This window comes from Petromyzon marinus, chromosome 25 (genome assembly GCF_048934315.1).
Source record: "Petromyzon marinus isolate PM22_M1 ecotype Great Lakes invasive population chromosome 25, UKy_Petmar_22M1.pri1.0, whole genome shotgun sequence".
NCBI lineage: Eukaryota > Metazoa > Chordata > Hyperoartia > Petromyzontiformes > Petromyzontidae > Petromyzon > Petromyzon marinus.
In genome coordinates this window covers 10,877,970-11,021,298 of record NC_133691.1, presented here as the reverse complement: position 1 = coordinate 11,021,298, position 143,329 = coordinate 10,877,970, and the positions used below count along the sequence as shown (strand labels likewise).

Sequence of the window (143,329 nt, the reverse complement as noted above, 5' to 3'; positions counted from 1 at the left end):
AAGTATATAAAATTAAATAAATATCGAATATAAAATAGCTTTAAGATATAATTTAAAAATACAAATAGGGAAACATAGTTAATATCAGCAACGTGTCGTTATGTAGATCAAATGTTAAAAACAGTGTTAGCCCTTGGCCTTGTTTAACAGGCCAGCAGCAGATGGGAAGAAACTGTTTTTATGGCATGAGGTTTTGGTCCTGATGGACCGAAGCCTTCTGCCGGAGGGGAGTAGCTGAAACAGAGAGTGTCCAGGGTGGGAGAAATCGGCCATAATCTTCCTCGCTCGCCTCATAGACCTTGTCGTGTGCAGGTCCTCGAGGGTCGGTAGATTGCAGGCAATTACCTTCTCAGCAGTGTGGATGATACGCTGCAGTCTGCTCTTGTCCTTGGCAGTGGCAGCAGCGTACCAGACGGTTATGGAGGAGGTGAGGATGGATTCAATGATCGCTGTATAGAATTGCACCATCGTTGTCTTTGGCAGGTTGAATTTCTTCAGCTGCCGTAGAAAGTACATCCTCTGTTGAGCTTTCTTGGTGAGGGAGCTGATGTTCAATTCCCACTTGAGGTCCCGGGAGAGAATAGTGCCCAGGAAGCGGAAGGACTCTACAATTTTTACTGGGGAGTCTAACAGGGTGATGGGGGTGAGTGGTGCTGTATTCTTCCTGAAGTCCACAACCATCTCAACTGTCTTTAGAGCATTTAGCTCTAAGTTGTTCTGGCTACACCAGGTCACCAGATTGTCAGCTTCCCACCTATAGTCAGACTCATCCCCACCAGAGATCAGCCCAATGAGGGTGGTGTCATCCGCAAACTTCAATAGTTTGACGGACAGATGATTGGAGGTGCAGCTGTTGGTATACAGGGAGAAGAGCAGAGGGGAAAGGACGCAGCCCTGAGGAGTTCCGGTGCTGATGGACCTGGAGCCAGAGACTTGTGTTCCCAGCTTAACGCACTGCTTCCTGTCAGACAGGAAGTCTGTGATCCATTTACAGGTGGTGTATGGCACGTTCAGCTGGAAGAGCTTGTCCTGAAGCAGGGCAGGGATGATGGTGTTGAAGGCAGAGCTGAAGTCCACAAACAGGATCCTGGCGTAGGATGCTGGGGCGTCCAGATGCTGTAGGGTGAAGTGGAGGGCCATGTTAACTGCATCGTCCACAGACCTGTTGGCTCTGTAGGCAAACTGAAGGGGGTCCAGGAGAGGGTCTGTGATGGCTTTGAGGTGTGCCAGGACCAGGCGCTCAAAAGACTTCATTACCACAGATGTAAGGGCGACCGGTCTGTAATCATTTAGTCCTGTTGGCCTTAGCTTTTTGGGCACAGGGATGATGGTGGAGGACTTGAGACAGGCTGGTACATGGCATGTCTCCAGGGAGGTGTTAAAGATGTTGGTGAACACCGGAGACAGCTGGTCAGCGCAGTGCCTGAGGGTGGCTGGAGAGACAGAGTCCGGCCCGGCTGCTTTGCGTGGATTCTGCCTCTTGAAAAGTCTATTAACTTCTCCCTCCTGAAAGGAGATAGTCGTCTCTGTAGTATTGGTGGGGGATGGGGCCTCTTGGGTTGGAAGGGGTGGTTCAGGACAGTCCAATTGTCTTTCAAATCTACAGTAGAACTCGTTCAGGTCGTTGGCTAGGCGGGAGTCGTTAGTGGTGTGGGGGGCTCTGGGTTTGTAGTTGGTGATCTGCCTGAGCCCTCTCCAGACAGAAGCAGCGTCGTTTGTAGAGAACTGGTGTTTTAGTCTCTCTGAGTACAGTCGTTTAGCCTCTCTCACCGCTTTGCTAAACCTGTTCTTCGACTCCTTGAATCTGTCTCTATCTCCACTCCTAAACGCTTCCTCCTTCTCCAACCTCAACCTTCTGAGCTTTGCTGAGAACCAGGGCTTATTGTTGTTAAAGTTCACCCTGGTACGTGTTGGGATACAGCAGTCCTCACAGAAGCTGATGTAGGACGTCACAGCCTCTGTGAGTTCATCCAGACTATTGGTAGCAGTCGTGAACATATCCCAGTCAGTACAGTCTAAGCACGCCCGCAAATCTTCCACAGCCTCACTGGTCCACTGTTTAGATGTCCTCACAGCAGGTTTACAGAGTTTTAGTTTCTGCCTGTATGCAGGAATCAGGTGGACCATGGCATGGTCAGAGTGTCCTAGTGCTGCTCGGGGGACGGCGTGGTAGGCTCTACTGACTGTAGTGTAACAGTGATCCAGAGTGTTCCCTTCTCTGGTTGGGCATTTAATGAATTGTATGTATTTGGGGAGTTCGTGGCTGAGATTACCTTTGTTAAAGTCGCCAAGTACGATAACCAACGAATCTGGATTTGCTCGCTCCACACTCAGAATCTGATCGGCGAGCATGCGTTGGGCCTCTTTAACCTGAGGACAAGGCGGCAAATAAACTCCGACCAAAATGAGCGACGCGAACTCGCGAGGCGAGTAAAACGGTTTACAGGTTATAAAAATTGATTCAAGGAGTGGAGAACAATGTTGCAGAATCACTGTGACATCTACACACCAGCCACTGTTAATGTAAAAACAAATACCACCGCCTTTCGTCTTGCCGGAGAGTGCTATGTCACGATCCGATCTTACAAGATGGAATCCTGCTAGTTGTAGCGAAGTGTCCGGAATCAAATCACACAGCCATGTTTCCGTGAAGCACAATGCAGAAGCTGAAAGAAAGTCTTTGTTTTTTACCATCAGTAGCTGAAGTTCATCCATTTTGTTGTACAGTGAACGTACGTTGGAGAGGAAAAAGCTCGGAAGCACTGTTCGGATCTCGCGTCTGCGTAGCCGTACGAGAGCCCCCGACCGTTTACCCCTTGGGCGGCGTTTCGTTGCTTGAGCAAAGCCTAGCGCGGCATTGACTAGAATGCCTACTAATTCTGCCGCTGGAAGCAGAAAAGTAGGAATTAAATCCACAGGAGTTGTTTCCCTGATATTTAAAAGTTCGTCTCTTGTTAGAGAACTCCGAAAATCTTGGCAAAACACTGAATTGACAGACAAAACAAGACAAAACAGGGCGCACCGACCGGCTGAGGCTACCATCATCAGCGCCATCTTCGCACCAGCACGGGTGTGCTGAACAGCAGGACTCTCTCACCAGCACTGGTGTGTTGAACAGTAGGCCCCTCTCACCAGCATGGGAGTGGTGAACAGCAGGCCCCTCTCACCAACACGGGTGTGATGAACAGTAGGCCTCTCTCACCAGCATGGAAGTGAACAGCAGGCCCCTCTCACCAACACGGGGGTGATGAACAGCACGCCCCTCACACCAGCACGGGTGTGATGAATAGTAGGCCTCTCTCACCAGCACGGGTGTGATGAACAGCAGGCCCCTCTCACCAGCACGGGTGTGTTGAACAGCAGGCCCCTCTCACCAGCACGGGTGTGTTGAACAGCAGGCCCCTCTCACCAGCACGGGTGTGTTGAACAGCAGGCCCCTCTCACCAGCACGGGTGTGCTGAACAGTAGGCCCCTCTCACCAGCACGGGTCTGTTGAACAGCAGGCCCCTCTCACCAGCACGGGTGTGCTGAACAGTAGGCCCCTCAACACGGGTGTGCTGAACAGCAGGCCTCTCTCACCAACACGGGTGTGCTGAACAGTAGGCCCCTCAACAGCAGGCCCCTCTCACCAGCACGGGTGTGCTGAACAGCAGGCCCCTCAACACGGGTGTGCTGAACAGCAGGCCTCTCTCACCAGCACCGGTGTGCTGAACAGCAGGCCCCTCTCACCAACACGGATGTGATGAACAGCAGGCCCCTCTCACCAGCACGGGTGTGCTGAACAGCAGGCCCCTCAACACGTGTGAGCTGAACAGCAGGCCTCTCTCACCAGCACGGGTGTGCTGAACAGCAGGCCCCTCTCACCAGCACGGGTGTGCTGAAAAGCAGGCCCCTCTCACCAGCACGGGTGTGTTGAACAGCAGGCCTCTCTCACCAGCACGGGTGTGCTGAAAAGCAGGCCCCTCTCACCAGCACGGGTGTGTTGAACAGCAGGCCTCTCTCACCAGCAAGGGTGTGCTGAAAAGCAGGCCCCTCTCACCAGCACGGGTGTGTTGAACAGCAGGCCTCTCTCACCAGCAAGGGTGTGCTGAACAGCAGGCCCCTCAACACGGGTGTACTGAACAGCAGGCCTCTCTCACCAGCACGGGTGTGATGAACAGCAGGCCCCAAAACAGCAGGCCTCTCTCACCAGCACGGGTGTGATGAACAGCAGGCCTCTCTCACCAGCACGAGTGTGTTGAACAGCAAGCCCCTCTCAAGACAAAACAAGACAAAACTGGACAAAACAGGGCGCACCAACCGGCCGAGGCTGCCATCATCGGCGCCATCTTGAGTTGTAGATTAGTAATTAGTTGTAATGTGTTAGTGATTATATGCTATGTTAGTAATCCGTTAATTAGTATGTGTTTCCCCTATAAGGAATTGTAATGTGTATTATTTAATAATACGCTTCCAGGCCGCACTAAGCCTGTAGCTGTCAGAGCGATTGAAGTTATTTTTATTCCTGTCAATTTCAATGGATTCTCTAATTAGTCTTTGCCAGTAATAATTAGTTTTACACAACACTGCAACGTTATCAAAATCAATTGAGTGTCCTTGTTGACAAGCATGTTCTGCCACTGCCGACAGTTGTGTTTGAGATAATTTAATATTTCTCGATGTTCTTTTAGTCTTACGCTGATGTTACGTCCCGTCTGTCCAATATAGCATCTGGCACATAAACATTTAATCCGATATACACCTTCTGTTGATAATTTAGGTAATGCGTCTTTAGTGCAAGATACTAGTTTTTGAATTTTGTGTACTGTACCAAATCTTACTGTAATGTTTTGCTTTTGCAAAACACGGGCTAATTTGTCAGTTACTCCTGAGATATATGGAATTTTTATTGTTTTAACAATCTGATCGCTTTCAGCAGTATTGCTTTGCGATCGTGATTTGGCATTCAGTGCTCTTTTAATTTGAGCATTATTGTAACCATTCTATCGTAGTGCGTCTTTAACATGTTTGATCTCTCTCACTAAACTCTCACCATCTGACATTGTTTTAGCCCGATGTATGAGCGTCTTGATAAGAGAGGATTTCTGAGCTGGATGATGATGTGAATCTGCATTCAGATAGGCATCAGTGTGCGTTTGCTTTCTGTAAATGCTGTGCGTTATTTTACCATTTAGGCCATGTCCAAGCAAAATATCTAGGAATGGGAGTGTGTTATTCACCATCATTTCCATGGTGAACTGGATGGCCGGGTTTTGTGCATTGAGATGATTTAGAAAATCATTAAGTGTATCTTTACCATGTGGCCAGACAACCAAAGTGTCATCCACATATCTAAACCAAAAAGATGTTTTTAATATGCTCGAGGCAAGTGCTCTTATTTCAAAGTTTTCCATGTACAAATTTGCTATAGCAGGGAATAAAGGAGAGCCCATTGCTGCTCCTTCCTTTTGTTTAAAGAAATCCCCTCTCCATAAGAAGTAAGTGTTATTTAAACAATGGTCAGCAAGTTTCGGAATATCTTTTGGTAAACCGGTATTCTTTTTCTAGTGTATCAAGTAATTTAAGTGATTTGTTCACTGGAACCTTAGTGAATAGAGAAATCACATTAAAACTTACCAGAATATCAGGAGTAAGTTTAATATCTTTAATCACATTCACAGGATGTTCTGAATTTTTTTATGAATGAAGATGTCCTACCGATGTAGGGCTGTATTTGTTTGGTTGTATATTTTGCTAATTGATGTGGCAGAGCCAATTGTACTGACTATGGGTCGTAATGGGATGCCGATTTTATGAATCTTTGGTAGCCCATAGAGTCTAGGTGGTTTTGAGGCCCTTGGCTTAATTTGGTATTGCTCATTCTTAGGGATTAATGAATTTGCAATTCTAAAGTATTAGTTGGATCTAGTTTAATTTTAATGTAGGTACTTTCCTCTAGTAAATTTCTAATTTTATCATAATCGGCTCGTGACATCACTACAGTAGTGCGGCCTTTATCAGCTGCTAGGATTTGGATATCCTTATTTACACGCAGCTCTCTTAAGGCTTTTGCCTCGTTAGAGCTAATATTTACTTTTGGAACTTTGCTATTCTCAATTATTTTGGCAACCTCATGTCTAGTCATCTCTGCCTCATTATGTGGAAGGAGTCTAACTGCTGATTCTACCTCAGCAATTATCTCATCCACTGGAATTGTGCGTGGGGTACCGGCAAAGTTAAGGCCTTTAGAAAGGACAGAGATCATGTCGCTGGTTAAAACAGTGTTAGTCAAGTTCATTACGGTTTTGTTTTTAAATTGACCATTGTTTAAATAACACTTATGGAGAGGTGATTTCCTTAAACAAAAGGAAGGATCAGCAATGGGCTCTCCTTTATCCCCTGCTATAGCAAATTTGTACATGGAAAACTTTGAAATAAGAGCACTTGCCTCGAGCACATTAAAAACATCTTTTTGGTTTAGATATGTGGATGACACTTTGGTTGTCTGGCCACATGGTAAAGATACACTTAATGATTTTCTAAATCATCTCAATGCACAAAACCCGGCCATCCAGTTCACCATGGAAATGGAGGTGAATAACACACTCCCATTCCTAGATATTTTGCTTGGACATGGCCTAAACGGTAAAATAATACGCAGCGTTTACAGAAAGCAAATGCACACTGATGCCTATCTGAATGCAGATTCACATCATCCTGCTCAGAAATCCTCTCTTATCAAGACGCTCATACATCGGGCTAAAACAGTGTCAGATGGTGAGAGTTAAGTGAGAGAGATCAAACACGTTAATGACGCACTACGACAGAATGGCTACAATAATGCTCAAATTAACAGAGCACTGAATGCCAAATCACGATCGCAAAGCAATACTGCTGAAAGCGATCATATTGTTAAAACAATAAAAATTCCATATATCTCAGGAGTAACTGACAAATTAGCCCGTGTTTTGCAAAATCAAAACATTACAGTAAGATTTGGTACAGTACACAAAATTCAAAAACTAGTATCTTGCAGTAAAGATGCATTACCTAATTTATCAACAGAAGGTGTATATCGGATTAATTGTTTATGTGCCAGATGCTATATTGGACAGACGGGACGTAACATCAGCGTAAGACTAAAAGAACATCAGAGAAATATTAAATTATCTCAAACACAACTGTCGGCAGTGGCAGAACATGCTTGTCAACAAGGACACTCAATTGATTTTGATAACGTTGCAGTGTTGTGTAAAACTAATTATTACTGGCAAAGACTAATTAGAGAATCCATTGAAATTGAGAGAAATAGAAATAACTTTAATCGCTCTGACAGCTACAGGCTTAGTGCGGCCTGGAAGCGTATTATTAAATAATACACATTACAATTCCTTATAGGGGAAACACATACTAATTCACGGATTACTAACATAGCATATAATCACTAACACACATTACAATTAATTACTAATCTACAACTCATTACTAATCATAACCATTGACTTATTACTAATCGATTATATAATTACAATACCCCCCCTCCGACTCAAATCACTGCACCTGATATGAGTTAAATGATGACGTCACCCTGCTGCTCTATTTAAAACCGGGAGCAAGCGAGGGCTTTACCATTCTGGCGAATTGCCCGATGATGCTGGATGTAATTACCAGCGAAACGTCGTACTCAAACTGTAAATGTTGTGGATTCACTCTTCAACACACCGGTGGGCTAAAGTAGTGAATTATTTGTCTTTTGTCAACGTGACACTTTTTTTGCTGATTGGCCATGTCGGGTGGTGGAGGGTTACGACACATTTATAAATAACGCGATCTAACCCAAAAACCTTTATTATGAATAATATTGGTCGCGAAAGCCTACGTGTTAAATTGTAGTCGTGACTCATACAATACTTCTAGATTTGAAGCTTTCGTGACTGCAAGGATTCATACTCTTTGGTTTTATTCGGTAAAGTCACGTAGATAAAATGAAACAAAATAAAACAATTAAATCACGACGTTTCTGAGGCAACACAAGCTTCCGTCTTCAGGTGGAAAAGTCAACGCAGAATATCTGTGTCAGGAGCACAGTTCAGAGACGACCTTGGATTATATACAGGTTAAGGGAGGGGGGAGGAGTCAGTAAGGGGGCGTGGGTGTGTGGGAGGGCTGGGCTAAGCAGCCTTTTGATAGAATGCTGCGGTTAACACCCACTTCTCAAAGCTCACATCAAAGGGCCCCCCGATGTGGGCTCACATCAAAGGGTCCCCCGGTGCGAGCTCACATCAAAGGACTCACATCAAAGGGCCCCTCGATGTGAGCTCACATCAAAGGGCTCCCCGATGTGAGCTCTCTGTGAACGCGATCAAAGGGCACTATGATATACAACCACTGAGGAATGGCTGTACAAAAATTGAAAGGCAGCTAACGTTTGACTTTATTTAAAACATCTTTCCAGTGATTACTCAATTTGAAACCATCCTCTCGGTTGAAGTTGGGTCTATGTTTGTAAATATGGATGGCCTCGTGGACAAATCTCTAATAATAGCCTGTAGGTTTGCAGAGCACTTTGGTGTCGGAGAAGACAATATCATGATCACCCACAGCGTTGTAACAATGATCAGCTACGGCAGAAGAATTTGTTCTATCGTGTTTCAAATCTGATTTGTGCTCGCGGATTCGGTCAGAGATATGTCGTTGTGATTAAGCCAGGTTCACGTGTGCATTGAGATAATAATCTCAGCCTGGTCATCAATGACCGTGCAGAAAAGCCCATGAAAACAATGTTGGCTTTGCAATTAATCGAGATAAATTCCAGCTCTGAAAACCAAGATATGACTGTTTTGTGATGAACATTACTCATTACTCTCAATAGCAGGGCAGGTATTATCTAAATACGTTCTCCTATTGTGTGGACCAGAGGGCACTTAAAGATTTCTCAGTAGTTCTGTGATATATGCTTCTGCGGACCATTCTCTAACCTGCGATGGTGCACTGCTCGAGATGAGGACAGACCCCACGTGCACACAAATAGAGGTGTGGGGCTGTAGCTTGAGGCTCTAGTTACCTGGTGCTGCAGCCCTTCGATCTGGCCACGCATGAAATTCATCTCAGCATCCGCGTGATGAAGTGTGTACTGCAGCTGCACCACTTCCTGTGCCCTCGCGGCCTCCTCTGCCCTGGAGACTCCCAGCTCGTCCTTGATAAACTCCATCTTGCCCCTGTACAACACCACAAGGAGGCAGCACGACGTCAAGCACGGGCACTCCCACGCTCGCTAACTCGCTTGCTCACTCGCATTGAGACTCCAACACCAAACCGTGGAAGATCTCACACTGCACTGTCCTATATATCTGATCGAATTGTATATTTATAGAGCGAATTCACTCAGCGTTTGACATAGTTAAAACAAAAGTGACAGAATTTAATAATTTAGATGGCAGGGGCATACAAGGGTTAAAGAATGAGAGACCACGACATAGGGTACTTCGGGATCACGAATGGGTAGGGGAGGTAAAGGAAAGAGCGGGGCAAGGGGAGTGAAGAGGAAGAGAAAGGATTTAAAGCTTTCGTGACTGCAATGATTCATCTTCTTTGGTTCTTTCGGTAAAGTCACGTAGAATGAGAGACGTAGTCTCGCCCCTTCACCTGATGAAGGCCGCTTGTGTTGTGGCCGAAACGTCGTGAGAATATTATTGTGTTATTTTATTTTATCAATTTATTATTTTATTCTCATTCTACGTGACTTTACCGAAAGAACCAAAGAAGAAGAGAAAGGATATTCGAGAAGAGGCAAGCTGAGGGCCGCGGTGCGAATGCGCAGATCACCAAATCTCAGTAAAACCAATTGCATGGCCATGATGCGACTGGCGCTATGAGCAGAGCAGCCTGGGAACTTTTTTCAAACGTGGATTGTATTACAAATTGTTCCATGATTTTCTACTTTCCCATAGTCCATCACTCCAACCTCTGTCACCCTGTGTTTTGCTCTTCGGAAGCACACGCTCGCACACGCGTGATCTGAACACCTTGGACGTTGCAAATATTTGTCCTTCTTGTCGCATGACTGCTTGACATGACTCTACTGCCATCCCACCACCGCTCACCTCTGTCACCTCACTACGGACCGCCATTCCATCACTCCCACACCTGCCGAGCACCCTCCTAAACACGCCCCCCATGCCCCCAATCTCACCGTCGCCACCACCGTTGCCTGCGCTACGCACCTGGTGTTGTCGAGCTCTTCCCGGGCGCGGCGCTTCTCATTCTGCAGCGTCCGCTCGCACTTCACCTTGAACTCGCCTTGCCGCGCCTGCATCGCCACCACATCTTCCTGAGACAGCTCCGCACGCTCATGCTGTTGCTCCAGAGAATTGGCTGTCGAAAGGGACACAAAACCACGGCAATGAAGACAGTATAGCCACCAGCGGCAGTAGGTGGAGAAAGAGCAGCAAGCATCAGGAGGAAGAGTAACAGCAGCGGGAGTAGTAGCAGAGACGACATATGGTGGTTAGTCAACGCGAAGAGGGATTAGGTCCCTCAGACCTATTCACCAGATTGCATTCAAACACAGGGTCCAAAATAATAATAATACATGCACAGGAAGGACTTAGCGAGAGAGCATTTAGTAAACCCAGTGCAGTCCTACCATGCTCGACAGTGGAAGTGATCCACGTGTGAAATGTTGCTAGGACTTAGACTCGTTTAAACTCGTACAAATAAGTTATTGGTGTACAGTGCTCTACAAAAATTAGTGTTCAATGGGTCCGTGGATTTAGAAAGATTAGGAGCACAGGCCCCTACCCACCGGTCTCCTGCAGCCGTTGCTGCAGCTCCAGTGCTTCATGCCGCAGGGTGTCCACCTCAGTTTGCTGCACCTCTTGGTTGGCAAAGAGGTCACGCACGGTCACACTCAGCTCTATGGCCTCGGCGCCCAGCCGCTCGACTTCAATACCGCGCTCTCGTGCCACTTCCTGTGCCGCCACCAGGTCGGCCTCAGAGCGCCAACAGCAGCTCGTCACGCTCCTTCAGCTCCTGCGGGCGGAGAACGGGCAGCATCTATATTACACGTAATTAGATGTCATTTGAATACATTCATAATTATTTTTATCGCTCACCCAAAATATTGAGAAAAATTAAGCGGGCTTGGGCAGGAGACATTGCTAGAGGGGATGACGGATGATGGTGAAGAATAATAGCACAGTGTCAGCCTGAGAATGAAGCGATGGAATCTGATTGTGTGCAGGTACTAAGTGAATTGTTATCATTGCAAGATCGTGAGAGGTTGCGGTGGTGGCTTAAGGGAGGCCTTCATCCAGCAGTGGATGAACCTTGGTCAATTATGAAAAGAGCTCCAAGGGATTATGTGGCTTATCAAGTATTTTCCAGGACACCAATCAATGGCCCCGAATGACAAGGGAGCTAGAGTGTGGGTAGGGGGGGGAGGGTGGGGGGGTGGCTGTTGCGAGAGTGGAGGCCTCACCTTCTGCAGGACCGCGATGTGCACGACGTGAGCGTCGTACTCTGAGTCGGCGTGCGTGTGCGATGCACGATATTCGGCCAGCTCCAAGCGCGCCAGATTCAGAATCTCCTCGTGCTCATGGCTCTGCTTTTCCTGAAGCCACTCAGTCCTAAGCGTGAACTCTGCCAGCTCCGATGACGCAGCTTTGGCGTCGTGCACGGAACGCTCCTCGGCCTCCTGCTCACCCCGCTGCACTGCCTCCAACTCTGCCTGCAGGCTGTTGATGGCCTGCGAGTGCGCCCGTAGCTGCTCACGGACAGATGGGTATAGTGGCACAGGCACGTGTATGCATAGGTAGGCAGCCCCTCATCACAGACACGTGCAACGTGCAGATGAGGACAAGTCGAGACATACAGACACACCGAGTATGTAGTTGTACAGAGAAATAGAGACAGAGACACGGGCAGGAGGCACACGAAAAGAAATAGAGAAATGACAGACATGCAGAGACATACACATACAAAAGCACAAACAAGTCACATGTAAAAATTTGGACACATGTATGGAAAGTCACAGTGCATATGGAGAGACATGTACATAGCCACAGGCACAACATGCACAGGGAGACAACGTACGCATGCAGAGACACGGGGATCGAGTACAGAGACGCACATGTGCACATATAGGTGGCACGCACGCATACGGAAGCGCACACATGCAGTGGATGCATTTCAAGATGAAAAGAGAAGAAATTGAGATTCTATCTTGATTTGAAGCTTTCGTGACTGCAGGAATCCATACTGTTTGGTTCTTTCGGTAAAGTCACGTAGGTAGAAAAAATAATAATTGATCAAGACGTTTCGATCACCACACAAGCAATCGTCATCGGGTGTGGCGATCGAAACGTCGTGATCTATTTTTTTTCCTACCTACGTGACTTTACCGTAAGAACCAAATAAAATTGGTCATGGGGATTTGTTTTACTTTCCTTCGTCATGCTGGTCAGCCCCATACAGGTGTATTAATCAGTAAAACATAATACATGCACATTCATGCATGCACATTCTGTGGGGAGATGCTATAATACAAAAATTGCGTTTGATCTGCTTTTTTTCTTTTTCATTTTCAACATTATTAGGAGTCAAACCATGGACCACTCACTACAGTGAATTTAGCCAAATTAAGTACAGAACCAACATATTATTCGTTTGTTTTTTTTGTGCACTCATTGGCGACCAGGCTGAGACTTCACATCAGGATTCCAAGAAATTCGTTTATCAATGTAACCCTTTGGGCATTCCGTGGGCATTCGTTATTCAATGTTAGCCTATGGGCGTTCTGATTTCCCATGTAACCCTATGGACATTCATTTCCCCCGTGTTAGTCTCTGGGCATTCGTTTCTCGTCATCCCTTTTAGTCTGTCCACATTTTTTCCAACAATAATGATGGTCTTCTTTGGTTCTTTCGGTAAAGTCACGTAGAATGAGAATAAAATAATAAATTGATAAAATAAAATAACAATAATATTCTCACGACGTTTCGGCCACAACACAAGCGGCCTTCATCAGGTGAAGGGACGAGACTGTCTGGTAGGACAGCGCTGGAGTGAAAGAGCCACGTTCAGATCACGACCTTTAAGCTGTGTGAGAGGAAACAAAGCGCCTTGACAAAGAAATTAGCATATAATTTAGCATTTAAATTTAGCATTTAAATTATATGCTAATTCCTGTGAATTCTGTAATGTTTTACTTTAATGTCAGAGGAATTATTCATTACTTATCATGTTAAGAAATGTCAGCTAAGATTGATTTGCGAGCCAGATGCAGTCATCCAAAGAGCTACATCTGGCTCGCGAGCCATAGGTTGCCGACCCCTGGTTTAGGACTAGTCCATCTATGTTCGGAAAAGAGGAGGGGGGAGACGAAAAATTAATGTATGCTGTCTGAAAGCCACCGTAAGCGTGAACAATCAATTAAGACCCGAAATGGTTTATCAAATCCTTCCAATGATTGCTAAGCCAGAATCCATCTTCTTGGTTGAAATTGTCTCTGTGTTTGTATATGTGGATAGCCTCATGAACGAATCATGGTAGCCAGATGGCTTGGAAAGAATCTCTGTCTTTGAGAAGTCACTGTTTTCACACCTGATGATGACTGCTTGTGTTGCAGTCGAAACGTCGTGAGAATTTTATTGTTTTATATATTTTATTATTTTATTGTTTTCCCTTCAACGTGACTTTACCGAAAGAACCAAGAATATGAATCACTGCAGTCACGAAAGCTTTAAATCAAAATTTCAGGCTGAGACTACCAACTTATTACGCTTGGGAACCTGGTTAAATTACTGTGGTTGGGTGGCTGTAATTTGGATTTGATCCTGGCATCTCAGCAGCGCTGGCACAGCATCTCTGACCCCTGGGGCACCCAGCCACCTCCCAGAATGCACTTATTTAATGGGCCATTTCCTTGACGTTCAGATCGCACTCTGAATAAAAACTCAACACATTCATCAAAAACGATGCACTCAATAGGGCAGAACATCTTAAGGGGGGCGTTTCAGGCAATGGTCCTTCTTTACAGCAGATAACTCAAAGCAATATCCATTGCAGTCTTATTGACAAATATGTTGAGGTTTTGTTATCCCTGCTTGTGCGCCACGCAGCTTAACAACGAGAACATGTTTAATTTTAGCCGCGCTTCGTGCAACAATGGGACGGGGGCGGGGGGGTTGGCGGTGGCCACGGTACCTCCTCAGCACGGTGGATCTCTAGTTGGTGTAGCATCTCGTGGAGGCTCTTATCCTTCTGGCTCAGTGCGCCACGCAGGGTGTCGAAGTGCGCTCGTGCCCTGCCCAGATTGCCACGCAGGTTCGACACCTCCCGGGACAGCTGGTACATTTCCTTCTCCGGCATTGGCAACTGCGACGGGAGTAAGGGCACATGGCACAGGCACGTTAGCTCCTCCCAGTGTAAATCCTGCCTTCATTCGCATCGTGACGGACGCTATTTGCCATCGGATGGTGGAGACAACACCATGGCACATGGCAAGTGAGGTGCCTCATACACAGGTAGATACACATCGGACAGATGTGCTCACACCCACACACCCATGCAAGGCCACATCACGATTCCCCACAGCCTAAACGCAGTGGTTGAATGTGCAGCAGCGCTGGTATCGGAAATGCACCCGCCGCCATCTTTATTTACTTTCGCTCAGCCAATGAGAGCGATGAACGCTCTGAGGCAACCAGCAACCAATTTCCGTGATTAAATTATGACGATTCACGATCACGAGTACGTAAGAAATGTCAGCTAAGATTGATTTGCGAGCCAGATGCAGTCATCCAAAGAGCTACATCTGGCTCGCGAGCCATAGGTTGCCGACCCCTGGTTTAGAAGGACTAGTCCATCTATGTTCGGAAAAGAGGAGGGGGGAGACGAAAATAATGGGGGCGGTCTGAAAGCCACCGTAAGCGTGAACAATCAAGACCCGAAATGGTTTATCAAATCCTTCCAATGATTGCTAAGCCAGAATCCATCTTCTTGGTTGAAATTGTCTCTGTGTTTGTATATGTGGATAGCCTCATGAACGAATCATGGTAGCCAGATGGCTTGGAAAGAATCTCTGTCTTTGAGAAGTCACTGTTTTCACACCTGATGATGACTGCTTGTGTTGCAGTCGAAACGTCGTGAGAATTTTATTGTTTTATATATTTTATTATTTTATTGTTTTCCCTTCAACGTGACTTTACCGAAAGAACCAAGAATATGAATCACTGCAGTCACGAAAGCTTTAAATCAAAATTTCAGGCTGAGACTACCAACTTATTACGCTTGGGAACCTGGTTAAATTACTGTGGTTGGGTAGCTGTAATTTGGATTTGATCCTGGCATCTCAGCAGCGCTGGCACAGCATCTCTGACCCCTGGGGCACCCAGCCACCTCCCAGAATGCACTTATTTAATGGGCCATTTCCTTGACGTTCAGATCGCACTCTGAATAAAAACTCAACACATTCATCAAAAACGATGCACTCAATAGGGCAGAACATCTAAAAGGTGACGTTTCAGGCAATGGTCCTTCTATACAGCAGATAACTCAAATCAATATCCATTGCAGTCTTATTGACGAATATGTTGAGGTTTTGTTATCCCTGCTTGTGCGACACGCAGCTTAACAACGAGAACACGTTTAATTTTAGCCGCGCTCCGTGCAACAAGGGGACGGGGGCGGGGGGGTTGGCGGTGGCCACGGTACCTCCTCAGCGTGGTGGATCTCTAATTGGTGCAGCATCTCGTGGAGGCTCTTATCCTTCCGGCTCAGTGCGCCACGCAGGGTGTCGAAGTGCGCTCGTGCCCTGCCAAGATTGCCCCGCAGGTTCGACACCTCCCGGGACAGCTGGTACATTTCCTTCTCCGGCATTGGCAACTGCGACGGGAGTAAGGGCACATGGCACAGGCACGTTAGCTCCTCCCAGTGTAAATCCTGCCTTCATTCGCATCGTGACGGACGCTATTTGCCATCGGATGGTGGAGACAACACCATGGCACATGGCAAGTGAGGTGCCTCATACACAGGTAGATACACATCGGACAGATGTGCTCACACCCACACACCCACGCAAGGCCACATCACGATTCCCCACAGCCTAAACGCAGTGGTTGAATGTGCAGCAGCGCTGGTATCGGAAATGCACCCGCCGCCATCTTTATTTACTTTCGCTCAGCGAATGAGAGCGATGAACGCTCTGAGGCAACCAGCAACCAATTTCCGTGATTAAATTATGACGATTCACGATCACTAGTACGTAAGAAATGTCAGCTAAGATTGATTTGCGAGCCAGATGCAGTCATCCAAAGAGCTACATCTGGCTCGCGAGCCATAGGTTGCCGACCCCTAGTTTAGAAGGACTAGTCCATCTATGTTCGGAAAAGAGGAGGGGGGAGACGAAAAATTAATGTATGCTGTCTGAAAGCCACCGTAAGCGTGAACAATCAATTAAGACCCGAAATGGTTTATCAAATCCTTCCAATGATTGCTAAGCCAGAATCCATCTTTTTGGTTGAAATTGTCTCTGTGTTTGTATATGTGGATAGCCTCATGAACGAATCATGGTAGCCAGATGGCTTGCAAAGAACCTCTGTCTTTGAGAAGTCACTGTTTTCACACCTGATGATGACTGCTTGTGTTGCAGTCGAAACGTCGTGAGAATTTTATTGTTTTATATATATTTTATTATTTTATTGTTTTCCCTTCAACGTGACTTTACCGAAAGAACCAAGAATACGAATCACTGCAGTCACGAAAGCTTTAAATCAAAATTTCAGGCTGAGACTACCAACTTATTACGCTTGGGAACCTGGTTAAATTACTGTGGTTGGGTAGCTGTAATTTGGATTTGATCCTGGCATCTCAGCAGCGCTGGCACAGCATCTCTGACCCCTGGGGCACCCAGCCACCTCCCAGAATGCACTTATTTAATGGCCCATTTCCTTGACGTTCAGATCGCACTCTGAATAAAAACTCAACACATTCATCAAAAACGATGCACTCAATAGGGCAGAACATCTAAAAGGTGACGTTTCAGGCAATGGTCCTTCTATACAGCAGATAACTCAAAGCAATATCCATTTCAGTCTTATTGACGAATATGTTGAGGTTTTGTTATCACTGCTTGTGCGCCACGCAGCTTAACAACGAGAACACGTTTAATTTTAGCCGCGCTCCGTGCAACAAGGGGACGGGGGCAGGGGGGTTGGCGGCGCCTCCGGTACCTCCTCAGCACGGTGGATCTCTAGTTGGTGTAGCATCTCGTGTAGGCTCTTATCCTTCCGGCTCTAAGTGCGCCACGCAGGGTGTTGAAGTGCGCTCGTGCCCTGCCCAGATTGCCCCACAGGTTCGACACCTCCCGGGACAGCTGGTACATTTCCTTCTCCGGCATTGGCAACTGCGACAGGAGTAAGGGCACATGGCACAGGCACTTTAGCTCCTCCCAGTGTAAATCCTGCCTTCATTCGCATCGTGACAGACGCTATTTGCCATCGGATGGTGGAGACAACACCATGGCACATGGCAAGTGAGGTGCCTCATACACAGGTAGATACACATCGGACAGATGTGCTCACACCCACACACCCACGCAAGGCCACATCACGATTCCCCACAGCCTAAACGCAGTGGTTGAATGTGCAGCAGCACTGGTATCGGAAATGCACCCGCCGCCATCTTTATTTACTTTCGCTCAGCCAATGAGAGCGATGAACGCTCTGAGGCAACCAGCAACCAATTTCCATGATTAAATTATGACGATTCACGATCGCGAGTACGTAAGAAATGTCAGCTAAGATTGATTTGCGAGCCAGATGCAGTCATCCAAAGAGCTACATCTGGCTCGCGAGCCATAGGTTGCCGACCCCTGGTTTAGAAGGACTAGTCCATCTATGTTCGGAAAAGAGGAGGGGGGAGACGAAAAATTAATGTATGCTGTCTGAAAGCCACCGTAAGCGTGAACAATCAATTAAGACCCGAAATGGTTTATCAAATCCTTCCAATGATTGCTAAGCCAGAATCCATCTTCTTGGTTGAAATTGTCTCTGTGTTTGTATATGTGGATAGCCTCATGAACGAATCATGGTAGCCAGATGGCTTGGAAAGAATCTCTGTCTTTGAGAAGTCACTGTTTTCACACCTGATGATGACTGCTTGTGTTGCAGTCGAAACGTCGTGAGAATTTAATTGTTTTATATATATTTTATTGTTTTCCCTTCAATGTGACTTTACCGAAAGAACCAAGAATATGAATCACTGCAGTCACGAAAACTTTAAATCAAAATTTCAGGCTGAGACTACCAACTTATTACGCTTGGGAACCCGGTTAAATTACTGTGGTTGGGTGGCTGTAATTTGGATTTGATCCTGGCATCTCAGCAGCGCTGGCACAGCATCTCTGACCCCTGGGGCACCCAGCCACCTCCCAGAATGCACTTATTTAATGGCCCATTTCCTTGACGTTCAGATCGCACTCTGAATAAAAACTCAACACATTCATCAAAAACGATGCACTCAATAGGGCAGAACATCTAACAGGTGACGTTTCAGGCAATGGTCCTTCTTTACAGCAGATAACTCAAAGCAATATCCATTGCAGTCTTATTGACGAATATGTTGAGGTTTTGTTGTCCCTGCTTGTGCGCCACGCAGCTTAACAACGAGAACATGTTTCATTTTAGCCGCGCTCCGTGCAACAAGGGGACGGGGGCGGGGGGGTTGGTGGCGGCCACGGTACCTCCTCAGCACGGTGGATCTCTAGTTGGTGCAGCATCTCGTGGAGGCTCTTATCCTTCCGGCTCAGTGCGCCACGCAGGGTGTCGAAATGCGCTCATGCCCTGCCCAGATTGCCCCGCAGGTTCGACACCTCCCGGGACAGCTGGTACATTTCCTTCTCCGGCATTGGCAACTGCGACGGGAGTAAGGGCACATGGCACAGGCACGTTAGCTCCTCCCAGTGTAAATCCTGCCTTCATTCGCATCGTGACGGACGCTATTTGCCATCGGATGGTGGAGACAACACCATGGCACATGGCAAGTGAGGTGCCTCATACACAGGTAGATACACATCGGACAGATGTGCTCACACCCACACACCCACGCAAGGCCACGTCACGATTCCCCACAGCCTAAACGCAGTGGTTGAATGTGCAGCAGCGCTGGTATCGGAAATGCACCCGCCGCCATCTTTATTTACTTTCGCTCAGCCAATGAGAGCGATGAACGCTCTGAGGCAACCAGCAACCAATTTCCGTGATTAAATTATGACGATTCACGATCACGAGTACGTAAGAAATGTCAGCTAAGATTGATTTGCGAGCCAGATGCAGTCATCCAAAGAGCTACATCAGGCTCGCGAGCCATAGGTTGCCGACCCCTGGTTTAGAAGGACTAGTCCATCTATGTTCGGAAAAGAGGAGGGGGGAGACGAAAAATTAATGTATGCTGTCTGAAAGCCACCGTAAGCGTGAACAATCAATTAAGACCCGAAATGGTTTATCAAATCCTTCCAATGATTGTTAAGCCAGAATCCATCTTCTTGGTTGAAATTGTCTCTGTGTTTGTATATGTGGATAGCCTCATGAACGAATCATGGTAGCCAGATGGCTTGCAAAGAACCTCTGTCTTTGAGAAGTCACTGTTTTCACACCTGATGATGACTGCTTGTGTTGCAGTCGAAACGTCGTGAGAATTTTATTGTTTTATATATATTTTATTATTTTATTGTTTTCCCTTCAGCGTGACTTTACCGAAAGAACCAAGAATACGAATCACTGCAGTCACGAAAGTTTTAAATCAAAATTTCAGGCTGAGACTACCAACTTATTACGCTTGGGAACCTGGTTAAATTACTGTGGTTGGGTAGCTGTAATTTGGATTTGATCCTGGCATCTCAGCAGCGCTGGCACAGCATCTCTGACCCCTGGGGCACCCAGCCACCTCCCAGAATGCACTTATTTAATGGCCCATTTCCTTGACGTTCAGATCGCACTCTGAATAAAAACTCAACACATTCATCAAAAACGATGCACTCAATAGGGCAGAACATCTAAAAGGTGATGTTTCAGGCAATGGTCCTTCTATACAGCAGATAACTCAAAGCAATATCCATTTCAGTCTTATTGACGAATATGTTGAGGTTTTGTTATCACTGCTTGTGCGCCACGCAGCTTAACAACGAGAACACGTTTAATTTTAGCCGCGCTCCGTGCAACAAGGGGACGGGGGCAGGGGGGTTGGCGGCGCCTCCGGTACCTCCTCAGCACGGTGGATCTCTAGTTGGTGTAGCATCTCGTGTAGGCTCTTATCCTTCCGGCTCTAAGTGCGCCACGCAGGGTGTTGAAGTGCGCTCGTGCCCTGCCCAGATTGCCCCGCAGGTTCGACACCTCCCGGGACAGCTGGTACATTTCCTTCTCCGGCATTGGCAACTGCGACAGGAGTAAGGGCACATGGCACAGGCACTTTAGCTCCTCCCAGTGTAAATCCTGCCTTCATTCGCATCGTGACAGACGCTATTTGCCATCGGATGGTGGAGACAACACCATGGCACATGGCAAGTGAGGTGCCTCATACACAGGTAGATACACATCGGACAGATGTGCTCACACCCACACACCCACGCAAGGCCACATCACGATTCCCCACAGCCTAAACGCAGTGGTTGAATGTGCAGCAGCACTGGTATCGGAAATGCACCCGCCGCCATCTTTATTTACTTTCGCTCAGCCAATGAGAGCGATGAACGCTCTGAGGCAATCAGCAACCAATTTCCGTGATTAAATTATGACGATTCACGATCACGAGTACGTAAGAAATGTCAGCTAAGATTGATTTGCGAGCCAGATGCAGTCATCCAAAGAGCTACATCTGGCTCGCGAGCCATAGGTTGCCGACCCCTGGTTTAGAAGGACTAGTCCATCTATGTTTGGAAAAGAGGAGGGGGGAGACGAAAAATTAATGTATGCTGTCTGAAAGCCACCGTAAGCGTGAACAATCAATTAAGACCCGAAATGGTTTATCAAATCCTTCCAATGATTGCTAAGCCAGAATCCATCTTCTTGGTTGAAATTGTCTCTGTGTTTGTATATGTGGATAGCCTCATGAACGAATCATGGTAGCCAGATGGCTTGGAAAGAATCTCTGTCTTTGAGAAGTCACTGTTTTCACACCTGATGATGACTGCTTGTGTTGCAGTCGAAACGTCGTGAGAATTTAATTGTTTTATATATATTTTATTGTTTTCCCTTCAATGTGACTTTACCGAAAGAACCAAGAATATGAATCACTGCAGTCACGAAAACTTTAAATCAAAATTTCAGGCTGAGACTACCAACTTATTACGCTTGGGAACCCGGTTAAATTACTGTGGTTGGGTGGCTGTAATTTGGATTTGATCCTGGCATCTCAGCAGCGCTGGCACAGCATCTCTGACCCCTGGGGCACCCAGCCACCTCCCAGAATGCACTTATTTAATGGCCCATTTCCTTGACGTTCAGATCGCACTCTGAATAAAAACTCAACACATTCATCAAAAACGATGCACTCAATAGGGCAGAACATCTAACAGGTGACGTTTCAGGCAATGGTCCTTCTTTACAGCAGATAACTCAAAGCAATATCCATTGCAGTCTTATTGACGAATATGTTGAGGTTTTGTTGTCCCTGCTTGTGCGCCACGCAGCTTAACAACGAGAACATGTTTCATTTTAGCCGCGCTCCGTGCAACAAGGGGACGGGGGCGGGGGGGTTGGTGGCGGCCACGGTACCTCCTCAGCGCGGTGGATCTCTAGTTGGTGCAGCATCTCGTGGAGGCTCTTATCCTTCCGGCTCAGTGCGCCACGCAGGGTGTCGAAGTGCGCTCATGCCCTGCCCAGATTGCCCCGCAGGTTCGACACCTCCCGGGACAGCTGGTACATTTCCTTCTCCGGCATTGGCAACTGCGACGGGAGTAAGGGCACATGGCACAGGCACGTTAGCTCCTCCCAGTGTAAATCCTGCCTTCATTCGCATCGTGACGGACGCTATTTGCCATCGGATGGTGGAGACAACACCATGGCACATGGCAAGTGAGGTGCCTCATACACAGGTAGATACACATCGGACAGATGTGCTCACACCCACACACCCACGCAAGGCCACGTCACGATTCCCCACAGCCTAAACGCAGTGGTTGAATGTGCAGCAGCGCTGGTATCGGAAATGCACCCGCCGCCATCTTTATTTACTTTCGCTCAGCCAATGAGAGCGATGAACGCTCTGAGGCAACCAGCAACCAATTTCCGTGATTAAATTATGACGATTCACGATCACGAGTACGTAAGAAATGTCAGCTAAGATTGATTTGCGAGCCAGATGCAGTCATCCAAAGAGCTACATCAGGCTCGCGAGCCATAGGTTGCCGACCCCTGGTTTAGAAGGACTAGTCCATCTATGTTCGGAAAAGAGGAGGGGGGAGACGAAAAATTAATGTATGCTGTCTGAAAGCCACCGTAAGCGTGAACAATCAATTAAGACCCGAAATGGTTTATCAAATCCTTCCAATGATTGCTAAGCCAGAATCCATCTTCTTGGTTGAAATTGTCTCTGTGTTTGTATATGTGGATAGCCTCATGAACGAATCATGGTAGCCAGATGGCTTGCAAAGAACCTCTGTCTTAGAGAAGTAACTGTTTTCACACCTGATGGTGACTGCTTGTGTTGCGGTCGAAACGTCGTGAGAATTTTATTGTCTTATATATATTTTATTATTTTATTGTTTTCCCTTCAATGTGACTTTACCGAAAGAACCAAGAATATGAATCACTGCAGTCACGAAAGCTTTAAATCAAAATTTCAGGCTGAGACTACCAACTTATTACGCTTGGGAACCCGGTTAAATTACTGTGGTTGGGTGGCTGTAATTTGGATTTGATCCTGGCATCTCAGCAGCGCTGGCACAGCATCTCTGACCCCTGGGGCACCCAGCCACCTCCCACAATGCACTAATTTAATGGCCCATTTCCTTGACGTTCAGATCGCACTCTGAATAAAAACTCAACACATTCATCAAAAACGATGCACTCAATAGGGCAGAACATCTTAAGGGGGGCGTTTCAGGCAATGGTCCTTCTTTACAGCAGATAACTCAAAGCAATATCCATTGCAGTCTTATTGACAAATATGTTGAGGTTTTGTTATCCCTGCTTGTGCGCCACGCAGCTTCACAACAAGAACACGTTTCATTTTAGCCGCGCTCCGTGCAACAAGGGGACGGGGGCGGGGGGGTTGGCGGTGCCCACGGTACCTCCTCAGCACGGTGGATCTCTAGTTGGTGTAGCATCTCGTGGAGGCTCTTATCCTTCTGGCTCAGTGCGCCACGCAGGGTGTCGAAGTGCGCTCGTGCTCTGCCCAGATTGCCCCGCAGGTTCGACACCTCCCGGGACAGCTGGTACATTTCCTTCTCCGGCATTCGCAACTGCGACGGGAGTAAGGGCACATGGCACAGGCACGTTAGCTCCTCCCAGTGTAAATCCTGCCTTCATTCGCATCGTGACGGACGCTATTTGCCATCGGATGGTGGAGACAACACCATGGCACATGGCAAGTGAGGTGCCTCATACACAGGTAGATACACATCGGACAGATGTGCTCACACACCCACGCAAGGCCACATCACGATTCCCCACAGCCTAAACGCAGTGGTTGAATGTGCAGCAGCGCTGGTATCGGAAATGCACCCGCCGCCATCTTTATTAAATTTCGCTCAGCCAATGAGAGCGATGAACGCTCTGAGGCAACCAGCAACCAATTTCCGTGATTCATTTATGACGATTCACGATCACGAGTACGTAAGAAAAATCGATAATTTTGTCAATGTTACACCATTTGTTATTACATTTTATCATAATACGCTCTGAGCCACACAGCGCTCGCCAGTTTTTAAAAGACACGCTTGTCTGCCGACGTGTTTGCTCCTCCTTGGTCTCTGCCTTATTTTCGTATTTTTATTAAACATCTTAGCCCCAAAATTTCTGAAAAGAGGCCTGCAAGTGTTACTGCTGGCAATGAGACCAACGTGGCAAGGAAAAGGATCACTTAGAATGTTAACATGCAAGTGATAAGGCCGGTCGAGGTGGGTGAGCATCAGGCGGGTACATTATGTACACTTACTGATGGTATAATCATAATAAACAAAAAAAATCTGCAGACTACCAGCTGGATCTCCTCTCTGTTTCAAAGAACAAATTTGACCTCAGGTCTTCGCTCATTTACCAGCTTCACATTCCCTATTGCCGTACAAAAACTGGAGGAATAAATAGAGAAACATACACACACAAAGGCACAAACAAGTCACATGTAAAAATTTGGACATATGTACGGAAAGTCACAGTGCATATGGAGAGACATGTACATAGCCACAGGCACAACATGCACAGGGAGACAACGTAAGCATGCAGAGACACGGGGATCGAGTACAGAGATGCACATGTGCACATATAGGTGGCACGCATGCATACGGAAGCGCACACATGCAGTGGATGCTTTTCAAGATGAAAAGAGAAGAAATTGAGATTCTATCTTGATTTGAAGCTTTCGTGACTGCAGGAATCCATACTGTTTGGTTCTTCGGTAAAGTCACGTAGGTAGAACAAATAATAATTGATCACGACGTTTCGATCACCACACAAGCAATCGTCATCGGGTGTGGCGATCGAAACGTCGTGATCTATTTTTTCCTACCTACGTGACTTTACCGTAAGAACCAAATAAAATTGGTCATGGGGATTTGTTTTACTTTCCTTCGTCATGCTGGTCAGCCCCTTACAGGTGTATTAATCAGTAAAACATAATACATGCACATTCATGCATGCACATTCTGTGGGGAGATGCTATAATACAAAAATTGCGTTTGATCTGCTTTTTTTCCTTTTCATTTTCAACATTATTAGGAGTCAAACCATGGACCACTCACTACAGTGAATTTAGCCAAATTAAGTACAGAACCAAAATATTATTCGTTGGGTTTTGTTGTGCACTCATTGGCGACCAGGCTGAGACTTCACATCAGGATTCCAAGAAATTCGTTTATCAATGTAACCCTTTGGGCATTCCGTGGGCATTCGTTATTCAATGTTAGCCTATGGGCGTTCTGATTTCCCATGTAACCCTATGGACATTCATTTCCCCCGTGTTAGTCTCTGGGCATTCGTTTCTCGTCATCCCTTTCTCGTCATCCCTTTTAGTCTGCCCACATTTTTTGCAACAATAATGATGGTATTCTTGCTTCTTTTGGTAAAGTCACGTTGAAGGGAAAATAATAAAATATATATGAAACAATAAAATTCTCACGATGTTTCGACTGCAACACAAGCAGTCATCAGGTGTGAAAACCAACGGCAAGAACATTTGAAAGAAGTGGCTGTTTTTATTTATTTTTAAACGTTCGCTCCACGGATAGCGATTTGACAGTTTGTTTAGATCAGGGGTCTGGAACCTTTTTGGCTGAGAGAGCCATGAAAGCCACATTTTGAAATAAATTTCCGTGAGAGCCATATAATATTTTTTAACACTGAATACAACTAAATGCGTGTATTTTTAACTAAGACCACCAATTTTAGAATATAATAAGTCTCTGAATGTATCCTTTTTAATAACGTTGTTATACTAACAACCAATAATTTTGTAAAATACTTCTTACCATTAATGCGACTTCTGGTGCTGCATGGTTTTGCTGATGGCTTTGTAGTCTGGTATACATGGTGAGGTTAAGCTTCATGCAGGCGTTGAGGCTTTCATTCGTTAAACGGGATCGTAGGTTGGTCTTGATGTTTTTTAGATGTGAGAACGACTGCTCACATGAATACGTAGAACCAAACATGGTCAATACAGCAATATTCATGCTGCAGTGTGTGGTATGTGACAGGAAGCGCGTTCCATGTTTTGACAATCAGCTGGTCTGCGGGTTGAAGTTTTTTTCATTTCTGTCCACTTGTGTTTGCTTGCCAGCTCTGCTTGCTGTCGTTCAAGTCTTTCCAAATCTTCATTCAGTGACTTGAACTTATTCACCCACATGTCTGAGGCCTTCAGGTCAGCAACTTCCAGCTCAAAATCTCTGATGGAGACACCAGGGATGTAACTCAGGTCGGCTTTGTCCACTGCACACTCGTGTGGATGAGTGATGAACTTGAAAAGACGAGTGTGCTCACGAAATTCTCCAAAGCGTGCTTTGAATGACTGCTGGAGAGCAGATGTGAAGCCAACTAGCTGCTGGAGATCAAAATGTTGAACGGGGTCACTTGCTGTGCACGCATCTTTAAATTCTCTCAGCTTTTCAAAGTTCAGTAAACGACCTGTTTCAATATGCACGATGAAGAGTTCCAGCTTGTTTTCAAATGCAAACACTGCTTGTTGAAGGGATAAGGCTGTATTTCCAATGCCTTGCATTTTCACATTGAGCTGGTTCAGATGTCCAGTCATGTCCACAAGATAGTAAAACTTCAGGAGCTACTCAGTGTTAGCTAGCTCAGGATGCTCGACATCTTTCATTTCAAGAAAAGTCCGGATTTCGCTCAGGCAAGCTGCAAAACGGCTGGGCACCTTCACTCTTGACAAACCAACGCACATTGCTGTGCAAAAGCATACCGGGATAATGATTTCCAACTTCATCCAGCAGTGTTTTAAACTGGCAATCATTTAAAGCTCGGGCAACAATAAAGTTGAGCACCCGAATGACCAGTGACATCACCTCACCAAGCTGCTCGCCACACATTTGAGCACAAAGCACCTCCTGATGTAGAATGCAGTGAAGACTTAGGCTTGGTCTTTTTTCATGTTGACGAAGAAGTGCTACAAATCCTCTGTTTTTCCCCACCATACACGGAGCACCATCCGTACTCACCGAAATAAGCTTTTCCATTGGTAGATTTTTTTATTTAGTGAACTCAATGAAAGACTTGAATAAATCCTCCCCGCTTGTTGACCCTTTCATTGGCAAAACAGCAAGACTTTCTTCATGCAGTGTGTCACCGGCAGCATATCTTGCAATCACACTGAACTGGGATAAATGACTTACATCTGTTGACTCATCCAAAGCGAGGGAAAAGTATGGCGCTGCATTTATGTCCTTCACTTGTGTTTCCTCCACTTGATTTGCCATCATTATGGTACGACCGTGAACAGTTTTTGCTGACAGAGGCATGTCTTTTATTCGTTTGATTATCTTGTATTTATCCGAAAAGTCGTCAAAAAGTTCGTTGGCCAGATCAAGCATGAATGTTTTGGCATACTCGCCATCTGTGAATGGCTTTCCGTTCCTCACAATTGCTAAAGAACCAGCAAAGCTCGCCGAATTCCCGTCACATTGTCTGGTCCATACACGGAGTTGCTGCTGACTAGCTTGCACTCTGGACAGTAGCTCTTGGCATGCCTTCTTTCTGCTATCCCCCGCTGGATATTTCAATAATGTAGCATGGCGTGTGTCGAAGTGCCGCTTTATATTTGACCGTTTCATCGATGAAATTTAATCATTGCATATTAGACACACCGCAGAACCTGCTCTCTCCACAAAGGCGAATTCTTCTGTCCATTCGTGCTGAAATGTGCGGTACTCATCTTTTCTTTTCGCCATCTTCATCAAAAGGGTTTGCTCTGCATAAATTAGCTAGCTGACTATTTGAATAAAAGGACGGAAGTTTACTTCTTGACCTCACAACGACCCGAAGGCTACCGCATTATCCAATAAAAATAGAGTTTTGGTGTCGGACAGCTGGGATTGGCTCCAGCCATCTGCAACCCTGAGCAGGAGCGGTAGAAAATGGATGGATGGATTAAAATGCATGAGAATGTTTTATATTTTAAACGTTATTTTTAACACTGAATTCTGTAATGTTTTACTTTAATGTCAGCGGAATTATTCATTACTTATGTTAAGAAATGTCAGCTAAGATTTACTTGCGAGCCAGATGCAGTCATCCAAAGAGCTACATCTGGCTCGCGAGCCATAGGTTGCCGACCCCTGGTTTAGAAGGACGAGTCTATCTATGTTCGGAAAAGAGGAGGGGGGAGACGAAAAATTAATGTAAGCTGTCTGAAAGCCACCGTAAGCGTGAACAATCAATTAAGACCCGAAATGGTTTATCAAATCCTTCCAATGATTGCTAAGCCAGAATCCATCTTCTTGGTTGAAATTGTCTCTGTGTTTGTATATGTGGATAGCCTCATGAATGAATCATGGTAGCCAGATGGCTTGCAAAGAACCTCTGTCTTGGAGAAGTCACTGTTTTCACACCTGATGATGACTGCTTGTGTTGCAGTCGAAACGTCGTGAGAATTTTTATTGTTTTATATATATTTTATTGTTTTCACTTCAACGTGACTTTACCGAAAGAACCAAGAATATGAATCACTGCAGTCACGAAAGCTTTAAATCAAAATTTCAGGCTGAGACTACCAACTTATTACGCTTGGGAACCCGGTTAAATTACTGTGGTTGGGTGGCTGTAATTTGGATTTGATCCTGGCATCTCAGCAGCGCTGGCACAGCATCTCTGACCCCTGGGGCACCCAGCCACCTCCCACAATGCACTAATTTAATGGCCCATTTCCTTGACGTTCAGATCGCACTCTGAATAAAAACTCAACACATTCATCAAAAACGATGCACTCAATAGGGCAGAACATCTTAAGGGGGGCGTTTCAGGCAATGGTCCTTCTTTACAGCAGATAACTCAAAGCAATATCCATTGCAGTCTTATTGACAAATATGTTGAGGTTTTGTTATCCCTGCTTGTGCGCCACGCAGCTTAGCAACGAGAACATGTTTCATTTTAGCCGCGCTCCGTGCAACAAGGGGACGGGGGCGGGGGGGTTGGCAGCGGCCACGGTACCTCCTCAGCACGGTGGATCTCTAGTTGGTGTAGCATCTCGTGGAGGCTCTTATCCTTCTGGCTCAGTGCGCCACGCAGGGTGTCGAAGTGCGCTCGTGCCCTGCCCAGATTGCCCCGCAGGTCGACACCTCCCGGGACAGCTGGTACATTTCCTTCTCCGGCATTGGCAACTGCGACGGGAGTAAGGGCACATGGCACAGGCACGTTAGCTCCTCCCAGTGTAAATCCTGCCTTCATTCGCATCGTGACGGACGCTATTTGCCATCGGATGGTGGAGACAACACCACGGCACATGGCAAGTGAGGTGCCTCATACACAGGTAGATACACATCGGACAGATGTGCTCACACCCACACACCCCCACGCAAGGCCACATCACGATTCCCCACAGCCTAAACGCAGTGGTTGAATGTGCAGCAGCGCTGGTATCGGAAATGCACCCGCCGCCATCTTTATTTACTTTCGCTCAGCCAATGAGAGCGATGAACGCTCTGAGGCAACCAGCAACCAATTTCCGTGATTCAATTATGACGATTCACGATCACGAGTACGTAAGAAATGTCAGCTAAGATTGATTTGCGAGCCAGATGCAGTCATCCAAAGAGCTACATCTGGCTCGCGAGCCATAGGTTGCCGACCCCTGGTTTAGAAGGACTAGTCCATCTATGTTCGGAAAAGAGGAGGGGGGAGACGAAAAATTAATGTAAGCTGTCTGAAAGCCACCGTAAGCGTGAACAATCAATTAAGACCCGAAATGGTTTATCAAATCCTTCCAATGATTGCTAAGCCAGAATCCATCTTCTTGCTTGAAATTGTCTCTGTGTTTGTATATGTGGATAGCCTCATGAACGAATCATGGTAGCCAGATGGCTTGCAAAGAACCTCTGTCTTAGAGAAGTAACTGTTTTCACACCTGATGGTGACTGCTTGTGTTGCAGTCGAAACGTCGTGAGAATTTTATTGTTATATATATATTTTATTATTTTATTGTTTTCCCTTCAACGTGACTTTACCGAAAGAACCAAGAATATGAATCACTGCAGTCACGAAAGCTTTAAATCAAAATTTCAGGCTGAGACTACCAACTTATTACGCTTGGGAACCCGGTTAAATTACTGTGGTTGGGTGGCTGTAATTTGGATTTGATCCTGGCATCTCAGCAGCGCTGGCACAGCATCTCTGACCCCTGGGGCACCCAGCCACCTCCCACAATGCACTAATTTAATGGCCCATTTCCTTGACATTCAGATCGCACTCTGAATAAAAACTCAACACATTCATCAAAAACGATGCACTCAATAGGGCAGAACATCTTAAGGGGGGCGTTTCAGGCAATGGTCCTTCTTTACAGCAGATAACTCAAAGCAATATCCATTGCAGTCTTATTGACAAATATGTTAAGGTTTTGTTATCCCTGCTTGTGCGCCACGCAGCTTAACAACGAGAACACGTTTAATTTTAGCCGCGCTCCGTGCAACAAGGGGACGGGGGCGGGGGGGTTGGCGGTGCCCACGGTACCTCCTCAGCACGGTGGATCTCTAGTTGGTGTAGCATCTCGTGGAGGCTCTTATCCTTCCGGCTCAGTGCGCCACGCAGGGTGTCGAAGTGCGCTCGTGCCCTGCCCAGATTGCCCCGCAGGTTCGACACCTCCCGGGACAGCTGGTACATTTCCTTCTCCGGCATTGGCAACTGCGACGGGAGTAAGGGCACATGGCACAGGCACGTTAGCTCCTCCCTGTGTAAATCCTGCCTTCATTCGCATCGTGACGGACGCTATTTGCCCTCGGATTGTGGAGACAACACCATGGCACATGGCAAGTGAGGTGCCTCATACACAGGTAGATACACATCGGACAGATGTGCTCACACCCACACACCCACGCAAGGCCACATCACGATTCCCCACAGCCTAAACGCAGTGGTTGAATGTGCAGCAGCGCTGGTATCGGAAATGCACCTGCCGCCATCTTTATTTACTTTCGCTCAGCCAATGAGAGCGATGAACGCTCTGAGGCAACCAGCAACCAATTTCCGTGATTCAGTTATGACGATTCACGATCACGAGTACATAAAAAAATCGATAATTTTGTCAATGTTGTTACACCATTTGTTATTACATTTTATCATAATACGCTCTGAGCCACACAGCGCTCGCCAAGTTTTTAAAAGACACGCTTGTCTGCCGACGTGTTTGCTCCTCCTTGGTCTCTGCCTTATTTTCGTATTTTTATTGAACATCTTAGCCCCAACATTTCTGAAAAGAGGCCTGCAAGTGTTAGTGCTGGAAATGAGACCAACGTGGCAAGGAAAAGGATCACTTAGAATGTTAACATGCAAGTTATAAGGCCGGTCGAGGTGGGTGAGCATCAGGCGGGTACATTACGTACACTTACTGATGGTATAATCATAATAAACAAAAAAATCTGCAGACTACCTGCTGGATCTCCTCTCTGTTTCAAAGAACAAATTTGACCTCAGGTCTTCGCTCATTTACCAGCTTCACATTCCCTATTGCCGTACAAAAACTGGAGGAAGGGCCTTTGCTATTGATGCCCCCAGAGTCTGGAATGCTTTTGCCAATAAACTGCAACTTGAATCGCTACCAATGAGATCTTCTCTCAAAATTGCTCTAGAGAAGTTGTACACTCCTAGCTGCCACTGCTATTCATTGGCGTAAAATAAAATAAAATGTTTTGCACCGGATGACGCTGCAAAGTATTATCTGTATTTTGATTTAGCGTGCTGATCTTAAAGGTGCATTGAAAAATTTGATACTCCGACCGATGCTTCTGTTGTTGTGGAGTAATTCATCCAGCCAGCTATGGCTCTAGGATTTGGTGTTACATGTTATTTATGTAGTTTATTGTAAAAATTCGGTCACAGTCCTTGTGATCACTGTTACGTTGCAATTATGGCTTTATTTTTTGGTGGTTTGGAAAAGTTTTTTGGTTTGGACATGTTTGTTTTGTTGTAGTACGGAGTTAGACTGATGGCCTTAATCTAAGTTTTGTGGTGGTTGTTGTTGTTGTTTGACTTGCATCCCACTGGGATTTTTTGCACACAGCGTTGGTGTACGGTGCTTTTTTCAGGAATATTTTTGCTGTTTTTTTTCCATGGATTTTCTGTTTGCACAGTCACATAGTCACTTTAAGATGTTTTTATTGTTCGTGTTTTTGTTTTTTTTGTTTGTTGTGGTTGCACCCGATTCAAGAGCCGAATGGCTCACAGGGCTGTACCAAAATAAACTGAACTGAATAATAAAAATATTTGTTTTGATACAATGTTTACCATCTGTTTTATCACTGTCATTAAATTGCGCTGATACTGACAACCCAATGAATCCCTCATTTATTGTTCATAAGAGATAACGCTGTCGGGAAGGCATCCCCATATATACAATGGTGTAATAACCCTTTTAGCGCTGATTTGATGAATGCTCACTTCTCCACGTACGCATCTTGAGCGCTAAGCGAGGACAGCCTGTATTCATTTCAGCCTAAGTCGACCTAGAGGAGTTCCAACACTAGCTCAGTTATCCCTCGCCACTGGTGTTCTGGTTTTAGCAGGTATGTGTGGTTAATGCGGACTTGATGCCTTCTAAAAGGTGTAAATTTGGTGTTGGGGCGCCATGGGGGCCGTCCATAAATGACGTCACGCGATTTTGGACGATTTTTGACCCCCCCCCCCGCCCCTTCGTCACACGGCGTCACAAAAAGTCAGACCCCCTCCTCAAATATGACGTCACAAAGCTCTGCCCCCCCCCCCCCCAAAAAAAATGTAAACATGCTTCAAATCGCTTTAAACTATTGTCATTGTAGTGCATATTTAATGTGGCGCTGCACTCTGATGTAGGAGAAAACATTTATTAAAAAGTCTTTCATTAAGTAGAACGTATTCTTGTTTCTTTCGGTAAAGTCACGTAGAAGGGAAACAAAATAAAAATATAAAACAATAAAATTCTCACGACGTTTCGACTGCAACATAAGCAATCATTATCAGGTGTGAAAGGCACAGCAAGAACATTTGAAAAAAATGGCGTTTTTTAACGTTAGCACCACGGAGAGCGATTTGGCAGTTATTCAGATGGACGAGTCCATCTATGTTCGGAAAAGAGGAGGGGGGAGACGAAAATAATGGATGCGGTCTGAAAGCCACCGTAAGCGTGAACAATCAATTAAGACCCGAAATGGTTTATCAAATCCTTCCAATGATTGCTAAGCCAGAATCCATCTTCTCGGTTGAAATTGTCTCTGTGTTTGTATATGTGGATAGCCTCATGAACGAATCTCTCATGGTAGCCAGATGGCTTGCAGAGAACCTCTGTCTTGGAGAAGTCAATAACATGTGAGCCTACTGAATTATAACTGTGATCTGCCATGGCCGAGGTGTTGGTCCTACCGTGTTTTAGGTCTGCTTTGTGTTCACGGATGCGGTCCGAGACATGTCGTTTGGTTTCTCCAATGTAACTACTACCACAGAGGCAACTTAGTTTGTAGGCGCCAGGGTACTGTATGTCCGGAATCACATCTTTTACAGACGGAACCAGATCATGGATTTTATGTAATGTGTTGAATCGGACCTGGATCTTGTGTTTATTCAAACTCCGGGATAAGAAGGCTCAGCTGATCGAGTCTCACCTTTCTGAAGAGATGCCGCGACTCTGGGGTAATACCAATCGCATTTACACTGACCTCTGCTGCTGTAACTTCTTCTAATGCGAAACAAATTCTTTCCAGAACTAGCTTAGCTCTTATCTCAGAGAAAATCAGACTTATACGCACCGACCTAGATCAGTTAGACAAGACACTCTACAAATCACACTTATCATTGACGGCAACAATGTCCACATCGGATTGGGAACATGTAGACAATATGACTGCCTCTTCAGCTGCCACTATGTCGACCAAATGTAAGGACAACCTGATTTCCAAATTTAACCTCTCCAACAAAAGACCGGACCCACACACCAAAAAGCTAGATGTTAACAAAGTCGTAATTCATCGCAGTAACAGTTCTATTTCCGATGGTCTGAAATCCATTTTAGCTAAAGGGCTAAACTTTGCAGTCACACCTAAACACATACCAGTTAATGATATAATTTCCCAAGTAGACGTGGCTCTCAAGGGCCTGGGTCACATCGCCGCAGACGTAGCAAGATCTGAAATCGCTGCAACCCTCAAAAACGCTAAGATGCTAGCTAGCAACCTCAGCAAAGATGAGCGTTTTGAATAATATAAATTTAAAAAGAGGGATGACATTGTCATCCTCTCAGCCGACAAGGGCAATGCCACTGTCAGCTCTGAACCTTTTCCTACACCACATCAATTCCAGACATCCCGCCGTCAAATTCACCATGGAAGTGGAGAAAATTGGCAAGCTACCATTCTTGGATGTTCTGTTTGAGAGGAGACCTGATGGCTCATTGGGGCATTCTGTCTACAGGAAACCCACCCACACAGATTCCTACTTGAAGCCTGATTCCCACCACCACCCAGCCCAAAAGAATTCTCTCCTCAAAACTGTATACCATAGGGCTCATTGCATTTCAGACCAACACCACCTGACCAGTGAATTAAAACATGTACACCTGGCCCTCAAAAGGAATGGATACTCTGACCGTACCACCCGCCAAGCTGTTTCTCCCTCCATACAGAAACAACCACTTGATACTACGGTCAAAACCATCACACTACCATACATAGGCATTACTAAAAAGATTTCCAAAATTCTAAACAAACACAAGATCCAGGTCCGGTTCAATACAGTACACAAAATTCGTGATCTGATATCATCCGTGAAGGATGTCATTCCTGACTTACAGTACCCCGGGGTTTACAAATTGAGTTGTACCTGCGGTGATTGCTATATTGGGAAGACGAAGCGACATGTCTCTGACCGAATTCGCGAGCACAAATCAGATTTGAAACACGGCAGAACGAATTATTCTGCCGTGGCTGATCACTGTTACAACACTGTGGGTGATCACGATATAATTTTCTCCGATACCAAGGTTCTTTGCAAACCCACAGGTTTTTATCAGAGATTTGTTCACGAGGCAATTCAGATCTACAAACACAGACAATTTCAACCGAGAAGATGGTTTCAAATTAAGCAACCATTGGAAAGATGTTCTAAATCGAACCAAACATTAAACTAATTTTCATTGGTACAGTATATTTTTTCAAGTAATGGTACCCCAAACTTTCGCAGCACAGGCGGTTGCATTGCCGTCGCCGATCACTGAGCTGCACCTTTCATCATGCTAAGTCTGCCAATCAAATGCTAATTGTTACGCTAATTCCTTTGTCAAGGCACCCTAATCCCTCTCACACAGCTTAAAGGTCGTGATCTGAGCTTGGCTCTGTTTCATTTCAGCGCAGTCTTCGAGAGAGTCTGGTCCCTTCACCTGATGAAGGCCGCTTGTGTTGTGGCTGAAACGTCGTGATTTTTGTTTTTTGTTTTATTTTTTTTTACCTACGTGACTTTACCGAATAGGACCAAAGAGTATGGATCCTTGCAGTCACGAAAGCTTCAAATCTAGAAAATTCAAGAATTACTCAACGATGGCAGCTATACAAAATAAAGAGATCCCACCAACAGCCTCATCATACAAACCAACAAAATAATTTCTGATTCAACTGCATTAATTGATCAAACCAAACAGTTTTCATTGAAACCTTCTGCTGCCAGGCCACCAAGATTATACGGCTTACCAAAAATACATAAAGTAGATACACCCCTTCGTCTCATCGTCTCTACTATCAACTCCCCCACCTACAAACTGGCTCGGTTTCTGTCTGAAATCCTGCGGCCTTTCACTGGAAAAACCACCTCTGCGGTACAAAATTCTACTCACCTGGTATCGACAATCAAGGGTATTTCCCTGTCCCCAGACGACCTGCTTATCAGTTTTGATGTAGTTTCCTTATTCACCAAAGTTCCTGTACCTGACACCATCGCAATCATTGAAGACTTGGTTCATCAAGGACTACCGTGGGCGGAGCCAGTTACGTGACCCCTCTTCCCAGGCACCCAATGGGGGCAGAGGAAGCTCCCTCCGGCTCAGCGTCTGCGATTTGAGACTAGGAGCCTCCTCGCCCACGTGTCGAGAGTTCAATGTTTCAGTGCAAGTTACTCGAGGCGACTGTATGGTCTTGGTGTGGTCCTTTGGCTGTCGGTGTTGGTGTTTTGCCATCTTGCCCAAGCTTGGATATTATGTTGACAAATCTACAGGAAGGTATGTACTGTACAGTTTGTTTTTGCACTACATATTTACTTGTGACTTGATTACATTTTCTCAATCCTTACTCTAGTATCCTTTATTACATTTTGTTGTTGATGCAACTGGCTGACCCGCCCCTTCTAGACGTGTGTGAAAGCTCATGAGATCCCTCTAGGATAAATACACGCACGCGTGTAGATAGATGTAGCAGACACGAATAATTGACTATAATTCCGGATGTATTAAGTACTTTATTCAATGTTTCGTCACAAATCAAACATCGAGCATAAGCAACAAATATCGTGTAACACTCCTGAGACGGGCACCTCCCTTACCGACCTCGCCTCGTCCTCCCCACCCCGTTCTCCTCACCGCTCACCTCGCCCTCCTCACCCCTCACCTCGTCCTCCTTACCTCGCTCCTGACACGGGCACGCACACGCCCATGGCAACCTCCCTCGGGCACGACACACCGACTTAGCATCACCCTCATTTATACCGCCACGTTTAACGGCCTCGTTCTATCGTGACGGCCAAGACGCTGGACGTCTGTGAGAAAGAGCTTCGTAGCTCATCGGATTCCTCCAGTGTACAAATAAATGAATATTCCGGTTCTGATGGCTTTACGGCGCCGGAGTGGCGTTCATAACTCGCGTCACCATGCCACGACTACGGCGCACTCTGTTGGACGCTGTGTGTCATCAACATTGGTGCCTGTGATTATATTACACAACACAGCGTTGTGTGATACACAACAACGTTGTTGTGAGTAATCAACATTGTGTGATTACACTCAACACAGCGTTGTTGTGTGTGATTACACTCAACACGCACAACGTTGTTGTGTGTGATTACACTCAATACAACGTTGTTGTGTGATTACATTCAACGCAACGTGTGTAATCAACATTGTTGCGTGATTACACTCAACACAGCGTTGTTGTGTGTGATTACACTCAACACGCACAACGTTGTGTGTGATTACACTCAATACAGCGTTGTTCTGAGTGACTGCACTCAACACAACGTTGTTGTGTCAACATTGTTGTGTGTGATTGCACTCAACACAACGTTCTTGTGTCAAACATTGTCTGTGATTACACTCAACACAGCGTTGTTGTGAATAATCAACATTGTTGTTGTGCGTGATTACACCCAACACGTTGTTGTGGAATCTTTGTTGCGTGTAATTACATTCCACAACGTTGGGTGTGATTACACTCAACACAACGTTGGTGTGTGATTACAATCAACACAACATTCTGTGTAATCAACAGTGTTTTAATGATACTCATTGAAACGTGTGTAATCAACATTGTTGTGTGTAATTACAGACAACGTTGTTGTGTGATTACAATCAACATTGTTGTGTGATTACAATCAACATTGTTGAGTGTAATTACACAACAACATTCTGTGATTACATTCAACACCACGTGTGTAATCAACATTGTTGCGTGATTACACTCAACACAACGTTGTGTGTAGTCAACATTGCTGTGTGTAATTACACTCAACACGTTGTTGTATGTAACCAACGTTGTTGTGTGTAATTACACTCAACACAACGTTGTTGTGCTTAATCAACATTGTTGTGTGTGATTAGACGCAACACGTTGTTGTGGAATCAACAACGTTGCGTGTGATTACACTCAAAACAACGTTGCGTGTGATTACACTCAAAACAACGTTGCGTGTGATTACACTCAAAACAACGTTGTTGTGTGTAATCAACATTGTTGTAATTACGCTCAATAAAACGTTGTGTAATCAACATTGTTGCGTGTAATTACACTCAACAAAACGTTGTGTGATTACACTCAACACAACATTGTCGTGTGGAATCAACATTGTTGTATAATTACTCAACGCAATGTTGTGTGTAATCACTCACACATGTTGAGTGATTACACACTCGACGTAGCTGTCGCGGTAGTGCGTTCGCCGTTTGTCGCAGAGGTTTGCGGTTCGAATCCAGCGGCCGCTCTGTTTAATGCTACAGGCGTGTTCACCGCAAAGACACCACGTGCCGCCTGCTTCCGAGCGAATGTTGAAGGTGCCAGCGTCATGGGCCACATTTACCGAATTTAATAAAATTGCCCGCAAATTACTCAGTTGGAATATACTGTGCATAGCAATCATCGCTGGGAAAACCTGGTAGGACTCTCCTGAAAAGTCATGAGACTGACCACCCACGCCCCTCGTGTAACATGCTGGCCTGAAAAAGTTCTCTTTAAGCACTTGCTTGCCCCACAAACTGTTCAACGCCATGTGGAGGGACTGCATCTTCATTCGATTCTGTTACTGTGTAACCTGGTGAGATGTTAACTCCCTCACCTAGTTTGCAGGAGGTCGTGGGTTCGATCGGGACCCTGACGCCTGAATATTTGGAGTTTGCATGTCTTTCTCCCTCCCCGTGGTTGCGAGGATTGTTCTCCAGGTTATCCGTTTTTTTCCCTCTACATTTATAAACATGCGTTTAGAGTATTTTACTGCAATACATTTCTACAAGGTAAGCCACTCCGTTTAACTATCATTTGTGGCCAGATTGCTTCGAACAAGAGTTATATAACTCATTTACCTGGTGAAGTAAAAAGTTTTTGTTTATAGTTTTAATAGTTACCACGGGAATGCTTTACCCACACGCCCTTGAGGCAACGTGCAGAACGCGGCATGCAGTGGGGTCAGCCGGGTGGTGCAGGGAGCTGCTACCACAGAGAGACAGGTGAAGCGTGTCGTTTGCAGGGTAAATGGGATGTGATGTGCAGGAAGCGAGCTAGAAGAGGGCTGTATTGTGCAGGGTGCAGTGTGATCGGATACGTTGTGAAGAAAGCATCGTGCAGGGTGCAGGATGGTAGGGTGCATCATGCGGAGAGCATGGTGGAGACAGTAGATTACAGCGCGCAGGATGTAAGCTGCGTTGTGCAGGGCACTAGAGGCGCGAGATGCCCCCTCCATCCACCACCATCGTCTGCCCCGTGATGTATCCGGCATCCCGGGAGCACAGAAACGAGACGAGGGACGCCACCTCCTCGGGGTAGCCAGCCCTGCAAAGTCAAACCCAACGCCATCTCCACTGCTGGACAGTCGCGCAGCTAATCGAGTGTGCAGGCCATGCAACTGCACGAGGGCTCACAGAGGCCCATGCAGGCACCGGACCACTGGGCTATGAGGTAGCAGGGCAAATTGGGACAGCGGGCTCCATTATCGCACCTTGCAACCAGGGCCCAAGCCAACCACGCTTTACCACCAAGTCACAGATGCACGCAGACACTCATAGTCTAGTGTCTTGCTCGCTCATGTATAGCTATTGAGTGTGCAGGCGGTGCAACTGCCTCGGGGCTTGCACCGCAGGGCGCATGACATGCCACTGCCTCCAAAGGCAGTGGGTGGAAATGCCAATTTACCATTATGGTTTAGGGTTAACAACAATAAGGTCGTCAGGCCTCGGTTTAGGGATGAGAGTTGTGTAGATCTCAGCCGGACGTTAAGACTCACCTCGGAATGGCGGTAACGTTTCTGAACATCTGCATCATCTTCTCATCCTTTGTCAGCTGCATGCACCGCACACACCACAATGTGACTACGCACCGCACACACCACAATGTGACTACTCACCGCGTCCGCACTGGTCACACCACCACAGCCATCTTCGCCACACTGTGATCACGTCATGTCACAACACTATATCACAAAGACAAAGATCCCCCGTGGAACCTGCATATATTGTTTGGAGCAAGTGGTGTTAGCGAGTCTGCACCTCCCCTGCCGAGCCTGCACCTCCCCTGCCGAGCCTGCACCTCCCCTACCGAGTCTGCACCTCCCCTGCCGAGCCTGCACCTCCCCTGCCGAGTCTGCACCTCCCCTGCCGAGCCTGCACCTCCCGTGCCGAGCCTGCACCTCCCCTGCCGAGTCTGCACCTCCCCTGCCGAGTCTGCACCTCCCGTGCCGAGCCTGCACCTCCCGTGCCGAGCCTGCACCTCCCGTGCAAGTGTTGGGAGTCACTCACGCCGGCGCTGAAGCCGGTCTCGATGAGCCCGGGCGCCACGTTGTTCACGCGGATGTTCATGGCGGCAAGCGGCCGCGACAGGGCTTTGGTGAGGCCCAGCAGAGCCGTCTTGCTCACGCAGTAGGGGCCTATGTCCTGCACACGGCAACACCGAGCGAGTCCCCTGTTAGCGAGCACAGATTAAAAGTCGGCGCCGCAACCCTCAAAGGGATGGCCGGTGAGCATGGTGTGGATGGTGATCGCGGCGAGCGTGGTACGGTAAGCATTGTGGGAGTGGGTGAGCGTGGTGAGGGTGGGTAAGTTTGGTCAAGATGTGGAGGGAGAATGATTGTGGTGAGGGTGGTGAGCACGAAGGTGCATACCTACAGTTTTACAAGAATTGGGGGGGTAGCAGCCCCCCTACTTCCATGTTTCGATGTTATGCTGCCGATGCTAAATCACTTGGCAAACCTTTAGAATTGTCAGCGTCTTAATTACCACCACCATCGTTTATCATTGTCACCCTCTTAATGTCCAACCACTGCTGGGAGGGAGCAAGGAATCGATCGAGGGTCCTTACCGCCCTGCCAGGGGAATGCAGCCTGGGACCCCCGAGTAGGTCATGAGACGTTAACGGCCTCGCCTGGAATGATGGAGGTCGTGGGTTCGATCCTGACCCTGACACCTGTGTTATGTTTGGAGTTGGCATGTTTTTAATCTGCGTGGTCACGCGAATTTTTCTCTGGGTCCAGTTTTTTCCCTCCACATTTAGAATCAACGTGTGTTTAGAATATTCGGCCGCGATACATTTCCAAGTGATGAGCCACTTCATTGAGCTATCATTTGTGGCCAGATAGGTTCTGAAAAAGCTGCATAGCTCAATGGGCCTTACCTGGTAAAATATAAATTGTTCATGGTTTTTATTTTAACACTGGCCTTGAGCCCTGAATCCTTGACCCCCTTACCTCGTTGGGGAAGTAAGCGGTGACAGACGAGATGAATACAACCGCACCTTCCCTAAACCACACGACCGGGGTGGGGGGGAAGGCGGTGGGGGGGGGGGAGGTGCTGATATGAGAGAGACCCCCCTGGTTAATCTGCCAGCTGTACGCAGCAGGTGCCAGGTGTATGCGGCGAGTGGTTGGCGGTGCCCGCTCCGTGTCCGTCGTCTCACGCCATGCCACACGGAATCCACCCTTTAACACCGATGCGTGCTTTTGCCGACGTCTTCGATTCGTCACGTGATGACGCATTTGCTTTTGCACTGATTTATATTTGCTTCATTGGCAATGATTGCACTTTATTTGTTTTGCTGTTGTCATTTTGGTGATGCAGGTCAGTCCACTCTTGCAAATGAGACCCATTTTGTTCTCTTGAGCTCTCACCTCGTTAAGCCACGGGTCGGCAACATGCAGTTCCGGAGCCGCATGCATCTCTTTGAGGACTGCAGTGTGGCTCTTGACATTCGAAAACAATGGTTCTTGTTATTTTGCTTGCTGACCCTTGACCGTGGAAGTCCAGTTCACCATGGAAGTCCAGTTTACCATGGGCGGAGGTCAGCAACCTTTGGCTCCGGAGCTTCATGTGGCTCATTAAGGACTGTTTCGTGACGTTATTTATTAAGGACCACCATCTCGTATTCACATACATTGCAGTTCTTGAAATATTTAGGTTTTTATCGAATTCGAAAAAAATGGCCCTTGTCTTTTTTGGTTGCCGAATCATATGGTAAAGCAAATTAACTTGATATTACTCGATTCCCTCCCTCGCTTCCTCCCTCCCACCCGCATTCCCCCCCCCATCCCCCCATATCTCCCCTACCTCCTCCCTCTTTCCCACGCCCGTCACTCACCCTCGCTCCTTCATGTGAGGAGCGGCCTCCTTCACGAAGAGGAACGGGGCTTTTAAATTCACATCCAGCACCTGTGGGGTCACGTATAAAATAACAAATTATCACGTCAGCCAATTAATTCATACATACATTTACTCATCAATCAACCAATCAAATAGGCCAGCAATTAACCAATTAACCCACCAACCCGTCAGAATATATCAGTATGACAAGATTTATTCATACATATGTCCAATAACTGCACCTAAGAGGAAGTGTGGGATTGTGAAAATCACTCCCGACTGACTATAAATAGTAGAAATAATAATGAAAATAAGAATAGGCAATAAAACATGAGGTGTTAAGATGTTCAAACACAAATTAGATACCATTTGCAAGAAATCAAGTGTGCAATAACTACACGTACTTGTGGCAAAACATGCAAACAAACATACTCGGATAATAATGCACGCATTGTCTTTGAAACTGATTGGCCTACACCAGAGACCGCCTTCTTTATGGCCTTGCACTGTTCGCCTTTTAGCGTTCTCTGGTGGAAATCTGGAGCCTCTCACCTTATCCCAGACCTCCGCGGTGGCGTTGAGGAGGGGTCCGACATACGGGTTCACTGCCGCGTTGAGCACGAGGATGTCCAGCCCTCCCAGCTTGCTCACAGTCTGCAAGGGCGCACGCATTCATGATGGCATTTGCATGGTTGTATAGCCAGGACAAAGTACATCTTTCACAACTATGCTGTGGAGAAGTTACAACCGAGTGACGCAACTCACGGAGTGAGATTTGAATGACTGATAATTGACGATTATTATTGTCATTATGACTGATGTCTACTGATGAATAACCGATGATAATCATCACGGATCATTTTAGATGTAGGTATGGTAGTTGATTGTATTTATATATGTAGCCAATTGTGCTAATCGGAGATGATTATGATAGGTAAGTGATGATTGTGATGATGGTGATGACGAATGATTGGCAATATATTGATTTTCTTCGCGAACTTGTACATAACACTTGTTTTGCTTATTTTAAACAATACTTTTGTAGCCTCCTTTATCGGGCCGGGTTAAACATTTTCTGCAATCCATTTTAATTGGTTGTTATCATTTTTAGATATGAAACGAATCAGAATATATGCACATTGCGAGGTGTAGTCCCCGTGCAAAGGAATAACAAACCAAACGTGACGTATAGCTTTCAAACTATTTATGGAATATTGTTTCCGTTGCGGCAGTAAAAGTTTAATGGGTTCCATTGGTGAACCAGGGCCTCACTGCACCCCGGGTTCCCAGATACCCTCATGATCTCTGTGTACCACACACTCACTGATCCTAAATAAGCTCAAGCCTCCCGTTAATCACGTGAATTGTGCGTGGCCACCCCCACTCTGAATGCCTCTCCCGTCTCTGCCGCCCTCCATGCAGCTCACTTCTGCCTGCTCCTTACAACCCTCTTCTTCCTCTCTTCCCTCCCCTCTCATCATCACCACCCTCTCATCTCCGACATCTCGGCACGGTCATTCCTTCTCCTCCTCCTACTCCCCTTCCTCCACCGGTGCTCTTCCTTCGCTCTCCCTGCTGCTCATCTTGAGCCGTTCCCTCTTCTTCGTCTGCCTTGGGGACTTCTGTCCCGGCATCCCTTCCATTTCCCGCTGATCTTTCCTGCCTATCTGCTGCCGTTTTTGCGCAGTCGACTCCACTCCCTACGCCGTGGTATGGGGCTACACGCACAAAGTTTAATTGAATGTGTTTGTAATATTTTTTTTAATTTCAACCTTGAAGTTTGAGTTTGCTATCAAAATGCGCGTCGGCGGTGGGCATGGTAACTGCTGCTGGAAACTCCCGTCGCGGCAGGCAGGGGTCACGCTCATGGTGCAAAGTTCGGGGTCACGGCCCCACCTCTTTGATGAGCTTTGTGCGCTGATCGGCATCCCCCACGTGGCACACGATGCCCGTGACGTTCAGGCCCTCGGCATGGAGCTCCTCGGCAGCGTGGGCCACGTGTTCCTCGGTACGGCTGCTCACGACCACGTGGGCGCCATGCTGGGCCAACCTGCGCGCTATGGCCAGCCCGATCCTGACACGGCACACATCATATGTTCGTGCAGTTAACTCATCTATTACACCGATTACAGTGATCGTATTCGTTCGCTCATTGATGCATTCACCAGAGGGTTGGGAGGTCCTGAGATGTGATCTTTTTTTGTGTCTTAAGAAACAAAAATAAATACCAATAAAAAATATAGGTAAAAAAACAAGTTTTTCAATGTTCAAACTTTTATTTGCACACAAAAGTAGAGAATAAATTATATTTCACTCGATATTTATCGCAATGTTGCTCGGATGGTTTGGGTGTAGGGATTATCGGCGTAAGGCACTATACTATTCTAGATCATAAGGTACACGTGTGGATCATTTTCCTTTATCAACGTACCCTATATCGCTATAATTATATCAATCGTTTCATGGAAACTTTGTGCCAAAATCATTACCGGAGCAAGCGTTGCAACCTCCAACATGAACAGTGGAGGGTGGAGGAGCAACACTCATAGCAACGAGGGCAGCACCGTGCGGTTGGGGAGCACAGGTGGTGCCAGTCATCTCAGTCAACCCGTAACACCTGGGTCTGCCTCGGGACCTCTTTCCAGCAGCGAGCCTTCCACAATTCACGTAGCTTCAAAGTGCACCTAGCCTGGCACGTCGCCACCACTTGTCTGTAGTATAAATTCAACCCCGTTTACACACAGTTGACCTTGCAAACTTTGTCTACGATAACCCCTCCCGCGTCACCCTGACCCCCGTAGAACCATCCCGAGCCTTTGACCGCGTAGGTCATGGGCAGGGTTTGGCAACCAAAATAACAAGTGTTTTTTTCGAATTCGGTTAAAAAAACCCCCCTCAATATTTCAAGAGCCGCAATGCATGTGAATACGAGACGGTCCTTAATGAGTAACATCACGAAGCAGTCCTTAAAGAGCTGCATGCGACTCAGGATCCGAGCCGCAGGTTGCCGACCCCTGATCATGGAGGTTTTGTTGGCCACAACAAACCTCCACCCTGGTCAATGCGAGTTGGTGGAGTGCAGCGGAACCCAAGACCAACTCGTCACTGATCTTGGTCGTGGCCAGGAATGGAACCCAGGGGGGCCAGGTTTGTAACGCAGCAGTGCGCGAACCACTTCATCACCATTCTCGCCCCGATCCCTCGGAACGCACTGGATCACATCACCGCTCAGAAGTTGAGCAGCTGTTGAGCCTGGAATGCAGTGGGTATTTTGTAGGCGTTCCGTGTGTCCTCATCCAGCAGTGGACGAACCTGGCTGTTCACGCGCATTCGCCCACCCCACTCCCCCTTTAACCCTCCCCCCCAGTAAAGGAAACGTTTCCCCCATTATCATCACTGCTTTAAGATTTCACTGGAACGCAATTGATATTTAGATCTCACTCCTGTGATTTCGAGTTGTAATAACATGTACTACTGCTCATTGTTCAGCACAATGCCCGACGTTTCGCGCTCTCCACGTGCCGGGAGCTTCTCCAGTCACTAAAATCAGTTCACGTCTCGTCCAATTACTTGCACTGGCTGGCGATTGTGCGTTTTTTTTCCATCTCGTGACGTCCAGTCCAGTTCCTAGATATCTCCCAGTACGCGGAGGGGCGAAACGTCGGACATGATGCCAGAACAACACGCGGTGGTAGAATCCTAAATAAACAGGTTCTCACCAGGAGTTTAGGACCGCAACCCCCACCAACACCCCCAACCGCACTCCAACCGCTCCGCGACCAGGTCGCACTCACCCGTACGTGGAACCCGTGACCACGGCTATTTTGCCGGCGAGTGGCTGATGTTTGGCAGGGCCACCGTCCCGCCGCTCATCTCTCGCAGCAGCAGCAGCAGCCATCTGGACCCAGTAACGTCGCGAGGGCGCAATTGGGAGAGGCGCGCGTGGTATAAAGGTGAGTCAGATGAGTCGTGAGTGAGAGGCTGAGAGAGAGTGAGGATTGTATAGCGAGGGCTGGGATGTGGGTGGTGAATAGGAGGAGAAAGTGGGGTTATGTTTGCATTATGTGGGTGGTGGGTGAACGAGGAAGGTTGAAGGTCGGTGGGAGATGGGTAAGGCGGGCAGGTTGGGAGGGTAGGGGGCGGGTTGAATGGCCTTACGGGTGAGTGAAGTGATGGTCCAAATGGTTGTGCAGGGGGAGGAGTGGCGTTTGGTGTGGGGGGTGAGTGGGGTTGGTGGAATGCGGTATGAGAAATAGAGCTGAGCGGTCTTGCCAATGATTTGTACCAGCAGCGTCAAGATGGGCCTCTGTGGAGGAGGAGGCTCGTGAAGGACGCTGCTGCTACTGGGCAGTTGGAGGCAGTCGCCCTCCAATAACGGAGGGCAGAAGAGCGACACTCAAAACAACGAGCGAAGCGCCGGGCGAATAAAACGCAGCAAGTTGGCACAGGTGGTGCATCTCAGTCAACCCGTAACACCTGGGACTTCCCCGTGACCTGCCAGCAGGCGTTCGACACTTCACGTCGCCTTAAAGTGCACCTAGCCTGGCACAAGCGCCGTGGTGACGTCACCGCCACTTAGTGGTGAATGGAGGCTGTTGCTGTAGGGGATGGTACCAGAAAGGTGGTGGGGGCAACCCGTGAACAGCGATGGCTATAATGTACGCATTGTCCTTTAAACTTATTGGTTTCCACCACAGACAACCTCTTTTATTTGCTTTATCTCACCAGTGCTGGACCAAAGGGCGAATGGTCCCAAGGACGATGCAACCGCCAAAACATTCATAGCACGGGTTAAGCCGTTATAACTACGGGGGACCCTTTTTTCCAGGAACAAGTTGATGAAAAAAAGCTTTTAAAAGGCTTTAACGCCTATTACAAGGCATTTAACCTGCATTGGCCACACATAACCTGTGGTAAAACATACAGGCAGCTGCTGTTGAAAATGAAAGGGCCTAATTTGGACTCTTTGTTTTCTCAGTTGGTGGACTGAGGCTGCCTTCTTGCATTATCCACGCAGTGCGATGGTGTCATCTTATTCAGGGCACTATGGGAGAACCATCCTATTTGTACGGTACAACGGTGTGCAGGAATACTTCGGTTTAAATTGGGGATGCGTCCATGAAAGGTTGCGTCGACGAATGTCGGAACGACGTAAATAAAAAGCGATGTATAGGGTACTCGGCGGTGGAGGCGAAGGCCGCTGCTGCGACAGATGCGAGAAAGGACGGACGATGCTGTCGGCGACGTTAGTGTGGGGGTCGAGCCAATGCAAATCAGGCAGCGGTATAAATAACGTGGCGACGTATTTGCGAAACGACGTAAAAGGGGGAGACGTACACCGGGGTCTCGCAGTATCTAAATCAGCACGAGACGTAAATCCAGCGACTTCTGTGTGGCCTTTTCTCGTGAAGAATCAGAATATTTATTTAGACTGGAGTAATCCGATGAGCTATAAAGCTCTTTTTTTCACAGATTTCCAGTAGAGAGTGGGGACACGTTAACTAGTGGGAAGTTGGCAAAAATGTTTTTTTTTTCCAGAACAGAAGGATGATGGGACGATAGCTGCTACAATCGGCTGGTCAACCTCTCCCACTTCTCGAGATAATCACGCCATATCTCCAGTCAGCTGGGCCCCCCACCCAGAAGTCCACACTCGGGTGAACAGACGATGCAAGGTGATGCTAACTGGGCTCGAGAACACACAATCAATAATCATAAGCCATGTGGCCTGGAAGAAGTGGGGAAGACTGACCGATCCACGGTGGAGTGTTGCAAACACTGTTTGAATGAACTTGAAGCACGGAATTTGTTTCTTAAGTTTGCCTCATTATTAACCTGCTTATGTTCTCTATAATGAACGTGTCCCTTTTTGTGTCTCAGGATTCGTTCGCTCTTGAAGGGAGGCGCCAGGAGGAACTTTCCCTCTGATTAGCACTTGGCTACGTACGGTGTGAAAGAAGTCGAACATACATGCATACATACGAACTACATACGGACGGGAAGGCAGCAGCGGCCACGCGGTGAGCCGGCGCTACCAATAATTGCCCAAGCTCTGCGGCCCTCTATAAAGGTGTTATCGGCTAATTAACTGTTTACCTTGTAGGAGGAAACCCGATCACTCGCAGAAAACCCAACGCATGCGAGGGGGCAACACTCTACGCCAGTGGTTCTCAAACTTTTTTTGGCTCTTGTACCCCAGGTTAAATTTAGTTTCAACCGAGTATCCCCTTGCCTGACAACATGGTTTTGATAAATAAATGTACGAAGAATGAACATCAATAGTTTAATTGTCCATTTTGTGAAATATCCTAACTGGCAAGCTTAGTAGCTGCAAGCGAATAAAAAAAATTCAACGTACGTTCTGCACGCAGGACGCAATTTGTTCACCCTCGCAACGTTACTCTTGGAAACCAGATAGTTTACGATCAATGAGTTTAGAAAGGTCTTTTATATCATTCTAGGTTACCATATGGCATTAAATTGTATCGTAGTTTTTTTATATTGCCAGATTCATACATTACTCACCAGTGACTCATGTATGATATTATTTCACGCAATTCACCGCACGTCCCCCCAGGGGTCCCTGTACTAGCGGTCGAGAACCAACTGCTCTACCCCATACACACGATACAGGTGGGGCCCACCTTTTGCTGTACTGCCGTCTCCTGGCGAGCCAGGGTATGTGCACGTCCTCGATGCCCACGGGAAGGGAGTTTCACGACATGTGTGTGGTGACCCACTGACCCTCGCCGCCGCCTCCACTGCTGAATTGCAAGCCACGTGCACAGCCACCACCGCCCGGCGTGCATCTCCCACGCTTCTTTGCACAAACTTTTCAGTTTTTGCTACATTTGGTTGTATATGTGACCCTGCAGGCCTGCAATTGCGCTTACGCCACTGCTGGCAGAAGGGAGTTCCCTCTTTCGGGTATTTTGCCAAATCTTCCACACCGAGCAGACGTGCTAGAATAATGTCGGAGTACCCACATTTCATCCCACTACACACGACCTGCCTTTTTGGCCGTGGTGTACCCATTTATATTGCTGCGCGGAGAATGGATGACTTTATGAAACTTGCCAATTATTGCACCAGCCACCCAGGAGATGAAATCGAACCTGTCACATCAGGATTCAAAGAAATTCGTTTATCAATGTAACCCTTTGGGCATTCCGTGGGCATTCGTTATTCAATGTTAGCCTATGGGCGTTCTGATTTCCCATGTAACCCTATGGACATTCATTTTCCCCGTGTTAGTCTCTGGGCATTCGTTTCTCGTCATCCCTTTTAGTCTGTCCACATTTTTTGCAACGATGATGGTATTCTTGGTTCTTTCGGTAAAGTCACGTAGAAGGGAAACAATAAAATACGTGACTTTACCGAAAGAACCAAGAATATGAATCCCTGCAGTCACGAAAGCTTTAAATCAAAAGATAATTATGGTGTTATTTATTTACCAAAGAAATCCTCAAAAAGTCTCACTGTTGGGATAAAGCGCTGTTAGTGAGCGTCTATTGAAGCTGGCATGGGTGCACAACTGGGTGGTGTAATACCACGCCTGGCCGCCTTTGTATCCCCAGTGCTTTTGTTTACACACCTCACGAAGTACTCTATTAACAGTCAACCTCGACGGGATCCAAATTATGGCAGCTGGATTCATAGTGCAGCACACCAACACCACTGCGCGATAGCTTATAACTTACCACACATGCAAAAAAGGCAAATATCCCCCGTAGAGCCTTAACAGACTGTTGGGGAATGTTATTAGATGGCACCTATGAAGGTCGGCACAGCTCTCGAGGGGGTGGGTCGCCAGGACCACACCCAGCCACCTTTGTCTCCCAGTGGCGATGTTTCCACACTGCACCAGGTACTCATTTGAGGCCGAGTCGACCTAGGGGAGGCCCAGGTATGGTTCAGATAATCATCACTAGTGTTGGCCGCGAGTGTACTAACTGCTACACCACCGCTCCCCACCACACACACACACAGATGGTTCGGTCACGGCCGTCTTATTCAATCTTTAGTCGCCTAAAAATGTCCAACATCACCGATTACAAACCAATTCATCAGCAGCATTAACTGGAGCAAACATGAGGCTTCTGAAATGAGATTGATGCCCGTGTGGAGAAACCAACAAAGCCCGTGTGGGGTGATTGTTCAATTCCATTGGGAGGCCTGATCCAGCAGTGTCGAATTTCCACCTTGCTATGGACGAGTAACAGTCCATCCCATAGGACGAACACTGATGATGGTCCTACAAAGCGGAACTAATTTTTATTGACCTGCAGATACTTTTAACGATGATGGGCCAAGTGAGATCCCAAGATAGATCTTCTTACACAGAGGATGTTTCGTTTTATCCGTCTGCAAATTGTAAATGATCGATTCTCCTAAACAAGATGGAATTCGTGCATCGTGTACACAAGGATCAATTTTAAACCAAATGAGTCCTTACTCCTTTTGAACACATTGGCCAGGCGGGAGCAACTGGGTTTGGTCGAAAACTGCACGAGATTTTTTTCAAGCCAGATTAAAAAAAACCTGTTAAGTTTGCGACGTAAACCATGTCAATTAAATGTACCGGATAACCACCGACATGAATGCAACAGCTGTGACAAACCACTCGGCCACTCTGTGGGTGGCCCCATGTATACATCAACGTACCTGTTGTGTTTTAATGTAGGATTTTTAACACTCAACCACCCAAGAGAATCATTGTGAGCAACTCTCTCTCCGTCTGACCACTGTGTATGCGGACCACTGTGCTGTTGTATTGAGAGAGGGGATGAGCTTGGTGCATTATCGTTGCTGCTACAGGGCACGACATGATCAGGGCTGGATTGGGCCAAATGGAAATTGGGCATTTTCTCTGTGAAATAGATATTAGGCTGAGCCATCGGACATTGAGCAGCACTTAAAAGCCGATAGGGACACAACCCAAACCCATCGAACAGCTCAAATCTCGTAGCTAGGCTGTGTGTCAGGGCTGTCTCCTGCGAGGTTTGAAGTTTCGTTTCGGAGACAAAAATACATTTAAAGTGACTTTCAGGAGCACCACCATCGCACTCGAGTAATGTCCCGGCATCAGTGACTGCTGTGCTTCTAGGAAGTCGCCACAGCGACGTCACGAGAGCACTCCGGTGGGGAGACATCGAGTGTCAGAATCGAGATGAGGGCCGCGCACGCATTCGGCCTCGTCTTTCGGTTAGACTTTCCGACAAACCGTTGGCAATTGAGTTCAAGATTTCTATTTTTATGAGTTTCATTTCTTTTACCATTTAAACCTCACGAACACAGCCACAAGTCGGGGGGCAATGCAAGTTGCGTGCTGAATGAAATGTCTTAAACTCTGGGAACCGGTAGCTTATAGGAAACATGCCCAGTTGTCGTTAGGTCTAGTGCAACCCTGGGCATGGCAGGGCAGCATGGGGGGGTTTGGGGCGAGAGAGTGGGATACGGGGCACAGCTTTCAATATCGGTAGTGGTCAGGCTTGAACGGCCCTTCACGTGGAATGCTGAGGTAGGAAGCCTGATCTTCCGACAGCTTGGTGAGCTTCACACCCAGCTGGTGCAAGTGAGCCTCCGCGACGGCTTCATCCAGCTGTGCCGAGGGGAAACGGGTCGGAGAGAGAAGGAGATGGTGGGGGGTGGGGGGTGGGAAATGAGGATGAAATACAGAGGTCAGGGACGCACACACACACACGACCACACAGGTACACATGGACACATCAACACAAACACATTTAGATGAATATAGACACAGCAACACACACACACACATGAACAGACGCACGCAGACACACATGGACACACACAAACAGAAAGGCAAACAGACACAATTTGACGCCATGTATCACGAGCTGTGGGAGTCGATATCCGTAAACAAATCGATGCATTGTCACTCTTACAAGTGAGTAAATACACATGCAAACGAGTAAACTAGCACGAGCGAGTGAACAAATGAGTGACCGACCGGGTGAGCAACAAAAGGGAGCTACCTTCTTGGGCAGGAAGTGGACGCCGAGCGGATACTTGTCAGTGTGCTTCCACAGCTCGATCTGTGCCAGCACCTGGTTGGTGAAGGAGTTGCTCATCACAAAGCTCGGGTGGCCCATGGCGCAGCCCAGGTTCACAAGCCGCCCCTCTGCCAGCAGGATCACGTGACGCCCGTTCTTCAAGCGGTAGCGGTCAACCTGTGGGGTGGGAGGGCAGAGACGGAAGGAAGTGGGGGGGGGGGGGGCAAAGAGGTCGTATTAGTTAGGAGGATACATTTTGTGCCCTGTACAATATATAAAGCGGGGTGCCTCCATTATGGAACAAAAATTAAACTACATTTATTTAACCAGGTGAGGCCCACCAAGCTATATAGCTCTTTTTGAGAAGTGACCTGGCAACAAAATGATAGCTCATTAAAGTGGCTTATGTGTAATTTATTGCAGGCAAATACTCTCAGCGCATGTTCATTCTAAATGTGGGAGGGAAAACCCGGAGGACCAGGAGAGAAAAATCCACACGACCATGGGGAGAGACACGCAAACTCCAAATATACAGGCATCAAGGTTGAGATCTAATCCACGACCTTCTGTATACCAGGCAAGGTAGTTAACATCTCGCCACCATTGATCGCAGGTAACGCGGTGCATAGCTTACTACGCTGTGAACCCAGCCAGTAAAGTTTGATTACTGGCCACGACTAACATCAGTGGCGAGTGAGATCTGAACCAATCCTTGCCGCAACCCCCCCCACCCCAACTCTGACCCCTCACCCCCCCACTCCTTGACCAACCCACGTAAGCAAAAGTGACCGTCACTGCAAGATGCTCTTACAGTGACAGAAGTGACTGAGTGGGGCGAAATTAGAAACAGTGTTGGGAGGTCAAAAATAGTCCCTGCCGCCAGCAATCTATTAGTGCGCTAAGACAGCGACAAATCAATATCATGTGCGGGCCATTACCAAGTGGTAGGCATCACATGACTGCAGGATTGTTCGAGTGGTGAGCCACCACGTGGATTTTTCTGGGTCCAGTTTTTTCCCCCCACATTTATAATCAACGTGCGTTCAAGGTATTTGGCTGCTATAAATTCCCACGCAATGAGCCGCTTCGTTGCACTATTATTTGTGGCCAGGTCGCTTCGAGCTAAAAAGCTCAGTGGGCCTTACCTGGTAAAATAAAAAATTGTTTAAATAGTTTAAAAGTCATTGGCCATATGAAACGAAGTCACGGGTCACGTCTGGCTCGCGGATCGCAGGTGGGCCCCCTACCTGTGGCTTGATGTTGATCTTCTCGGCCGCGTGGTCATTGAGCCACTTGACGTCCAGCTCGCAATCAAAGTGACCGATGTTGCACACAATGGAGTCCTCCTTCATCTGCTCAAAATGCCTGCAAGACACGGGAACAACAAGCACGCGAGCGCACACGGTCAGATCTAGCGCACCAACGATAACAACGGCAGCCAATCACCGCTGACCGATGGCGATATCGCCACGCCGCCTGTGCCAGGCTAGGTGCGCAAATGAAGCCACGGGAGCCCCCACCTGCCCGTGATGATGTCCTTGCATCCGGTCGTCGTCACGAAGATGTTGGCCTCCTTGCAGGCCTCGTCCATCGTCGTCACCTCGTAGCCTGGGGCGGAGAGAGACGGAGTGAGAACAAACATGGCGGTGTCAGTGATATTGGTGTCACCAATGCTGGTGTCAGTGTTACTCCTTTCTCGGGGGCCAGATGGGTCACGTCGTCAAAGGCTGTGGCACAGTGATGGCATCGACATGGATGGCGGTGGTAACGGTGGCTGTCACCACGGTGGCTGTCACTATCATGGCGTTAGCGGTAATGGTTGCGGTCACAATGGAACTGGTCGCGATGATGGCAGAAGTGGCGGTAGTGACGGTCATGATGATGTTGGCGGTCGCGGCAATGGCAATTCGTGACGGTGTCGGTAACGATGTTGGCAGCTGGGGTGGTGGTGGTGGTGAGGGTGGTGATGACGACGACTACGGTGGTGGCGGTAGCGATAGTGGCGGCGCACTCACCCTCCATGGCGGCCTGCAGCGCGTTGATGGGGTCGATCTCGGTGATGATGACACGTGCCCCGAACGAGCGCAGCGACTGCGCGGAGCCCTTGCCCACGTCGCCGTAGCCGGCCACCACTGCCACCTTTCCGGCGATCATCACGTCTGTGGCGCGCTTGATGCCGTCGATCAGTGACTCGCGGCACCCGTACAGGTTGTCGAACTTGCTCTGTTCCGTGCGATGGGGGAGGCGGGGTGAAGGGAGGAGGGGGTGAGTAGTGGAGGCAGAATCGTGGGCACGGGAAGAAACGGGAGATAAGAGGGATCAGGGCACGGAAGAGAACGAGGCATGTCGCATATCATCATCGTCGTCATCATCATCACCTGCCATGATCATTCCACTGCTGGATGAAGTCTTTCCAGACCATCGTCATCTCTCACGATCCCACGAAGTAACATTAGATCTCGCGCCTGTACACGCAAGCCAATTGCATTGCTCCATCTCTGTGGAGGACGTAATTTTAGACAGTGCGTTCCCACCCACTCTGACGCGCCATAGTCTCATGCCCCACGCCAAGCTGCCTTTCTCGTCGCACGATGGTGATTTTAAGCCACTGCACAATTTTCCAAAGGTGTGGCGACCCAGAGCCGTGTTTTTTTTGGAGTTGTAGTTCATGACCTTGGGACAGTTCACAAAAAGATTGCGCCAAGCCGTTTTGACTCTGTAGCCAAAATCGAGTTGCCCACAAATACAAATAAACATCCGCCCCTGCTTAATCATGATCGATATTTTTAAACATTCTTTTGTCTTTCTCACCATTTTATCCAATTATGTAATGGGCATCGAGCCCTACCTACATAGACTCGCACAGGACTGTAAACTTAATACACAAACATGCACGGAGACTTACAAAAAGACTCTTAGATTTACAATCAACTGCAGAATTACACAGACTCCGACTCACAGAAAACCATAGACTTGTGAAGAAACCCACAAATCTTGGTGGGTTTACATGGACCAGCAGCAGAAATGGGGGGGGGAGGTGGGTCTTCGGGGGTGGGGGGAGTCGGATGATAGGCTGGCAGTGGGGGAGATCCGTCATTGGTGGGGGTAGAGGGGGGTGGGGATGGGCGCTGGGGACGTTACCTTGGTGACGGAGTCGTTGACGTTGATGGCTGGGATCTTGAGCTCATTGTTCTTGAGCATCTTGTAGAGGTTGTGCACGCCCGTGGTCGTCTCCTCAGACACGCCGCGAATGCCTGCCAAGTCGCACGTAGCGGGCAAGCGGACGAGTGAGCAGGGGAGTAAGCAGGCGAATGGGCAGGCGAGTGAATGGGTGGGCAGGCGAGTGAATGGGTGAGCTGACGAGTGGGCGGGTAAGCGGGCGAGAGGGTGGGTGAGTGGAAGGGCGAATGACTGGGTGAGCGGGAGAATGAGTCTGTGAGCGAGTGAATGGACAGGTGAGCAGCAGAGTGGACGGGTGAGTGGATGGATAAGTGGGTGAGACACCGAGACAGCACTGCTGAGGAGAAGGGCTAGAGAATCCAGGTTCCCGCTGCTCGTGATGAAACTGGCTCAAGCGAAGTGAATTGATGATTTCAGCTCAGACACCAATGGCCACACAGAAAACGATGGCATTATCTTTGGTTTTGCGCTTCATTTGACTGAATTCCAGCTCTGAGAATGACCGTCATGAGATGATTATGTTTCCCTCTAGTTGGGGAAGTGGGAAAGTGCTGCCCCTTAGTGTAGATATCAGGTGGCTGGCCATCAAGCCTATGTCATTTCAGACTGGGCACAAAAATAGCGACGTCATCAAAACATGCATATCATGTTGGGAATCCTGTTGTGTTTTTCTGCTGATGACACCAATCTGCGTGCGCACTCATTTGTTCCGGCTGTTGCATGGCCCTCTTGAGCTGGAGAGGATACTTGCATTCGGTGAAGAGGCGAGTTGACAAAGTGGGTGGAAGAGGCAAGTGAACGAAACACAAGAAATTAATAATGTGCAAATGAGCGAGCGAGGGAGCAAGCGGGCGGACATGAAAGTGGGAAGGTAGGTAATCGGATGGGCTAGCGAGTGGGCAAGTGAACAAGCGAGCTAATAACAGAGCGCAAGAGCAATCGCGCAAGTGAATGAATGAACACAGGAGTGAACAAACGAGTGACCAGGAAGGTGACCAAAAGAGCAGATGAACACGAGTGTGGTCCAGCAACCCGAAGGGTGATCCATCGGGTGAGTGAGCGAGTGATCGAACAACTTAACGAATACAAGAATGGGCGAGCATTTTAATGGGCAAGCGAGCAGGTGAGCGACTTCAGGAATACAAGAATGGGCGAGCATTTTATTGGACGAGCGAGCGGGTGAGTGAGTGAGTGGCGAGGCAGCAAGTGGGCGTTACGGTTTGGTGGGCCATCCTGTTGGACGCGACGTACCTTTCAGCAGTTCGGGGTGCTTTGTGTGCACGAGGTTGGTGAGGTCCCCTCCATCGTCCAGGATCATGTTGAGCGGCTTCCCGTCGGGGAAAATGAGCGTCTGCTCGATGCACCACACGTACTCCTCGTCCGTCTCGCCCTTCCACGCGAACACTGCGGCACACGCGCGGCTCCTCGTCAACGACGGGGGGAAACCCGAGGGGGGGGGCTCCATATAACGGACAACAGGTCAGGGAAGTCATCCACGAGCGCGCGCATGTGGGTTACGCCACGCTGACCGGCCTATGTGACGCTTGTGACTGGAAAGGGAAAACGACGACGGACAGCTGTCTACGCAAGACACGGTATAAATGCCACGAGTGGGCTTTCGTGACCAATATGTTACGATTCGCAAGTACATTTTTTGGGTCCGAGTGGGCAATTAAAATGCCAATGTGTGTCGTACACCCTCCTCCACCTGACAGACATGAATAAAGTAATGTGATCAAATGCACGAATTTTCATTGCGAGTTTGTTTACGTGACAACTTTATTTGGCTGTCGGGTAGAGGAGGGTATACGACATATGCGGCGATCTGACTAAAACATTAATTATGATTAATTCGTTTATATATTCGAGAAAAAAAATCTGTTTTTGGGTGAGGAATCTGATCTGCTGGGTGTTTCGTCAGATATTCTAGAAGGGCTACAAGAGATTACTACAGCCAATCAAAAGGACAAAACGTGCCCAAAGAGTACGTCCACCATCGATATGGGGAGATGAAATCGGCAACTACTCTAATGTTAAACAGACCTGTGCAAGCGCTACGAGCAAGCACCTATTAAAGCCAGCATGGGACACCAGGTGGTGTAGGAATCCAAGACCTTTAAATAATAAATATAATCATGTTTTCCTAACATTGGTCACTACAAGGGTCTACCCTGTAACCCTGACCCTAGTAAATCATAGATAGATCGCCAACATCCAGCTCTGTGCAATCAATCATCAGCCAGCGCTGGCATGGGGAGAGATCAAGAATCAATCTGATCGGCAAGGAGGAGAGATGCATAGTCATGATGACACGCACAGCCGCCATACCGCCCCGCCTGGACAAACACAGCCGACGGGCCACCCTTGACATCATGACCCCCTGACCACCTATGGCCACCGTGCTATCACATGACGAGCTGATGTGTGTGCGTGTTGGGCGGTGCGTGTCAACTGGGTGGTGCGAGTCTGATTGGGCGGTGTGTCTGATTGGGCGGTGTGTCTGATTGGGCGGTGTGTCTGATTGGGCGGTGTGTCTGATTGGGCAGTGTGTCTGATTGGGCGGTGTGTCTGATTGGGCGGTGTGTCTGATTGGGCGGTGTGTCTGATTGGGCGGTGTGTCTGATTGGGCGGTGTGTCTGATTGGGCGGTGTGTCTGATTGGGCGGTGTGTCTGATTGGGCGGTGTGTCTGATTGGGCGGTGTGTCTGATTGGGCGGTGTGTCTGATTGGGCGGTGTGTCTGATTGGGCGGTGTGTCTGATTGGGCGGTGTGTCTGATTGGGCGGTGTGTCTGATTGGGCGGTGTGTCCGTGCTGGGCGGTGTGTCCTTAGTGGGCGGTGTGTCCGTGCCGGGTGGTGTGTCCTTAGTGGGCGGTGTGTCCGTGGTGGGTGGTGTGTGTGATGGGGGCGGTGTGTCCGTGCCGGGCGGTGTGTCCGTGCCGGGCGGTGTGTCCGTGCCGGGCGGTGTGTCCGTGCCGGGCGGTGTGGCTATTCCGTGCGGTGTGTCCGTGGTGGGTGGTGTGTGTGATGGGGGGTGGCGTGTCCATGCCAGATGTTGTTTCCATAGTGAGCGGTGTGTCTCTCAAGTGTGGCGTGTTCAATCGGGGTGGTGTGCGTGATCAGGGCGGTGTGTCCATGCCAGTTGGTGTCTGATTCCGTGTGTCGGATCGGGGCAATGTGTGTGTGTGGGTGCGTCACACAAGTGACATTGCACACACCAGGGATGCCGGCCTTGGCGATGGCAGCGGCGGCGTGGTCCTGCGTGGAGAAGATGTTGCAGCTCGACCACATCACCTGCAGGTGGAAGCATCAGGGAGGGTGACGGGGGCAGTAAGGGGGGGATGAGCAGGTGATCAATCAGACGTGTGCACAAAGACAAGCGTACACACGTGAACAGAAGTGCTTGTATATAACAATATGTGCGTGTTTGCGAGCACACTGATAAATGGCGTGGTGGTGTACTGGTTCATGTCCTATGCTACAAAACCAGACACCTGGGTTCGATTCCCGTCCACGGTTGACATCCAGTGGCAAGTGATATCTGAACCCGGTGTGTTGTGCAAACATCAGCGCTGTGGCGGCAAAGGCGGCCGGGTTGGGTGCCGTGGTAACCACACCACGTTCTCGTGCGCCATGCCAACCAAAATAGGACTCCAGCACTTGCCCCAACACAGCCCGGGATACCTCAACCCACTAAGGTCTCCGTCGTTTATCCGCGTGTGTGCGTGCGTGGGGAGCGATAGTGTAGCGGTTAGCGCACTGCGCTATGAACCTGGCGACCCGGGTTCGATTCCCGCTCACGGCCAACACCAGTGACGATTATCTGAACCGGTCCCGGGCCTCCCCTAGGTCGACTCAGCCTCAAATGAGTACCTGGTGCGGTGTGTAAACATTGTCACTAGGGAGACAAAGGCGGTCGGGCGTGGTGCTGGCCACCCACCCCCTCGTGTACCGTTCCGGCCTTCATAGGTGCTCGCTAACAGCACTTGCCCCTACAGTCTGTTAAGGCTATATGGGGGATCTTTGTCTATTTTTGTATGCATAAGCACCACCCACCTTGGCACCCAGCTCCACAAGCGTCTCGATTAGAACGGCCGTCTGCACCGTCATGTGGAGGCAGCCAGAGATGCGGGCGCCGGTCAGCGGCTTGGACTTGCCGTACATCTGGCGCATCTTCATGAGGCCCGGCATCTCATTCTCAGCGATGTCGAGGGCCTTGCGTCCCCACTCCGCCAGAGAAATGTCCGCTGTGAGGGGAGGGGATGGGCGGTCGACGGCGGGTCAAGTCTTGCGTGGCATTAGGGCAGGTGTTGGTAACCTGCGGCTCCCTGAGCTGCATGTGGCTCTTTGACTTCCTCCTTGCGGCTCTTTGGCTGACCCCTTGCGGGTAGCCGTTAAAAAAAAAGTACTCTTAAGCATAATTTAACGTAATGATAACGTATTAAATATGGCAGGCAGTGGTGTTGACGGAAAAACAGTAGTCAAACTGTATTGCTAAAGAATAACTAAGAGGGGGAAAAAACTCAAATGGATGCAGTTTATTCCATCACATCTTTGTTTATTTAAGTCAGAATTCTTTGCCATCTGCTGTATACGTGCGGAGTTTGTGTATGTGTACAATTAGCTCTGCGTGTGATGCGGCTCTCAAACTATTTTGGTCAAAGACAAACTAAAAAAAATGCCTCTTCTTCTTTGAAAGGTTGCTGACCCCATGCACGAGAGCAACGCATTCAAAATGTTAATCAAGGTGCTGACAAATTCATCAAGACGCCACCTACCTCCAGGCTAGGAAATACATTATTTGGTGACGCTGCCGTAGTGCAGGAAGAGCCAAAAACATTCATAGTAATCAATAATACGGACGCTTTAAAAAATATATAATAGGTGACGCTTTTGGGCAATGACCCTTGTGCTTCGAAGAAGGGTAATTGCCCAAAACGTCACCTATAAAACTAAATGTAGGGCCACACAGTGCTGTTGACAAAGGTGTTGAGTGTTTAACTTGGAGTGCCGTCGCGATATCATTGTCAACTCATGAAGATGCCACCGGTAATGGTATCAAGATATCATCACCTACCTGTCAACCCCTTATCAGTGCCCAAGTTATGACAGACCCATTCAGACCTTATTAGTCACCCGGTGCCCTTATAAATCTCAAAGTTCATCCTACAAAGCCCCATCACAAGGGAAAAACAGACTATTTTTCCCGTATTAAAAGGTACCTGAAAACTCAATTTCCCTGTACAAGAATACGGGTAAACCGCATGGGTTGACATGTATGTCATCAACTTATCATGCGTCAATGGATTTACTCACTAAATTAAACAGTCACTTAACTGGACAGTGTCACTTATCAACTCAAGAGGCCACGATCCACGTTACTCGTCAAATGAACATTTGATTCTGCGAGTTTATTCAGGAAAGTCTTAAGAGTCTCGTGTCACTTTTACAGGAGGTTCCTGCCAAGTGTTATAAAGGCGTTGCTTTACATAAAGAGAACACTCACATTCGTCGTCTCACTTCATTAATTCGCGGTGTCACGATGCAATGCATAGTTCACAAATCTGGCTGTCGTCTGATGATGCTGATTGTAATTACTGGCGAAACGTCGTACGTACTCAGATTGTAAATGTGGGTATACTGTCCGACACACCGGTGCGCTGTACTAGTCACGAATTGGCACGTTATGTTTACGTGACAAACCTTACTAATTGACCGTGTCGGGTGGTGGCGGGTTTAACGACACACTTATATTGACGCGATCTAACCCTAAAAAAAAAATCTGTATTACGCATTTCCATTCCATGACAGCTTGCTAAGTACGCAGCACGTTAAAGGTTTCGCCCGCGTGCGAGCGAAATTCGCAAAACGCCGCCCGGCACGCGCAGCCGAATCGCCGAAAGGGTTGGTGGCTCACAAAGAGATCAGCGAATCCAGCCGGTGCGAAGCGGGGCAACCGCGCAACTCGGCCAGGCGCCAATCGTTTGTGCGTGGCCGGGCTTTTTTTTTCAGCACCCCAACTCCGATTCCACCACACACATCGAAGCGAAATAAAAAAAAAACCTACTCGGTCACATAAGCATTTAACAAAAAATAAATCGGCGAATTGGTCCAACGTCCCACAGTAGCAAAGCAGCACCCTCATCGACGACGAGGTTTCCGAGCGTCGGCTCCGATGCCCTGCACAATATGTAACAACGCATAATAATAACATTGCGTAACTCCGAACAGCAGATGTTTTAATGACGGCTGTCATCGCACTGCGCTCCCACAGTCTCCCAAATCGACTCGCGGCGATTTAGGGTCAAATTTCCGTGACCGACGAGGCGTGGCCCTCATCCAGCAGTAGATCGACCAGGACCGGCTGCGCGTGGCTCTGCACAGGAGTTCACACTACAACACTCTCTGATCAATGGAGCGCAAGGCTTTGCATTCATGGTCATTCATTGCATTATGACCGCGCAGAGTGAACGGCTGGCGCTTCCGACTGACATCCGACTCGAACGCCGAATCCGCTTGCCACGACGTACCAACTTTGTAGTTCGGCTTCTGAGACATTGTTGCCTGTTGCTTGTTGCCTGTTGCTTGTTGCTTGTTGCTTGTCACTGCTGCCGGACTTGAGCAGCAGGCTGCCGGGTCAGTGCTGAGGTCTGAACTGAAAGGGGCGCGCGTTCTCGAGCTCCGCGCTTTTATACCCAACGGTGACGCCTTAATTTAATTATTTAGTGACGCGTCACTCGCGCGCCATTGGCTGAGAGGGCACAATTTGATGAATATTAATTGAGCAGGGCGTGTGCTGGGGTCTTATGGATATTAATTAGATGGGGGTGTGCTGGGGTCTTATGAATATTAATTAGACGGCGTGTTATTTGAATACGCAGTGGCTCATTGGCTGGCAGTGTGGTCCCGGCGACCACGCCTATACGGAGGGTGAGTCCTCATGAATATTAATTAGGTGTGAAGGGGGGGAAGCCGTGATGGGACATTTTTTTCTGTGGGCGTTAAACGAAACGCGTTTCACGTGTCTGTGTCGGACCAACGTCTCGTGGTCCACTTGCATCGCGCGGCTCTTGACAGATTGAGGGTTGTTTTTTTTTGGGCTGAATTGTTTTTTTTTAATGTCTCTTTTTATTTTGTTTGCCGACTCCTGGCGTCGTCTATGAACGCAGTAGGGTTACTTTAATGGCTGTACCTGTGAAATCACGTTCCCCGACAGCGGCGTTTAATACTCTTTGGTTCTTTCGGTAAAGTCACGTAGGTATAAAAATAAAATAAATTAAATCACGACGTTTCGATCGCAACACAAGCAATCATCATCAGGTGGGAAAACTACAGCAATATATATTTTTTTGCTGATGTGGAGAGAGATGCCGTGGTAAGAGATACCGGGTATCTCTCTCCCACTTCAACAAAAACATGTCTTGCTGTGGTTTTCCCACCTGATGGTGATTGCTTGCGTTGCGGTTGAAACGTCGTGATTTAATTTATTTTATTTGTATACCTACGTGACTTTACCGAAATAACCAAAGAGTATGGATCCCTGCAGTCACGAAAACTTCAAATCAAGCGTTGTTTAATTTAGCGATGCGGTTCCTGATCGCGTCAATATACAAATGTTGCTCAAGATGTGATGCAATCGCACACGATTATCCATCATTATCGATTCCCTTTATTCAAATGTGGAGCGGTGTGACGCGCGGTTGGTGCGCTGCGCTGACCATTCTTAACCTAAGTTCGATTCCCGACCACGCGGCGAACGTGAGTCATGTTGGGGCGAGTGATGTCCGAGCCACTGACCGGCGTGGTGAAGTATGGTCAAACAACGCCGTGACCGCCACGGCCGAGTGAGGAGGCGTCGTCTAGCAGCGGATTTGACAAAGGGCTGTTAAGTAATAACACGCGAGTAGTTATGCACCGAAGTTGTGTAACCCAGATGTGAGCACGCTGACCCGGAATCAATGAGCGATGATCAGAATAAGAATATTTGTACAGCCACTGTGCCAGTCCACTGCTGGATGAGGACCTCACAACTCCATACAGCGCTGTACTGTATTAATGTGTCACGATGCAGCACAAGTTATGTTCACATCAGCGTCTCGCTCGCCACGTTCTCCATTCGTGTTCATCGTCATTAGCGGCCGAGCCAGTCGCGGAAATTCCACGTTACTATGACGGTAGCCTGGCCACAGGACAACACCGCTGGCCAGATTCGAAATGGTCAAATTGGGGCCACAGTTTCTCATGTATTTGTAGAGGGCACCGTCATATGACCGCTGGTAATTGCGATAGGATTGTGGTCTGTTGCATAAGATCCAGGGTGATCTATTGGGAGCGGTGGTGCAGCAGATAGCGCGCTATGCTACGAACCTGGCGACTCGAGTTTGATTCTAAACCGGTCCTGGGCATCTCCTAGGCCGACTCGGCCTCGAATGAGTACCTGGTGCGATGTGTAAACATTGCCATGAGGGAGACAAAGGCGGCCGGGCGTGGTGCTGACCACCAACCCCGGTCGTGTGCCGTTCCGGTCCTGCTGTTGTAACTTGTTGACCAGCCCATACTGGACGTCTGTGAAAAAGAGCTTCATTGCTCATCGGATTCCTCCAGCCGAAATATTCTGATTCGTAGATGCTCACTGACGGCACTTGCCCCTAACAGTGTTACGGCGAGAAGGGGGGAAGTTTGTCTACACGTGCGGTAACGATTTGTCTACACGTGCGGTAACGATTTAAATGAGCTGTGCAACACTGTTAACACTTCACGTGTAGAGATTCTCAGATTTAGATCATTCACGCTCCTGATATAATGCGACACATCGAATCGGTTCTGCGTACAACTCCAGACGGACAAGAGCGGATAATACCAACATCGGAAGATAACTTAATCCAGTTCCCTGGAGAAGCGCGTGCAGCGAAACGTCGGACACCATGCTGAAAAACAACACGCGGTGCAGAGAAGCGAACGCCGAAACGTCGATACAGCAACACGCGCGTACACAAGAGACCCGTCCAAAGGACGGCCGGCGGCGTGATAAGGGCTGTTGCTATCGGGCTAACATCAGCGCAGGGACGGGGACAAGGGGGTAAATGTGGTGGTCAGACACCCCCGGACTTTGCACCCAGTTCAGTGGGCAGCTGTGTAATGGTGGGCTGTCCACGGTATGCGTTAGAACTTCACCACCACATCACCCTGAACGGGATGACTTCGTCGGGATCTCAGGAGTGTTGAGCTAGGTTCGTACTTGGATCGGGTAGACTGCCGAGGAATACCGGGGGTTGTAAATTTGTAGGTTTAGGCTGCGGGGTGTACCAGAATGTGGCAGGAAATAATTGTATTTCCTGTGCACCAGCACCAACCACCTATAACTAAGGCTACACTATATTCTTAGTTTTTTCGGTAAAGTCACGTTGAAGAGAAACAACAAAATAATAAAATATATATAAAACAATAAAAAAATTCTCACGACGTTTCGACCATAACTCAAACGGTCGTCTTCAGGTGTGTTGAAGGTGTGTTGAAGACGACCGTTTGAGTTATGGTCGAAACGTCGTGAGAATTTTTTTTATTGTTTTATATATTTTATTATTTTGTTGTTTCTCTTCAACGTGACTTTACCGAAAAAACTAAGAATATGAATTACTGCAGTCACGAAAGCTTTAAATCAAAATTTAAGGCTACACTCTTTTCGGGAGTTTGTTACTCAATGACTACTCTGTGCAAATATTCCGTCGGTACCCTGGTCAGTCAGCCTTATGATCAGAAAATATTTTTAAAATGTAATTCTCGTCAGGCCCCATGGTGTAAAGTGCAGTCTCCAGCTCTTATGCACTATCATCTCTGGTCTATGCGTGTGCAAAGAAGAACGGCCATTGCCCGAAACGTCACCAATGATATTGTGCCTTTTAAGGTATCATTGTTGACGAATGTGTTATTTGTGCGAGTGCACCACTTGCCAAACGCAACGTCAGCCAATTACAATTTCTGGGAGGCTCAACTGGACGCATGGGGAGCTGTCGGCCCCACTATTGTTCGCATAACCGCATCTACTCAATTACTAACCCTTCCTTAGGCTTTGGCACTACCTACTTGCTCACAGCCCCCACCTAATCCGCTGCCAGCCCAACCCACTGTAAGGTAGAGTAATGAGATCGGCTCGTCTTGAAAAGAGGTAGATTAATTGCTGCACCAATTATTCTTTCGGACGGCTGATGTAGATGCAGAGCAACAACGACAATTGTGCATTCAGTTGGTCAAGTCAGATAACCGCATCAGGAGCAGCGGAGTATCGCTGTGATGTCTCCTTTGTATTTGTGGATCGGGCATTGCATCTTTATATGTTGTATGTTCCGTTCTGGTTGACTACAGTTGCACACTGGAAAGTTTTCAATTTTCCATTTGTGCCTCAGGTATCCGCATGTCATGGTTTGTTTGGATGACATTTAGGGTGGACCGTGATCTTCATAGAAGATCAAACCCAGGGATCTTCTGCGTTGGGTCCTTCACAAGGTGTTTTTGAGTTCTTTTGAACACCATTCAGCTCTCCAGGCTTCATCGGGGTTGGTGGCAGTTCAGATAGGCCTTCATCCAGGAGTGGATACACCATGGCTGACTATATTTGTTTGTGCGAGTGCAGTCATTTCAAATTGAAAACCCATCGATAGGGCTGTCTTCACACAATAAAATCACGGAAGACAAGAAATTTCATCCCAAGAATAAGAGTTTATTAATTTACAAAAAGTCAGCTTTATAAAATAAATGCTTGGGAGTGTGTAGGTGGCATATGCCACGCTTTCAGACCAGTTTATGACGCTCGCACACAGAGACGAACACAGCTGAAAGCTACAACTAGATACAAGTTAAAGCAAACAAAGTTCTGCTCATCAGATGCATTCACAAATGCATGCGCACACTCACAGAACCCTCAACCCACCATTTTACAATTTAAAATAACACACGAAATGGAAAGATACAAACACAGCAGCCCAACATAGTGCGACAAGGGCACATTTTCTTGAACAGCTTTTGATTTAAATTAATCCGCAAAAGCAAGATAAAGTGTAAATGCACACTACTTAAAACCACTACTATATAAACCGTACACAAGTAGTAAATGTGCACCAACATCATCTCACGAGCCACTAAATTGAGTTGCCACGAAGGCAAGATAATTTCCAAATATTTCCATCAACTCGAGTTGGATACCAGTAAACATACGTTGGGCCAACGTTTACATGTATGCCATTCCGGCTCGCAGGTATGCCTGGGAAAGAGCCGTCGAACTCACGTGAACGACGCCACTGTCCTTCAACTCGAGTTCTGTGAGAAATCGGTCCAACTCCAGTTCAACTCGAGGTGGCTGCCCCATGGAAATGAAGCGTACGATTTTAATATGAACTGGAAGCATTCTGCCTTGGCTATGGAAGCTTGAATGCAACTGCAGTCGTTACTTCGGCAAGAACCGCAGACTGCGCCACATTTTTAGCCCGACCAATATGAAGCAATGCTCGCGAGCAATTGTGATTCAAACGGGCCAAAGGCAACTTAGGGACCAGGAAAAACTTGGCCGTGCTCTGTACCAGGCGAGATGTCCCCGAGTGCCCTGGTCTGTGGGCGAGCGTGCCAAGGCCATGTCTATTAAGGCTGGCCAGGGTACCGTAGCCGACAAGGTGAGAAGCCACGCCGCCTCAACACGAGTCGTACGAGCTTTGGAAGGGGCCACGTCTATCGCTGACCTTGAGGCAACCGTGTTATATTGGAAATGCAATAAGCAACTTATAGGCCAAGCTGCAAATCATCATCTAGCCACACACCCAGGCTGTTGTCCCTAGGAGTATCCAATATGATTGTTAATCTTAAGAGGACAGGAAAAACCTGACCTGACATTACCACAAATGATAAAAATTATGAATATATTTGCATGACAAGTACAGATTTCATAGTCTTTGTCCCAATTCCTAAAGATTCTAATTCGCGTCTAACAGCACAACTACGTACCCAACTGCTGTATGCGAGCCGTTTAGTTTTTGGGTTGCATTTTGAAGAGGAATACTAAGAATCTTCCATAGCCACATTGCAAGCTGCGACCAGTATCATGAAACAGGGGCTAGAGAGAACTATGTACTGGTTTTACAATCATGCAAGAAGATAGGATTGTTTCGCATACATACATGCGCACACAGGCGCTCGCTCTTCATCATTAGAAAGCCTCCCCAGACTAAACGGGCGGATCTCCTACCTTCATTGCAATGTGTCTATCAGCGGCTAATAAGACTGCGTGTCCAAGTTTTACACTTCAGTGAGTAGTGCTGCATCGTGTCAAGATGACCCCCCCACCTAAAGTGTCTGCCAGAGTGCCTGGGAGGGAGAGAGGGAGATGAAAGATGGGGAAGGAGGGAAATCATTCAGGAAGAGAGAGCAGGGAGAAGGAAATTATTGAGATGAGATCAATAAAGGTAAGAGTGGGAGGTAGAGAAAAAGGACAGAGATTGAAGATGCTGCTGACGAAGGGAAACAGGGTGAGGAATGGGGGAGGCGGGAGCTTCTTCTCCCCATTTTACTTCTTCTTCTTGAGCTCCTCGAAGCGCCGCGTCAAGTCGTCAAAATCGACCTCGTCGGATGGAGGCGGCGGGCCAGACGAGTTGGGAGGGCGACGGCGTGGGGCCGGTTGCGGCAACGAGTCTGGCACGGTAGGCAGGTCCGGCAGGTCGAGATGGGGGGCCAGGTTGTCGTAGGCGGGAGGGGGCTGGGCAACGGGGGCACCGGGGAAGACGGGAAAGCCCCCAGGCATGGGTGCTGTGTGGACGCAAAGAAACCAAAAAACAGACATGCATACAGGAAAACATAAACGCACATGTACAAAATCAAGTAAGCGCACACAAAAAATGCTCAAGCCACCGAGGCTTTAGGTTAAAACCTCCAGTCAACCTGCACTCAGTGGGAAGTTACTCACTCTCTTCTGCTGCCCCTATAGTCTGGAGTTCCCTCCCCACAGCCATTCATGTCAAATCCCTGGTTCTTGTTCCGATCCAGGCTCACGATACCCAGTTTCTATAGTGTCTTGAGATGCAGTCACATTTAGACGCTATGCATACAATACATTGGAACTGTGAAAGGCCTACCCTAATGCCTCCTTAAGCTCTCCCTCCTGTTCTCCTGTCACATAACTACACCGTCACTTTTAATAACTCCACTTTATTTTAACCAATATCTTACGTAAAATTTTACAATTACTGTGAAGCACCTTGGAATTAGGCACTTTATACATCTATATAACACAAATGTCAATTCAGAACCATCATACATGACTTCAAATTCGGTTTTCACTGATTTGCACAATAATACCACATTTCTCCATTGTTCCCTTCTTTCTGCTAGATTCCTCTACTGTTGCAGTTGACACCCAACCTCTAGAAATAAAAAGTTAAACTGAACATTACCCACGCAACACAGGACACTTACGCTTGCACTTCTGATCGCCGACGTCTTCATACAGGCCGCTGGAATTCTACAAGAAAATGCAAAATTGAAGTAATGCGCGTCAGCTCAATCATTGTATAAGATATAAGTTATTTAGTAATTAACAATTGCTTATTTATAGGCACAATTTGCAATATGTGGATAATCATTACTATTATCATTAAGTAACATTTTACTTTGGTATAGCATGCCTGCCAAATAAGAAGTGATGCACAGATACCACCTACAGTGAGGGAAAAAAAGTATTTGATCCCTTTGCTGATTTTGTACGTTTGCCCACTGACAGAAATGATCAGTCTATAATTTTAATGGTAGGTTTATTTGAACACTGATAGACAGAATAACAACAAAAAAACCCAGAAAAACGCATGTCAAAAATGCTATAAATTGATTTGCATTTTAATGAGGGAAATAAGTATTTGACCCCCTCTCAATCAGAAGGATTTGTGGCTTCCAGGTGTCTTTTATACAGGTAACGAGCTGAGATTAGGAGCACACTCTTAAAGGGAGTGCTCCTAATCTCAGCTTGTTACTTGTATAAAACACACCTGTCCACAGAAGCAATCAATCAGATTCCAAACTCTCCACCATGGCCAAGACCAAAGAGCTCTCCAAGGATGTCAGGGACAAGATTGTAGACCTACACAAGGCTGGAATGGGCTACAAGACCATTGCCAAGCAGCTTGGTGAGAATGTGACAACAGTTGCTGCGATTATTCGCAAATGGAAGAAACACAAAATAACTGTCAATCTCCCTCAGCCTGGGGCTCCATACAAGATCTCACCTCGAGAAGTTGCAAACATCATGAGAACGGTGAGGAATCAGCCCAGAACTACACGGAAGGATCTTGTCAATGATCTCAAGGCAGCTAGGACCATAGTCACCAAGAAAATAATTGGTAACACACTACGCCGTGAAGGACTGAAATCCTGCAGCGCCCACAAGGCCCCCCTGCTCAAGAAAGCACATATACATGCCCGTCTGAAGTTTGCCAATGAACATCTGAATGATTCAGAGGACAAATGGGTGAAAGTGTTGTGGTCAGATGAGACCAAAATGGCTGCCTATGACCCCAAGAACACCATCCCCACCGTCAAACATGAAGGTGGAAACATTATGCTTTGGGGACAGGACAACTTCACCGCATCAAAGGGACGATGGACGGGGCCATGTACCATCAAATCTTGGGTGAGAACCTCCTTCCCTCAGCCAGGGCATTGAAAATGGGTCGTGGATGGGTATTCCAGCATGAGAATGACCCAAAACACACGGCCAAGGCAACAAAGGAGTGGCTCAAGAAGAAGCACATTAAGGTCCTGGAGTGGCCTAGCCAGTCTCCAGACCTTAATCCCAAAGAAAATCTGAGGAGCTGAAGGTTCGAGTTGCCAAACGTCAGCCTCGAAACCTTAATGACTTGGAGAAGATCTGCAAAGAGGATAAAATCACTCCTGAGATGTGTGCAAACCTGGTGGCCAACTACAAAAAACGTCTGACCTCTGTGATTGCCAACAAGGGTTTTGCCACCAAGTACTAAGTCATGTTTTGCAGAGAGGTCAAATAATTATTTCCCTCTTTAAAATGCAAATCAATTTATAACATTTTTGACATGCGTTTTTCTGGATTTCCTTGTTGTTATTCTGTCTCTCACTGTTCAAATAAACCTACCATTAAAATTATAGACTGATCATTTCTTTGTCAGTGGGCAAACGTACAAAATCAGAAGGGGATCAAATACTTTTTTCCCTCACTGTATACTGCACACTCACCTGGGAATTTCCTGGCGGATATGAGAACGGAGTCACTGGTGGCACAGTTGGTATTGTCGGCATGGTGGGGATGGGCATCATATTGGGGTGCATGCCGCTGGGCAGAGGAGGAGGCATCGCCGCATTCCCGAATGGCAGGGGCCCAACGCAGCCACCGCCGCCACCACCGCCGCCGCCACCACCGCCGCCACCGTAACCGCCACCGTGACCGCCACCGTGACCGCCACCGTGACCGCCACCGTGACCGCCACCGTGACCGCCACCGTGACCGCCACCGTGACCGCCACCGTGACCGCCACCGTGACCGCCAGGAGGACTTCCACCCCCCCACTTGTAGTCATCGACATTTCCATAGACCCCAATCAGGTCTGCCTCGTCAGCAATGGGGACCTCGCCCTAGTGAACAAAGATACCCCCCCCCCCAATTAAAGCCTGAATGAGAACAACAGCAAAACTGACAACAGCAACAACACCGGTTCCAACAGTGACACAGACAATAGTGAGGCCAACAGTAGCATGAAGCAACACCAGCACCACCAATACCAAAGATAAAGATTCCTCATATAGCCTTCAACAGGTTGTTGGGACAAGTGTTATCAGCAAACACCTATAAAGGCCGGCATACTGCACAAGTGGGTAGTGTGGCTAGCACCAAGCCCAGCCTCCTTTGTCTCTCCAGCGTTGATGTTTACAGATGGCACCAGACTCATTTAAGGCTGAGAAGACATAGGGGGCAGAACTAAAACTCTGTTTTCCAGTTTCTATGTGCAGTATGCAAACCACCTAAGCACCGGAATAAATAACAAGGGGACTTTTTCTGCAATGTGGTCTGCTGCCCACAGTCGCCTCTGATAACTCAGCTGACTGGTGATCACCTATCCAAGCACCACCAAGACTCAACTATTTTTTTTACTATTTGTTATTTACCAGGTAAGGCCCACTGAGCTATATAGCTATTTTTCAGAAGAGACCTGGCCACAAATGATATCTCAACGAAGTGGATTATCATATGGCAATGTATAGCAGCCAAATAGTCTAAATGCATATTTCTAAATGTGGAAGGAAAAATCGGAAGAACTGGAGCATAATTCACGCGAACACAGGGAGAAAATGCAAACGCAAAATATACAACAGATGTCACGGTTGGTATCAAACCCATGACGTTCTGTATACCAGGCAAGGGAGTTAACATCTCGCCACCAGGGCGCACCATGTTTAGTGCTTGAGATTGGAGTAGATCGAACACATGGCAGATGATTTAGCCATAGGCAGGGCAGTATACCGATCATTACGATGCCAGTTTTTGAACACTGGTCGCAAAGTACTATGCCATACAGTATAACAATACCATATATTTATATCGGAAAGCCTTGCCGAGTCTCAAGACTTTTTCAAGAGGGTCCTGGTTACATCTGGATGTTTGTATTTTTTTGTTGTTGTAACCTTCTGACCCACCCCTTACTGGATATCTGTGAAAACGAGCTTTACAGCTCATAGGATTCCTCCAGTATAAATAATTATTCTGCTTTTGATTTGGACGGATCCATTAAAAGCGCATTTGGCTTCCTGTGGGATTAACTCGAAGAGCTGTGATGTCATCATGGAACCCACCAGCACGATGGCATCGGGTTCGAAGGCCACGTTGTAGTTCTTGGCGATCTCAATGAGGTAGCGCTCCACCAGCATTTTGGGCGGCGCCTCCACCCCCAGTTTATGCATCAGCTACTCTGACACGCATGGCCACGAACACACAAAAACACACAGCAGTAGCAGCCGTCAGCAACGTGACACACAGCCAGGCAAAATACATTTTACAAGGGATGCCCAAAAAGTACATGTAAAACCCTATTGTCAATCCACTGCTGGATGAGTTCATCCATGGGAGGCATGTGACCAAACGTCGCCAAGCTGGACAATGGGAGCATCGTACAGGACAACGGACTTTACTGCATTCCTCTGACGCGCCTTGAGATGAATGCATTTTCTTTTTTTTACTTTCACAAACTTTTCTATGAACCTACGTTTAGAGTTACATATTAATTATTGGGAATCTTATTATCATTCGTCTATTTTATACGTCACAATCTATGCACTTTCACCAATGTGGAAACTAGGGCCAGTGATCCATGACTGCAAGGATTCATCAGCGTCACAATCTGTCGTAAACAGTGTGCCGTAGCAACAGCGACATTTTCGTGACATTGGTCACTTAGGTCATCCTTCAAAACTGAAGATCTTACCCAGCAGTGGACTGACAAAAAGGGCTGTATATGTACACATTATTACCAGTATCAGACGTAACAAATATTTATAAACCAAACATAAACTTCGGTAAATAGGGTACATAATGAATGTATGCCTCAGTGAATTTGAAAGGCAGATTGGGGGTAAGACTTCATGGAGCAGTAGGGAGAGTAGGGGAAGTTTGCATAGGAGAGCAGTCGTACCCGCTCGTTGACGGTGCCAGTCTGGTTGGTTCGACACAGCTTCCCGTACTCCTTGCTGTACTTGGCACACAGCTGATCAGACACCTGGCACGGGTGCAGGCATAAAGAAAGTCAGCCAGCCAGCTGATATAGTACACACAGCCATCCGTAGACATAGTTGTAACTCCAAAGGACTTCTCAAATGCCATTAAGTGGAGCCCTGCATGTACAAAGACTTACGTTCCCCTTGAAAGTAATACTTTGGCAAAAAATATGTAATTTGTTTTAATTTGTGATCTGTTATGCAAGTCATGTGCCACCTATGGTTTAGACATTTTTATGACGCGGTTGCAAAATTGGATAAAAACTTAGAATTTTTCTGTACTCACACGTTTTTGTGAATGAGCAAACGTAAACAATTATCACGATGGAAACGACACCCTCAACAGAGAACAAGTCAACCACGTGATGTACTTCGCGCGTGCCGCCCGTTGCGGTGACACTGCCATCGTCGCGAGTGGAGACCGCATGCGCCACTCACCACCTTCAACTCCTGCACCTCGACCTGCAGCCGCGGCGCAGCCCAAATGAGTGTGGAGATGGCTTCCTCGAGGCCCGGGTCCATCTCTCTGCACGCCCCAACACAACAGTGCGTTAGTTCAATCCTACGCCTTCTAAATGGCTAAACTCCAACATCGTACTGACAAAGGGTAGGCATGACTTTGGAGTAATCACTAACCACGCACTCTCATTCTCATGGATTAAAGCAGGGAAAGGCGACTTCAGAATGCATGTGACACATAAGAAGCAATCCACCTTAAAAAGCACATGATTGGTTGATGTGGAAAAGTAGTAAATATCCCCCAGAAAACCTTTGCTCAATGGGAGGTGACTCATGCTACTCTGCTGCCCCGGAGGCTGGAACTCCCTTCTGCCAGCCATCCAACCGTGCGTGCTGTAGACTGCCTTTGCAATTAAAGGATCAAGACCTCCCTTTGTTTTCCCTTTGCCTACAACTGACGCCGCTCTTTAGAAAATAAATATGCCCAATTCTTTACATCCTCCTGAGATATGGTCACAGTTAATCCAAATTATATTGTATAAAGTACATTTTCTGAAATAGACTATGTCCCATTCATTCTTGGTTTGGGGTTCATGTGTGTGAAGAGCTATGGGTCAGAGTTATAAGTTGAAAATAGTATGCCAAAGGATAGGGATAAGAGTTATGGGGTGTTGTGGCTGGTTATGGGGTCAGATGAGTGTGTGCAAAAGGTAGAAGCTACAATGAGAGGTTGAGGTCTGTGTAAAGGTTAGGGCAGGGGTTGGCAACCCAAATAACAAGAGGAACCATTTTTTTCGAATGAGGTACAGAACTCAACATTCCAAGAGCCGCAATGCCATTTTAATGCATACATACATACCACATATACATATCATCACAAAGCAGTCCGTAAAGAGCCGCATGCGGCTCCGGAGCTGCAGATTGCCGACCACTGGGTTTGGCCTATTGATATGTGTAAGTGGCCAGGTTGAGGATGAGCGAATAAGGTATGTGCAAGGGAGACCAGGGGTGAGGGTTTGGGGTCTCAGCAGTGAACGTGCGGCGGGGAGGTGCTCACTTCATGGACTGGATAAGGCCGAATCGTGCGAGCAGAAGGTCACACAGCAGCTCCAGGATCTCCATGGCCTCCACGAGGTAGTCCTCGCGGATGATGTGCTCCACGCGGATGCGCGCCCGCTCATCCTTGCCACTGCCGAGGTAGTCCGCAATCTCCTTTCGCGCCTTCTGAGCCAACTCCGCTGCACGTGACAACATCAAACCGGCACGCCAAGCATTAGCCCCAACACGGCTACATGATCATCATCAAGATAATTTTAAGACTTATGTTGCCCTCCCCTATGCAGTACATATCAAGGTGCAAAAACAAAGGGGTATTTGAGATAATAATACTAAGAGAATCACATGATCATCATCAACATAATTTTAAGACTTATGTTGCACTCCCCTATGCAGTGCACCTCAAGGTGCCAAAACAAAGGGGTATTGAGATAATAATACTAAGAGAAACACTCAGAAAGGAAGCAATTAAAGACAACTATTTACACGGACAAATGAGTAAAAAACTGAAAAATTAAACTCTGCTTGCGACTCTTATTTTGTTCACTCAATTCAGGCTATTCAACTATTTAACTTTATATTTTATCAAGTAAGGCTCACTCAGCTATATAACTTTTTTTCAGACGCGACCTGGCTACAAATGATGGTGCAACGAAGTGGCTTATCGTGTGGAAATTGTATAGTGGCCAAATACTCTAAACGTATGTTTATAAATGTTGAGGGAAAACCGGAGGACCCAGAGAAAAATCCACACAATCACAGGAAGAACATTCAAACTCCAAATAAACAGGTGTCCGAGTCGGAATTGAACCAATAACCTCCTGTATACCAGGCAAGGTAGTTAACATCTCGTCACCATGGCGCCCAATTTGTTAATGTTCTCTTTTATATTCTTAGCTCTGTCGGTAAAGTCACGTTGAAGGGAAACAATAAAATAATAATATATATATAAAACAATAACAATTTTCACGACGTTTCGACCATAACACAAACGTTCGTCATCAGGTGTGTCGGTTCGCATTAATTTATTTATTTTTAAACGGTGTATTTATTTATAAAAAAAAATCAGCGCCATGCGCTGACTTTACCAAAAGAGCCAAGAATATGAATTACTGCAGTCACGAAAGCTTTAAATCAAAATTTAATGTTCTCTTTGACAATAAGGAGCCACCCAGCCGGTAGTACAGTACTAGTCATTCCACTTACCCTACGATCTAAGCCCACCTTCGCCAAGGCCCCTTTTCTCAGTTCGCATATCAGTTTTGATCATCGCCCCAGACACTCACTTTTCTTCTTCTGCAGAAGCTTAAGGCGGTTGATGACGAGCCGCAGGTTGACGCGTAGCCGCTCGCCCTTGTATCCGGATCCGAACATCTTGGCCGCCCGCACTGGTGACGAACACAGGAACAAAACACAGTCAATGCTTTACTATCGTCCACTGCGAAGCGAACTTCGCGATCAACCTGCGGGGATGCGTCTTGGCCAGTAGATGGCAGTACAGAAAGCTAGAGCTTTCAAGGCAGCCGTTGAGCATTGTTAACATCGTATGGACGGTGAGGTTATAACCGGATACTCCGGTTTCCTCCCGTATGTTACTCATGAAAATGGAATTGGACAAATATCGAAAATGATTCAAGTTAACTATTGTATCGCTGATTTAAAGCTTTCGTGACTGCAGGGATTCATATGCTTGGTTCTTTCTTCTACGTGACTTTACCGAAAGAACCAAGAATATTGTATCGCTCTTCTTCATTGTGGTTAGAGTGCTAGTGTTTGGTATAGGACTAATTAGCGAATAAATGTAACTGTGGACTGCTCCGGGTCGATACAAAAATGAAACACTTTATGCAAATTTCGATTTAAAGCTTTCGTGACTGCAAGGATTCATCTTCTTTGGTTCTTTCGGAAAAGTCACGACGTTTCGGCCACAACACAAGTGGCCTTCTTCAGGTGAAAGGAACAACCTGTCGGGACGACAGAGCTACAAGTCAACATTTGTTCCTCTACGAATGAACTCACCACCACATTAGGAATGTGACTGTAAGCAGCAAATAAGCACAGCCCAACGCGGTTATGAATCTGGAAACAACTTTTTTTATGATCTCGATTTGGCGCTTTCGTGACTGCAAGAATTACTCTTCGTTTTTTTTTCGGTAAAGTCACGTAGAAATAAGAAAAAATAAAATTATATAATAGCATACGACGTTTCAATTATGATTACAATAATCCGATTTTAATAGAAACTCACGGAGTGGTTAGATTTGATCACAAAGGGCACCGCGCTTGGATGTTTGGCCTTTTATTTACGAGGGAATATTCGTCGAAGTTCATCACGAACCCAGTCGATGTAATACCACTTAACAGCGGGTTTGAGAGTTTTACATCTCTCTACAACGTGATCTACCGACCCTCATCTCCAAACCGCGAGACCACATGCTGCACCACCACGCCCAGCACCATTACCCTGTTATTAATAGGTGCGTTCTCATGTCATCTCGTCAATATATTACACACAACGCAGCTTCAGTCAACACCAATTATGATCAGGAGCAAGAGAAACAAAGTATTTATTGCGTTGGCAGCGGTGTACAATTAACAACAACATTTTCGTCATGGGTAAGAAGACGCCGCGAGCCGCTTGGGGGAGCCAGACCCCGGTCGCTCTGGCATCTCTGCCGGAAAACCCCGCCCCGAGCCGGCAGAGGTTCCAGGATCACAGCGGGGGCCCGTTGGGACCCGACTAAGGCCTCAAAGTATCTTGAACCCTTCTCTCTTTACGGACAGCGCGAACGGCTGGGCGCCAACTCACCGCTTCGCTGGATGAGACGGTGGTGGGTTTTTTTTCCTGACGGCGCTCGGGAGTCGCTTTCACGGGGGTATCCTCGCCGAGAGAGAGATAAAAAAAATCAAATTCTCGACGCAGTCTCCCAGGCAATCGCTCGAGACTTTTACTTCCGCGGGTGCGTGAAGTGACGACGCTGATCCACGCTTCCCATTGGTTGAGGGAGGGGGGAGGTGGGGCGAGTGTTTGTTGAGGCAACGTCACGCCGCGCCCCGTGTCACGCGCGGGTGAGGCGGGTGTGACGCCATGGCTCATGACGTCACCGTCTCGTGACACTCAAAGAGTTACGCAACGTGGGCTTAAAATAGAGGCACATTTTAGGGTCGATTCACAAAAATCTAGAATCGATTCAAATGCTTTACTCGTCGCACGGAACGGAAATACCATAGCTTGTCAACCCATACGGTTTACTCCGTATTCCTGTACAGGGAAATTGAGTTTTCAGGTCCATACGGCGTACAGCCGTTTCAATACGGTCAAAAACAAAAACATTAATGCGACCAAATAAAATTATAATGTACTATATTCTTGGTTCTTTCGGTAAAGTCACGTAGAAGGCAAACAATAAAATAATAAAAATATAAAATAATAAAATTCTCACGACGTTTCGACTGCGACACAAGCAAGAAAATTTGAAAAAAAAGTGGCGTTTTTTAAAATTAACGTTAGCACCACGGAGAGCGATTTGGCAGTTATTCAGATGGACGAGTCTATCTATGTTCGGAAAAGAGGAGGGGGGAGACGAAAATAATGAATGTGGTCTGAAAGCCACCGTAAGCGTGAACAATCAAGACCCTAAATGGTTTATCAAATCCTTCCAATGATTGCTAAGCCAGAATCAATCTTCTCGGTTGAAATTGTTTCTGTGTTTGTATATGTGGATATCATGAACGAATCTCTCATGGTAGCCAGATGGCTTGCAGAGAACCTCTGTCTTGGAGAAGTCAATGTCATATGAGCCTACTGAATTATAAATGTTGCGATCGAAACGTCGCGATTTTTTCTATCTACGTGACTTTACCGAAAGACCCAAAGAATATGAATCCCTGCAGTCACGAAAGCTTTAAGTATAGATATAATTTGTGACGTTTCGGGCAATGACCCTGATACATAGCACAAACTACGCGGAAGAGACGGATTCATTGATATACACATTATCTGCATATTTATATTGTTCCTTTCTACCACAACCACGGCTGTTTAATTTGTGTTACAGTCCTGATTAATCATCACAATTCACTGCTGTCAAGAGGGCCGCCTCTCAATGTGCTGCTCCCCGGGGGTGCACGCTAACAGCACTTGCCCCAAAAGTCTGTTTAGGCTATACGGGGGGTCTTTGTCTCTTATCTTACCATACGCGGTGCTACGATGGCTAGGAGATGTTAACTACGTCGCCTGGTACGCAGGACGTCGTGGGTTCGATCCCGAGCCTGACACCTGCTGTATATTTGGAGTTTGCGTGCCTCTCTCTCCCCCCGTGCTCGCGTTTAAAAAAATGCGTTTAGAGGATGTTGGTTGCTATCAATTTCCACGTAAGCCACTACTTCGTTCAGCTCTCATTTGTGAAAGCCAGGCCGCTTCTGAAAAAGAGCTACATAGCTCAGTGGGCCGTACCTAGTAACATAAAAAAAAACATTGTTTCGTTTAGTTTCGTCACGCGCGTCATTGCGGATTACGTAAAGATGTGGGAGCATAGACGCAGAAGTTATAAAAACAATGGATCTGGCTGCCGCCTGATGATGCCGGTTATAATTACTGGTGAAACGTCGTACTCAGATTGTAAATGTTGTGGATTTGCTCTCCAAAACACCGGTGTGCTGAACTAGTAACTAATTGGCATATTTAGTTAACATGACAAACCTCTATTGTATTATGAACAATGGATTTTCTGCCCTCTACTGCCCGAAGCTTAGGCGTGCATTACAATCCTGTTTACCAAACACCACTTAGACAATTTCACCATCATCATCACAACAATCGTTATCACTGCAGTACAAACAGCATCATCACCACCACCCATCGTTGTGGGTGGTGGTGATGATGCTGTTTGTACTGCAGTTGTGATGGTGGTGGAGGCACACCCCCGTGATTCGGTTATTTTAAGGCCAGGGTCGGTGGATCACACAGATTTGAAGAAACTCCCAACCCGAATATTTTGCGACGTAGTCAGCAGATGGCAGTACAGCCAAAAGGGTTGTGAGCACCTTAAAATACCTTTTGAGTGCATAATGGAGTGTTTTCGGGTTAGATCGCGTAAATATATAATTGTGTCGTTAAACCCGCTACCACACGACACAGTCAATTAGTAAGGTTTGTCACATAAACAGAACGTGCCAATTGGTTACCAGTACATCACACCGGTGTGTTGCAGAGCATATCCACATTTATAATTTGAGCACGACAACCTTTTTAAGTGCTAAATACTTATTTGCTACACGTTGGTATTCGCGCCATTCTTGAAGCGCAATGTTATTCACGAAGGCATTGCATTTCACATAGTCTGCAGTAGGGGGCGATGTCCCTATATATAATCCCAATTAGGTCATTTGCGAGCATAGTAGTTCAAAATGTATCCATTGATGCCGGCACACAATGGCCTATTTTCAAATGACATCAGGGGTTCTTATGCCAATACACCCGCAGTGTAACCACGGTAGCCTGCCAGATTAGAGTGTGCAAACCTTCACAACAAGCAGCGTTATTGCTGAACCATGCCACTGCCCCAGCACTGTGGATTTTTTTCAGGTACTTCAGTTTTATATACTGTATACAATTGTCCAAACATCCCAACTCAGGGTTCTTCTGCTAAAGTGTCTTCAGGCTCGGTGAGGCTTTGTTGAATGAATTATATGATCATTTTCGGAACATACTTTCTCTAAACATAATCACTATAGAAACTAACTAATCATAATCATCACCATAACCATGGTCATCATAAACATCGCTACAATACCACCGCATTGACTACAGTACTCATGAGTGAACTCCAGCCGAGTCATGGACCACATTCCGAAGTCTGTGTGGAGAAATTGCAAATGTGATTCGGGTAAAGAAAAACATTTACAATGTTTAAAATCTTATTACCTCTGTGTACACTTCATTGCTTATTTCTGCTCTCAGTTGGCATTAAGTCCCATATTCGACAACCCCAAAGACTCTTAACTCACCAGCCCATTTGTTTTTCTGAACCAGCCCAAATGGGCCAATGAGATCGCACGGCAATTTGGGCCGATTTTTTGTCCCAGTCCGTCACTGGTCATGTGGCTCCTTAACAATGCTTCAAATGTTAGGTGGTTTCCCCTCTTGTGATGAGTTTTCACCAGACAATGCAGTATCCTCCAACACACGCCACCTAACAAGAACACCCCCCCCCCCCCCCCCCGCAAGACCTTAAAACAAGTCTTGCAACTCAATTGGGCTCTCCTGGGTTCAGGGCCAACAATAACACGACGCACATCAAGTCACAATGCACAGCGTGTTCGTGTCATTTTATTAGTTATTTTAAACTCATCACTAAATCCTCCCGAAACGCATATTAGTAACCTTTTTCTCAAAAGGTCAGCAAACTGAAACGGAAGATATGGGCAAGAGTCCGCCCAGTGTTAATGTAAAATGTGGGTTACAGCCACACGGGCCCATGGGAGGGGGCTATATTGGGTAGCTAAGGGGGGAAATACAGCAATCAAGGGGGTACAGCATAACTGGCCTGCCCCTCCTTGTCCAAAATAACGTACAGCTGCTCCCCTTGCCCCCTATTATTCATGGGCCCAGGTGATGCAGTGATCATGGCAGGTCCTGTGGAAAGTTCTCATGGAGAAAAGAGGCAATCTCACAGGGTTCCCGTGTCTCTGTCCCCGTGCTCCCAAGCATTGAAGTCACTGCTCGGTCACAAACACTCGCATTTGCAGGTACCACACTGTTCACCAAAGCTTCCCAACGCAGGGTTTTTCTTTATCACTCGGATAAAAACACCGAGTCAACAGTGATGTCCAATTCACTCAACAACTGGCAATGCACATCGGTGAAATTTCACAGAGCATGGGCCAATGCACAAGCAGTACAGGGCATGGGGAAATTAGGGCATTATGGAGGCATGCACCAGGCAGGTTCTCGACCTCAACAGCCCTCAGAAATTGGATTTCAAGCCACGTGGCTGTGAGGGCATTATGGTCATGCTGTGTGGAGCTCATAAAGTACCTTGACCCCCGTGGCATAGGGCAAAAGGCAATGAGAATTTTATAACTATGGTCGTGTTCATTGAGCTTAAGGCAGTGTTTAACCGTGAGCCGTTTAGGCTGTGTGTTGGTTTAGGCTCAGGATTAAAAGTTAGCATTGAGGTTGGGTTAGACATTAGTGTCATGCTTAAGATTGTCTACTGGCAAAACTGAACATTTAAAATGTTCGGTTTTGCATTTACTGCCAGATTTAAGGTTAAGCGTCGCCTGAAGGGTCAGTGTGGATTGTTTAGGCGATAGGACTGGGTTTATCTTTTGTGCAATAGTAACTGAGGATTGGATTTATAACAGGTCAACGTAAGAAAACATCAGTTGCATGTATTTGGACCTACTGGGTCAAGGTGGCCGAGACTTGAGCGACTGATCATTTTACATCCATCACGACCATCACGCGAATCATGCCACTAACGGTAATGCTAGAACACAAACCATGACACGCATGAAAAGCACACGGGGGTCAACAAGTGCTCTGATCAACGCACGGGGCAGCTGTAGCAGCCCCGAGTGCCTAGGTGAAAGCACACTATCACTCGGGACGTGGCTGCTGACCGGCTGGTGGCTCGCATGCTACATTTACGAGTTAAAGCACTTTTAGCTACGGTCAACGCGCTAGTGTATAGCTCATTAGTGTCATGGTGGCTCCATATGCATGTCTACAATGTGCAGGGTGGGGTGGAGGGAACCTCACAACTTTCGTGAGCACCACCCGCCATAATCGGCTATGTGGAAGCGCCGCCCTCCCAGACCAACCTCTTCGCCGAGAACATCGCCACCTCAAATTCCCAAAGCTTTCCCTAAGCGACTCTCGTCTAAAACACAACTTATTTCCAAACCAAAATATAGCTCTATAAAGAAGGCACAGCATCATTTAATTGACTTCCTCTTCCACACCACATTTCGATCCACCCCAGGGATTTTACCCGTGGGGGCAACTTCATCAAGGTTTCCCTAGTTGACCTGGGAGGGCTGCGGTATGGGTGGACGGGAATGGGAGCTGGGTGTGCGGCTAAGTGAGGGCTCCCCCGTCACTCCTCCATGGACTTGAGGAAGGCCTCGTAGCCCTTCTCGTCCATGAGGCCATCCAGCTCGGCGGGCTGCTCCACCGTCAACTTGATCAGCCACCCTGCAAGCACGGCAGGAGAGACACGTGCCCATTGTGCGTCACGCCCACTGTGGTGGACTGATATTATTTATATGACTGCTGTGAATTAATTGAACAAAAATGTTAACACATTTGGGGGGGTTCATCTTAAAATCCCATCAATCCAAAAACCTAATTTTGTTTTTGCTTTTCATAGTTCATCTCCGAGTGTTATGCAAAGTCAGGCCACGGACGCTTACCTCAAAATCTCTGCACTTTACACAAAACGTTTTTGCACAGACACTTCAACATGCGCGCACACTTAATGGGCTTCTTCATAGTTTAGTTTTGAAATTTTGCATCACCATAAAAGTTTACAGTGACTTAAATATTTTGTGCTTTTTTTTTGCGACTCAAAAGCTCTCCGTCACTATATCCCGACAGCGTACGAGTTCCACGGCACCCAGCCTTACAAGAGAAATAATTATTACAGCGAGCAATGGAAGATGACGTTGGTAGAGAAGAGTTCCTCACCGTCATCGTAGCAGGACTTGTTTACGAGGCCAGGATTCTCAGCAAGGGCAGCATTCACCTCGGTCACGCAGCCCGTTATGGGCGAGTAGAGCTCGCTAGCCGCCTTCACGCTCTCCAGCGAACCAAACTCCTCTGCACACGAACCACAGACACACACGGTACGCACACAGACAAATAATAAGACTAATAATGTTTTGTTTTCACACAAACTGCACATTTTGTGATGCGCGCAGTTTTGCACATGGAGGCACTGGAAAACGCAGACAAATGGGAAGGCAGCCAAAACTGGTGCCCACAATTACCCCAGCTCTGTGATCCTATATTGGGATGTTTGGCTAACTCTTTTAACGAGTATTTACACATGCAGGAGGCAACCGGAGTACCCGGAGAAAACTCATGCATGCATTTAATCCACATACCGATGGAATACAGATGGAAATGAATAAACTTGCTATACTGCCATATTAACAAAGATCCTCTATATAGCCTTAAGAGGCTGTTGGCGCACATGCTGTTAGTGAGCACTTATTAAAGCTAGCAAGATGCACGAGGGGATGGTGTGCCCAGCACTACACTCAGCCGCCTTTGTCTCCCCAATGCTGAGGTTTATAAGCCAGACGAGGTACTCATTCAAGGTGGGGCCGACTTAGGGGAGGCACAGGACCGGTTGAGATCTCACTCTGCACTAATGTTAGCCGTGGGCCGAGAAACAAACTCAGGCGGCCGGGTTCACAGTGCGGTGCGCGCTCGCCGCTGCACCGCTGATCTACCCGCGTGCGCACATGAGCACACTCCAGCTCACCCCGCCTCAGGCCACACATTCAAAGCAGCAAACGCACACCCGCACGCAAACGTGCCGATGCCAGGAGCAGGACTCTAGGCTGCATGCTGAGCTCACCGCCAGGTGATCACAGCTTATGGTCTAATCCCACCCAGCCTCCGCAACTGCTAATACCATTCAAATGAAACGTCTCTCTCGCTCTAAGCTGCTGTTAATGCACCGATTAATGTTGAAATCGCCGATTCTCAGGCAGGTAACTGTGCTGCCAAAGATCTTTTGCTCCACGAACTCTGCCCCTCGTATGGACACTGATAACGACCCTTCCCATCTGTACAAAGTCCCGCGACATTGGAGCGAGCTCCCCGTGTCTGTCATTATATATTATCGCTCTTGCTCGTTTTCAGATTGCATTCGCTTATCTGCCCGATGAGTTTCTTATCATTTACAATAAAGCGTGAGGATTGGTTCCTAATTTTCCAGCTCCCCACCGACTAGGAGAGCAATTATAAACCGGTCCTGAGAATCTGTTGGCTGCTCTGACGCCACTGGGAAAAAAGCACTGGGCAGTGTCACATCAACAGTCGTCATCCTATGCAGATACATAGCCTTGTCATGAGATTATAGAATTTCCACCACTTGTCAATGGAGATGAGTGGCACCACATTTCTGGATTGAGAATGTATACACAGACTTTACTCTTGAATGTGCAGTTTAAGATTTATAAAGTAATACAAAAATATATAATTCACAGCTTCCTGCCAATCCACTGGTGGATGAAGGTTTCCCCAAGGCGTCGGTTATGGGGGTTGTTTGACCATACTTCACCACGCTGGTCTGTGTGGGTTGGTGAAAAAGGGTGCATGGGGCCAGTTCAGATATCACTCGCTATTGATGTTGACTATGGCCAGGAATCGAACTCAGGTCACCGAGTTCATTTGACAGTGCGCTATCCGTTGCGCTACCACTCCGACCACATATGGCGCAGGCTTCGTGTAAGGTGCCTTGATGTGGCTTATAGACAAACAAAACGTCTTGTGTGGGTTCTACATTCCACCCTTAACCCTTCCAGTCTGAATAAACACACAACCACCACCCGTGGCATTGATCCTCACTCCATCCGCTTGGAAACCCTGACTACACCAGCCCAGTGCCGCTATCGCTCCATGCAATCCGCTTCAGCAGCAAGCGCCTGCACAGTGTATAAAATATGTACTCAATTTCCACAGCCATCTTTTAATTATTTCACCGAGGCATGAAAGGTTGGCTTATGCATGGCAGAATCGGTAAAATTAACCCCGCTTTGCATGAACCCGCAGAACTCGAGTATGCAAACTAAACTAAACTATTTAAATATTTCCAGGCAAGGCCCACTGATTTATTTAGCTTTTTTTCAGAAGTGACCTGGCCACAAATGATAGCTCAACGAAGTGGCTTATGCTGAAATGTATATCAACCAAATACTCTAGACGCATGTTTCTAAATGTGCAGGGAAAAACCAGAGGACCCGGAGAAAAATCCACGCAACCACGGGGAGAACATGCAAACTCCAAATATACAGGCATCAGGTTCGGGATCAAACCCATGACATCCTGTATACCAGGCAAGGTAGTTAACATCTCGCCATCGTGGTGCCTCAAGATCCCCCCACCCCTCCGCAACTCGTTTTCTATTTCTCTAGATAACTCGAGTTGTCTAAAAGACATAACCCGAATTCTCCTGGACGATTTTGCAGCCGACCTGAATTGTACGTTAGAATTTGTGCCGAGCGGTAAGAGCTGCCCAACTAGTGTGACGACTCAGTTACCTTGGAAAATAATGGAAATGCCAATTATTTATATTCACCTTGACTTGTCCATCAATTTAAGTTCTGACAGAAATTAAGCCAACTCGAGTAGAATCGATTTGAATGTCCATGCAAAAAGGAGGTACCAGTTGAAGCTGGCTGTATTCGCATGAGTCTACAGCCTTTGAGTGATTCTCACACAAGCTACCTTGAAGTAGGGTGTAAGTGGCCACAGTAGAGCTACAACATTTCTGGGAGACTCAAGCTGAACCAGTTGGTGAGCTGGCGAGCCCTCCGTCTGCCCACTCAATCATGAGCTCCACCCAAACAGTTAGTGGCCTCGCTCTTAGGCCCCTGCCTATTCCTCCGCCAGCCCCGGTCCCTAATCAAGTAGCCCTAGCCTTTGCCCATATCAGGAGTCGCACATGAGACCAGAGCGTTTTAAACAGAGGACAAAATAATGTTTTTTGCAAAAGCTTTGGGAGACCGGGACAGCCTTTCTGAAACCGGGACTGTCTGAAACAAACCGGGACGTTGGGAAGATTCAGGCCACTCACCCAACTGAGCTAACTTGGTGCCTACTTCAGGCAATCCGCAGTACACCACATCACCCAGTGCCTCCTGGGATGGGAGTAGGGGTTTACAGGGTGAGACATTGGGGTTGGGGGAGAAAGGCAGTAAACAATAAACAGGGGAGACAATAGCCAAATTTGTTACGTAAAAAAAACAACTGCTGTTGAAGGGGCTGAACATTTCCCAACTTTTATGGGTTAACTTCGCAAAACACACGTGCGCCCATGACACACGCACACATTAACTCTTGGCCAGAGAAGCAACTATAAAAATGTGCACATCAACTTGTTGATCTCATATTAACTTAGCTGTCCGATGTGTTTTCAGGCTGTACCGCACGTTGCCTGATGCTCCACGTGCTGGGTGGGAACTCCCTGAAGAAGCTCCCAGCATGTGGAGGGAAACGTCGGGACATCGTGCCAAACAACAAGTGGTACAACCCGAAAACACATGGCAGAACCTATACAACGCAACCACAAAACCCTACACAATAGTAATTGATATTATCTTTACCCTATTTGGCATATATATAATCTTGATACAGTACTGGCAAAAAGGGTCCCATAGATATCATATCATCTTGTTGAGTTCAATACGCAAGATAGAGTTACCAGATCCTCTGCAGGCTCGATGAAACACGTTAATTGGTGTTTGTGTGCCTGTATTATACGCTTGTTCCCACAATCATTGTTGAGCAGACAGGTTTAGACCTGTCTGCCCTTAATCTGTAGCACAGCTGAAAACACAACAGTTCAGTCCGTACTGGCACAGCTGATACTGGAGGAGGCATAGCTCAGAGTGGCTCACAACTGAGTTTGTAGTCAATCCTGTTATGTGACCCATTCGCATGTGCAAACATGTAGAACAAGACCAGCATAAATTTGCTGAGTTCAGCCACCTCCGAGGCCTTAAACGCAATAATTATTACAACACCGTACTGTGTTGATAATATTAGTATCACTTCAGAGTCTTGTGCCCTCAGGGCACGAACTCAGCAGCTGGTACACAGGTGGGGGATACAGGGAACAAACGCTGAAAAGTGAGCAAAGAACCACGGAGAGGTGCCCCTTTCATTTTCACTAAGAAACAGGAAGGGTGGCACGTGCATGAGAGAACATATGCACGTTGGACACATCATATTGATTGTTCAGAAAAATAAGTGGGCTTTGGAAGGACACATTACCAGAAGGGATGACTATCGGTGATCGAGTCTAATGATGGAGATGCAGCCAGAGTTTGTCCATTTATTTGGACATCTGTGAAAAATTGCTTCATAGCTCATCGGATTCCCCACGTCTACATAAAGATTCTGATTCTGAAATTTATTTTTGCGCAACTCTTATAACCTAGGTTATTACGAGTGTGCAGAGGGGGGTGACGCATCCACGTCGTTACAGAGGTGCTTAAAACGAGCAGGCGAGGGCACATGTCACTGGTGCCACTCACCTGGGCATAGTTGCTGATGCCCACGGTGCCCACTCCACCTTCCACCAGGATCCACTCGTGCTTATCTGAGTATTTGCGGGCTGCAGGGACCAGGGAGAAGCAGGGAGCGAAGACCCAGGGAGCAATCAATCAATCACTCAATCTTTATTTATGTAGCACATTTCACATAACCAAGGCATCTGAGAGAGCACTTGACATGAAATAACATGTACATGAAAACCCAACACTTGGAAAAAACAGCATACAAGAATTTAGCTTCAAATAACGAGGCAATTTATTCCAGGTAGAATAAGTAAAAAATAAAACAAACTTATATTACTGTTTAAGACAAGGCGATGTCCTGCTAAAATCAGTATTGAGGTGGTGCTCATCTTAGTTTACATTCTTAAGGCAGTGGTGGAAACTCCTCTTGCCTACATTAGAGGCGAGTCTATCCACAGGATAACAACCACTGTTGAATTCCCCTTAAAGTGAAACTAATTTTATTCACCCCAGATGGATGATGGGCCGAGTGAACCCCCCCAACCAGGATTTGGACTCGAAACTTTTCAGTTGCGAGCCGCTCACTCTGCTGCTTAGCCACATGGCCAGATTAATATTATAATAAAAAAAAACAATTACATGAAACAAGGAACAAATAACTGGTAAAAGCAGTTGCCCAACTCACCTGGTGTGTTTGCACTATATCACAGCAATGAACAGTGGGCGATCAGGGTGAATCACTCTTGAACTGTGTCCTTCCTGGTGAAGAGTTAATCTCACTAATATAGTCATAGGAGACTCTTCGCAAAGAAGGATCAAGATCTGCTGCGAGACGACAGCTACAAGCAAGAATTACTGAGAGGGATGATGTGAAGAAATGCTGCATATGTGCGACGTAACTGTGTGCGTGTTACAAGTTGAACGTATTATTAAGGGGATTAGCTGGAGATATACATTTTATGATGGAGATGATTCTGCAGGGGAAAATGGAAGAGAGGAGTGGGAGAGGAAGGAAACGGATCGGTCTGTGGGACAATGAGAGCAGTCAGGATGAGACTCTACACGACAGGCGCTGAACATTGTAAACGGTGGAAAGCATCTGTCATGGAAATCAACCTCACTTACGTGGAGGACACTCGGTAGATAGATTATGGTATATGTCCTGACAGGGGCCTTGAGACGTAATGCCTGTTTTACGTGTTGGACTGCATTGGAAAGCAACATTTTTTTTTACAAAACATTAGTAATGCACCGCATTCGTGATTTCCCTGAGAAGTTGTTCAAGAGCTGAGCTCAGTGTGGGATGATGCCTGAGAAGTTGTTCAAGAGCTGAGCTCAGTGTGGGACGATGCCTCGAGGCGGCATTTGCCCTTTCTTGCGAAGTCTTGCTTTGCAAGTAAAATACAATCATTGTGTTCCATATTAAGAACCGTCACCCAGTTGTGTCTGTCCTACCCAAAGGGAGGTTCCACTTTGTTTACAACCTCAGGAACGGCACACATCTTGAAGTTGGTGTTTGGTGCTTAAGCAGATTTTCTGTTGAATTCGAGTCACAATGCAATGTGGGAGAGGCCAGGAAAACCACACTGATACAACCCGGCCCAAATATTTCATTGACAGATGCAAACGGTGCGTAGCATCCAACTATTTCTCCAACTGTCTGGTTATAAATATTCATAGATGTCATCATTTTGAGTAAATCTCACAATATTCAAACACAGGCTAAAGTATGAAAAATAATAGGTTTTACCCTTTCTGACAATAAAACAGGTGTTAAGATTTTCAAACACAAGTAATAAAATCTGCATTAACCACACGTTGTTGTGGCCAAACATGCGAATAAACATGCTCTAACAATATATGCATTATATTCTTGGTTCTTTCGGTAAAGTCACGAAGGGAAACAATAAAATAATAAAAATATAAAACAATACGACGTTTTGACTGCAACACAAGCAATCATCATCAGGTGTGAAAACCACAGCAAGAATATTTGAAAAAAAATTCTTGCTGTGGTTTTCACACTTGATGATGATTGCTTGTGTTGCAGTCGAAACGTCGTGATAATTGTATTATTTTATATTTTTATTATTTTATTGTTTGCATCGTCTTTGAAACAGTTTTACTGCCAGAAAGGGGAAAATCTATTCTTATTTTTCATCCTTTGAAACCGGCAAAAAGGTCCCATAGATATAGCTGCTCAACCCAAGCAATAAACGCTCCGATTCTTGCATTGTCTTTGTACTGTTAACCTTTTAGCGTTCTCTTGACTGATACTGGTGAGACAAGGCCATACAGAAGGCTGTCTCTGATGTAGGCCAATGAGTTTAAAACACAATACATATATTACATTATCAGAGCATATTTATTTGCATGTTTTGCCACAGGTACGTGTGATTAATGCAGACTTTATTCCTTTGCAAAATTTATCTATTTGGCGTTTTAACATCTTAGGATTTGTTTTATTGCCAGAAAGGCTCACACCTATTCTTTGATACTTTTCCACTTGCAAAAAGGTCCCATAGATACACACGTTAAACATAAATAAGAGTACGAGCCAGGAACGGCAGCACACGTCTGTGATCCAACGTTTCAGAGGCAGAGAGATGTTGGTGGTGGTCACGCAGAGATTTGTGAAACTCCCAAACCCATAGCTGTTAACCCATACACGGTTTACCACATATTCTTGTACAGGGACATTGAGTTTTCAAGTCGATACGGCGTACAGCCATTTCAATACGGGCAAAAACATTTTTTTGGCTATTTGTTTGTGTTTGGGACTTTGTAGGATCAACACTGAAATTTATAAGGGCACGGGGTGACCAATAAGGCCTGAATTGGTCTGTAATAAGGTAGGTACTGATAAGGGGTTGAAAGGTATGGTATACACTACACTACTATACCATACCTGTCAACCCATATGGTTTACCCCGTATTCTTGTATAGGCAAATTGAGTTATCTGGTCAATACGGCATACATCCGTTTCATTACGGGCAAAACAAATAAAGCTTTGTGATTCTCCCTTGTGATGGGACTTTGTAGGATGAACGTTGAGATCTACAAGGGCACAGGGTGACCAATGAGGTGTGAATTGGTCTGTAATAAGGTAGGCACTGATAAGAGGATGAGAGGTTTATGTTCACCCACGTGGCTGTGAGCAAGTGGAAATACAGCAAGTGAGTTCGCAAACTCATCTCTGCAGACAATTCCTCCCACATGCAAATGAATGCATCGCAGTGATTCGCTTTAAAAAGGAAACGGCAAAAAAAATCGAATACACGACCGTCCTAAAAAAGGCTTTCCTGGAAAGCGTGCAATAGATGCATTCATACACTGGGTCTACAATGTAGGAGGCTATTTGCATTCATACACTGGGTCTACAATTTAGGAGGCTATTTGTACACACTATACGCAGTATATTTTATTTTTTTGAGTGCATTTGTTTAAACAGTCTAATAAAAATTGCATATCTGTAAACACAACGAACTATATCGTCAAACATACAAATTGTTCACTTCAGCAACATGCACAACACAACGTAATGTTTCACTGATGCAGCTCTCTTAAACTGTATTAATTTCAATAACTAAGGTAGAACACAGTCAAGACAGTTTATGCAATCGGCCGTAACGACGACATACGACACACTACAACCAGGACGACGGTCAGAATAACCACCACAAATAATTGGCATACGAATAACAGCAGTAATAACAATACTTAAAACAAGACGACAGTGCCCTCGCCCACCGCGATGGCCTAGCGGTTCACGCCGGGCGAGAGTTCTCCTTGCCGGGCAGACCGGCTAGGCCAGGTCGGTCAGCCTCGAGAAGGGCAGTGGCAAGGCCCGGTCGCTTGCGTCCCCCAAAGTCCTCAACTGCCTTAGACTCCGGATCCTGAGACCCCCTGTGCCTCCCCAACCCCTGCATCCCTTTGGGATCCCCGCTTTCCTCGAGCCCCTGCGTTCAGTTACCCCCCCCCCAGTCTCCGGCTCATGGACCCCAGGGTTCTGGTGCCTTGTGTCCCCGTTACCCAGTTTCCCCATAACCCCCGATCTTGATCCCCCGTGCCCCCTAATCTCTGGACCCCCCCACGAGCCCCAGGATTCTGCACCCCTGTATACCCCGTCGCGTGCTCCCAGACTCGTGTCGTCCTACCACCCTCTGGACCCCTTTCGAATGCCCGCGGGTTCTTTTGACAGCCGTTCCAAACGCGGGTCTCGCACACCCCGTTGCTCCCCGATTCCCCAGACTCCCCCCGCTAGCCTCAGGGGTGTCCTTTACACCCTAGGATCCCCTACCTCTGCTCCCCACCCACCCACCCGGGCGCTCCGAGCCCTCATCCATCGCCTGTCCCCGCCGCTACCCCCAGACCCACCGGGGACCCTCTCACCTGCGGCCACCAAGCCGGTGGAGTGCAGACCCCGCGCGGGAAGACCCCACGCAGGCCTGGGGTCCGGCGAGACCCCCACGACGCGGGGGTAATCCCGGCACGCCGAGCCCTTCAGGCCGCCCAGCAGCAGCAGCCGCCGCGCTCCCCGGACCGCCGACAGGGACAGCGACGGAGACATGTCTGTGTCTGTGTACACGTGTCTTCGTAGGTGCGTGGCTCAAAGTGCACCTAGCCTGGCACGAGTGCTGTGCGGTCACGTCGCCGGCAAGTGGCGAATGGCGGCTGTTTCGCAGGACTCGGCACGTGTGCGCGTGTGTGCGTGCGTGTCCCTTTGCCCGGAGTCTCACAACCTCCTCCTTCCTCCGCTCTTCCCACCCCCTTCCCTTCCCTGAATGCGCTTGGGACGTGTCGAGCGCGAACGTCGCGGTCAGACCACCTATCGCCGACCTAATCCAACCTAGAGACCCGATCCGGCCGCTACGACATAAAATGAGACTGTTGGAAGAGTACACAGAAACGTGTAGATTGTACTGCAAGCAGCAGTAGCAGTGATGGCAGCAAACAGGAGGAGACGAGACGAGAATGAGAGAGAGAGGTGTGGACGGGAGAGCGCGCGCACATTGGCTGATGGAGGTGACCGCCCCGAGGTCGAACTTGGCTATGAGGCTCTCTCTCTCCCTTGTCGCTTCTAATCACGATCCGTAACAAGGGATCCCTTTCCCGCAATGACCAACACAGACGTTTCATACAAGAGACGTCTAACAAAGCACACACAGCCTCTGTGCATTATACAAAAAAACAACAGCGAGCTCCTGAACTGCAACCATATGAGAATTGGTTTTACCCATTCCGGTAATAAAAGAGGCGTGAAAATGTTAAAACAGCAACATAAACCTTTCGCATGGAATCATTTCTGCATTAACCACACATACTTGTCGTGAACATGTTTGATTCGAGGCTTTAAAGAAAGCTGTCTCTGGTGTGGACCAATTAGTTTAACAGACAATGCATATATTACCAGAAGATGTTTTTGTTTGCATGTTCACCACAAGTATGTGTGGTTAATGCAGACATGATTGCTTGTAAAAGCTTTCTGTTGGTGTTTTAACATCGTAACACCTGTTTTATGGCCAGAAAGTGTAAAACCAACTTTTATATTTTTATACTGGCATGAAAGGTCCCATAATGTAACTGCACCATGTTCCTCAAGTCTTCGGTCACCATCAAAATAAATTTGAGCAAATGTCACCGACTGGCAGCAATAGAAGCGATAGAGAGATGGACAACTGTGGATCGGTTTCGTTCTTCATCGGATTCATCAGCATGGAAGCCACCAATGCTCACTGCTGTAAAGTTTGCCTCTGGAAACCATATAAGTGGAGTCCACAATTCCACACTATGGGGTACATCAGATTAGCTAATGCCAACAAAATTATCATCTATACCCTGCAAATCTATACCTTACATTTCTATATATGAGGACAACATAGGCGAGATAAATGTGGCAATGTACCAACATCATTTTCTGGAGCAGCGTTCCAGACTATTCCGGCTGAAATTTAGACCTATGTGCAGCATTATAGGACCTTTCTTGCCAGTATTAAAATATAACAATAGGTTTTACCCTTTCTGGCAATAAATCAGGGTAAAACCTATTGTTATATTTTAATACTGGCAAGAAAGGTCCCATATGGTAGCTGCTCGCCCCGAGCTAGAAATGCATTGCCTGTGCTGTTCGCCTTTTAGCGTTCTCTCGTCTAACACCTTGATACACCATTTTGACTTAAAGCTTTCGTGACTGCAGGAATTCATATTCTTTGGGTCTTTCGGTAAAGTCACGTAGATAGGTTTGAAGAAAATAACAAAAAACCACGACGTTTCGATCGCAACACAAGCGGTCGTCATCAGGAAAAAGGGGGTTAGCTTCTAAAGACAACTGTTTATAAAGGTTTGAAATGAGCGCTGACATTTGGGCTACGCCCATTTCAAACCAATCAGTTTCAAAGACAATTAATACATTATCAGAGCATGTTTTTTGTTTGCATGTTCACCACAAGTACGCGCGGTTAATGTAGACAGGAGTCCTTGAATACGGATTCTGTTTGAGGTTTTAACATCTCGACACCTGTTTTATTGCCAGAAAGGGTAAAACCTATTGTTATAGTGCAGCATGTTTGTCAATCCATTGCTGGATGGGAGTGGTGGTGCCACGGTGGAAAGATGTTAACTACCTTGCCTGGATTACAGGAGATCGTAGGTTCGATCCCGACCCTAAGGCCTTCCTCTCTTCACGTAGTCGCGTGGGTTTTTCTCCCCGAGTCCCCCGGGGTTTTTTTACACACGAAACCAAAATAATTAATGGCATTGCCCAAACAGCCAAATGTAGGATCCTCCTGAAAATTATTCGGAGAACCCGACTGCTGGCTAAATCCCGCTAAATACTCAAGTGCCTAAATGAGTGCCTTGTGCTCACGAGAAGCAATCGTCCCACAATGCAATGTAACTTTGAGTTTATTTAGTAATAATGTTTGATTACTTAAAGGTTTGTCCATTACCCAATAGCTACTCTTAGGTAACTATTCATATTCCAATAAAAAAACGGTCATCAGAAAACATTATAAATGTTATTTTATTATCATCAGGCCCCATGATATTAAGTGGTCTCCAACTCTGATCTTCCACATTATCTCTGACCTCTCTATTCATGTGCTATGAAGGGCCATTAACCGAAACGTCGCCGATTATATATTTCCTTTTACGCCCATTGTTACTGACGAATGTGTTGATTTGTTTTGTTAGTTGTGCTTATGCACCACTTCTAACGCAGCATCCCCCCCCCCCAAATAATTAGTTTAATCAGTGCAAGGGTGGCACTGGTTGGAGCTGTGCTGTCGAGGGTGGAGGCGAGGAGGCGAATGGGACGAGGAGGATGATGGAAAGCTCTGACAGTGGCCCGGCGATACAATGAGCTTCGGTTGGTGGGCTCAGTGGGCGGCGAGACCAGTCACGTATACAGCCATATCGGCTTACAGAGCATATATACACACACACAGTCACACAAACACACCATGCTGACCACTGCTGTACATTATATATAGCAGTTGGGGTGCAGTGGCAGAACAGCAGTTAGCGCTGTGCGATGAACCCAGCCACCAGAGTTCGATTCCCAGCCGCCAGTTAACGTCAGCGTTGGATGACATCTTAAATACTGCATACCCAACCAGTACTGACCATGCAGTATGGTGAAGTATGATTAAAATAAACAAACCATCATTCTACCTACGTGACTTTACCGAAAGAACCGAGAATATGAATTCCTGCAGTCACGACAGTTTTAAGGCAAAATTTAAACCATCATGGCTCGCTCACACGGCACGGGGGATGCTTTCCTCCAGCAGAAGATTGGCACGTGGTTGTAACATATATTGTAAAACAGAATATAGCAATGGCTGTTGTAATGAGTCCAGTAATTTTGAGAAAAACTTGACATTTCATGACTGGGTTCACTCAAATACTGGACCCTATGAAAATGTCATATCAAATCTGACAAAGTATTTCTCACAAAGTACACAATGCCCCCTGCGCCGCATGCGTTTTAGTGGCGTGCACAAAACTCGCCTGCGTCCTTTTGTATATTTTAATGTGGAGATATGGATACGTGAAGGAGACATTGCCGATCTATTTAGTTATTTATACGAGCACTGCCCACGCAATTGCGCGGGCGACATGGCTGGGGTGGAGGGTGAGTGGGGGAGGCATGACGTCAACACACACGAAACCTGCACTTGTTGTGGGATATGCGTGACGTCGTCACAGATGTGCGTGGTGACGTCATCAGCACGCACTTGCCTGTCTGCACACCAGCCAGCAAAACTTAAAATAAGGAAGTACATGTTGTATAATACTCTTATATAGAAGCTGCTCGGATCAATTGGTCAAAGTGCAACTGGCCTGATTTGTCAAGCATACAATGGGACACAATATTCCACAACCACACAGAGGTTGGTGAAATTACCATGTAGGTTTTCGCTACCAACATTGCTTCACAATTTATTTTTGGGTCAGATCGCATGAGCTGTCGTAACATTTGGAAGATGCTGCTTTACTAACGGACGTTAATATCATTTGTTATTCATAAATTGCCAACATTCGTTGAAATTATTTTACTAATCGGCGTTCTCAGGTGGAGGAGTGTTTACGACACGCATTTAACTTGTGATCAGATACGAATCATTCCACAACCACACACATATAAACTGCACAGCGACATGAACACACGAATAGCGTGCGCAACACACTCGCGCATCGTGCACACTAATCTCATTGCTTTGGCATTGCCTAAAGTCGCCTCGTGTACGAATAGTACACGCACCATCTGGTTGCAATTACTCGTACATTTGACTCCTGTTTCGTTTTTGTCATTTTTCTGTAAATCATTTCGAATACTGCACAGGGTGTGGGAAAATGCCAGGAACCATACGTCTGTGCAGAAAAATAGCAGGAGATGCTCAAACTGTGTGCAATGGCTTGCAGAGCCCTTCATGCAAGCAGATCAATCATGGCCAATGACGACGCTGCAACCGTTCACCGTTTGCATGCACACACACACCTCTCAAACCGTTTCATACATAGGATGCTTGAACATTCCCTCTACGACGTGGTTAGAGGTTGTACCACGTGGGGTTGTTTGCCACCATGTCCAACGTTTAGCTCCACTTGCTGGGAGCTTCTTCACGAATTTCAGGACCTGAAAGAAGCTCCATTGCCGTAGGGCGATTTTGGGGCCCCGTTTTATATATTTAGAAAATAGTACAAGCTAGGGGAGCTCAGGTCGGTTCCTAAAGAAGCTCCTTGTATGTGGAGTGAAACTTCGGACAGTGGTATAACGCAAAAACGCATTGGAGAGCTGTAGAGCACAACTGCGGAAATGTATGCAGTGATCTTCCCACATTCATCTTATTAATCATACGAATATTACACTCAGCTTGTATCTTCTCCTACATCATAGGAATGAAGTTTCTACTGTTCCTGAATATTGCCGCACCGTGCATATTACACTGTTTGTCGAGATGTCTTGGGAGTGATGCTAGATTTTTTGGGGGCGTCTAACTTGAGCGGGGACCCTTTGAAGAAGCCGTGTAATGTCAATTCCACGCGGGACGGCTCGATTGTCGGCAGGTCATCAAGGTGTTGTTCTTCTGTCGCAACAGCTTTGTAACGAGCACACATCGGAAAGTCGACACTATCGCCAAATTTGCTCGGCCAAGCAAGTGAGCGATGGGTAGTGGGGAAAAGGCAACCGCCGCTTTTTACATCAGCTTTACAAAAATACAAATAGCCATCGAGTGGGACGCGTTGTGCGTCCGCTTGACGTTAACGCGCACAAGCGATTATCGCGAGTGCAGCAGCACATCCACAGCTCGTGTTAACAATTACAAATTAACTTTTGCGAGGATGTACCAATACAAAATACATATGAAGGCAGCGATCGAAATTCATATATTATACTCGTGAAACCTTTCACGAAACTTCATTGGTGATAAAAATTCAGGAAAGCACAAACGTATGAGCTGGATACAGTGGCGCACACCTGTGGAGAGGCAAGTTTTTTAGAGTATTTCGTAGGGATTTGTTAAACTCCTAGACCAGCTAGGCCGTGAGGTGTACCAATGGATGACAGCAGAACAAGGAGGACTCCTGAATTAATCTCCACAGACCAAATGAGTGTTATCCTATGTATGTGTGATGAGCGTTCTGCAGATTCTCCAGATCACTCCTACTTAATGCAAAACTATTGCTCGTTTAAAAATACAAAAATAAAACGATTCCCAGGTTGTTGGTGCTAACGTTCTTTCGGCAGAAAAATCCGGCTCACAGCTACGGTTCTCCCCGACACCACCGCTGCACAGCTCAGCCGCATCGCGTCCGTCACGCCGCCGCACCCCCCGCATTACGCTCCGCCTGCCGCGGCAATCCGGTCCGGGGTTCCCGATGTTCGGCCCCTACAGCCTCGGCCACGCTGCTGTAGCCGTGTTCACTGCAAGAAATGGAGCCCAAACAAAACAATTGTTGGGTAAACCCGTCATGTGGACAGATGATGAAAAATGGTGACGTTTTTGTTGACATTGCTCGTTTTGTGATGTTGGGTCCCGATTACCATACTGAACTGGGATCACATACAATTCTAATTCGTAAGGAACTACGGCTAACGATGCTGCTGTGATCGTAATTACAATTGAAAACAGGGAGGTGGACGATGGTGAAGAAGTCAGTCACAATGTTATCAACCGTGATCCATTCACTGCTGGACGAAGGCCCGCCCAAACTATCACCATCTCTCCGCATCCTGCAATGTATCAATCCACCTAGCACTTGCACTTGAGCTGATTTAATGAACCGTAGAAGTAATAATGATGAAAATATCCATAAATATTTTTTCATAATAAGCACCCTCCTTTACTCCTGGGCGTCTTAGCCCATTCCCATGGCGTACGTGTACATACTAGAATGGCGTACGTGTACATACATAGAATGGCGTACATGTATGTCATCGGAACGGAATCAGAAGTAAAATGCCATGTGGGGAGGGCTTGTGGCACAGTTTGGTGACAGCTATCATAGAGTGTGGTTGGCTCGCTACAGTTCTCTGCGGTGAGTACAATGTTTTTTAAAAACAACGGCGCTATGCCTCTCTAAATAAAATTAACGATAACCGCTCGTGCGTTCCGAGAATTCAGTGGTGAACAGGACACCCACCCTGCAACTTCTAGACGTCTCGAAAACAGAAAAGCGTTAAGGCGCTTTACACACGAAAAGCAACACACATCTCATGTCATCCCCAACGGCTTGAAAGGGTCGTTTTTTGCAAACTGTAATTCGACCGCGTGTCTGCGGTCGCATCAGCGACGGACAGCGCCCCAGAATATACCTGAGCAGGTCCTGCAGCTCGCGCTTGACGCGCGCAATGACGGGCGGGCCCTGGTACATGAGCGCCGTGTAGAGCTGCACAAGCGAGGCCCCAGCGTTGATCTTCTCGAACGCGTCGGCGCCGTTTGTTATCCCGCCGACCCCCACGATTGGCACGGAGCCTGCACGGTTCGTTGGTGAATGCACAACAAACAACCGTTAAGCTACTAATTGCTCAACAGTGGTGGATTTAGGTATCTCTGCACCTTGGGACATCAGAGCAGAGAAGACCCCATATTCCCACCCCATCTTGGGCCGCTCCGAGGTCGCCTCAGCCTTAAACTCACCTTTTTAAAATTGCTTATAATGTTTAGCTAAGTTTGAAGTGTTTTTAGTGTTTTTACCATTTGATGTTGTTTTTGCTACTTTTATGATTTTATGTAAAGTGTCTGAGTATTCAGAAAAGCGCTCACAAATAAAATGTATTATCATTAAATGAGCACCTGGTGTGGTGTATAAACATCAGCACTGGGGGCCAGGCGTAGTGATGGCCAACCACCCTGTTATGTACCATGCCGGCCTTTACAGGTACACGCTAATAGCACTTGCCCCAACAGTTCTGTATGGCTACTGGGGAATATTTGTCTGGTGTGTGTACATGTATGCATGTGTGTGTGAACACATGTGCGTACAATCCCATGTGGTTTTGTGAGTGCTCGAGTATAAACGTGCACCTGTGCGTGTATCTCTGCATGCACGTGTGTACAGCCATGTGTTGAGCTCGTCTGTCTGTGCCCGTCTCTGAACGTGTGCGTGCAGACATGTGCACATCCGTGCGTATACACGTGTGCCCATGCAGCTTCTATTCGGTCGGATAAAGGGGGCTAAATGGGCACGGCATGGGCTAAAGAAGAGCTAGACTGATGTGATACAGAAGGATTTGGAGCCGAGTGGACTTACAGAAGACCGGTACTAGCAGTGTCACAAACGGCCGCTTTGGAGGAGGTTCGTGATAAACGCTGCTGGGGAGTGGAGGCAGTCGCCCTCCAGCAACAACGGAGGGGAGAGAAGCAACGCTCATAACAATGAGCGAAGCGCCAGGTGGCCAAAGCTCAGAGAGTTGGTACAGTAGATGCATCTGACAGTTGTCTCAGTCAGTAAACCCATAGTACCCGGGTCTGTTCCGTGACCTCCTGCCAGCAGGTCTATGACACTTCACATGGGCTCAAAGTGCAACTAGCATGGCACAAGCGCAATGGTGTCATCACCACCACTGAACGGCAGTTGCTATTGTTGTATGCACGCGTGGGTGCGTGGGTACGTAAGTGGGTTGCGTGAGTGGGTGCGTGAGTGGGTGCGTGGATGGGAGCCGACCTCCGGTGAGTTTGTACATGTCTCGCACGGTCTGCGTGGACAGCTCTCGGAGCGGCACCCCGCTCAGCCCCCCGGTCTCGGTGCGGTGAGCAGACTGCAGGCCCGCCGGCCGGCTCAAAGTGGTGTTGCTCACAATAAGGCCGTCCACACCCATCTGTGCCACGCGGGGAATAGCACAGATCGCACATGCACCACCGCACGTCTCGGTAATTTTCCGGGTCACCAAACCCGGACAGATATTTTGACGGGCCGCACATTACCACGCACCATACTTCACCAGCGTGGTGGATCCCCCCGCCCTTACAGTCAGAGTTGGATGTACAGCCGCGTGGACAAAGCTATGAATAAAAGTTTGTGGAAGCTGACCTCCGTGACAACGGCTGCGATGTCGCACTTGGCCTCGTCGGTGAGGTCCGGCGCGATCTTGAGCAGCAAGGCCGGCCTGTGTGGAGTGGGCAGTGCGTCACGCGCACGCACAACCTGCGCAACACGCACACACAACGCATACAGCCTACTTAGACCATTGGGCTACGTGCTGTTAGCGAGCACCTATGAAGGTTGACACGACACACGAGGGGGTGGGCAGCACGATGCCCGACCACCTTTGTCTCCCCAGTGGTGATGTTTACACACAGCAAAAGGTTCCAATTTAAGGCGGAGTCAACCTAGGCGAGGCCCAGGACTGGTCCACACCATTGCAACCGGTGTTGGCCCCTTAAGTGGGAATCGAACTCGGGTTCAATATGTAATGACAGGGTGACACCTGCTGGCCTGGAAAGAGATTCACGGGTACGGGCACAGAAGTAACAACCAATCAGAGAAGGAAGTGTATCTGTGGCAAAGGTAGCAGGTGGGGTTACCAGAGATACTCCAGGAACCTGCTCGAAGGTTTCATGAGAGGGCGTGGCCGGAGGCGGGGCCTAGGCACGCCTGGGGGGATATAAGGGGGAGCGGACCCAGAGCTCGGGGCTCATGTGTGGGGTCCTGGGTCCTGGCTGCGAGTCGTCCGGCCACGTGGAAGATCCCCTGCGTGGTTTCCATCGCCATCATCGTCACGCCACCAGCCAGCGGCATAGCCGAGTGGGAGCAATGGGACCACGCCGAGTGATCGGCTGTGTGTGTAGCCAGTATAGACGTTAATATGTAGTGTTGTACTCAGTGTGAGGAAGAACAAGTGTTGGCCTATGTTGTGCCCAGTGTGAGTAAATAAAGAAAAAATACCCTCTACACGACGTGTCTCGGAAGTCGCTCATTACACGTACATAAACGTACACGCGCTCCAAACAGACTGCTGGGGCAAGTGCTGTTGCTGCACAGACGGTCGACCTCAACTTTGACCTCGACTTCGACCCAAACTGCGGCAGTGACCGCGACGATGGCCCCCACCTCTATCGTGACCCTGACTATGACCTCAAGAATGACCCTCCCTCCGCGACCCCAACCAGTCGTCACCTGCTGCAGCAGGGCCCTGAGTTCGGAGCATCCCTGAAGGACCTGTAGGCCCGGCGTATTGGGGCAAGACACGTTCACCACAAGGTAGTCGGCCAGCGGGCCAAAGCGCGTCACCCCCGCCACGTAGTCATCCGCGGCGCTGGGCGAGAGCTTGTTCTTGCCCAGGTTGATGCCAAGGGGATGCCCACCTGCGGCGAAGCGAGCCAGAAGGAGAGAGGGGATGACGATCGTGAGAAACTACATTGGCTGGAGGTTAACTAAGCCCGTCACTATTATATAATCTAATGCATTATCAACATCACTGTAGTTGCCCTTGTGAGCCACTTCTCCTCGTCCCTGCCCTCCCCCTCATTCCGCCCCTTCCTCGGTTCAGCGCTGCGTGTTGCGGGAGGGGTAGGTGTCTCATAAGCAGGATGGGGAGACTAACATGCGAGAAAGGAGCCCCGAGAGAGTGACAGTAGGGGAGGAGTCCCAGAGAGAGGAGAGAGATGAGCGTCGGGGAGCATGGCGTGGCCATGCGGCGCGACCACGTGGTCGCCTCAAATTTAAAGTTTACGAGGATGAAACATGAGACAGGTGACTCCACCCTGTTAGCTGCTGGTGCCTCGGGGCGATGAGGTGCGTTCAAGGAGCGCAATGCTGGGTTGCGGCAGCATGGCGTGGCCACGTAGTCGCCTCAAAGTTAATGTTGAGAGGGTGGAACGTGAGGCAGGCGACTCCACCCTCTCAGCTGCTGGTGCCTCCGTGCGACAAGGTGCGCTCGAGGACTGCGGGAGGGCGAGAGGCACACACAAGAGTTGCGGCCTGACACCACGTGGAAGCCCGACTTCGGCTGGAAAAGGCGCACGAGGTGCCATCTTCTGCAGAGCTGGAGAGAATATCCGGGGTGCGGGAGTCTGCTGAGCCAGTGGAGCTGATAAGTGATGGATGGGAGTGTAGAGATGTTAGTCATACTTTGGGGGAATAATGTTTAAAACATTTTGGAGACGGAGAGAAACACGGTCACAGAAGCAGGTTTAAAAAAATGTGTATTCAATAATGCAGGTGTGCACACATGAGCTATGCATTGGGGCAATATCGATTAAATGTTTAGTTATTTTACATTGGTTATATTTAAGGCCTCAGATGAATTGATCAACTGGTAATGGTGTTTTCCAAATTTCAACAGGTGCACCTTGATAAAGTAATCTCTGAGATGTTCATTTAAAAGGTACATTACTCACTCATGGTGTGATCATATTTTATATTTCAGTTTTCAGGCAGAGACAGAGTCCTGGAGAAACGTTATTCACAGGTTGTTTTAAAGTCATTCAGGCAGAGAAGACAGCCCAAGAGAAATATTTTTACAAAACGTTTCAGAGTCATTCAGGCAGAGAGAGAGAGTATTGAAGCTGAGTTTTCATCTACATTGTTTGATATAGGGAGTGTATGAACAGGTTCAATGTTTCAGGCAGAGTGATATTTAGGCTACTCCTGGCCATCGCGGCGTTTTGGTGGTGGTCGTGCCCCGGCACCGCCGTACGCTTTCAAGGAGGGAGAGTTCGCCGGTGATGAACCTCCCAGCCCTCCACATTTCTGCAAACTGTGACCCTTTGGCCTTCGATGCCAACAGAACAGAGTCAACGAGTCTCCCAGGCATTCACCCTGCTGCAAACTAGTGACAGGCGTGTCTTCACTGCATCGGAGACCAGGAGTTTGAGGCTGCAAACTCCTGAGTCTAGCTCAGGGATCTGAGGCTGCAAACTGCTGCTGCATCAGAGCTCAGGAGTCTGAGGCTGTAAGCCGCTCCGGCACTAGGCCAGGAGGAGTTTACAGAGTCGAGATCCCAACGTGCGGTTTGCGTGACTTTTCGGGGTAGACGCGAGTAGGTTGATTGTTTTGCAATATGTTTGTGTTTTTATTAAAAGTTTTATGTTTCGGTCGAGCCGCGCTGAGCAGTGGTTGTGTGCTGGGAGCACGCGTGGGCTGCATTGGTATGAGGGGTTGAAAAGATGACCTGACAGACCCGACGGACCCAACCCTCACAATCACGTCCAAAACACCACCACTGTTACCCATCATCGTCGTCGTCGTCATCATCATCTGATGCATAACCATCATCAGCAGCAGCACTATCACCATACCATCGCGTGCGATGGACGAGAGCGTGAGGGTGTAGGTGCGAGGCTGTGTAAAACTGGAGGCGGTCAGGGCTTGACTTAGCCCATGATCATCATCATTCAAAAGACTACTACTACCACCATAATCATCAGCAGCAGGATGATCATGATAATAACTTTTATCATCAAATTTATCATTCAAAACACAACCATCATCAGCAGCACCACCATCAACACTTTAGAAAGAGCAGCGCCCCCTAGCGTGTCGATATTAAAAGGTCACTTTACGTGTTTTTTAGAAGTCGATCTCCTCAAGCTCAGGGCGATGCGCCGCTCTGTGAGAGTGCTGAACGGGCAGTCCATCACAAAACTCAAACGGACATTGGGGAAAAAGTATAGCTAGTATTCGTTTAAATCCCAAGAGCAGTACGAAGACTGCAGCACTCACACGCTAGTGCCCTACACACAAGCACGCACACACACACACACCTCGAGACAGCTCCTTCTGCGCGTCCGCCCGTGCCCCCAGACGTGCCGCCACCACCTCGTGCCCGTCGCTGTTGAACCCGTACCTGCGGGGTAAGGGGCATGGCAAAGCAGAGACAGCGTCAGTGCTGCTAGAGGCGACTCAAGAGGTTCGTAATAAATCATTTGAACTCGTAACATGCCGTGCACAGATGACTCGGAGGAGCGAAGAGGAGCCAGAGACGAGCGGGAAATCAGTAGTAATCAGGCGGTGAACTGGAGACAATTTCCCCCCCCCCTCCACCTTCGTCCAAGCTCTGCGGTTATCAATATATAGCCTCTTCTCTGAAAACGTGTGTCTTCATAACGCGAATTAGATATAACGCGATTAATGTATACGGGAGCACATTGTTTTGATACGCGGACGCGAATTGGATAGAACACGCTTGAGTGAACAGAACTACGTTGTGCTAGTAGGAATAAGCAGTTGGACGGCTGCCGAGGTGGAGCATCGCACAAGGCGGAGCATCGCACAAGGCGGGATGCTGCTGGACGCTTCGAGATGCTGCCCATGCACCTCAGTCTTTGTTCAGCCTGCATACGCAACTCACGTGTTATCGCGAACTGTGCTTTACCTTATATAAATTATTATAACGCCATTTTTCCATAACGAGGTGTTCTTTAGGAATGCAACTGCAACGTTATAGGAGAAAAGAGTGTATCGAGGTGTTACCAGTCAACTTATAAGTACTTACATGCGGAAGGAAAAAGGAGCACCTGGAGAAACCCACACATTCGATGGAGCGCTCTATCCCATGCAAATGGAACAGGTGGGTGTCTACATTTGCTGTACTGCATTCTCTTGGCTAGCCAGGGTATGACACATTTACGCAAACGGGAAGGAAGTTTCTCAACATTTGTGTGATCCACCGACCGAGCTAATGGCTCTGCAATCAACATCCAGCTGTACCACTGAGATCCTGGGTTCACTTGAGGGTTTCAGCTGCCTGTGTGATTAAACTTGATCCTCAAGAGGAGTGAGTTGATTGTCTCAGTCTGGTTACCAATGACTTGCACAGAGGCCCACAGAATCGCATAGAGGCCCATAGAATCACACAGAGGCCTAATGACTCACAAAGAAGCCCATAGACTTGCACTGACCGAGTTGTGGATAAACAGAGTTGTCAAATATTAATTTAGAATTTAATGTGATGAACACATTTTATAGTGGAGTACCACATAGTGTGGATAAGAGTCAACAGATTGAACCTCAAAAGTAGTTCTGTGATGTCACCTTCCCCATACCTCCGATTAGCACGGTTGGCTACATACATAAGATGTCCGCTTGCCATAAAAAAATACTGCTCTTAGATTTCCATTTATTAATGTAAATATCTCTCATCCCGTGACACTACGACAGAGGCTCAAGCAACCTCGGTGATTGACGGAGGATACGCAACTACAATCAAAACAAAAAGATCCCCACGACTAAGATCAACACAAGACGTGTCGATACTAAATCCGTACAGCGAGGGGGTGGCAGGGGTGGGAGGGGAGCAGCCAGAGGGGAGTAGTCCCGACACACCGGTTGATGACTGCGCTGTCCTCGCTCAACCGGAACACGCGAGGCTTGGGGTTTCCGGGCTGCGGGAGCGGAGTGATGCTGCCGACCTCCACAAAGCCGAGGCCCAGGTGGAAGAGGCCGTCCACTGCCTCGCCGTGTTTGTCGAAGCCGGCCGCGATGCCCACGGGGTTTGCGAACGTGCGGCCAAACACGCGCGTCTCCTGTGGGGACGAGGGCGCAGAATGAAGTCATCATCACCACCCTCGTCGTACAGTTATACCGCACCTCCCACGTAGTCCATCCCGAGCATAGCGTCAACACAGGTCATCCACAATCAGTGCTGCCAAAGCCACGATGGCAAGGGGTCTTCGTAGTACTGAGAGCCACTGTGATGCCACTAAGCCATGAAGTAGGGAACCTTTTCCTTACTGAGAGACAAATAGGACTTTGAAGATACCTTTAGCTGGCCACCATGGATGAACACGCAGCCACTTCTGTGACTATGAGAGGCGCTTTCAGTGACAAAAGCGACTGAGCACAACGCTAAAATTAGAAGCCGTGCTCGTCAGGCCAATTATGATTTGAAGGGCTATTTCGAGTGGTAGACCTCACGTTGTGGCCCTTTGGGCCATACGGAATGAGGTTGGAAGGTGTGCGCTTGGCCCGTCGGTTCCCCACCCCCCTGTTCAACGCAACCACGGCGAGTCGGCGGTGTGGCGGCAGAACGACGGCTGACTGACCGCTCCCACACGTACGCCGGACCTCACCAGCGCAGGGCCGTCGTTCCGTGTGGGGCGTAGGCGAGGGCCGAGGCCCAGCGCCAGCAGGCGGATGGAGAGCGTGTGCGCCGCCTCAGGCGGCACGACTCGACGCAGCGCCGGCATGAGCAGCTCGCGATAGAACCGCTCATCGCCCGAGACGGTGGCGTGCCCGGCGAAGATGGCGACACCACCCCCCAACACCAGCAGCGCCTCACGCAGCCGCTGCTATCTCGCGGAAGGGGGTAATAAACGAGCAGTTAGCGGCGATGCGCACAGCCGGCCGCCTATACCTCTTAGCTTGTTTAGATTTATACAGCGCCTTATTCCAAGGCGCTTCACAGCAGTTATAAAATTGTACGTAAGGTGATAGTGCTTGACATAAAGATTGGGGTTGTTGAAAGTGTTGGTGTAGTTATGGTGACAGTTAGGACAGGTGAGAAAGGTTAAGGAGGGGTTGGTGTAGGCTTGATCGTAGCTGGCGGACGGGGGCAGGGATTCGCAGCAGGATCAGCTAGGGAGAAACGATGAAATAGTCATGCTCTCCGCAAGAATCGGTTATATTTTTTTCTGAAAGTTAGTTATAGTTTTGTTGATCTGTGATATTAGTCTGGTGCATTGTTTCATTTGTATTGTCTAATGACTGATTCATTTGTTCAGTCTCGTTTGTATCATCTCTTTTATTTTGTCTCATTTGTTGTATCTTGTGTATTGTCCGTGTTGTCTCATACTTATTATCGTCTCCCATTTGTTCCGTTTAATTTCTACCGTATGTATTGTGTGTTCCACGTTTATTATTCCATTGATTAAGACCGATTTTCAGAAGGTTCTCGCATTGCGATGATTGTAGGTAATTGAATTAATGTGCTGCTTTCCGACAGCATGTTCCACTTGCGACAAGTGTATTTTGGACAAACCAGCAAGTCGCAGAATCAAAGGCAGAAACAAACCACACGTACTGTGAAAATACAGGGACACGAAACACAAACATGTTATGTTCCTTGGATTAGGTCCAAGTCTGCACAGAGGTCATGGTGGGAAACCACCCATGGCTGATGACCACTATTCCATAGCTTACAGCCCTTTGTCAATCCACTGCTGAAGTCCTCCCCAAGCCATGTCGGTTATGAGGGTTGTTTGACCATAATGTCGCCATGCTGGTCAGAGTGAGGTTGCACGTTAATTACGGTCGTGTCGACGCGTGCTGTCGTGTTCGCTGCGACGAGGCGCCGGCCTTTTTAGCCTTCGCGAAGGGGTTTCAGATTGGAGATTAAAAAATCGGCTAACATTTGCTTTTACTTATAAAAAATATTTATCCAATAGTTTGCAATTGCTGGGCAAAATGGGCATCGTATCGATTGAATTAATCACTAATAAATGCTTCTCCTTTCTCAGACTCTTTGAAAATACCTTTTTCCCCCATTTATTGTACAGCATCTTGAGGTCCGGTCACATTCATACACTTTGTGCAACCGTTTTTACTGGTTCGAATGCAATTTCCTTCTAAACAGATTCTCGTTGGTGCCGATGATTTGCTGCGTTAAACTCTGGAAGTTTTGGGGGTCGTCGGGTAGCTCAGAGGTCCCATCGCTCGAGCCAGCACTGAAATATTTAGTCATGTGACGCAGTTGGTTTTTTATTTCGATTTCCTTCGTTTTACTTTTGTCATTTTGGTAACCGTGGTCAGTAACTCTTGTAAATGAGATTAATCCTGGCCTCTTGAGTATTCATCTTGTTAAAGAAAATAAACTTGGTGGGGACTTGGGGGGCGTGAGCTCGGACTTCTTCAGATATCATTCGCCACTGACGTTAGCCGTGGCTGGTAATCAAGTTCAAGTTGAATGGGTTCAGAGCGCCTTGCGCAAACCACTACACCAACCATACCACTTGGAATACAGTGATGGCCTCAAGGTTCCTGTGTCATATTGCACGTGTAAATACTGCGTTTGGAAAAAGTTAGCGTTCTAATGGTCCTCATTATACATGGCACAGCATTGCATATTCCTAATGTTTCAACGCTTGCATTCTTGTTATAAATTACAATGTTCACCTGGATAATCCCAAGAGATGGAACATCTCGTTAGCAAGGGTTTTCTGGGTGTCGAGTGAAATATAGCAAACACACAATAACAAGTCCAGTATTATGAGCAAGACGATTGTGACAATGATAGTGATGGTGAGGATGACAACAGTGATGGTTAGTGATTACACAGTGTTTATCATTATGGAGAGATGACAAAATCATTCACACACCGCACTACGAACTCGGCAAGAAGAGTTCGATTCCTGACCACAGATAACATCAGTTCGTGAGTCATATCTGAACCGGTCCTCAGACCACCTCCACACATAATTCAAATACACTATTAAACAAAACTATTTTTTTTACCACGTAAGACCCACCGAGTTATACAGATATTTTTCAGACACGATCTGGCCAAAAATGATATAGGTCAACTAAGTGGCTTATCCACGTGTATATTTATAGCAGCCAAATGCCCTAAACGCGCGTGGATTCTAAATGTGGACGGAAAAACCGGAGGACCCAGAGAAAAATCTGCATGCCACGCCGATTCCAAACGTAGAGGCGTCAGAGTCGGGATCGAACCCACGTACTCCTGTATATCAGGCGAAATAGTTAACATCTCACCAGCGTTGTCAAGTACATTACACATTACAGCATAGTCAAACAAGCCCGGTGACTGTGACACGGCAGGCCTCTATCCAGTAACAGATTGACAATGGGTTGAACATTATTATTGTTACACTGTATTACTGATATTATAGTGACGATGATGGTGATAATTACAACATTTTTGTTGACGTTTTAAATGTTTCTAATAACAACAAATAGATGGTCGTATTGAAAACGAGTTTCGGATGAACCAGTTGCTATTTCAACTTTGCCATTCACTACCAACTACAATAATAGTCTTGATGTCCTTAACACAAACAACAGTTTAAACTTTTAATGAACCACGAACAGGGCGAACCGGGGCTGCAATCGAACCACAACTCTCACAACTGTCACGGCACAATTGTCACATCGATCCCACTGGTGCACAAAGCCGGCTAAACCCACGACTACACGGAATGTTCAGAGAGCATCGACTTACGGCTAAACCCACGACTACACGGAATGCTCAGAGCTCATCGACTTTCGGCTAAGCCCACGACTACACGGAATGCTCAGAGCTCATCGACTTACGGCTAAACCCACGACTACACGGAATGTTCAGAGTTCATCGACTTACGGCTAAACCCACGACTACATGGCATGTTCAGAGTTCATCGACTTACGGCTAAGCCCACGACTACACGGAATGCTCAGAGTTCATCGACTTACGGCTAAGCCCACGACTACACGGAATGCTCAGAGTTAATCAACTTACGGCTAAGCCCACGACTACACGGAATGCTCAGAGTTCATCGACTTACGGCTAAGCCCACGACTACACGGAATGCTCAGAGTTCATCGACTTACGGCTAAGCCCACGACTAAGCCCACGACTACACGGAATGCTCAGAGTTCATCGACTTACGGCCGCCGATCAGTCCGCTGCTGGACGCACGCGGGGGTGGTTTGACCGCACGCGTTTGCTGGTCAGAGCGCGGGACCGCTTGACAATACACAGCGGCTTGCCATTGTTACATCTGACATTGTTCACAGCACTGCATACAAGATTAACGCGCAATCGTTGTTACACACACAACATAGGCCACGCGTCGGGGTAGGGGTGGGGGTTGTTGCTGAAGCACCTTCCACATTGTCCACGGGTCTCGCGTCCGCTGCCCAGTGCCACAGCGGTGATGGGAAGAACGTAAGGCAGGCGGAGCTTCCGGGACTAAGGCGGGGCTTCAATAATCAGGAGGCGGAGATTCAATAATTAGGAGGCGGGACTACAATAATTAAGAGGGGGAGCTTCAATCACCAGGAGGCGGGGCTTCCATCAGTGGGCGGAGTTTTGCCATCAATGCCAGTACAGTACGCCATGTGGTGGCGATGCCACTTTTGCTGTGTTGGCTGTGTTGCATAACCACAATGATTAAAACACTCAACACAATTCGTTAGTACTGTAATAGCACTGTTGCCTTAAAATCAAATAAATATATTTGAAAAAGGGAAGTTTCGCGCCGATGGCCCTTCTGCATAGCACAATACCTGGATTGAGGGTATACATTTTTATTTTAAGGGCACTGTTATTGACAGTTGTGTTATTTTTTTTGTTCTAAAATAAATAAATTCAATAAATAACTGGCCTTACAAGAAAAAGATAATTGGCGTTTCGCGCAATGGCCCTTCATAGCACATAAACAGCGAGTCGGAAAATTTGAGTGTTGCACCACTACCAACCCAACGAACAATTGCTTTACATTTGAAGATAACTGCATTGTTTGCGTTTAGAACCATACATATGAATATATTGGGGTTTAAATATAGTGTGTACATACTGTAATTGTAAATGATTAAAGAATGCATTCGTATGGATACGACTGAACTGTTGAACATTAGAATCGATTTACGTGCGGAATCGATTAATGAATTTTACTTACAACGTAGGAAAATCGGATTTTATTCGTTCGACGCAAGATTCCATGAACGTATCGTAACAAATACATGCATTTGGGATATAATACATTTATACTATTTATCTATGGCACTTCTACCACGTAGCGATCGTAATTTACTCAATGCGTACCTACACTGCAGTGATTCGCGGATTCAAGGAATCGATTACTCGCGTGGTGGAAATGGCGGGAAACGCGGAGTTGGAGGAGACGCTGCGGGAATTGCGGTCCCTGTGCGGGACCCTCGGTGAGCGGACAACAATACCACGTTCCCATGACGGGGGCCAGCACATCCATCAGTACATTACCTCACGCATAATTTTACTCGTGAAACTCCTAGGCCCGAAATGCGCCTAGTCTTGGAAGCGAATCCGGCTTGAGCCTGGCTAGTGCTCGGGTGCGTTGTCACCGTGCACCACAGGTGTTATAGGCTGCTGTGGGGCAACGTTATGGGGCAGCATCCGGTAGTGAAGCAACAACAGTTGTGTACAATGATTATATGCTCCCACGTGTACGCTCGCCTTAGTTTGTGGTTAAATAACTGCTGTGAACGACAGGGTGCGGGGAAGCCCTCATCCAGCAGTGGAGTGACATTTCTGACTGAGCTCTGAGACCACCAGATCACTAAACTATGTCTTTACGCTGGAGGAATCCGATGAGCTATAAAGCAATTTTTTGCACATTTCAAGTAGGGGCAGGTCAGAACGTTACAACAACAAACAATACAAAAAACACGATAGGAGTGCAAAGTATGGGAAAGGTAAACAAATCACTACAAAAATGTATACAAATAAAACTAAACAATTTTTTTTTAATCTTACCAGGTAAAGCCCATTGAGCTATTCGCTTTTTCAAAAGCTACCTGCCACAAACGATCGCTCAACAAAGTGGCTTATCATGTGGACATTTATAGCGGCGAAAATAATCTAAACGCGTGTTTATATCCGCCGAAGGATGAAACCCAGACTTCCTTCCCGTATCCTCCAGTGCTGGGCCAAGTGTCTCCGACATGGCCATCACGGATCTCCCCGACTGCTTGCTATCCGGCCACCTCATTACTGAAACCCGCTGTGAACTGGCCCTTACAGATGAGGTGGTGTCCGAGTTCAGGGGAACCAAGGAGGCGCTGGAAGAGGCGTGCGTCATCCAGGAACACCTCAACCAGGTGATCTCTCTTGTTATGAAGAAGGACCATTGCCTGAAACGTCGCATGTGATTTTTTTTTCAATTCCTGTTATGGCCACAGTGTGTCTTTATGGTTTTGTTATTTGTGATAATGCACCGCTTCCAACGCATCATCAAACGTTTAATTTTGTGAGTCAACTTCCACTCACCTACCATGCATGGCCCTTGGAACATAGGAGGCTGACATGTGACGCTGGGCCCCCATGTTGCTGTAACATTGGTAGACTCCTCCTGGTTAAATTTCCGACAATATCTGCCCATCCTAGTCTCTGTCTTCCTTTTTTCTTTCCACTTAAACATTCACATGCCTGTTTTAAATGGGGACGTCTGTTCTCAATGGACTGTTCCTTGGTGTTAAGTAAAGGAACTTGTAATTGTTTTTTCACAGAGTGTGAAGCCCATCCAAGCTGGGTTCCTGAAGCCCACATTCACCACAAGCCTGGGTCTACAAAGTGTGACTCAAGCGGAAAACGATTAATTGCCTCAAAGCGTTACACACTTGTTAATGTAAAGTATCCAATTATATACGCATGTGTACATGCCTATCACCAAATCTCCCAAAATGAGCCCGGTCCCATCATAATTGAAGCTAAGCATGCTTGAGCCTGGACAGTGCTTGGATGTGTGACCGCCGTGGATGAAACGGGTTTAAATAGGTGGTGTGGGCAGGAGAGTGCAGTCCAACAACATCCACCGTTTGTACTCCCACCTTCAACAAACCGCAATGACTGGCCATTAATACTGACTGGTCAAAATAACTCTGACTGCCTGCAGGTCATGGGAAAGTCCTCATCCAGTAATGGTTTGACATGCACAATGTGTATATAGATCAATACAGCATTAGATGCCTTTATAGAGCAGTGGATTCACAAAGAGCTGTCAATGTAATGTGTACATAAAGTGAACATTTGTTATCATAAATGTGCTGTGCGTGCAGGTGTGGTCGTGTTTTTTCAATGGTGATATAAAGTATAATCGTTCAATAGCCTCTAATATAGAAAGTTTATGCTTCTGTAAAGTGTTCAACGAATTTATATATACTCTTTGGTTCTTTCGGTCAAGTCACGTAGGTAAAAAATAAGATAAAAATACAAAAAATAAATAGAAATAAATTAAATCACGACGTTTCGATTGCAACACAAGCAATCATCAGGTTTGAAAAATCACCGCTTGAATTTTTTACTGTGATTTTCACACCTGATGATGATTGCTTGTGTTGCAATCGAAACGTGATTAAATTTACTTTGATTTATTTTTCTATTTTTATCTCTTATTTAATTTTTTACCTACGTGACTTTACCGAAAGAACCAAAGAGTATGAGAGTATGGATCCTTGTAGTCACGAAAACTTAAAATCTAGAATGAATTTATATATGTTGAACTTCTTTCACACCCTGTATAGCCAATCGTGCTGATCGGAGGTGCAGGGGAAGGACAAACAAACAAAGCATTTCTAAAGAAATTAGTTTTCAATCTAGAACAGGTCCATAACACGTGTCAAGATGACATTGCCTATGACCAAATCAGCAGGAATGCACCAGATAACGGCGAATCGTGCTTTGATAATATAAGCGACCACTTCATATAACAGGTGTTATAGGCTGAGGGGGGGGGGGGTCAACGTGAGCAGCAGAAGGGTGCACAACAAAATATATCGTACTGCACTAAGCTCTGCCGTCTATGCTCCCCACCACTACCCTGAAGTCAGCAGAGTGCTGAAGCCTGGTCAAATAACCCCCACGACCCACACAGCATAGAGAAGTCCTCGTCTAGCATTACGCTGACAAAAATGGCAGTGCGAAGACAAAGATCCCCCGTATAGCCTTAACTGACTGTTGAGGCAAGTGCTGTTAGCGAGCACCGATCAAAGGGCAGATCTACACATACACGCAAGATCGCATACTTAAGCTGCAAAGCATAATCGTAAAACGGGGTGATTAGGCAATGTATGTTGATGGCGAGATTGGCGAGTCAGTCCGAGGGCTCCGGAAGTGATATGTCAACGTGTAACGTTGCCGACGAATGAGCGAAGCATCGGACAGGTGAACGATATGGTTCCAGGGTTTGCTTTTTATTGCAAGAGTCATCGTCCGCCAGTGTAATGCCGTGTATTGTTTTGGTAATCCTACGTTGACTGGTGTACAAGCATAGATAAATGAAACGTTCCTCGATATCACTGCATTGAAAGCAAATATATAACGGGCAACGTTTCGGGCAAATGGCCCCTTTTCAAAGCACCTATTATCAGTGTAATAGGTGGCCATGCCTGCCACGTGAAGTGATGGCCCTATCATGTGGGGGGCAATTCCAGTGGCGTAGTACATTATCAGTGGTGTCGTACGTACACTGTCATTGGCATGGTAACGACAGCTCAGCGGGTGCGGCAATATTTGATTTAATCTTGATTTGAAGCTTTTGTGACTGCAGGAATCCATACTCTTTGGTTCTTTCGGTAAAGTCACGTAGGTATAAAAAAATAAATCACGACGTTTCGATCGCAACACAAGCGGTCGTCCTCAGGTGGAAAAAAATATAATCCAGCAGTGGAACTGCTGAACCAGCTAGAGAGCAGTTGCAACAATGAGGTTATATACGTGGCGATGGGCAAGCAAGCGGGGTCTGAGCTAGAAAGGAATTCCATCCACGGACATAAGCACGTCAGTTGTTTTAATGGGGGAGATTAGGCAGAGAGGGATTAGGGAGGGAGATTAGCATGAATGAGCTTCCGTTGCCGCATAAGAGTATCATGCTCCATATGCCCGCATATGCGCACAACAGCAGTGTTAATGAGAGATTAGCACCATGAGAGTGCAATCCAAAGTCATAGAGAGAGAGACAGAGTCTGAAATAACAGCTGACATAGGCAGGTAGGATGGAAACATCACAGTCGGTTAAGACTTTACCTTGTTAATAACGTCCTTCCAATGATTGCTCAGTTTGTACTCATCTCGGTTGAAGTTGTGTCTGTGTTTATATATCTGGATGGCTTCATGAACAAATCTCTGAAGGTAGCCAGTAGGTTTGCAGAGTACCTCCGTCCTGGAAGAATCAATTTCGTGTGAGCCCACAGCGTTAAAACAATGATCAGCAACGACAGGTATTGATCCTACCGTGTTTCAGATCTGCCTTGTGTTCACGAACGCGGTACGAGACACGTTTCGTTTCCCCAATGTAACTGCTGCCACAACCACAACCCAGTTTGGAGACACCAGGGTATTGCATGTCAGGAATCACATGCTTTACAGATGGGATTAAATCACTAATTTAGTGTACTGTGTTGAAACGAACCTGGATTTTGTGTTTGTTTAAGATTTTGGAAATATTTTTGGTAACCCCTGCTATGTATGGTAAAGTGATGGTTTTGGTTGGAGCCTCAGAAGGTTGTCTCCCCATGGCTGGGGAGGCAGTTTTGCGGATTGTACGGTCCGAGTATCCATTCATCCTGAGGGCTTGGTGTACGTGCTCCAACTCACTAGCTAGGTGGTGCTGGTCGGAGATGCAACGGGCCCTATGGTGTAGTGTTTTGATGAGGGAATTCTTCTGGTCTGGATGGTGGTGGGAGTCAGGCTTTAGATAGGCATTCGTGTGGGTGGCTTTCCTGTAGACCGAATATCCCAACTAGCCATCAGGTCTCTTTTCGATCAAAACATCCAGGAATGGTAGCTTGCCATCCTTTTCCACTTCCATGGTGAATTTGATAGACGGGTGTATGGAATTGATGTGGTTGAGAAATTGGTTCAGTGCTGGCAGGCCATGTGGCCAGATGACGAACGTGTCTCTTCCAGAAAGAAGGACGTAGGGTGGATGTCTGGATGGCATCTGTCTCAAATTTCTCCTAGCACGGTCGCACCTTAGGCTATTATATATCGCGGCTCCTCTTGCCTAATCACATTATTACGCTCACGGTCTCAATAATTTAATGCTGTCGGGGCGGAGAGGGCTCCGCATTCGCAAAATAAGTGTTATTTTACACTTGTCAGGGGGGGAGGGGAGGCGCTTTGGCCACCACAAGCGGCGGGGACACGCTGTCTCCACGCTTGGGGATGCTCCTGGGTATGGGGGGGGTCGATTTCGGGTCACGCACCAGCCCCACGTGTACGCAGCCTCATGGTGGTGGGGGTGGTGGTGGTTGGGGTTGGTGGTGGTGGTGGGGGGTGGTGGTGGTGGGGGGTGGTGGGGGTTGGTGGTGGTGGTTGGTTGGGGTTGGTGGTGGTGGTTGTGGTTGGGTTTGTGGTGGTGGGGGGTGGTGGTGGGGGTTGGTGGTTGGTGGTGGTGGTTGGAGTTGGTGGTGGGTGGTGGGGGTTGGGGGTGGTGGTTGGTGGTGGGGGTGGTGGTGGGGGTGGTGGTGGTGGGGGTGGTGGGGGGGGTGGTGGTGGGGGTGGTGCTGGGGGGTGGTGCTGGGGGGAAGCCTCACGTGGATGGGAGGCAGCGCTCGCGCATCGCTACACCCGCGATGACGGCGCTCGCGAGTGGGGAGGGGGGGCACGTGACGCACCACGAGCCAATCGGCGCACGCCTATGGTGGCCGTTAGACGCCGCGAGGCAGCATCAAGCCCGGCTGACCGGTGCGACCCACAGCCTCGTCGCTCTCTGCCGGCTCGCGAGCCCGCCAAACTGCTAGCCCGAGCGGTGAGTGCGGTGAGTGAACTCGTGAAGGATGGAAGTGACAGGCAGCCGGGTTTAACAAGAGTGGCGCCCGCGCCAGCTTAAAGACCCCGCCGAGGCCTAGTCGGGCCTACGCTGATTTTTAAGCCTTCGGAGTTGCCTGGTCCTCCTGACTACCTCTGGATGAGGCTCGGTGGGGCGGAGGACGAGTCCTACAAAACCCAACCTCCCCTCTGCGACCACGGCTATAATTGGCAGTTATGTGGTTATACGTTGCCTTTTTACTGTTAACAATGTTGCTAATAAATGATAAGTTGGTAAGTGTGCTGCGTACGAGTTGCTTGTATTGGGGCCAGTCTCAACGCAACGTAGGACAGTCGCCTGCAACGTCGAGTTATTTATTTCCCCAATCACAGTAAGACTCATTACTTTAATTAAACTGATACTTATTGCGTAAGTTCACTGATACGGCTAATTTTTCCTCCTAATGGTCAGTGCTCTGTCCTGCCCTGTTCTGGCTTTCTGCAGAGATGCGTTGCATGGCCACCGATATGTGGCCTTATTCAGTGTTGTGGTGCTTGTGTTAAATAGTTAAGTTTTTGGAGCTGTGTTTGGTTGCATAAACACCTTAAGTGCGACTTCATCAATGTTGTATTTTAAAAAAAAACATTGGTGAGGAAAATAATAACTTGGCGTTGTGTGCCATTGGCCGAATTGACCTCCCTGATGACAGTAGAAAACATCCTTATTGTCGATGTCCCTTTGATTTGTGGAGCGAATTAAACATGGGCGTCAATTCACAAATAATTACTGCTGTTGCCTCTTAGTGTTTAATCCGCAGCTCCTTTTTTACTTTGTCAACCCTCCTGGATGAAGGCATCCCTACTCCGTGCCAGCAATGGGGGTTGTTTGACCATATACTGCACTGTGATGGTCAGTGTGGGTTGGTGAAGGGATAGGTGAGTGGCAGGATCGGTTCACATGCCACGTGTGTAAATGAGGAATCAAACTTAGGGAACCGGCTTCATGACGCTGTACGCTTACGACTGCACTTTTGCTCCGAATCTGCTCCACCAGCAAAGGGCAGTGCATTATTTTACTTAACTTTATGCGCCTGATTGCATATTCTCCATCTTGAACGCACACTGACCAGCATGGAGAAGTATCGTCTATTAACCTCCATGATCCGTGCGGTTTGGGGAGGCCCACCTCCAGCTATGGATTGATCAGTAGCTACAGTTGTACCAAAGGGCCAAATGAGAATGAATGCAGTATTGTACATGGGGCTCTAGAGAAAGTGTTCAGTATTAGCAATGGAGCTTGAGTCTCAATGATGTGCCGCTCATAGATTGAAAGCATGCTTCACTGTTGTAAATAAAGCAGCACACCCACATTACTCACAACGTGTACAATCATAAACACTCATGGAGTGTGTGAGAGATGACTGTAGTGATTCTGTGATTGTTCTATCACATCACCATGCATATAGTCTCTAGTCGGCTGGATTGGCAGTAAAGACCAAGTAGCTAATGCAGATAATAGCTTGGCGTAGCGTTGAGATTTTGACAGCACCAGTGAGATCCTGGGGTCGAGTCCAGGTTTCTGCCAACAGATTATACCAGGTTCTCCAGTTAATGATCTCAGCCTGGTCGCCAATGACTGCACACAAGAAAGCATTTTTCTTTTTGCATATTTGCCTAAATTAATTGGCATGTTCCTGCTCGGAAAATGTAAATTTTCTAATTTGATATATGTGAACATTTGCAGGGCATCAAAACATGCATGTCCCTAGTGTGGATAGGGGCCATCCATTTAGTACGTACGCATGGAGGGGGGTTAACCCAAATGCGTACGCTTGCGTATGGAGGGGTCTACTGACAATGTACGTACGTATAGGAAACGGTGGGGGGGGGTGCTTGAAGCCTTGATAATAATGTCTACATTGCCTTCAAATGAGTTAGATAGTCCGGCGGTGGACTATCTGTTTGCTTAAACACGTTAATATGAATCCTTCGTCGTTTCTGCGTTCTATAGGATTCGGGGGGGGGGGTGCGTCAAGCGTACGGTACGCACGCTGGTGGCTGGGGCGGGGTGTAAAAAGTACGCGTGCACACAGGAAGGATGCTGAAGACGGGGACTTCTGAAGTACTTTTTTATTGTCACCATTTGGGGTCCTCTGTAGCACGTGATGATTTTGCACTGCTGGTTCTAATAATTCTGAATTGGAATTTGTTGTCTAATGAGATTATATCGATAGCAGCACAATTGGATTTTGATTATGAGAAAAAAGCAAATAGTTTCCATGCTGTGGTCCTGAACGGTGCCACCTGTTGCTTCCGTGCACCACTCTCGTTACCAATTCGGTAAAAATTTTGATTTGCGCGTTGTTAAAGCCTCTGTTACTCTTGTTGTAGCTGTAAAGCTAAGTGTTGTGCGTGCCCTTTATTCTCACCCTGCATGCGGCATTGAGCCAGTTGTTAAGCGTCCTGTCATATTAAGACATTAAGTCTACTCTTTGTAACTGGTTTCTCAGCGTGATTTATATTCCTGTTGCAGCATTACTCTCATGAATTGAAAATCTATCTGAAATTAACTTCCGGTGGGGTTCATCTCCATAATTTCAACTTGTAACTCGCTGTACATTATTCGCGAACGACTCCGGCGCGAAGAACCACGGACAAACGGAAAGGCAGCCATGTGGTGAGCCGGTGCAAAATTGCACCCCAACCTCTGTGGTCCTCTATATATTAAGGTGTTATCGAACAATGAATGAGTGCTTGCATGTGAGAGGAAATTCAAGCATGTGGGGAGGTGAAACTGTCGGCCTGTCCCATATATATAGTACAGGTGGAGTCCACATTTTCTGTTCAAAATTTTCCTGGCAAGCCAGGGTATGGCACCTTGACGCCCACTGGAAAGGAGTTGGACAACATTTGTGTGATCCACCAACCCGCAGTGCTGGATCACAGACGTGCGCCGATACCAACGCGTTTTTCGAGTGCACCAGCATTGGTCGCCCAAAGCAAGTGTGGAGACAATCATCCTCTCCAAGCTGTTAATTTTCCACAAAGTGGAATTCCTTATACCGCTTCTCGTGTTGCGATAGGCCGGGTCACCTGCCGACTAATTTAAACTCTCATTGGTTTTAGGTGTTCTTAATCGATTATTGTTTTTTCAGGAATCCTTTTACAAATTGATTATCAATTGAACCTTATGGCGAGACCCCGGGATCCCAAATAAACGAAAGTCAATATCTTAATAAATGTATTTATTTTTGGCGACTCCGTCCCACCGTGCACATAAATGCCGCAACCCACCTGGCGCGGATCATTCTATTGTCATGTCGTCCAAGCGCAGCAAGGATAAATGCGCAGAAGAAACAAAGCTTTGAAACTTTGATTAGCGCATCGTGTAGAGCTCGTCGTGAGGAATAGATTGCCGTATCGTTCGCCTTCAACAGACATAAAATTACGTCGCAACACAGTTTATGCGAGAGCCAGGGGCTTATGGGATCCCCCGGCGTCTCGCCATAAGGTTCAATTGTAAAAGTTGTGGAATAGATTTTAGAATATAGTCCATTTTAGCAAGTTAACCCATTGGCACGTGTTAATAGTCAAACCGCACGGTGTATTATGATATGATTTGTCGGTGACAACCATCAAAAGGCGGCAGCAGTCGGGCTCATGAGTCACCACTCATTATATTCGAAAAGATGCAAAGCCACACGTGGTCTTGGACTTGGAGTGTTATCAATAAAAATTAGATGTCTGGAAAACCAATAATCGACTTTTTGTGGGGTTGTTTTTGCATGCTATTAATTATCGTTCACGCTGAAAATTGCAATTATCGTTCAGGAACGCTGTTTTCATCAAATCATTTACTATTTCTACCACGCCTTCCATGCGGAGCATGTCGAGGCATCAGAACAAAGGGGTATTTCAGTTGATCTCTCAGTAAGGAAGTGATTGCAGACCAAATATGATGTTAAAAAACAATGAAGTATAGATAACGTGCAGAACAAACAACAGTTACCGCTCAACTGTGCTTTAGAGGCTGTCTTTCGTCGTGCCATCATTCGTGTGCTAACGTCCTGACGCGCGTCTCGGCAGACGTCCCTCGGGCTGCTGCCGCCGCTGCCACTCCCATGGACTTCCCAGAGAGCCCCCCCATGGCGGACACGCTCCACTCAGGCTCCCCCAGCTCGAACGGTGACACGGACCCCACGGAGCCGGCCGATTCTTCGGAAGGAGAAGACAATGGGAGCGATGCAGGCGAGTGGTTTCACTGTGGCTCATGGTGCGCTCAGAATGGGGTTGCGGGGGCAGCGTTGTTGGCTGGCTCATCATCAGCCATGATCAATCCACTGGCGGATGAAGTCATTTCAAACCAATGCCATATCTTACCATCCTGTGGTGTAATAATCTGCCTAGCACCTGCGTACAAGCTGGATTTAATCACTTCATCTCCGCAGTGGACGTCTTCATGGACACGTTTCATCCATTGGCTGCCACTATATTTAATCTTGACTACCAGCCATTGTCACTTCTTGTGTTTCCTACCTAAGCCCACTTAGTTTTCTTAACAGTCCTTGACACCTTGCAGGCCAAGCATACAACACGCGATATTCCAGGCAGTCTTCCATCTAGATATTGCGGTGGTGGCACATGCCTGTCATCTAGCCCTGTAGAGGCAGGTTTTATGGTTCACACAAATGTTGTGAAACTCCCTTGGGTGTCAAAATGCCATACCCTAGCTTGCCAGGAGAAAATATTACAGCAAATGTCGACTCCACTTGCTCCATCTGTATGGGATCGAGTTTTGCCCCCTCTCACATGTGTGTTTTCTCCAGGTGCTCCAATTTCCTCCTACATGTCAACACATTAATTGGCCGATAACACCTTCATATATAAAGGACCACAGAGCTTGCACAAGTTTTGCCATCGGCTTACCGCCTAGCTGCTTCCTTTCCCGCTTGTCTGTGATTCACCGTGCCTTTGAGTCGTTCTGTCTCTGTGAGAGTGAGCGAATACTGTGCGTGTGACAAGTTAAAATGTAAATTTATTATTATTACTAACCACTGCTTAGCTTCTGAGAATTGTTGGTGGTAGTCAGCATTTGGTCCCGTAGCTTCACGCTGACCATAATTTGCGGTGAACCGAGCTGATGCTGTCTTGTGGTGATACCTGCAGGGCACAGCGAGGAGGGGTCCCGTCTGTCGGAGGAGAGGGACGAGGAGGAGGATGATGACGAAGCAATGACGGCACATCACACGGATTCGTCTGAAGTGGCTGACGACAACGACAACACTCAGAGCGACGGCCAGGGTGCGTGGTGCCTCCTTGAAAAACTTTCACCGACTACCGGAACCACAAACACCTACCTCTTCTGCATCGTGTATTTATTTTTCTTAGTTGCTCAATACAAGGCCTATAACACAAAGCAGCCAGAAACAGAGAGTCCTACTGATTGTACAGCATATAAGCACTAACGTGTTTTTGTATTGAGCGAGGTGATGGGAATTTGCCAAGAGACAATGAGAAGGAGTTTTCTAGCCAGCAACATAGAGCACTAATGATAGGACAGCAGATAGGAGCTAAGATTTATTCTGTAGAGTCACGGTGAGAGGATAGTGGTAAAAGAATGACAACAAAGGGCAATAATGATAGTGCAGGTAGGAACTGATTAGAGTACTGAATTGAACAAAGTTATTACGTGTCCTGCAATGTGGTGGTGGTTAAACACAGCCAGATGTGAGGAAACAGTCAATTTGGTAAGGCAAGTTATTGACATCAGTGGAGTTATGAAGGCGTTTAGTTAACAATAACAATGACCACGGCAGTAGCGACGAAAGAGATTACAAGGAAGATACTGAACGAGGGCAAGATAGAGTGACTGGAGCGAATCGTCGAGCGCAGGCTCTTCGAAACATCGGGACGTCGTTGCGTGACCTTGGTTCTGTACGTGACCTCATGTTAGTGCGTGCAGCCACTCCCACCGACGAGGAGGCAGCTCCGGCTGATGAGGAGGAGGAAGAAGAAGAAGAAGAAGGGGAAGAAGAAACTCCGGCAGCGGTGGCAGCGTCATCCGACGAGCCCAGTGGAGTCGCCGGCGGCGGCGACTCAGCCGCAGCCAGCGCCACGAGCCGAGCAAGCCCCCAGGACGCCAGCGCCGGCAGCGATGGAGCCGACAAACCGGAAGACGGCGCGTCGAGGGAGCTCGACGACCATGAGCTGGACTACGATGAGGAGGAGGTGCCCGAGGTAATTGCGAAGAGGTGCTTGCGCCGTAGTGCTGGAATGAGGTTCCGACCGTATGTTTCAATATAATTTCTGCGCGGTGATGTAAATGTAGCGAAAGTAGTGGTGTCGGGCTGCAATTTTACAGTGAATTTTAACAAGCCCAGAAATATGAGTGTCAACCAACCATGATGCGCCTCTGCAGGATTAGATAGCCATAATTGTGTGCTTGAATAATGGTCAAATTTGGCTAATTTTAATATAGATACATTTTTCCATATATTTATTAAGCTTGACTTGAAGCTTTCATGACTGCAGGAATCCATACTCTTTGGTTCTTTCAGTAAAGTCACATAGGTAGAAAGAAAGAAAACCTGCTGCTAGACCACCCAGATTCTATGGTCTTCCAAAAATTAATAAAGAAGGTACTCCACTTCGGCCCATCGTTTCCACTATCTTCTCACCTACCTACAAACTGGCCCGATTTATGTCTCAGACCTTGGTTCCATTCACAGGCAAGACTACCTCAGCAGTACGTAACTCAGCTCACTTGGTCTCTCTAATCGAGGGCATCTCACTGTCTCCAGATGATTTGCTTGTCAGCTTTGATGTAGTCTGTCTGTTCACCAAGGTTCCTGTACCTGACACCTTAGTAATAATTGAAGACTTGGTCCAACATGGACTGAATCCTGATGTACCAACTTTGGTTAGGCACTGCCTTACCAACACTCACCTCACCTGGAATGGTCATCTACAAACAAAATGAAGGTACCCCCATGGGTTCCCCCTTATCACCAGTGATCACGAATGTTTTCATGGAGAAATTTGAAACAGATGCCATCCAGACATCTACCCTACGTCCTTCCTTGTGGAAGAGATACGTGGATGACACTTTCGTCATTTGGCCACATGGCCTGCCAGCATTGAACCAATTTTTCAACCACATCAATTCCATCCACGCATCCATCAAATTCACCACGGAAGTGGAGAAGGATGGTAAGCTACCATTCCTGGATGTTTTGTTTGAGACGAGGCCTGACGGCTCGTTGGGACACACTGTCTACAGGAAAGCCACCCACACAGATTCCTATCTAAAACCTGATTCCCACCACCATCCGGCCCAGAAGAATTCCCTCATCAAACCACTACACCATAGGGCCCACTGCATCTCCGACCAACACCACCTAGCCAGTGAACTGGAACACGTACACCAAGCCCTCAAGATTAATGGGTACTCGGACCGCATTATTCGCAAAGCTGTTTTTCCAACCATGGAGAAACAATCTCGTGAGAAGCCAATCAAAACTTTCACTTTACCATACATAGCAGGTGTTACCAAAAAGATTTCCAAAATCTTAAACAAACACAAGATCCAGGTCTGATTCAATACAGTACACAAAATCCGTGATCTAATCCCATCTGTGAAAGAGGTCATTCCTGACATGCAAACCCTGGAGTCTACAAACTGAGTTGTACCTGTGGAAGCAGTTACATTGGGGAAACGAAACGACATGTCTCGGACCGTGTTCGCGAACACAAGGCAGATCTGAAACACGGCAGAACCAATACCTCTGCCGTAGCTGACCATTGTTATAACGCTATGGGCTCGCATGATATTGTTTTTTCCGAGACCAAGGTACTCTGTAAACCTTCGGGAAACTATCAAAGGTTTGTTCATGAAGCCATCCAGATATTTAAACATAGACATAACTTCAACTGAGAAGATAGATACAAATTGAACAATCATTGTAAGGATGTTATTAACCATGTAATGTCTTAACTGGTTGTGGTTGTTTCCATCGTACCTGCCATTTATGAGTACATTTTTATTTTTTTCCCCTGTCCCACACTCAGCTTCCCACTTCTAGCCCCACCCACTTCCCCCCCCAGCCTCATGTCCTCTTCCCCTCGTGCTCACGCAGCCTTCCCCTACCCCCCCCCTCTCTCTCCCCCCTTGCTCCTCCCCCCCTTTCTTACCTATATAACCTCTTGTCACGGCAGCTCTCTCGCCTACTTCAGCATTTTCTTCCTGTGGTTGTTCCACCTGATGAAGATTTCTTGTGTTGCGATCGAAACGTCGTGATTTTTTTATTTTATTTTTACCTACGTGACTTTACTGAAAGAACCAAAGAGTATATATTTCTTAATCGGACAACGCATAGCAAGGTTTTGCCCCGTCTGTGAAGCAAGGATCTATGGAAAAAGAGTCTTGAGACTTGGGCTTTCTCGGGTAGACAAAGTAATTGTAGTAGTAAGAAAGAGCTTTTTGTGTTTTGGGTGGCATATTAAATTGTGGGTGAATTGCACTTGCACTGCTTGAAGTAACGTAGCCTTTGCATTGAATGAGCGTGTGTGTGTGTGTGTATGAGGGCAGGCAAGCGATGCTCACAAAAATGAGCGGACCGCCGGGCGGCTAAAACCCAGAGAGTTGGCACAGTGGGGAGCATAGTTGGTGCAAGCATCTCTGATCAGAATGGATGGCTACATAGTGTGCAAAAAAAGTTTAACATGTAACATGCATACATCTGCATCTGCTGGTCATCTCAGTCAGTCCACCCATGGCGACTGGGTCTGTTCCATGACCTCTTACCAGTGGGCGTACGACACTTCAACTGGCCTGACACAAGCGCCGTAGTGACGTCACCGCCACTTAGTAGTGAATGGTGGTTGTTGTGTTTCTAGCGTGTGTTCTGTACAAGTAATATCTGACCTGGAGTGTTAGCAGCTGCTCCGTGGGTTTACTTACCCTCAGCTAACAAACGAAATGTGCCCCATCTTTCAGCCGGAGGAACAGAAGAGCGCAGTTGCCAAGGAAGTGGTTGCTGTGGCACCAGGGGACGTGGCTGGTACCGCAGAGCGTCCCCCGGACGAGGGTGAGAAGAAGAGGCTCGGGGTGAAGGAGCGGCTCGGGGAGAGGGTGGCCTCGGTGGGAGAGAGGGACCGGAGGCTCGAGGGAAAGTCGGGTGACGATGGGGAGGTGGACGATGATGGAGAAATTGAGGTTGGTCTTGTTTGTGTCACAACATCATCATTAGCATCGTCATAATCATCCACAATCAATTCACTGTTAGGAGAAGGCCAGCCATCACCATCTGTCATGGTCCTGCCATGTAACGATTCGCCAAGCTTCTGCGTATGAGCTGATTTTATTGTGGGTGTCCTCTCGGGTACATTAACTCCCTTGGCTGCCACTCAGTGATCGGTGAAGGTGTTAGTGAGCAAAGTTGAAGATGTTGTCATGTAGAAGGTTTAGGAACGTGACAGTGGCGTGAATCGAGGTCAGGTGACTGCCCCTGACGAGGTTGTTTTTTACAGGATGATGACCTGGAAGAGGGAGAGGTGAAGGAGTCGGTGGATAGGAGACCACGGCCAAAGGCTCTGTGCAGGTTTTTCATCAAAGGTGCGTGATGTGCTCTTGCTGTCGTGAGTGCCACGCGCTCTGTAAACTCGTGTGTGTGTGTGCGCGTGTGTTTTATTTATGGTGAGGAGCAGTAGTGTAGTGGTTAGCGCACCACGCTTCGAACCCAGAGACCTGAGTCCGATTTCTGCTCATGGCCAACTCCAGTGACAATTATTTGAACCTGGTGCGATGTGTAAACATAGCCACTAGTGAGACAACAGCAGACGGGCATGGTGCTGGCTCCTCACCCCCTCGTGTGCCGTGTTGGCCTTCATAGGACCTGCCTCAACAGTCTGACAAGACTATCTGGAGGCATCTTTGTTTTGTTTTATTTACATCACCGGGAAGGTGGCTTAAGACGAAGAGCACCAAACTGATGCTGCTGAGACCCTCGGTTCAGATCCAGGCAGATTAAACGGAGTTCTCAAGTGTAGTGATTTGATGGTCTCAGCCCGATCACTAATCACTGCACGCAAAAATCCATCTTATAAAATTCATGTTTTACTTCATTTCAGCTCTTAAGAATTAAAAATATCCGGTCTGTCACCTCTGTAGCAAAGAATAAAGAAAAAATGCAATCAAACGTATCTGAACAAGTCCCGTTACATGACATGATGCTCGAAGCACAGTTGGAATAAAATTGTGGAAAAGCCGAAGAAAAATTGACAGATAAAACCATGTGACCCGAAGTGTGGTGTTCTCTCTCCCACTGCCTCCCCCACATGCCCCTTCTCTCTTTGTTTAATGTTCCACCACTGGCCTTAACCCCCCCCCCCCCCCCCCCCGCACAACTGCCTGGTCCAGGTAACTGCACGTGGGGTTTCACCTGCCGCTTCATCCACCCCGGGGTCAACGACAAGGGCAACTACTCCCTCATCCAGCCCAAGATCGACCCCTTCTCCCCCAACGGGGCTCCCCCTCACCTGCCGCCCCCACACCCTGCCGTGCCCCCTAACCCGTGGGTGAGATGCTCAACCATATGCTGGTGCTTTCCTCTCGTACGCCTGACACAGAAGGGCCAAATACTGGAGAATTATCGATGTAGATTACCAATTAATAAACGCTCGTGTAATTTATGTACAGAATATCAATTACGTGGAAGTGTGTCATTTAGATACCAATTACAGATGTAATAACATTACATATTTATATTTTACATATCTGTTTGAGAGTAGGTGGAACTAGTAAATGAGAACTATAAGAGACTGAAATTCTAGAACAAGAAATACATTTTTCCTTTGGTTAAGAACTGAACTGAAACTTGAGCTAAACTCTTGCATGGGAAAGAAAATATATTTCCAACCGGAACTAATTCATCGGTATGCAATTGACGTAACACTGCTCTCATGCGCATTCGTCAATAACGCCGTGGCTTTAAAATAAAAATGTTTGAAAGATGGCTTTTAGGGCAATCATTTGCTGCGAAGAGCGGCCATTGCCTAAAACATTGCCTAATATATATTTCCTTTTAAGGCGACAGTGTCGACCAATGTGGCAAGCTGTATTTATTCGTGCTTGTACACAACTGCCAACGCAGCAGCATCATCAAATAATTAGTTTACTTTTCTCTTGTACTGGCATGTGCTGCCTTCCTCTCTCGTACTGGCACATGCTGCCTTCCTCTCTCGTACCAGTGCGCGGCTTCTCTCTCATACCGGCACGTGTCCCTCGTCCCGTGGCATGGCTGAGCACGTCGCTATCTCCGTGTCTCGCATCGTGGAGCAGGCGATGATGGAGGAGTTGCTGCCGCCACCACCCGTGGAGCCTCCAGTGGAGAGCGCCTGGGAGCGCGGGCTACGGCACGCCAAGGAGGTGACGCACACGTGCAGGGCTTGCATCTAAGTTTGCAGTGATTAATTCATAAAATTATATTTATACACATTTATATCTATATATATAAAAGGGAAATTTGTGAATATGTGTGTCTGTTCAAAATGTTTAGCGTACTTCCCGACATGCAACAAACTTGAAATTTGCCATGTGGGTAGTTTCCAGACTGTACACCATGCAAAAAGTATAAAAATAGACTTTTGTATATTTTGGGGGGGGGGGGTGCAATAATGGATATATTTTGCACGACAAGTGAGCTGTGACATTGCATCTGTGATGTCACCCGCATGCGGAAGCGTTACGCAGTGTGCCTGTGGATGTCACGCATCCCCTCCCAACCCTCCGCGAGTAAAGTGCCATACAAATGTGTTGCAGGTCTAAGGCGTTCTTGGCGCATCATTGGTTTATTATTTGAGTCGTTTACTGCCGTATGCACTCTCAAAGTTGTGTGTCTGCAGCAAGCGCGTGTATGTGTACCTATGGTAATCTTGAAAATGTATCCTGTGATGCACGCGGTGGCATGCGCTTGCGAATGACACCGCAGGATCTTTAATGTCCGCTTTAAGTGAAGCAGCCAGCTCATGATATTTTTTTACAGTTAATATAAAACCACGGAGACTGCTGCACTTGAACCGCGAACCTTTGCGACGTTCGGCGAAAGCACGGCCGCTGGTGCCACGTCACCATTTGTGTGGCCAGGTTGTTTCTGAAAAATAAGTAAAAAACCCCCCAGTGGGCTTTGCTGACATCTCCACACCTGCCCCGTCCCTCATCGTGGCACCACGCGCGCTCCCCATGGTTTGCCTCGACGCAGCTGATGAAGAAGGCGAGCCTGCGCAAAGAGCAGGAGCCCGACTTTGAGGAGAAGCGCTTCACGGTGACTGTGGGCGGCGGCGCCGACGAGGAGCGGGACTTCGACAAGGAGAACGAGTACTACCGCGAGCGCATGTTCCGCATGGGCGGTCCCCTTCCTCCACCGCCACCGCCGCCGTCGCGTGACCCACGCGACATGGGGTAACGAGCCGAGCGGGGGTTCTTCGTCTCTCACTGCTCTGGATGCGGTTGCGCTGGGAGCGGAATTTTTTATTTTTTATTTTACGGGCACCGCTGTGGCGAGATGTTAACTCCCCTCGCCTGGTATGCAGGAGGTCATGGGTTTGAATGCCGACCCTGACTCCTGTATATTTGGAGTTTGCAGTGTGTCTCTCCCCGTGGCCGTGTGGTTTTTTTTCCGGGTTCTCCGAATTTTTCCCTCCACATTTAGAAACGTGCGTTTAGAGTATTTGGCTGCTATAAATTTCCACGTGATAAGCCAATTCGTTGAGCCATCATTTGTGGCCAGGTCACTTCTGCAAAATAGCTATTTAGCTCAGTAGGCCTTACCTGGTAAAATAGTTTTCTGGGTTGCTGACCCGGCAGACCTGGGTGCAGTTACATCCTGGTCTCGCATACGCACCCATTGACTCGTACAGAGACCCCCCCAACACTGATATAAGACTCGCTCTCGATACCCAGCCTCACACAGTGCTTAAATTGTTCCTGGATATTTTCAGGGTCGCTGGTAGAACGGAATATGCAGCACATGACGAATAGCCACAATCCCTATTGAGATGTATACTGGATGTGGTGTGACATGTACCAGATGTCGTCTTGTTCCAGGTCACTGATGCAAGATGCACCTGATTCAAATTAAGCCCCGATCTCACATAGAGAGCTATCAGCTCGTATAGAGTCAAAAACTATTTAAAAATGAAAATAGTTTTTTTACTTGCGTAGAGCCATATACTTACATATAGACTCACATAGAGACTCACGTGGAGACCCACAGTCTCACATGTAGCTGAATTTCTCACTGAATATTTTCTGGGGTGCTGGCACACTTGAGTAGGCAGCATATGACCATTAGCCGCAGCCCATAGCGAGAGGTATACTGGATGTGATGTGCCGGCCGCTCAAATATTTACTGAGTCGTTGACACAGACGTATTAATCCCTTGGCAGAATGACATTTGCGGAGCGTTATGGTGAAGCAGCTGACCATAATTTTGAAGTTGAATTTTTTTCCTCACTAATGAAGCTTCAAACTCTTTTCAGACAGCCCAGGGCTCGCAGCCTACGTGTGTATCTGCAAAGCAACAGCCGATTTTTCTTGACGTGTTATCCTGTGGTTGGAATTAAAATCGGCCACAGAGGTTTGTGCGTGTTATGTGCGTGGCTTGCATTGATGCTGGCAGTGAGCGTGTCCCATCGTGTATTTTTGCGTCGCACGTGTCCATCCTGTTTCTCTCCGTCGTGTTGTCCAGTGGAGGGCACGTGCCGCTCTGCAGCTCTAGCATCTGGCCTCGGTGGCGAGGGGGTCCCCCAGTGAATGTTGAACGTTGATTTTGAGCTTTTGCTTTTTGCTTTCTCTCCCAACTGCTGCGCTAAGGGAAGTGATGGCCTATCAGGAGGCTCCAGACTACGGGTAAGCTTGGTCATGAGCAGCCTCCGCAATTACCTAAAATGCTGATTTATGCTCAGCTGATGTGTCGTGCGTGAGACCTGCTTCGCTGTCTTCTGTCTCTTCTTGATTAACATAGGTTGCAACCCTTCTGTGGTTTAACACTGTGTCCGATCTCTTCCTTCCTTGACATGTTCTCACCTCTTCAGATGTTATTGCAGAGTATAGCGTGTCGGGGTTACACGTGTCGGTAGCATCCACGTCACTGCACTGTGAATAGTTGTCTGGCGTTACTATTTATTTAATGAGTTTTCCCGTCGGTAGATGTGAGCGAGTATGCACTGCTCAGCACGCTGAAGATACTTCAGACTAAAAGCTAAGTGGATGGGTGCTTGATGCCGTCCAGGTACGACCCCTACTGCGACCCCTACTATGACCCGGAAGCGGACCCCTACTGGCGCGGCGGTCACTTTGAGAACTTCCGCGTGCAGTGGACGGACCCAGAACACTACCGCTACCGGGTCGGACCCACAGCAGGCCGACCACCGAGCCCGGTACAGAAGAAACGCCCCCACGCCCATCGGCACAGCATACAGTTTTTGTACTAGCACGATCGAATGCACGCACGAATGTATTCATGCACGCATGTGGAACTCAGACGATCGGTGCAGCATATAGGAGAAAAATAGCAGCTATGGTATGGATGTATTTTGAACTTCTTTCGAACCGTACGTAGCCGACCGTGCTAATCGGAGGTGCTGCATAAAGCTATCGCGTATCCCGTGGGCAGCAAGGAGAGACGTATTACTGGCAGATTGGCAAGTGAGCCAGAATGAACATCATGATAGAAAGACTTAAACTAATGTGCTTTGGAACCATATCTCTGTCTATGATGGGGAAAATCTGGATAAACTGCTGGATAAACCATTAATGTTTGGTCAATTGGAGGGGAAAAGGTAGAGCAGTGGTACACAGAGACTAAGATGGACAGTATTGTAAATGTGACCGGGAGAGCATAGCAATACTATAGCAAAGCCAAAGTCACGGAGAATGACGCATCTCCATCATTGAGGTCATGAACACTCTGTAACGAGGGGAACGTCAGAGAGATAAGACTCGAAAGTTCCGCACCATGTGAATGTCGCATGCGGTTCCCCTGCACTGTTTCCCCCTCCGCTTCTGCAGGACCGATCGCGGGATCGATTCCGGGACCGCGAGCGGGACCGCGTGCGCGACCGCGACAGGGAGAGGGAGCGAGAGCGCGAACGGGAACGGGAGAGGGAACGAGAGCGGGAGCGCGAGAGGGAACGTGCCCGAGACCGCGAGCGACGCAAGGAGCCGGAGACGCGGGAGCGGGATGCCGACAAAGTCAAGGCGCGACGCGACGACAAGGACAAGCTGCTGCGTGAGAAGGAGCGCGAAAAGGAGAAGAAGCGGCCCAAGACTCCACCGCTGCCCAGGTCTGTCTGACTCCGTCGATGCCAGTGTCGATGCCAGTTGTTATTGATCCCAGCCGAGATAGCGCAACGTGCCATGAGAGGAAGGAGGCTGTTCGTAATTCGCAGAGCGTTGCGTCAGCCCACAAGGCGCCATGGTGGCGAGATGTTAACTCCCTCGCCTGGTATGCAGGAGGTCGTGATCCTGATGCCTCTTTGAATTTTGCATGTTCGCTCCGTGGTCGCGTGGATTTTTTTCTCCAGGTCCTCTGGTTTTTCTCTCCATAATTTAGAATCAACATGCATTTAGAGTATTTGACAAATTAAACGTTGTTTTCTTTATCGTTCTCAGTTGGAATCTAGCCAGATGAAGTGAAAAATCAATTTAACGTGAGTTTGTTTTCTGCGGTCATCGGTAACCAGGTTGAGACTATCAACTCGCTACACTTGTAATCACAGGTAATAGTTGAAACCTGAATTTGAATTTTGGATCTCAGCTAGCTTGACATTTATATTGTTTAACCGGGTGAGAACTTAGATAGCAGGGTGATTATGATTTGCAAGAGTGACCTGGATCACCAACATAACAAGGAAAAACAAATAAAATTAAGTACCGCTGTGAAGCAAATAGAAATCTAAACAAAAACAACTGCGTCCCTTGAAAAATCATCCGGCCACTTCCAAAGCATCCAGCATTTAACGTCTTACGACGAGAATCTGTTAAAAGGAAGACACCGCACAAAAAACACAATTAATGAGATAATGTTTCCTTCTCATATCGGTCTCTCCAGATAAAAAAATAAAAGTATTTTTTTGGTTGACACCCCATCGTCCACATGGCATTCAGTTCGGCAGTATTGGTTCAACACAAGCATACTCTGGACCTGGTTTCGATATCATCAGTGAAGTCAGCTTTGCTTCAACTAATGCTGGCGAACTGCCAGATGTTTGTAGGCACGAACCCTCCATTATGTATGAACTCAAAACTGTATAATGTATAATCCAAAAGAGCCATTAGCGTTGTCGTGGAGAATATAAGCAACAAAATAAATAGTTTCTTAGCTATGTCAAAAATAACAGCTGGGCCGTACGTGTCAGAATTTTCGGCAGGAGTATGAAGCTTCTGTAACGGGGCGTCCATTGTCTTTGTCCACCTCAGCAGGCCGATGGAGGTGGAGCTACCTCCGAAGAAGAAGGAGATGCCGGTGGTGGTAGGGGGGCCGGGGGCGGGGCCTGGGCCGGGGCCAGGGGCAGGGCCGCCTCCCCCAGTGGGGCCCAGCCTGCCCCCGCGGCCCGACGACTGGAAGGACCCGTGGCAGCGCTCCAAGTCGCCCAAGAAGAAGCCGGGAGGGAGCGAGTCGCCTACTCACCCTCGGCGCGGGCGGCGGCACCACCGCGGCCCCGGTTCCTCCGCCTCCATGTCGTCACGGTACGCGCCGTGCTGGCAGCGCTCCCATCAGCTGCTGCTCCCCAGTGCCACCGCCCTTTGGCCAAACGAGTGACGGGGAAAGAGGCACCCAGGAGTGACTCGGGTGACTTTCCCTTTGCCCAGCCCCACAGCGAAAACTGTGGAAAATAGTGATACCTGCCTACCTACTCACCCGACATTGGAATTATTGGTGGAGACTAACGATGGAGCAGCAGCTAAAGGAGGGAACAATGTGCCCGGGGGGAGGATGTCCACTGAGCTCGGCCCGCGTGCAGTCGCTCAAGACAGATTGTTTGCATTGTGTGACCATGAGACGTGGGCTGGTGTGTGGAGACGTTCATCCAAAAGAGGATTGCTCATTGCTGGTGACGATGGGCATGATCGTAATCATCAGTGGAAATAGCGATTTGTATTATGTTTGTGCTCTCTACTGTTAACGTGCATTGTAGCAGCAGTGCATGCTGACCCTTGTCTAGCACAGCCTTGCAACTGCCTGTGATCACCTGGCTTGCATGGACGTTGCCCATGCAAGCACTATCCAGACACAAAATCCTGCTTGACTTCCGAGATCTGACGAGATAGGGCATGTTTTCGGTTTTTTGGTCATCAGCTTTTGTGCAGTTATTAAGATGCCATTTACGTAAAAGTTCACGTGAAATCGAAGTAAACGATTCTTATACGCGCCATCCAATGCTTGCGTCTTGTTCATTGGCAGTCGATTTTATAGCTTAACTTTCACATTCCCTAACTGTAACGCGGAGCTGTCCGCTTGTTGGTTGGTGACGTTAATGGACGTGTGTGTGTGTGTGCGCGTATCCGTTTGTTGCGTGTGCTTTTGTACGTAAAACACGTGCAAGTGTGCGCATATGTGTTTGAACGTGCGTGTTCCTGTGTGGTTATGGATGCCCAGGGCCATACGTGCGTGCGTGCATTCCCAGGTCTTCAAGGTCGAGCTCGTTCTCGGGCTCCGGTTCGTCACGCTCGCGCTCACGCTCTGCCTCGCGCTCCCTCTCCCGCTCCTCCTTCTCGTCGCACTCAAGCCACACATCAGCCTCGCTGTCTCCCAGCCGCTCCAGGTCAGCATCGCTTGGTGCCTCCCCCCCAATTTCGCCATGCTCGTGAGCGGGCGGGTGATATCGGGATGCTCCTCGGGCAGGCGAGGCTGTGTTGGCCGGGTCATGTAGTTCACGTGTCCTACCACCACATGCCCAAGCAACTGCGGTTTACTGAACAGAGGGGACTTAACTGGTACGGGCCGGGCTGGACCCCTGCCTTTATTACGGTTGCGAGATGTTAACCACCTCGCCTGGTATACAGGAGGTCGTGGGTTCGATCCCAACTCTGACGTCTGTATATTTGGAGTTGGCATTTTCACTCCGTGATTGTATGGATTCTCTCTTTGGTCCTCCGGTTTTTCCCTCCACATTTAGAAACATGCGTATAGAGTATTTGGTTGCTATAAAATTTGTGACCATGTGGCTTCTGAAAAAGAGCTACATAGCCTTCCCTGGTAAAACAAATAGTAACATTTTTCATTTTATCCTCACCTGTGACCTTGGCTTCCACTCGGAGACCAATGCCGGCGGTCGGTTGTTGATATTTGTGTCGCCGGTGGTGGTCGCTGCCTTCACCGTTGCCCCCGTGCATCTCTGCCCATGCCCCAGGACCCACTCGTTCTCTCACTCCCCATCCGGTTCCGCGTCCCCCCCTCGAGTCCGCCCTCAGCACAAGGGCAAAGCTGCACAGATGCTGCCAGCGGCTGGGTGAGAAGCACGTACGCGCACGCACGCCACGTGTACCATTATCGTCGTCGTAATTGCCCACAGTCCAACAACTGCCGGGTGAAGGTCTCTCCAAGCTATCGATTGTGGTCTGGGGGGTATGGAGACCGAACGGATTTACTTATTTTAATGAATTTTCTCTGCGATAATTTTTTATTGTTAAGTGCATTTTTTTCTCGTTATTATTTGCTAAGTAGCGAGGTGTTATTTTAGTATTTTTTGTATGGAACTGGATAATTGATGTGCAGCTTTGTGGGATGCAATTGCACGAATGACGCATTATAAAATATTATTATTATCGCCATTTTACATGCATGCGTATACACACACACAGCACACGATGCACTTGCACGCGTAAACATACAGAGCAGAGGTGCAGCATACACGTGTAGACGCACGCCAGACAGTGCGCATCGCCCCAATCGCAGGGACAGAGCGGGCAAGCGCACGTCCCCCCTATCTGCCAAGCGCGCGTCCCCGCCCGGCAAGCGGTTACCACCGGGGGGGACAACGGGTGCACCGCCTCCCGGCGGCCGCGGGCAGAGGCCGGGGCGAGCGGGCGGCGTGGATTCCCGGCAAGGGGCCGGTGGGCCAGTGGGACCTGGTGGGGCGGACGGCAGAGCGGCCCAGGACTCTGAGGTTGGTGGTCGTCATTTATTAAACCCTCGCCTCAGAGAGGTTGACAATCGCCGCTTCACTAAACCCTCGAGCCTTGGTTGGCCGAGCTTTGTTGCCGAGACGTTGCCTAAGACGTCGCGTGCCACCCTGACAGGGGAGGCCGTCGGCGGGCTCCACCGCGGAGACGCGCGTGGGCCGCAGGAAGGAGCGGCAGCCGCCCGTGGGGGCCGGGGCAGCCAATGCCCGGCCGCCGCCAAAACGTTACGGCGATGCCGAGTGGATCAACTCGACGCAACCGCAGAGGTGAGCGCAGCTTTCAAACAGAGCATGTCCTTTATGTATCAGTGCGAGTCATAAATATACAATTCTCTCAGAGTGGATGTTAACTGATGGATCGTTACGTGCCAGATGAACACACGTGCGCAGGTGGTACCCGTGACAAGGCCGGAGGTGGGTCTCGGGATGTGCTGATGTGGCGGTGATGGTTGTGTGACGGTCGTGGTTTCAGGGAGGGCCGAGGCTCCGTGAGTCTGTCGAGCTCGCGATCACGGTCGCGCTCCATTCCGCACTCCCCATCCTCGTCCACTTCCAAACACTCGAGGTACCGTTTCACCTTCTTCACCTGTTTGTCCCATTAGCGTCCTTACACCTGTCTGCTCAGGTCACGGTCTGAGCTCAACCTCTGATTCAATCACCAGCTCATTCACCTGCTGTCAAGCTCATCCACTCGCGAGCAAGTTCACTTTCTTACTTTCATGTGCTGACCTGTTCACTCACCCCCACCCAGCTCACCTTCTCACTCGAACACAGCATTTGAGCTCACCTGTTCGACCGTTCACCTGGTGGCCCACTTACTCACCTGATCGCCCATTTATCAACTAGCTCACTCGCTTGCCTATTCATCTCGGCAGCGCACCCATTCACCCACCTACCCACCACTCACCAACTCGCACACTCGCCCACTGCTCACCCACCTGTTCACTCATGCTCGCACCTGCTCATGAGAGCACCATCTCAATTACCTACCTCTGCTGTTCACCCCCTCAGCGGCTCACAAGCAGCTCGCCCTGTTCATCTGCTTGCCAACTGATCCCTCCTCTCATCATCCTTTCCTCATCCTCCTCCTCTCCGCCGCCCGCAGGTCCCTGAGCATGAGCAGCGTGTCATCGGCCTCCAGCGCCGCTTCGAGCCAGTCGGTGCACAGTGCCGACTCGGAGAACATGTACGCCGACCTGGCGAGCCCCGTGTCCTCCGCCAGCTCGCGCTCACCGTCCGCGTCGCCCAAACCGCGGCAGAGAGGTGCGGTCGCGTCCGCGCCGGCGTGGGTGCTCGCGTCGGTGTTCGCGCGCCGGCATCACGTGTGTTGTGCTGTGTGCTATCGGGGTTTTTTTGAATCGTTATTGTTACTACGCTCGTTTACTTACTCAGAAAAGCCAGCATTGAGTGTTAAGACTTATTCAGTTATCGCAGTAGGGGGGCGAGGAGTTCTGTCTAAATTATATCAGTAATATGCAGGTAACTTTTCAAATTTGGACCCATGCGTCTGGCGCACGATGGCCTACTCTTGCAGATGACGTCACAGCACCTCTAACATCCACCGTGAAGCGGACGACGCGTCGTATTTTTCCGCTGTGCTAATCGGGGCGGCCGCTGGATTCGAACGAACGTGTGAAACTCTGCAATGAAGCGGCGAGCGTGCTGCCGCCAGGCCACGCGTTGTGTGCCAATCGCTCGGCCACGTGTTGTTGTGTACTATTTGCTGGGCCACGTGTCATGTGCTCTCTGCTGGGCCACGTGTCCTCGTGTGCTATCTGCTGGGCCACATGTCATCGTGTGCTATCCGTGCCGTGCTGTCTTCTGCGCCCATCTCCGATGAAGCCCCTGCGACCAAACCGAAGCGCGAGGAGCCGAGCGTCGTCGTCGTCAAAGAGCGCGAGCGGCCGCGGGAACGCAAGCGGGCGACGCCGCCGCCACTGCCGCCGCTGTCCACGGGCCGCGCCCCTCCACCCTCCAAGCCCCCCACGGGCGGCGGCGGGGGAGGCGGGGGGGGTTCGTCGGCCCTGCAGCCTCCCACCACCGCCCAGCCCTCCGGCACGGGGAGGGGGGCCGCCCCGGCCATGTCCGCCAAGGCGGCGCACGCCGGCGCCCCTCTGCCGCAGTCGAGCCACAAGGACATCAAGATCACGCTCGTCAGCAAGGCAAGGCCAGCTGTGCTTACGCGTGCGTGGGAGATGTTTTGTTCCTAGGCCAATGCCGGCGTTGCTGAGGAATCCGCTGCCACCTGTTTGATTGGGCTGTTTTTCGATTGTAAAATTTTTTCGATAATTGATTACTTAATCGAATATCAATTAAATCTTGACTTAAGGCTTTCGTGACTGCAGGAATTCATATTCTTTAGGTCTTTCGGTAAGGTCACGTAGATTAGGCTCAAAGAAAATAACAAAAACTACAATGTTTCGATCGCAACACAAGCAGTCGTCATCAGGAAAATGGACGACCACGTGTGTTGCGATCGAAACGTAGTTTTTTGTTATTTGTTATTTTCATTAAACCTATCTACGTGACCTTACCGGAAAACCCAAAGAATACAATATCAATTAATAAAGTCGTGGAATGGAGGCAGGGTTGTGTGTGGTGTGTCTTGCTACTGCTGTTACGTGAACCTCTTGTATTGCCTATATATATTTGTCTATACGTGTTCTCCGACGTCATCTTGACCATTGATAAAAGTGGGATTGGGCAGTTGACATCGCTAGAAGGTACGATGGCCCCTGAGCAGGAATAACAACAGAATGGCAGCCAAAGGAAAATACCATACACGCGAGCGCAGCCGCTGCTGAGACGGAGCAATGAAATCGGCTCGTGCGCAAAGGGCGACGGATTGCAGCACGGCAGCTCCATGAAGGGTGGGGACAGCGTGAAGAGGTTTTCATCCAGCAGTGGACAGACACTGTTTCGTGTCGACGATGAGTTATAACGTCGGGCGATGTTGTGCACGCGCCGTCGGCAGGGCGGAGCGACGGACAGGGACGGGCGGAAGCGCTACGAGCCGGTCGACAAGGATCGGCCTCGCTCACCGCCAGCTAAACGGGTCCCTATATCACCGGACCGGGGTCAGTGCCCTCCCTCCAGCTCCTGCCCCACCCCCCCCCAACCCCCACACCACCCCACTCTCCACCTTACTCTTGCCTGGTTAAATCTCACCAAGTGTTAATATCGGTCTCGAGAACAATGCGCGCGACTGGAACTAATATTTAGTGAGGACTACAGCCAAGTAGAGAACCAAGCACTTGACGGTGGCGCCGAAATGAGGAAATACATCCATAACAACGCCGTGCAAGCATTGCTGTGGAACGGAGATGGGGCACACCGGCATTAACCGACGTGTGTCTCTCCTCTCCCGCTTTTTGCGCTCCACCGATTTGCGCTTTGCGGTGGCGCCGGGCAGCGGCGCACCGGGAGCGCCGGTTCCCCGTCGGTCGCCCTCCGTCGCCTCGAGGTGATCGCCATGCCAACCGGCCGCCCTCCCCCCTCAAAGGACCCGCACCATCCGACAGGTCAGGCCTTGTGCTCCCCTCCTCCTGTTCCCCCTTGTTGCCGCTGATGTTGGTTTAGGAGGAACACGTTGTTTTGTTTGTCCTAATTGTGTTTGCACAGGGATGTTGGGTTTGGAACTCGGTGCACGCACACAGACCCAAACACGCACAAGCGCACACACATACACGCGCCCACAGAGTGGCTGTGTCCATTCAGAAGCCACACGACGAGCCGTAGTTTATTGTATTATTCAGTGCTTTGGAGGCAGGGTTCGGTGGATTATATAGATGTTTATAAAACTCTTACACCTGCTGGGCTTGTGAGGTGACCAGGAGATGTCAGTGTGGAGCAAGAGCGTTCATTAGCCCGTCTGTGCAGACCGTTGAACGTTGCCTGTTTGTACGTACCGTGAGTTTTCCCCGGGCAACTCTGGTATAATCTCCCATGCAAAAACACTTATGGAGGACTGGAATAATACAAATTCAACAAAGAACCCCTTGGAGGCGTTTCTCAATAAATAAAGCGCCACTGTCGCTCCGTCCAGGTTCACGTCTGGCCTAATCGGAGGGATGCCTGTCCTCGCTATGCCCGCAGGAAGCGCCCCCCGTCGCCCCCTCATCTTCCGAAGTCTTCGTCATCGGCGGTCGCGCCGGCATCTGGCGGCGGCGGCGGCGGCGGCGGAAAGTTGCAGGGCCCGCCCGCGACCGGCTCTGGCGGGGGCAGCGGCACTGCCAAGTCGGCGCCGGGCTCCGCCTCGTCAGCGCCGGGCTCCGCCTCATCCGCCTCGTCTGCCTCGTCCGCCGTCGGCACCGCCGGCGCCGCGGCCGCGGCCGCCGCCGCCAAAGGCGCCGCCTCCAAGAGCAGCACGTCCACGCGGCGGGAGGAGCTGCTCAAGCAGCTCAAGGCCGTGGAGGACGCCATCGCCCGCAAGCGCGCCAAGATGCCCGGCAAAGCGCAGTAACGACGGCGGCCGCCCTCTCGCGCCGATGGTTTCCGACCCACCGCGGCGGTGGTGGCGGTTGCGGCGGCGCGATGGGCGCTGCGCGTGGTCGGTCGGTCGGTCGTCAGGTTGCCCTGTCGTGAGCCTTGAGGCTGCCCGCTCACGCTGTGCGGTGGGGGAGGTCACGGTGCTTTGGGGGATGGGAGGTGGGGGGGGGCAGAAGCTGCGTTTGGTGTATGGGCGCCACCCTCCCTACCCCCCAGTCCCTCTTTCGTCGGTGACGGTGGGCTGCACCGCGTTGGTGTGTCGTGACGCGTTACCATGCGACACGTAGAGCTATTTTCTCGTGTTGGTTTTTTTGGTATTGCTGTTATTACTTTTTTTTCACACACAGATGGTTACAGCGTAATTTTGCTTTATTTTTTGTACGTAAGGCCCAGTGGCGGAAAGGTGGCGGTGGCGGCTCGCCCTGTTTGTCCTGCGTCTCCTGGCCCGGTTCCATCGCCCGGGCACACGCCAGGGCTCCGCTAGCAGATGCTCTCGCCAGTGCCGACTCTCCTGCGACGAGGCAGTTTTTAGTCGTCCTTGCTGTTTACGTAAAACCAGTCTGCCATGGTACTACGTGCCGTAGCTGCCGATTGTCAAGATGAGAAACCCATTTTCCGCAGGGCGACTCGCAGCCCAGGGAAAGACGGATATCGCTCTTTCAGGATTCATTGGCTTGGAACTCGACTCTGGGAGGCCGAGTTGCAGGCAGCGTCCACAGGTTAAAACAATGTAATTATTCCTCTGTGTCTGTGAGATGTCAACAGAAGACTTGTCGTCTAACCAGTGATGATGATGATGACGATCCAGGGTTAAATCATGCGCCTGAAAAACGGAAGTGGCATCTGTAGCACGATGTGAATATTTGTGCTATTACCCTGAAAAATCATTAAAGGCTTTGTTACGTATTGCGTGGCCGCGCGCCACCGTCGGGGACGTTGAAACGGTAAACTCTCCTTGGTAACTGGCTTGGATAACGCACATGGTCCCTTCGTGAGTCCACACACCATGTCCCAAGGTCTGCCGCTTGCTTCTCCTGGAGCTAAGTGTCAAGAATCGCTGGAGCTGCTCGGTCCCACCCGTCTCTTCACGTCGCTCGTGTTGAGGTGTAGCGTGTTTAGTGGCATGGAGGTGAAGCGTGTAGCTTTCCCCTTCTCGCGTAGAAGCAAGAATACAGGTCGCAGTGACGGTTTCTTTGCTCTAGGTAGAAGGAGGATACAAACTCCGCGCCAGGCTTTTGCAGTCCCCCGGGTGATGCAGAGAGGTGGCTTCCACATCATCGGCGCTTTCTCCGGCAGACGGGCGAGCGCAGCCCACGCAGATTCCCAGGAGGGTTGGTCTGATGGGAGCTCGGCACTGGTGCATCATCATCATCGTTGTCGTTCACTACCATTGCGCTTCCATCACCAATGAATCGACCTACACGCGTCGTCAGAGATTTGAAAATCCAGTGTTGAGGAGTTTGTCGTCTCGACCTTAGTCCCACGAGGTGTCACCGCACGGAGTCGTCGCATGTTCCGTGTTCTCAGTCCGTACAGTCTGGGGGTCGTTCAGGAAAATGTGTGCAACTGCTGAGTTTTCAGAGATAAAAAATGTACAGTCTTTTATCGCTTTCTGTTGCTTTGTTTTGTTTCGTTCCCAGGCGAATCGCCATTTGAACGCCGCAAATCCGCACCTTTCTCTGTAACGTGTGGAGAATTACCAGAATCGTTATAAGAGATGGATCGGGGGGTGGCTGCAAGGAGCCAGATTTGGAATCACAGGAGGGGGGGGTGGGCAACCGCTCCCTATTCAAATGCCACCACACCTTCCTGTGCTTTCCCCCTACAATGCTTAACCCACTCACCCACACCATCAACTGTTCAGCTGTTGCCGCGACGAGATTGTGCTAAGATGCATGCTCCAGACCCCTGGCAGTCCGCATGGCCTGAGAGCTGCAAACTCGGCTTGAGATACTCGGCTTGCAGGCTCTGCATTACAAGTTGCATCAGACGCGACGCGATACGTAGTGCAGCGTTTGTGGACTCGATAGTTTTTAACCTTGGGTGAGGTTAAGTTTGCAAACTGTTTCGGTTTGAAACTAGCCGAGCGATTTTGCGGCAGACTGGAGTTTGTAACGGGGGGAGTTTTGAGTAGTGGAGGAGGGGGGGGGGGGCATCTGCATCTTTGCGCACGCATTTCAGTGGCGGCCACACACCCTGTCGTCATTGTGTCGTTCCGTTATTTTTCGCTCCCCTTGTAAATAGTGAAATGAACGAGAAGGCCGCTAAATAAAGATTCGGACAAAGCTGCTCGCGCCTCTCTTCGAGTTGGGGTGGAGAATGCACGTCCACGTGGGGCGCGCCGACGAGAGCTGTGCCCGGCTGCGAGGACTCGCTCAAACGCGGCCACGTGGAGTGATCGAGAGGCATTTACGAGGGGGGGGGGCGGGCGGGCTGAGACCGGCGAGAATGAAATCAAAAGGTCTGAGCCACTTCTGTCCACAGAAGGAGCGACTTCATTGAACCTGATGAGACTGCTCGTTTGCGTGGCAGGTGGCGAACGAGGGCTCGGTGGCTCCGTGAGCGCCAAGCGGCCAGGGACGGAGAGCACTGATGTTGGCACAGCACGGGGAAACCTACAA

The 143,329-nt window shown here is 48.0% G+C and overlaps 6 protein-coding genes and 1 long non-coding RNA gene across 12 annotated transcripts; 2 read left to right on the top strand and 5 right to left on the bottom strand.

Annotated features, from left to right (window-relative positions):
- Positions 1–36,307: 36,307 nt before the first annotated feature.
- On the bottom strand, positions 36,308–49,349 carry LOC116945828 (dehydrogenase/reductase SDR family member 4-like). Its single transcript, XM_076069719.1, has 8 exons — positions 45,705–49,349; positions 43,807–43,984; positions 42,463–42,564; positions 41,909–41,979; positions 41,022–41,073; positions 40,078–40,212; positions 39,567–39,622; positions 36,308–39,115 (listed from the first exon to the last, which is right to left on the bottom strand). The coding sequence occupies exons 1-8, from the start codon at positions 45,806–45,808 to the stop codon at positions 39,001–39,003; spliced, it is 813 nt and encodes a 270-aa protein (XP_075925834.1). The 5' UTR covers positions 45,809–49,349; the 3' UTR covers positions 36,308–39,000.
- Positions 49,350–49,903: 554 nt separating this feature from the next.
- Positions 49,904–61,788, bottom strand: AHCY (adenosylhomocysteinase). The gene is made up of 10 exons (XM_032960400.2): positions 61,635–61,788; positions 59,161–59,351; positions 58,323–58,398; positions 56,358–56,510; positions 55,068–55,180; positions 53,942–54,149; positions 53,447–53,534; positions 53,174–53,291; positions 51,909–52,103; positions 49,904–51,511 (listed from the first exon to the last, which is right to left on the bottom strand). Exons 1-10 carry the CDS (start codon positions 61,660–61,662, stop codon positions 51,380–51,382), a joined length of 1,302 nt encoding a protein of 433 aa, XP_032816291.1. The 5' UTR covers positions 61,663–61,788; the 3' UTR covers positions 49,904–51,379.
- Positions 61,789–65,800: 4,012 nt separating this feature from the next.
- On the bottom strand, positions 65,801–77,490 carry IST1 (IST1 factor associated with ESCRT-III). Its single transcript, XM_032960401.2, has 9 exons — positions 77,198–77,490; positions 75,675–75,776; positions 74,390–74,570; positions 73,312–73,399; positions 72,792–72,875; positions 71,956–72,066; positions 70,345–70,740; positions 68,560–68,605; positions 65,801–67,893 (listed from the first exon to the last, which is right to left on the bottom strand). The coding sequence occupies exons 2-9, from the start codon at positions 75,760–75,762 to the stop codon at positions 67,655–67,657; spliced, it is 1,233 nt and encodes a 410-aa protein (XP_032816292.2). The 5' UTR covers positions 75,763–75,776; positions 77,198–77,490; the 3' UTR covers positions 65,801–67,654.
- A 3,209-nt stretch (positions 77,491–80,699) lies between these two features.
- On the bottom strand, positions 80,700–92,701 carry GCSH (glycine cleavage system protein H). Its single transcript, XM_032960402.2, has 5 exons — positions 92,039–92,701; positions 87,664–87,743; positions 86,202–86,265; positions 83,081–83,212; positions 80,700–82,588 (listed from the first exon to the last, which is right to left on the bottom strand). Exons 1-5 carry the CDS (start codon positions 92,214–92,216, stop codon positions 82,491–82,493), a joined length of 552 nt encoding a protein of 183 aa, XP_032816293.1. The 5' UTR covers positions 92,217–92,701; the 3' UTR covers positions 80,700–82,490.
- Positions 92,702–94,134: 1,433 nt separating this feature from the next.
- Positions 94,135–110,539, bottom strand: DHODH (dihydroorotate dehydrogenase (quinone)). Of its 3 annotated transcripts, none has more exons than XM_032960405.2 (9): positions 110,416–110,539; positions 106,666–106,884; positions 105,920–106,119; positions 104,359–104,441; positions 101,771–101,958; positions 100,685–100,760; positions 100,319–100,472; positions 98,967–99,126; positions 94,135–98,075 (listed from the first exon to the last, which is right to left on the bottom strand). In XM_032960405.2, exons 1-9 carry the CDS (start codon positions 110,422–110,424, stop codon positions 98,073–98,075), a joined length of 1,092 nt encoding a protein of 363 aa, XP_032816296.2. In that variant the 5' UTR covers positions 110,425–110,539; the 3' UTR covers positions 94,135–98,072. The 3 variants fall into 3 exon arrangements, with proteins under 3 accessions (XP_032816296.2, XP_032816294.2, XP_032816295.2); XM_032960403.2 differs by having other exon boundaries at positions 100,685–100,798; positions 110,416–110,538; XM_032960404.2 differs by lacking the exon at positions 110,416–110,539 and adding an exon at positions 110,199–110,390 and having other exon boundaries at positions 100,685–100,798.
- Positions 110,540–110,664: 125 nt separating this feature from the next.
- On the top strand, positions 110,665–113,331 carry LOC116945834 (uncharacterized). The gene is made up of 4 exons (XR_004403372.2): positions 110,665–110,829; positions 111,368–111,472; positions 112,314–112,390; positions 112,799–113,331. It is a non-coding gene; the product is annotated as an uncharacterized LOC116945834 (long non-coding RNA).
- Positions 113,332–116,889: 3,558 nt separating this feature from the next.
- Positions 116,890–142,997, top strand: ZC3H18 (zinc finger CCCH-type containing 18). Of its 4 annotated transcripts, none has more exons than XM_032960409.2 (23): positions 116,890–117,039; positions 121,125–121,286; positions 122,205–122,339; positions 123,001–123,275; positions 126,034–126,252; positions 126,567–126,651; positions 127,456–127,613; positions 128,377–128,463; positions 129,296–129,495; positions 130,909–130,944; positions 131,327–131,474; positions 132,106–132,380; positions 133,516–133,785; positions 134,724–134,861; positions 135,450–135,548; positions 135,995–136,205; positions 136,339–136,487; positions 136,693–136,785; positions 137,326–137,483; positions 138,063–138,382; positions 139,195–139,297; positions 139,633–139,741; positions 140,316–142,997. In XM_032960409.2, the coding sequence occupies exons 2-23, from the start codon at positions 121,160–121,162 to the stop codon at positions 140,680–140,682; spliced, it is 3,762 nt and encodes a 1,253-aa protein (XP_032816300.2). In that variant the 5' UTR covers positions 116,890–117,039; positions 121,125–121,159; the 3' UTR covers positions 140,683–142,997. The 4 variants fall into 4 exon arrangements, with proteins under 4 accessions (XP_032816300.2, XP_032816299.2, XP_032816298.2 ...); XM_032960408.2 differs by having other exon boundaries at positions 116,891–117,048; positions 122,992–123,275; XM_032960407.2 differs by having other exon boundaries at positions 116,892–117,039; positions 122,992–123,275.
- The last annotated feature ends 332 nt before the right edge of the window (positions 142,998–143,329 follow it).

Coding starts and splice junctions, on each gene's coding strand:
- AHCY (XM_032960400.2), bottom strand. CDS start 61,662: ATGTCTCAGAAGCCGAACTACAAAGTTG. Junction 53,292..53,446: donor AAGGACATCATCACGGGCAG/GTGGGGGCTCCC, acceptor CGTGTCTTGCAG/GCATTTTGAGCAGATGAAGG. Junction 51,512..51,908: donor TCCACTTCCTGCCCAAGAAG/GTAGCTCCCTTT, acceptor CCCTCGGCACAG/CTGGATGAAGCCGTCGCGGA.
- LOC116945828 (XM_076069719.1), bottom strand. CDS start 45,808: ATGGCTGCTGCTGCTGCTGCGAGAGATGAGCGGCGGGACGGTGGCCCT. Junction 41,074..41,908: donor CCTCACATGAAGGAGCGAGG/GTGAGTGACGGG, acceptor CGTGTGGTTTAG/GGAAGGTGCGGTTGTATTCA. Junction 39,623..40,077: donor AGACCGGCTTCAGCGCCGGC/GTGAGTGACTCC, acceptor CGGTGCATGCAG/CTGACAAAGGATGAGAAGAT.
- IST1 (XM_032960401.2), bottom strand. CDS start 75,762: ATGTTCGGATCCGGATACAAGGGCGAGCGGCTACGCGTCAACCTGCGG. Junction 72,067..72,791: donor CTGGCACCGTCAACGAGCGG/GTACGACTGCTC, acceptor GTGTCAGAGTAG/CTGATGCATAAACTGGGGGT. Junction 67,894..68,559: donor CGGCGATCAGAAGTGCAAGC/GTAAGTGTCCTG, acceptor GCGTCCACACAG/CACCCATGCCTGGGGGCTTT.
- DHODH (XM_032960403.2), bottom strand. Junction 106,120..106,665: donor GGAACGACGGCCCTGCGCTG/GTGAGGTCCGGC, acceptor TCGTCCCCACAG/GAGACGCGCGTGTTTGGCCG. Junction 104,442..105,919: donor GACAGCGCAGTCATCAACCG/GTGTGTCGGGAC, acceptor CTTACCCCGCAG/GTACGGGTTCAACAGCGACG.
- GCSH (XM_032960402.2), bottom strand. CDS start 92,216: ATGTCTCCGTCGCTGTCCCTGTCGGCGGTCCGGGGAGCGCGGCGGCTG. Junction 86,266..87,663: donor GCATCAGCAACTATGCCCAG/GTGAGTGGCACC, acceptor CTCCCATCCCAG/GAGGCACTGGGTGATGTGGT. Junction 82,589..83,080: donor CAAGTCCTGCTACGATGACG/GTGAGGAACTCT, acceptor CCGTGCTTGCAG/GGTGGCTGATCAAGTTGACG.
- ZC3H18 (XM_032960408.2), top strand. CDS start 121,160: ATGGACTTCCCAGAGAGCCCCCCCATGGCGGACACGCTCCACTCAGGC. Junction 121,287..122,204: donor AGACAATGGGAGCGATGCAG/GCGAGTGGTTTC, acceptor TGATACCTGCAG/GGCACAGCGAGGAGGGGTCC. Junction 137,484..138,062: donor GCCCAAACCGCGGCAGAGAG/GTGCGGTCGCGT, acceptor TCTCCGATGAAG/CCCCTGCGACCAAACCGAAG.